Genomic DNA, 144179 nt, shown 5'->3' with positions numbered 1-144179 from the left:
CATCACAGTGGATGACTGAAGACCTGTAACATGGCAACTGTAAAGAAACAGAAATGCTTCTATATGAAGAAAATGAAAGGAGACTTTATAATGATCTTAAATGAATAACCAGTTTTAAGAGTCCGTAGTTCTGTCCTCTTCCATCTTATGTTCACTTCCAAGCTCTCAGAGTGCTCTAGGGGCTTGTAGAGGACAGTGGGGGAAGCAGGGTGGTGGGGAGGGGCATGTGGCTGGCATTGCCCTGCAGAGAGGCATTCCCCAGTGCTGGATGCTGGCCTGACTTGGACTGCAGAAACCTTAGCACCCTTTCTCTGCTCTTGGCTCTACCTGCCAGTTCCAGAAAAATAGGAAACATTCCACTTGCTACCTCCCACTACCATATTATGAGAACAAGAACACTGGTTTGTACTGGATTGAATCAGCAGGGTGTTTTTTGTTTTGTTTTTATCTCCATGGGGATTACTCAGGAGGAAAGCAAAGCACAGTAAACCAAGATTTTTATTATATTTCACTAGAAATTATTCCTGAAGTCTCTTTAAAGAAGTTCAGTGTCTAGCTCTAGCTGAGTGATGAGGGAGGGCACCCGTGTGCCTTCTCTGCCAAGTCTTCCCCATGCCCCCTGCTGGCTACCCCACATAAGCTAGTGGTGCTGCCATCTTTCCTCCACTTACCCTCGTTTGGCACTTGCTGTAAAAGTCTTAGTCTCGGACTTCAAGGAGCTTTGAGTATAGTGAAGAGAGAGGACAATAAACAGATAGTCATAATGCAGGGTTACAAACACTACTGCAAGTGGCAGGGCTGCTGCGTTATCATAACGCAAACTGTGTCCCGCACAGCCCTAGGCGGGGGCAGGGTGCCTGCCACGCGGCAGTCCGGCCAACGCACGGCCACACGTGGCGGCTGTGGTTGCTCTGGAGGCAGAAAGCAGGGGCAGCTCCTCTGGGCTGATGGCAAAGAGCAGAAGGCAGACAGACTCTACCGCGGTTCCTGTCTTCCCTTCTCCTGTATTCACGTCCTTCTGTAACCCCTTCCGCCCAGAGTGTGGCCAGACCCGTGGCTTCCCTTTAACTCACAGTAAGTCAGCAAAGGTGAGAGGATGGCCTTTCTAGATTGTTATGGAAGACACTAGTGCCCCCTCTTGCCAGGAGTGCCTCTCCTTCGCTGGCTTTGAAGAAGCCGGCTGCGTGTCACGAGCTTCCCGGTGGAAGGGGCGGCTGGCAAGCAGTCATGGGCAGCCAATGGCTGGCGGGCGGTGAGAAACTGAGGCCCTCAGTCTGACAGCCCACGGGAGCGGAAGGCTGTCGGCCACTACAGGAGTTTGTGAGTCTTCCGATGGGAAGCCCGCCCTAGCCGATGGCTCGACTGCAGCCTGGTGAGTGACCTAGAAGCGGAGGAGCTAGCTACGCCATGCCTGGACCCTGACTCCACGGCTGAGAGAAAAGAAATGTGTGTTGTTTTAAGCTGCTGGTTGGGTGGTGATACGGTCATGCAGCAAGAGACAGCATCTCAGGACACATACACACTCCGTTCCCATGGCACTTGGGAAAATCCTCAGACCGGTGGATCGTAAATGGCTGTCTTCCCTCTTGAAGCCACAGACTGTGTCTTATTCCCCACTTTCCCCATCAATAAAATAGGGCAACAATAATACCTACTACTTAGGGCTGCAAGTTAGATAATTTAAGCAATGTTCTTAACACTGTGCCTGCCTTAGTAAGTGCTCACTAAATCCTACATCTAAATCTCCAAGACTTAGTACAGCACCTGGTGCATGCTTTATAAATGTTTAGTGCATAAGTGGTTAGATGCAAGAACTGAGGGAGAAGGCCAGTATATCAGTGCTTTATGGCAATAGGCAAAGTACCAGAAGCTTGGCCGTCATCCCTCAGGGTCAGCTGGAAGGAACCGAAGAGGTATTAGACAGTGGAGTCAGGGTGACTAAGCACACCGGGGCAGGAGCAGGCCCAGGTAAGGTAGCATCTGTTGGGAGCCGCTCTGTGGTTCTGCCTACTCTGGACACCAGCTTCTTGACTGGAATAGATATGTGGCTTTCAAGCAGGAGTTCTTTTATTCAAGTTTTATGAATCCACACTTTGTATTGAGAGCTATAAACAGGTTACTTACCCATATACAGGCACACCTCATTTTATTGTACTTCGCTTTATTACACTTCACAGATACTGTAGGGTTTTTTTTGTTGTTGTTTACAAATTGAATGAAGGTTTGTGACAACCCTGTGTTGAGCAAGTCTACCAGCACTATTTTTCCAACAGCATTTGCTCACCTCGTGAGCACTTAGTGTCACATTTTGGTGCTTCTCACAATATTTCAAACATTTTCATCATTACTTTCTTCGTTATGATGGTCTGTGATCAGTGATGATGACTCTCTGAAAGCTCAGATTATGGTTAGTATTTTTTTAGCAATAAAGTATTTTTTAATTAAGACATGCACATTGTTCTTTTAGACATAATGCTATTGCACACTTAATAGACTATAGTAGAGTGTAAACATAACTTTTGTATGCACTGGAAAACCAAAAAATCTATTTGACTTGCTTTATTGCAATATTTGCTTTATTTGCTGGGGTCTGGAACCAAACCTGCAATATCTCTGAGGTGTACCTATACAAGAAATATAGGAGAATCAGCAGATTCCACTGCGACTTTTTAAATTCCTCCTTTCTGTGAATCTGATAATAATCTTTAATACTCCCCTTGCTACTTCTTTCATTCATTATGCATTCATGTATTCCACCCACAAACATTTATTGAGGACAACTCTGTGCCAGTCTTTGGGGTAAGCACCAGGAATACAACAGTGAGCCGAACAACTGCTCACAGTACTGGGGCTCATGAATGTCACATCTGGTTGGAATCTCTTCTGTATGTCTTGAGAACCACCCCCCCACTCTCCGCCCTTGCTATTTGTGTTGTGCTGGAATGTTCTACTCTTGTTTTGGGGTCCTTAGTATTCTTTGCAGTCTTTACCCTTTACGTATGCACTTGACTAGGCAAGTGATTTTACAGCTAATAGCCTCCTTAATCTGGATGTTCTTTGTGATCTCTTTTCTGATGTTTTCTCTGAGGAACTGGGGAGATAAGAAGGCCCTTTGATGGTTAAAAAATCCTTTATTGCTTGGAACATGAGCTTAAAGTGGGTCATGCATTGCAAAACACCCCACACTTACAGATATTATGGAAGGAAGATGGTGGGATACCCTACCTAACTGAGGCGAATAGCTCTAGTTGTAGGATGGGGTGAAGTAATCACCAATAGGAGCATGGAGAGCAGTAAGGAGAAAGCCCAGCCACAAGAAATATGACGCATCCTCAGGTGATCACGGAGGACCAGCACCTGACACCTCAGTTTCGCTATTGCTGATTTTTAGAAAAAGCTTTGGATCCACCAAATGGAATTATAAACGGGCAGACTTGTGTTAAAGTTTGTTGTCTGCTTTTATTCTTTTATTTTTTATTTTTTATTTATTTATTTATTTATTTATTTATTTTATTCTTATGTTAATCCCCATACATTACATCATTAGTTTTAGATGAAGTGTTCCATGATTCATTGTTTGTGCATAACACCCAGTGCTCCATGCAGAATGTGCCCTCCTCAATACCCACCAAAAAAATGAGCAGACAACCTAAGGACCTACTGCACAACCTAAGAAATAGTATGTTATAAATATTATCAAAGCTCCCTGTGAGTAGGGTTGCCAGATTTAGTCAAAAACAAGCAATGACAATAAAATATACCCTATTCATTTTAAATTTCAGATAAACAATAAATAATTTTTAGTACGAGTACGTCCCATGCAATATCTGGGATATAGTTATACTAAAAACATTATTCATTATTTAAATTCAAAGTTACCTGACCCCCCCCATTTTTTTAAAAGATTATTTATTTATTTGACAGAGAGAGAGAGACAGTGAGAGAGGGAACACAAGCAGGGAGAGTGGGAGAGAGAGAAGCAGGCTTCCCGCCGAGCAGGGAGCCCGACACGGGGCTTGATCCCAGGACCCTGGGATTATGACCTGAGCCGAAGGCAGATGCTTCACGACTGAGCCACCCAGGCGCCCCACCCGCATTTTTATCTGGCAACACTGTCTTGCCAAGCACCGCCCTGTGGTGCCTCCCCTACAGAAAACCATTGCTTTTAAATTTGGTTTTATCATCCCTTTGCTATAGTTTATACTTTACCATATATATATATATATATATATGCATCCCTAAACAAAATACTGCTTTGCGTTCTTTCCAAGTCTATTAAAATACCATATTTCATGTATTCATTTCCTCTCAACATTCTGTTTCTGAAATTCAGTTATATAGTTGATTCATTTTTACTGTTACAACCATTTTCTGAATATACCACCATTGACTGGTCTATTCTCCTGTTGAGTTGTGTCCAGTTTTTTGTTAATAGGAGCAGTGCTACCTCAGACATAGCGCCTGGTGCTCATAGGCGTACTCCTGGGAGTCATAGGAGATGTGCTGTCTCAGCTATACTAGATGTGTCAGAAGTGTTTCCCAAAGTCATCGTATCACCCAGTGCAGGTGTTTAGGAGACCTCATTCTGCTGCTTAAAGTGGTCAGACTTTATATTTGTACCAATTGGTAGGTGTATAAATGTCTCTCATTGTGATTTCATTTTGTTTTTCCTGATTACTAATGAAATTAAGGTACATTTTGTATATTGATTGGCCATTCACGTTTCCTCTTCTGTGAAAAGCTTTTCATTCCTATTTTCTGTTGGGTTCTTTTTGTTTTTCTTACTGATTTTTAGGTGTTCTTCATGGATTCTATATACTAATTTTTAGTTAATTATATGCATGACAAATATGCCCTCTCAATTTTTGCTTGTCTTTTTACTCTCTTAACAGTGTCTTTTGATAAAAAGAAATTTATAATTTGAATTTCTCTAATTTATCAATCTTTTCCTTTATGGTTTGAATTTTCCGGGTCTTGTTTAGAAAATACTTCCTTACCAAAAGTCAAAAGTATTTTTCGATATTGACACATAAGATTTTTAAGGTTCTTCTTTTCACATTTAAATCTTCATTTCACCTGGACTTTATTTTACATATGATGTGAGGGAGGAATCCAATATCATTTTTATCCAATACGGATAAACTCTTGTTCCCACACTATTGAACAGTTCATTTCCTGCTGTCCCTGCTCCGCTACGTCTGCCAACTGCTCTAGAGTACCAGTAGATCAGTCATGATGTAGTTATGGATCTGTTTCTGGGCTCACCACTCTTTCCTTTGGTCTACTTGTCTGTCCCAGTTCCAACATCACATTGTCTTATTTAAATAGATTTATCAATCTTACTATTTGGCAGGACCACCCCATCTTACACACACACACACACACACACACACCTTGTTCTTATTCCTCAAGAGTATCTGAATGTCTTGACTATTTGTGGGCCTTTGCTCTTCTGTGTAAATTTTGGAATCAGTTAATAAGGCCTGTGATAAACTGTTGAGATACTGATGTTAATTGCATTGAATTTGGGGAGAGCTGACATATTTATATTGAGTTTCTCTACCTTTGAACATGGTATATCTGTGTGTTAGTTTGGTCTTCTTTAATGTTATTCAGTAAAGTTTTTCTCCATAAAGGTCTTGCCTTTATTTTATTATAGTTTTGTTTCTATTGTAATGGTATCTTTTTTTTTTTTTTAAAGATTTTATTTATTTGACAGTGAGAGATACAGCGAGAGAGGGAACACAAGCAGGGGGAGTGGGAGAGGGAGAAGCAGGCTTCCCGCCGAGCAGGGAGCCCAATGCGGGGCTCGATCCTAGGACCCCGGGATCATGACCTGAGCCGAAGGCAGATGCTTAACAACTGAGCCACCCAGGCGCCCCATTGTAATGGTATCTTTAAAAAATTCTATTACTATGATTTTTATGGCTGCCATATGGAAATGCCATTGGTTTTGTATACTTAGCCACTTTGCTAAATTACCTTCTCAATTCTACTAATTTGACTATAGATTCTTTTGAATATTCTCTATGGGCATCGTATCTATCTGCTAATATTATTTTATTCCTTCTTTTCCAATTTGTATACCTTTTATTTCTTTTTTACATTTTGCTCATGCAACTAGAATAATGTTGTATACAACAATGACATTGGACATCCTCAACTTCTTCCTGATTTTAAAGGGAAGGCTTGTAAGTTTTACTAGGAAGAATGATATTTGCCATAAGTGTTTGTTTTTGGCTTTTATCTTGTTAAAAATTACCTTCTTAATTATAATCTTCAGAATTTCTATTACAAATTAGGTTGCTTTTACTCAAACGCTTTTTCTGCATCTACTGAGATTATCAAATGGTTTTCCTCACCTGGTCTGTTAATGTAATGAATTAAATGAATTATTTTGATAATGTTAACCCAACATTGCATTCCCAGGATAAATCCAATTTAGTATGATGGGTTGTTTTTTTCATACTCTGCTGCTGGATTGGTAATTGTTTAGAATAGTTTGGGTTTTTTTGTTTGTTTTGTTTTGCATTTTTGCTTATGAATAAAATTAACCTGTAATTTTCCTTTCTAGTTCTGTTTTGATTTTAGGATCAGTGTTAGCCTAATCTCTTAAAATGAATTGGAGGAATTTAAGATTGCTACAAGAGGATGCTCGATTAAGTTTCAACTGTGAAGTACAATGATTCAAGATATAAACTTCCAAAGTGAGATGATAGGCCAAGATAGTTTTTTCTTTTTTCTTTTTCTTTTTTTTTTAAAGATTTTATTTATTTATTTGACAGAGAGAGAGAGAGCGAGAGCAGGAACACAAGCAGGGGGAGTGGGAGAGGGAGAAGCAGGCTTCCCGCCGAGCAGGGAGCCCGATGTGGGACTCGATCCCAGGACCCTGGGACCATGACCTGAGCCGAAGGCAGACGCTTAATGACTGAGCCACCCAGGCACCCCAGTAAAAACTTTTTTTTTTAAAGATTTTATTTATTTATTTGACAGAGAGAGACACAGTGAGAGAGGGAACACAAGCAGGGGGAGTGGGAGAGGGAGAAGCAGGCTTCCCGCCGAGCAGGGAGCCCGATGTGGGACTCGATCCCAGGACCCTGGGATCATGACCTGAGCTGAAGGCAGACGCTCAACGACTGAGCCACCCAGGCGCCTGATAGTTTTTTCAAAAGACATATCTGGGAACTAGTTCCTTGACATTAACAACTCCTCATCCCTTCAAGCATGTAAATGGCTTGGTAGAGGGAGTGTGATGGGAATTTTGCAAGTAGATTTCTTTGGCAAACATGACTGCTCTGAATTGAGACAGAGAAGAGGGATTCAGTAGTTCCCCTTAGTCCCCTGCAACAGGCAGGTCTAGTGGACTTGTGTCTGGCTCTCATCTGAAACACAAAAGGCAACAGGAGGGCTGGCTAGCTGCTTTGGTGATGGAGTGAAAGAAAGGTGCTCCTTGGCTTGAGTCAGTCTGCATTCCCCAAATTTGCCTGGGCAAAGAATCCATGAGTGTTTCTTTGGCTCAAATACAGCCAGATGCATACAAAGGAGCTGGCATGGGGTCATCTTATATTGTCTCAAGTAGAGTTGGGTCATTTGGAGAGGTAAACATGTTTCTTTACAGGAGAAGCTGGATGCTGCTTATTTGGCCATTAAATGGAGGTTAATAAGCAACTCCCAGAATACAGTGTATTCATAGATCAAAGGAAATCAGCAGTGATGGGGTAATAAAATAGGTTTGCCAAAGTTCACATGAAAGCCATCCATGAGAAAGAATCAGCTTCAAATACCCAGCAGGTCCAGAGAGAGCAAAGCATTCTAATAACAGTACCAGTTAAGTAAGGGCTTTCTGTTCCCTTCCTTTTCTATCTCCCCAAGCTGGAGAGGATCAGAAAAGCAGTGACTGAATGGGAGTGTGTAATTTGTTAAAAGTCCACCCTTTTTGGGCGCCTGGGTGGCTCAGTGGGTTAAGCGACTGCCTTCGGCTCAGGTCATGATCCTGGAGTCCCGGGATCGAGTCCCGCATCGGGGTCCCTGCTCAGCGGGGAGCCTGCTTCTCCCTCTGACCCTCCCTCCTCTCATGTGCTCTCTCATTCTCTCTCTCTCAAATAAATAAATAAAATCTTAAAAAAAAAAAAGTGCACCCTTTTTTTCCTCTGCTCTGGGATGCTAGGGTCACCCTCCTGCAAACTGTGTGTCTGCTTTACCAGCTATTCCCTGTTGGGCTCTGGCAGTCAAGGAGCTGGATGGGGACTGGAAGGCGAGAGGAGTGGAAGGGGTATGCTCCTCCCTGCTTCCTTCCTGTCTGGTCCCTGTGAGTGTCCCTCTAGCACAGCTTCTTCACCCCATCGGGGGCAATTCCTTCCATAGCTGCAGCCAGTCCAATTTACAGTTTCAGCAAGACTTGTAAGACCAGGCTCATCACATCCACCCCTTCATCCCGAGACAGGACTACATCCTCTTCAGAGTTTGGGTCCAGCCTCATGAGCTCCTTCCTCTGAGCTCAGGTACAGCAGCACCAGCCAAGCATCACTTCCTCCTCAAGATCCAGGGTTTCAGCTCTGTGGGGTCCTTTAGTCTGTGGTTTGAAGTTTCAAGAATTTTAACATCTTTCTTTTATTCACTCAGCCCTGGGAATGGTAGCTTCTGCTTGAAATTGCTATACTTACGATACCTTAGAATTTTCTTCTTGTCTCATTATTCATCTGGTTAGTGACTTCAATTTAGTTAATAGTTTTTTACATTAATTTTGTTCTCAAATCACTGGTATAATTTCAGTTTCTTGATTGAACCCTGACTTATAGATGGGGCAGTGGTGGTGGTGGTGGGGTGGGGGTTGGGGTGTGATTGGAAAGGTGGGAGAGAAAAAGAGGAGAGACTGACTCCATTTCCTTCCCCCAAAACAGGTGGTCAGTCTGCCACAGCCCTGGGGGAAGAGAAGTCTTAACTTTTAAATTGAAAGCCTATCTTATATTGTACTGGATATTTTAAGTTACTAATTTGAGTCTGGGTTTGTGTCTATAGGTTAATACAGGCATTTCTATTACTTGATAATAACCTTAAAAGTCAAGGGGCTTGCCTGAGTTTTCATCCAATGGCAGAGGAAGGATTACCTCCACTGAGAAGATTTAAAGGGACAGTAGGAGACAGCAGTGTAGTAACTTTATTGATCACATCCCATAAATCCTGCTTATTTAGCATACTGGTTATAATCTGAGGCTGTAATTGAAATGTCTCCTAGAACTCGTAAATAAAACTCTCAAAGCATAGGATTTCTTTCATGGGGAGATTTTTACTGCTGATTATGCAGGCTCTCTATTTCTTTTTTAGTCAGTTTTGGTAAGTATATTTTTCTGGAATTTTTCCATTTAAAATGTAAGTTCCCTGGTTAGCTTTCTATAAAAGACCAACCCTAAATTCCCTTGTTGGCAACCCTGTCAGGACCCCTCTCACTCTTGAGAGTTTTTTCTGTATCTTCATTTAATAAACTTCTATTGCTTTACTAAAAATAAATAAATAAATAAATAAATAAATAAATAAATAAATAAATAAATAAATAAATAAAATGTACATCTTCAAACTTATTGGCGTAAGATTTTTCTATCTTGTATTTCTATTATATTTGTGATCTTTGTGTATTCTTCTTTTTTATTTCTAATATTATGTGTGTCTTCTCTCTATTTTTTTAATTTCCTTATTCAGTCTTTCTAGGGATTCATCTCTTCGGAGACCCAAACTTTGGCTTTGATGATCATCATTATTGTCTCTGATATCTGTTTCTTTAAGGTTATTATTTTTCTTCTTTTTACTTTCTTTGGGAATATTCTGTTATTTTGTTTCTCCCTTGTTACATTTGATGCCCCTCTTATTAATTTTAAACTTTTCTTCCTTTTCCAAAGAAATATTTAAAGCTATAAATTTTCTTTCATGTGTACTTTGGACAACTCATCATCATCTTCTGTTGCAGCATATTTCCCCTTGATCTGAATGAGTTCACTACATACTGTAAATTTTGAGTGCAGTTCTTATTTTTCATACTTTATGATTTCTTTTAGTTGATGTGTTTAATTTTTAAGCTCTTTATTGAAGCATAATATAGAAAATGTAAACATATATACGTAAAACAAAGAAAAATGCACATGTCATAAGTATATAGCTTGAAAAAGTTTCACAAACTGTATACACCCATGTATCCATAGATTAGGATTTAAACACAGAGATATAATGAGCACTCTTTTTTATTGAGGTGGAAATTCATATAAAGTTAGCCATTTTGAAGTGTACAATTCATATAAAGTTAATCAGATTGAAGTGCACTCACAATGTTGTACAACTACCACGTCTGTCTAGTTCCAGCACATTTTCATTACCTCCAGAGAAAACCCCAGACCCATTAAGTAGTCACTCCCCACTCCCCTCTCCTCCCAGCCCCTGGCAACCACAATCTGCTTTCTGTCTCCGGATTTTAATTGTGCTTTTAAATTTCTAAATGTATAATGGTTTCAAGGTATAAGTTTTACTGATTTCTAACCTAATTGTGATGCAATCTTATGATACTGATTCTTTGAAATTTGTTGAGATTTGATATTTGCTTTATGTCCTAATTCATCATCAGTTTTTATAAATGTAATATGTGATCTGGGAAAGAAAGCATATTCTCCAGTGGTTGAGTGCAGTGCTCTATATAAGTCCTTTACATCAAACTTGTTAATTATGTTGTTCAAAATCTTTATAACTTTACTGAATATTTTTGGCTGTTTAATCTATCAGTTACTAAGAAATATGTGTTAAATCTCTCACTCTAATCAAGGAATTGTCAATTACTCCTTGAAGTACTGTCAGTTCTTACTTTCATGATAGACTTTTCAGATAACACAGAGAGGCACTAATCAAAGCAGAAACTTCAGATGTGCTACATTTGCAAAAAGACTAACAGCTGCCTCAGTCTTTTCTGCCATATTAACCCAGTTTGGTCAGAGTCTTCCCGGAACAAGGTGGCCCTGCTGTCACTCTGTCTCCCGCCCCCTCTTTTCATTTCTTCCATTCTAGAAATTCATCTATTTAAAATCAAAAGAATGGTCTAAGATGATGTTGAATAAAAATACTCTAGATCCTTGGGATTTCCTTATTTCATTTCAGCAATAGAGTTAAAATTTCAGCAAAATTATTGTTTCACTAACCACCACACAACCTCATGGCTTGCCATTGTCCACAAGGGTCTCTGTGCACCAAAGGCGGTGTTAGGTTGGGGGTGGACTGGGCACCGTTGGCATCTCTTGTCTGTGTATTCTCCAGGGTTGTGCTGCCTCTTCATCAGGCAGCAAATGATGAATAATGAGTCCGTCCACACCAGGGGAAGCCTCTGTTCATTTGCTACCTTAGAACAGGAAAAAGAAGCATATCTAATGAATCGTTGGTCTGGGTCCAGCATCCTTATTCTTCATTACCTTCTACATCGAATACAATTGCTAATTGAAATAATTACTGTCTTTACCTGGTAGCAACATTCTATTTTGCTTATAAGACAGGCTGACTGATGTGCTTTGAAAAAGCAGCGAAACCTCTGTCACTGAGCTTGGATTCATTTCCCTTAGCAGATGATTTCAATAACTGCACATCATTTTTTCATCTGGCAAGTCAAGGGAGGCCAAGTTTTGAGAGAAATAAAGCTTGTTCCTTGGAGTGGAACAATGCCAGGGAAGGTGAAACAACTTCATTTTCCACACAGACGTGTGGGCCCTTCTAGAGTTTGCACAGAGAACTGCCTGGATTTGCTCAAATCTGCTGGTGGTGCTCACACTAATTGGCTGGTTGAAATGGGCCAGTCAGCTGGCAGCTGTTTGGGCCGCTCCAATGGCCCTGGGGTTGCTGATTCATTTCTCTCCCTCAGACTGAATGGCCTATTATTTGAAAGGGAGAATGGAGCCAACCCAGTTTGCTCCAACTTGCTGTGGGTGACCTAGGAAGCAGGCCACCTCTCCAGTGTTTCTCCTGAACTTTGAAGAAGTCATTTGCACCTTAGTACAATAAGCCACTGCCACATCTGGTGCCCTTGAGCCCGGAGGTGAGAGATGACCAGGAGTTCTACAGGGATAACGCATAGTATGAGGAAGAGATAACACGCTGAGGTGTGTGAACCGGTCAGCTGGTATACCTTACAGTATTTTTTGGAATTGTTACCCCACCCAGGATTAACCTCCTCCTACTCATTTTCCGGAACTGAGGAACAGTGGCAAAGAAAAGGACCATGGAGCAGATGATGCCAACTATTGTGGTAATTAACACTTTCATACTCATTTACACAGCCTTGAATGCATCTAGCCAATCAATGAATGCATCTGGATATATTTACTGAACGTCTGTGATATACAAGGAATGGTGCTAAGTGCTGTGAGGGAAATAAATAGAAATCTAAGAAGATCCACGGCCCTCAAACTCTTTTTAGGCTGATGAGGGGGCCCAGATGTAAACACAAAACATTAAAGAACAATACAGGGGTCCAGAGAGACCAAAGTAATATACATTAAGAAAATGCCAAACTCATTTCTCACAGTAGGTCAATTTCTATCCACCTCCAGAGGTGTAAATGACTTGAATCTTCAACAGAACTATCTCTGGTAATAATAATGAACATAGGCGACATTACTGAGGGCTTACTGTAGACAGAGCATTTGTAAGCACTTTACCCATTATTTTATTTCACTTTTAGAAAAATCATTAAAATGTAGCAAAAATCTTAAAGAGTGAAACATGATTCAGGTTTAAAACTAGATGTTACAATAAACACTTTGAACTTCAGCCTTGGCCCAGTTTGTGTCAAAGCCTGGAACTAAGATTCTTCTTTATCTTATAACATGATGCATGTTGCCTCTGAGAAGCTGATTCAAGTCCAGGCCAAATTGTGATATAGACCCATAAGTGTACAATAGGACTATGTACTCCAGGGTGCTGGGCATGTTCCCACTTGTGACACTGCATTGTAGGGGGCTAAGGGCAGGAGGCAGCAACAAACCCTTGTTAATAAGAAAGCTTCATGAAGAGAAAGCCTTTCAAAGAGAAGTCAAAAGCTCTATTTACAGATTAGGAACGAAGGTAGAGATTGAAAATTTCACCCTATAAACTTTCAACCCAGTGTCTCAAGATTAGATATCCATTATCAAATTAGCATTTTTTAAAGATTTAATTTATTTGAGAGAGAAAGAGCATGAGAGAGAGCACAGAGTGGGGGAGGGTAGGGGCAGAGGGAGAGACAGAAGCAGATTCCTGCTGAGCAGGGGCTTGATCCCAGGACCCTGGGACCATGACCTGAGCCAAAGGCAGACCCTTAACCAACTGAGCCACCCAGGTGCCCCCCATTATCAAATTAGTTTAACAAAGGAGCAACTTGGATCTAATATGGCTCAAACATTTCCTTGGAATATCAGAGTATAAAACTATGATCTTTATAGCTTGACTTGTTAGTGTTCTCAGGAGGCTTCCTCTGGGGTAGTACAATAAGGAGCAAATAAGATGTAAAACTGAGCACATCACCCATTTGCTTCGGAATCTTGCCCTTAACGATCAAGTCAGGCCCCATCTCCTCCAGGAAGTCGGGGTTGAGTTACATGCCCTCCTCTGTGCTTCCATTTATTGCAGTTGTGTTTCTGGATCTGACTTAATCCCTAGACTTTATGTTCCCTAAGGATAGAGACATATCTTACTCATTTTGTAACCCTAGCGCTTGGCATAGAGCTTGACACATAGTAGGTGCTCAACAGATGTTCAGGAAAGGTTGGTTGGGGTCCCATTTGAGGGTTTTATAGTCAAGGTCCCCTGGGAGAGGTGGGGATAAGGTAGAGTGGGACTGTACATGTGTCAAGTGACTGGATGTTTGCTTTCCCCAGGGAGGAGTGTGGTGTGTTACAGATTACTTGGTCACCTCTGCCTTCCGTGGGCTAACCTCCATGCCCACTGGAGACATGCCCTACTCAAGAGGGGGCATGTAGACCCAGGCCTGGCCCTCTCCCCTAGTGGGGGAGGGTAAAAATGAGAGTAGGTGTTACTGACCTAAGTGGATCAACCATGAGGATGGGGAAAGAAGAAGGATGGAGGCTGAGTCACAGTGCAAGATGCTATGGCTGGTTGGGACCCCCTGTACAGCAATTATTGTCAGGAAGCCCAGCGTGGAAAACTGGAGGGACAGAAGCCCCGAAAACCTGTGGCCCTCTGTCTGCCAGCAGTTAATAAGAATCACGATGAGAATAATCAACTTATAGAGGGCTGACCATCAGGCATTGGTCTAAGCACTTCATTTATTTAACAGGAAGAGCCGGGGAAGACTAGGTCCAGGTCCTCTGAAACCTGCTCACTTCTCAGAGCAGGAATCAGCACCATTTCAAGCACCTCCTCAGGGTAGGTCAAGATTAGAGTGAAGGGGCACATGTAACCCTGAGGTTGGCCTTGAAGAATTAGAGAAGTCACCAGCGGTGCCCCCAACCTGACCCAGCAGCCAAGCCTCCAGTAGGTGGGGGCTTGGGGGCTTTTTCTGCTGCACATCCCCACGAGCCCAGGGCAACTCCTTTGCTGGGGCCTTGCCAAGCAAGCCCTGGCCCCTGGAATCTGCCTGTCAGGATTAAGCACCCTGCTGGGCAAGAGTATCAATATGGATAGAGCATGGCATCTTTAAACATTGTACAAGAGCAGAGGGACACCCAGGTCCAAATGATAATATTTTGAAAAGCCACAGGGAGCCTCTGCTGCTGTTGAGTTAGAATTGCTCCTCTTTCATGTGATTAAAGAAGCCCTTGTGGGTTTTTTCTTTTCCTTTTTTTTTTTTTCCTCAGAGACATTAGCAGGGTTTCCCCCCTCCTACTACAGCGCTGAATGATTTCTAAGGTTTCTAAGTGCATCGCGTTTACATTTACTACTCGTTGGTTCTCTAAATGAAAGGCAGACTGAAACACATTAACGAGCCTCCTGATTACTGCAGCCCTTGAGAAATTAATTAACGACAATGCAGCATACACTTACCATCCCTCCTACTCTCTGTGACTGGAACGGCACAGAGCGTCACCTTCATCCCCACCCAACCCAGAGTCACCAAGCATCTTCAGTTGCGGAGCTGCCTTTCCTGGCACATTTTGGACTGCTTTTCCTAGGAAATGCCATTCCCTGGATAATTAAGTGATAGCGTCTTTCTCATGGCCTGGAATTTTCCCCCCTGAACCTGGTCCCTTCCTTATACTAACAGCCAACACTTAAATGTTGCTTAATATGTCAGGGACTGTGTGTGTACACATTTGCTTATTAAATTTCACAATAATCCTGGGGTAGGGGCTACTGTTATCCATCTTACATTTTTCATCTTTCATCTTTACATGTACATCTTTCACAAAGGGTGAACTAAAGGTACCGAGATGGCAGTTAAGTCACTTAAGGTAACACAGCTAGTAAACAGCAGAACCATGATCTGAACTCAAAGGGATTGGCTCAAAATCCATCCCTTAACCACTAATCACATCTACAGCTACCCAGAGGTATATTTGTATTTGGGATCATTTAAATCCAAAATGTATATATTGAGATGGTTTCCCACTCATCATGACTCAGTGCTCTCTGTGCTACTTCTGCCTAAAGGGATATCCTTCAATGACCTTGATTTGTCTCCCTAAGACAGTAGAAGAGCCAACACAGAGAACTTCCATTTGGGCCTGGATGAATTCCAGGGTGATTTCATAGCATCCAGGCTTCTCACATCTAGGAGACAGGAATTGAGCTCTGCACCCAGGCTCCTCGTTTGTTAATGTGTTTCCTCTTCTCTTCTGGGAAGGAATGAAGGAGGTCTTTACAAGAAGCATATTGTCTTGTGGACATTCTCTTGTCAATGCAGAAAAGGCTGGGAAGAAGTTGGCATGATTATTCCCATTTTGTAGATGAGGACTCTGAGGCTCCAAGAGGATTACTAACTTATCTGCTCAGGATCATGCAGAGTTTTTTTTCATCTGACTCTGTAAAATTGCAAAGCTACTGATTCCAAATTGCTGTTCTTTCTACCAAACTGTGCTCTGTCCATGTGGTTCTGCTGAATGAACCATTCACCGAGATGGCTATCCTTTTATAATCACTCCTGATCTCAGGGCTACCATAAGAATGAAGCAGCCTTACACATGGGAGTCCCACACGTCAGGTTCTTGAAAGAGCTGTGCAACTTTCTGGCACCTCTAGGAAGCCCTGAAAGAAAGCCAGAGTAGCATTCGTGGGCATCCTGGTAGCAACCACAGAGAAGCAGCAAAGACTCAGGAGGCCACCCAAAAAGCAACTTTGATTGAACAATATATTTTTTTAAGATTTTGCTTACTTATTTGAGAGAGAGAGAGAGTGAGAGAGAGAGATAGAGCACAAGCGGGGGGCAGGGGGCAGAGGGAGAAGGAGAAGCAGACTCCCTGCTGAGCAGGGAACCCGATTCGGGGACTCGATCCCAGGACTCCAGGATCATGACCTGAGCAGAGGCAGACACTTAACCGACTGAGACACCCAGGTGCCCTGAACAGTATCTCTAAGAGAGAAAATATTCATACAGGAAAGTGGTTTGCATGGTGAGCAAAGCATCTTCCAGGGAACACACAGCTTTAAAAGTATTCTTGCCTCCACACTAAGCCCTGAGGGTCTGGGAGTGCCCTTCAATACAGTAGCACGGAGCATGAGATCTTACAGGTTAGGAACGTGAGGGTTTGGGCTGAGTTTAGAACCAAGCTCAAGCCTCAGTGCTGCCATGTCCTAAGTATGTGAGCTGAGGCAAACTGGGTCATCCTTCGGCCTCTGTTTCATCATCTGTAAAACGGGAGAATCATTGTACCTGGGTCATAGGACTCTTGTGACAATTAAATGAGATGGTACATAAAAGAAGCACACAAGGTAGGCAAAGTGCTTGATTACACACATAGTAAGCACTTCACAACATCAGCTGTTTTTAATGTCTACAGCACCCTTTGCCAGATTCCTCCTTCCCTGGAGCACCTGCTGTTCCCTCTGACACGCTCTCCCTTCAGGACTCTTTGTTCAAAGGGCAGCTCATCGGCAGACCTTCCCTGGCCACCCCACCCAGAGCAGCTCAGATCCTCCCTCTTTGCTTTATGCTCTCTATGGCACAGATCGCGACCAGATGCTGTATTCTACATTAATGTGTTTCTCGTCTGTTCCTTGTCTGTCTGCTTCCGTCAGAACACTAGCCCCGTGATGACGGCAAGTTGGTTCACTACTGAAGTCTCCGTGCCGGGGGCAGCGTCGGCCACGTGGAGGGGACCAAACAAATACGCAGTGAAGGCAGGTGAGTACAACTCAGCTCTTCTGAATCGACTGCGATTCTATACAATGGTGCACTCTAAACCCGGGTGTCAGGCCCTGGAGCAGTTGTGTATCTGGGACCAGCCTCCCGCAGAGTGCTGGACAAGCCTGACCCGCCGAGGTGCTGAGCCGTGCTCCAGTGAACCCTACGGCCCTGAGGTGTAAAGCCAGTCACCGCGCCAGGCTGGAGGCCATACCCACCGGCCGGCCCTGTTCTCCTTTCTCTGAAAGTTATAGCCTGAAGTGCGAATTGCCTGCCATGGGAGCTCCCCTCCCTGGCAGGCTCCCCGTCCTTCTCCCTCCCGCCCTCCCTCCCGCCCTCCCTCCAGGAATCATTCCTGGGTGGTGCAACTTGCTCAAGGACAAAAAGCACGTCTTAAAAGTAACCTGTGGCAATGGATAGTTTGCTGCTTTTAAACTCACGGGTTCTTTTTAATGGCAGCATGTAGCTCAGATCCCGTAATCTTCAATAAGTAAAAGCAAAAGTGGGTTTTGCTCCTGGCTCTACCTGCTTGCGGCTGAGGGGCAGCAACCTGTGTTCCTGATGTTAGGGCCCCGTGGCTGGCAGCTGGTGGGAGAGGTGTGGGGGCTTCGTGGGCGAGGAGCTGCCTCCCTACGGCTGCGGACTGCAGAAGGCCAGAGTAACCGAGGGTTAGCGAGCATTAAACATTCTGGCACTGCCTCACCGAGCTTTCACACCTCCCATTAAGGTCGACGTAGGCAGCGCATTGAACCTAATAAGGTACATCAGAACCACTAGTGGAGACGGATTTAGCGCCTCCTCAAAAGGGCACGGAGGTTTTCTAAAGTGCAAGGCTTGTAAATTCTAAGCACTTTCAGAGATGGTAATAAGCAGATGTGTGTTTCCCAAAGCCTGCATAGGGCAGAGACATCCAACTAGAGGGAAGAATAAATAAAATAACAAAGAGCAACAAGGAGAGCATGCTCCATGAGCTCTAGCTTGACCTTACAATTCCGATACTTCATGTTAGAATTGAGTTGCTCTGAATCCACGCTGAGCAGTGAGATTAGCAAGGTAAGGATTCTAGAAGTTGCCTTTGGTCCTTAACTGTGAATTATTGTCTGTACCTAGACATTGTTTTTCCACGTTAATGTATATGCTATATAATGTGACTATATACAGTAACTACTGGATAGGGCGCATGAATGAATGCTATCATTAAGAACTGTATTACCCCAGGGCGCCTGGGTGGCGCAGTCTGTTAATGGTCCCACTCGTCATTTCAGCTCAGGTCATGATCTCAGGGTCGTGGGATCAATCCTTGCATTGGGCTCCACGCTCAGTGCGGAGTGTGCTTGAGACTCTCTCTCCCTCTGCTCCTCCCTCCTGTTCTCTCTCTCTCTTTCTCTAAAATTAATTAATTAAAAAAAAAACTATATTACCCCAAATCATGCAGAGAGAACCCAAACTGTCGTGATGATGTGAGGTAGGCCCAGCAGCGTGCAGTGCGAGTGTTTTTCCCTAGTCATTTCATGTCAAATCACAAGTCTGTGGCCCACTGGACAAACCTAGCTGGATTTCCTGGGCAGGTCTCTGGCTGTGGATGGGTTGCTTCTTCTTTTTCTTTTACTTATATATTGTAACCCCAACTTGGAGTGTTTCTTAAATAAACATAGCTCTTATTGAAGAAAACATCTATTTGGGATTTCCTGGGCAAGACTGTGCCAAAGGCATGGCCTTTCTTCAGACAGCTCTACTCTTATGGACAAATATAGCGGAAATTAGGATAATTGTGGAAAACTAGGATACTGGCAATCTATTGTCCTAACCATCTCCCTGGAGCTTGAAGAACATGATTTACGCCCCGGGTGCTGGTCCCCAGCAGACTGGGCAGGCAAACATCTGTGACCATGAGGACAGAAGCCTGACAAGCAGGTGTAAGATATCTGGAAGAGCTCCACATTGTAACTTTCATTCCCAAAACAACTGCATGTGGGGGAAGCTTTTGCACCCTCCTCCCTCCATCTCCTTCCCCACAGAGGAAATAATGGCTCCTGCTTTGTGCCCCCCACTGAATCCAGTAGTTACTTCTGACATGTCAGCCATAATGTTTTGTACTGATTTCCACCCCGCCCCATCTAAAGTCCTCCTGAGGACCCACAGGGTACACTGAGCCTGGCACAGTGCCTGGAACAAGGTATTCAATAAAAGGTTGTTCACTTATTTGTCTGAGGACCCTTCCTTCCTCCTGAGGGTGGCAGCGAGTATTTATATACGCAAGGATAGCCTCTGCCTTACAGTAAAATGCTGAGAAATGCGTGATAGAAGGCCAGGTGTATGAGGAAATCTGACATGAGGGGCGCCTGGGTGGCTCAGTCGGTTAAGTCTCTGCCTTCAGCTCAGGTCATGATCCCAGGGTCCTGGGATTGAGCCCCGCATCGGGCTCCCTGCTTGGTGGGGAGCCTGCTTCTCCCTCTGCCTGCCCCGCCCCCAGCTGTGCTCTCTCTCTCTCTCTCTTTTGGTCAAATAAATAAAATTAAAAAAAAAAAAAAGAAATCTGAAAATCTGACATGGTAGCTTAGATCAGGAATCCTTACAGAAATTTCCTTATCCAGTCCCAAGGTTAAGGATGGCTCAAGTAGCTGGGCTTCAGTTTAGCCTGAACAATGGAGTGTTGGCTCCTCTCCTACAAGGCCCTCCATGGAACCCTTGGAGACAGAAATTTAGTTCCACATCTTAGCCTACTGATAACAAGTTCACCTCTGAGGGTGATTTAAAGTCCCTCAGGACCCAAATTCTGTTGGTTGCTAACCCTGTGGCGATGATCCTTGCAAGTGTTGTAAGCTTCTGGCCTCCTGGGGCTTCCGTGATTGAGGAATGTATGCTAAAGGTGGCAAAGAAAGGAATGGTCTTGCAGAAGAAAGACAAGGTACCTTGGAGCAGGAGTAGCAACTGGGTTTCTTTTATCATTGGACTTCTTGGCCAGTCAGCCTCAGGGCCTGTGAAGGCTGTTCCGTTGTTAGATCAGAGGCCCTGCATTTGAACCGAGGAGGATCCTAGGAGAAGGAAAGGCCTTGCCCAGAGGCACTGACTGCAAGGCATAATGCTCCAAAAAGCCCAGGCCTTGCCTAAACCTGAAGCCAGGATCCAGAGCCCCTTCTCTAACGGCTCTGAGACTTGGATTTGTTTATTCCTCACTGTGGAATTGTGTGCCTGCAAAGAGAGGGCTGTGTGTTGGCGGAATCCCATCTATAGTATGAGCCAGGCCCAGGCCTTCCCTGGAGACAGTTCATGGCCCACAGAGCTTGGGGAATTCCTCCCTTGCAGCATGTCAGCTGCACCCTTTTTACCTGGGATTTTGGCAACATGGATGCTTTTTTAAAGGGTAGATTGATTTCTTGGCAAACAAAAGGGCACTCAGGCTCCAGGGCCCTGGATGGGCCCCACAAGTCTCCTCCTATGCCCAGAGCCAGGCCACCTTCTCCACCCAGGCATCATCCTCCCTCCTGGGCCCCGTGGGGAGGCTCCCTGCACAGCTCTGGACGACAGCGTTGCCTCCCAGCTGAGAAGGATGGACAGAGCGCCGCAGGCAAGGCTGCTCTGTGGGAAAGAAAGCCCAGGCATCTGCTTGGGGCAGAAGCTCCAGGGTGCCCCGTGAGGAAGCCGTCAGGGCCCTGGGTGTGCAGTCAGGGGAGGCTGATAGGCTGCGCGCTTGCTGCCAGCCAAGAAACACAGAATGTTCCTTCACAGTACAGCAGGTCCATCTGGGTGGGGAGCTCCTGCATAGCCAGCCTCTCTGGGACCATGCCTTTGCCATTTGGAAGGCCACAAGCCATCACTGTTCATTCAGCTGCCCCTCTGTGAGGCCAAGAAGGCTGGCCCCATTGTCCCCCTGCCCTCGGCTCCCCTCCGTCCTCCCACCTGCAGCCTGGGGTCCTCTCTGGCTGCTACCTGTCACTTATGAAGGTACATCCTTTAGGAGTCTCTCTTGGGACTGGCCAGGAGGAGAAAGGCATATTTGAAAGAGCACATGAAGCTTTGGAGCATTTATTAAAGGCATCTGGCCAATCTCCTGTCAAGTGTTAAGCCTTATGTCTACAGCAAGGAAGAAACACATCTATGGAGTATACACAACTGCTCAGGCAGAGAGCCTGCTGCCACAGCACCATTAATCTCATCATCATCATCATCATCATCAATCATCATCATCAAAAAGCATCTTCCAGGCCCCTGATTGCCATGACAACCAAAATAAGGAGGGAGACTTCAGTGGAAAGTAGTTGAAGGGAGGAGGCCTTCATTCCCATCCCAGCTCTGCTCCCAAGTGCCTCTGTGCCTGTGAGCATGGCATGGTTTCCCTTGGCCATCTCAAATTCTTCACTACGATCGCAGATACAGCCCTCAGCCTCCACATTTCCCCAGCCCATGCCCACTGCAGACATGGCTGATCAATCACCATCCCGCAGAACCTTAGATCATAGGCTCAGAAACCTTAACAGAACTCCCGACAGCCATTGCTCACTGATTTGAAGGGCACTCAAGATGAAACCGATTTGCCGTCACTGCGCTGATGGAATTTATAACCTGGGAATGGAATTCTGCACCAACAACAGGCTAGGTCACTCAGAAAAAAACAAACAAAACAAAACCCAACCTTATCAATAAAGCAATAAATCTACCTGAACAATCTAGACTGGCCAGATTAATGATACTTAGTTACTAGGCAAAGATAACTTCACTGAATTGTTTTATCTGAGTAGACCCAGGGCTAAAGATATTGACGCACGCCCCAAATCAGAAATGCCCCTCTTTATTGCACAGCTGAGGAAATGAAAGCCTGTGGTTGTGACTTCCCTGGCCCCCCAGCCTGGCAGTGGCCATGTCAAAAACCCAGCTTTTCTGGTTTCCAGCCCAATGCTCTCTCTGCCCACTGACTACATTGTCTTGTGTGGCAAGGGAAATGCACACACACACACGTACACACACATACACACACACACACAGCTATTTCAGGTACAGGCAATTAATGGTTCTCAATAGTGTTTGTGGTGAAAATTAATGAACCAATGGCCCCTCATTGAGACCATAAAAAAACAAATATCCAAACACTGCATAACTGAACAGCAAGTCAGATCTCCTTCGTTTTATTGTAACTCCACCACTCCCTGTTCGCACACCTGGGGAGAGTCATCCATTTTCGTCCTTGGTTTTCTTGCCTGTACAGTGGGCACCAGTCATGCTGCCTGTGCTCGCCTCACCAGGTTAGAGAGGCTAAAAGCAAAAGGTGTGGCACATCCAGTTAAGCAGCAGGTGGCATGAGAGGAGTGATGAGCAGTCAGGTAGTGGCTGTCATCCTGTGATTGATGGCAACATTTAGCAAATGCCAGGATGTGTGGGATAAATGCAGCACAACCCAAGGATGACTCAGATGATTCCAAGTGGGGTCAGACAGGCTTCAGAAGCAGTCTTTATTTGGATGAGAGTGTCAGGAAAAGGGAAAACCCAGAGAGGTGTACCAAAGGACTGTTGATGAAGGACTGTTCCAGATCAGCAGGAGACCCAAGGGGTCCTTCACTCCTCTTTCTGCTGCAGATGTCTGGCGGAGGGCTCTGACAGCAGGGCAAAGGCTCAGGATGGAAGCACTACATGCATGCTTAATGAGTGTTAACTGGGGAGCAGCTGAAAGCATAAGGACCAGCGTGTATCAGATTAGCACACAGGGAGTCACCCAAACACACCACCTCCCGATTGCATTTATCAGGGCACATCAGGAGCCTGGATTTGCAACCACATGCTCACCACACCAAAGCCTTTGCCATAGGAAGTAGTGTGTTTGCACAAAATATCTTCCTAGGACATGATTTAAATATGTGTTTCTCCCATGTCTGGCGATTTGTCGCACTCCTGCAAAGGGCTGAATCTGCTTTGTTCTTTTGCTTGAATTGAGGCGAGACCTGAGAGCAGAAGGCTAAGGAAAAAGAGTCCTCCGGATTGGCCACTAGATGGCGAAAGAGTTCTACCAATGAGACTGTGAATGGCCCAAGGCCCTTTTAGTGAAATTCTGAAAGGAATTTATAGCTTCCAAGAATTTCAAAGCAGGATGGGGCCTTAGAGGTCGTCTAGTCCGACCCTATCATTTTAAGGCCAGGTAAGAGGAGCTCAGAGAGATAAAATACCTTGCTTGGTTTAAACAACCAGTTAGTGCAAATCTGGGATTAGAAATCAGATCTCCTGCCTCTGCATCAATCTCATTCAGTCAAACCACCATGTTTTCCTTTCTCTACTTAGGTTGTCTGGGATTTTTAGCCACTACTGAAGTAGGAAGACATTTCAGTATTGGGGATTAAACACAGGAGGATCAGGAAGGAGGTGGAGTTGCTAGATCTCTTCCCAGTGGTGTGGACAGGCCTCTCAGATGCCCCAAAGGCCTGGGTCACAAGGTACGGAGAATCCTTCTGTGGCCCTGCCCATGCAGGCTCACCGTCTGGGGATGCTGTCAGATCATGAGAGTCGAAGGCAGGTGGGAACCAGCCTGGAGACCTCAGTTCTCGCTTCATTCTGCTCACCACTTGCCAGACTCAGGGCACTGTTCCTAAGCCTTGGTTTCCTGGTTTACTAGAGCAACATGACAAAGGGAGGGTAAACCCCACCATCAGGTTTCCATCCCAGACTATGAGGATCCAGAAAGTGAAGCTGCCGTTGTATTTTCTTCATATGTTCTTTATTACTTCACATGTGCGCCACCTTGTTCCAGAAAGGTATTAAGCATAATGAACAATAGGATATTTCACAGAGGCCAAGACATATTTGATGTTAATGATGATTCATTCAACAAAATCAATCCAAAAATACCTACTGGATGCCAAGTTTGTTTTTATATATGAAATCTATTTTATATGACATTCCATCCTCCAGAAATCACATTTATCTGGCACAGCTGTACTTTTTCTTCTAAATAGTGATTCATATTTATACTAAATGAGGCATTTGCACTCGTGGAGAGGCTTGGAGTGCAGGATCTGCCCTGGTTTGAACTTTCCTGCCACTTCCGGCTGTGTCACATTGTGAATCACATGACTTCTCTAATCCCTATACTTCTCATCTCTAGATTTGGAATCATAGTTTGATTCTAAATTATCTTATCTTTTTTTTTTTTTTTTTTTGACAGAGACACAGCGAGAGAGGGAACACAAGCAGGGGGAGTGGGAGAGGGAGAAGCAGGCTTCCCTCGGAGCAGGGAGCCCGATGCGGGGCTCGATCCCAGGACCCTGGGATCATGACCTGAGCCGAAGGCAGATGCTTAACGACTGAGCCACCCAGGCGCCCCACTTCTAAATTATCTTATAATGATAGAGAGTGCCACCTAGCATCCAGATCTCGTCTTCTAAAAACCATTCTCCAATAAAAGGAACCAGGGCTCCTTTGGAAGAGTGGTTGATTGTAGGACTGAGGTAGGGAAAATCCAGGATGAATCTGGAGCATTTTGGTGTGCCAGAAAGTCAGGAAGAACCCACAAAAGGACAAGAGCATGTCAGAAGGGCATAGGAGCTAACATGAAAGAGGTTCCAATAGCCAGAGCTGGAACAATTAGAGCAGCAAAATAGATAATGATAGTACTGGATTAAATTCATAGAATGAAATAACTATCCATGAGTCAACACGGATATAAATAAATAGATGAATAAATAAGTAAATGGGAAAGGGACAAATCTTCTTTGCAGAATTACAACTAATAAGTGAGGGAATGAGGGACATACAACGTCACCTTAAAACACCACTGGCAAGATCCACAGATGGATGCTAAAATTATGTGCAGAAGTTTGAAGGGAAACGTTATTTGAATAGTCTCCAAGTATCTCTGCCAAGAAACTTACCCATTACAAAGAGAAAACAGTGACTTTACAGTGGGGAAATCCAGCCAACATCACCTTCACCAAAGGATCATGGTCAGCATCACTAGTGATGACGCACCAGCGTCATGTGTCCCGTGATACGATGACTGAGGACACATCACTTCTAAAGCATTCTTGATAAAAATGCATAACTTCAAACTAATCATAAGAAAGCATCAAACAAACCCACTGTGAGAGACACCCTGCAAAAATAATTGACCAGTCCTCTGCCAAGTATCAAGGTCATGGGAGACTAGGGAAGACTGAAGAGCTGTCACAGACAGGAGGAGCCTGAAGAAACAGGCCAACTCAATGCTATGTGGATCTTGGATTAGAGCCTGAACAGAAAAAGGACATTCATGCTCCGGGCAGAGAGGAGAGCAAGAGAAAAGGCCATGGGGCCAGACAAGATGTGGACCCCTCAACCTCTGGTCGGAGGGGGCTTGGATCAACCTCTGTTAGCCCGTGCTGTAAAAATATTATTTTTTTACATTGCCACTCTGGCAAGGAGTTTTGGCAGCCCTGAGTTTGAGGACCAGACAGTGGTGAACATTTTCCCTCCCCTCCTGCTTCCACCATGCACATTGGCCAAGGGCCAAGAGCAGCCTCTGAAATCAGTGACCCCAACCAAGCTGGGGCTGGTGTGTTCTGGGGCAGAACCCTCACACCTATGCGCTCTACTTTGGGCCTAGTCTCATTTTGGGGAGACAGTACAGAAGTTACTTAAATATAGTTACTTAAATATACAGCAGGAAAAGCTTTGGGATAAAACACATCTGTGTTTAAATTCTCCTCACAGCTGTGTGATCTTGCATAACTTACTTAACCTCTTTGATCTTTGATGTCTTCATCTGTAAAATGAAGATTAATAATTGCTCTTGCCTCTTAGGGCTGTTCATTGGAAGGATTGAATGGGACATGGTAGAGGCTCAATTAATAGGTTGTTTGCCTCTTTCTATACCTGTGTCTTTGGTGGTGTTGGCAGTAATGAGAGGTTACCCCAGAGGCATTAGGCTTTTTTTTTTTTTAAGATTTTATTTATTTATTTGACAGAGAGAGACAGTGAGAGAGGGAACACAAGCAGGGGGAGTGGGAGAGGGAGAGGCAGGCTTCCCGCCGAGCAGGGAGCCCTATGCGGGGCTCGATCCCAGGACCCTGGGATCATGGCCTGAGCCGAAGGCAGACACTTAACGACTGAGCCACCCAGGCGCCCCGAGGCATTAGGCTTTTGTTTAAAGAGAGAATTCCACCTGGCTGGCTGGAGTAGCTCATTCTGTTCTGGTTGAAATACATCACTAACAACACCACAAGTGGCCTCTCTATATAGGGAATAGGTAATAAACATTAAAAGCTAAACACTGATTTAAGGGAGGACCATAACGCAAAACAGGTCAGAGGTCAGAACTCAGATAGATCTTGGGAGTGAAAGAGCACAAGCAGAGTAAAGATGGGGTAAGACACATACTGACTGTTTCTATTCTACATACATCCTCCCCTACTTTCCTAGTAATGAGCTCAAGGTGTATGCATGGTGGCAACATACCAGCCAAAAGACTACTTCCCAGCTTCCCTTGCAGACCGTTATACCCAAATGACTAACTTCTGCCAATAAAATATAAATGGATGCTATTAGGTGGAACTTCCAGGAAGATTTCATAAAGAGGAAAAATAGTTGAAATGTGCTTTTTCTCTTCCTCTCTTCCTTCTGCTTCTTGTTTGGAAGGCAGGCGTAATGGCCGGAGTCATTGTGATGAAACTTGAAATACGAGGCAGCCTCAAAGTGGAAACCACATGCTAAAACAGGATACAAGAGCTTCAGTTCCTGCTGACACTGCAGAACCACCAAACCAGGCCTGGACCACCTATCCCCAAAAACATATTTATTAAATGTTACTTCCAGTCTGTTATCAGCAGCCAATAGAAATTCCTAACTCATACGGGAGTAATGGAAAGACATGAGCAAGTAAAATGTGGTGACTGGTGCTGGCCACCACAAGGTAATGGTTAGAGAATGAAATCTCTCTGGTGGTCTTCCCCTGCAGAATTTCAGTGCATAAGGAAGAAAGCTTGGAGGTAAGAATGGACTAAAAGCGCACGCATACACACATACACACACACACACACACACACACATACACACATCCTGATCTATTTGCCTAGATGCGAGATTTCAGGCTATACAGGAGAACAAGTGATATTTGCTGGGCTAATGATCAGAAGCATGGTATGAGTATCTTGCATTGTTCCTCAATCCTTGCTTCAACATCTATTCCCAAATTTAGCAATCTATTTAGCAAATGAGACAATAACTACAGCCCTAGACATCAGATTATCTTGGCTACTAGAAGCCCCAACAGAAGTTGGTTATTGTAAACAGGCTTTTTTGGGGGGGGGGGGTGCCAGTCCTGTGAGTATTATAAAAATCATTTTTTTTCTTTGCAGGAAGCAATTTTCTTAAAACTCCTCTGTGCAAGTCATCTCTTTCCTCTTGGAAAAAAAAAAGCCATATTATATAAAGGCCTTACAGCATATTTAGATGTTCCATCAAAGCAAAAGACAGGTTGGCTCATGCTGGGCTGGGAGAATACTCATTGTATTCTTAACTCAGGTAGAAACCTCCCTGGGTAGACTGGAAAACATTATTGGTTAGGGTTTTAAAATTAAAAAAAAAAATGCCAGATTCCCATGAGAGTCTGATTCTGATGCTCAGGTTTTGGTGTTATACAGACGAAAGGCTACCAGGCCTGATGATGGATAAGAAGGTATTCTGCAAAGAGTGTGGGGTTACCACTTGTCCGTCTGTCTATCCATCCATCCATCCACCCATTCACCCATCCACCCAAGACCATCCGCTTATGAGCATCCTATGTGGCAGGCATGGGGCTTACTGATGAATAAGACACATCCCCTGACCTTGAAGAGCTCCTATTCCAGGAGCCCAAATAAGAATATGAACCACTCAACAAATGTAGTAGAGCCTTTGAGACCTCACTTTATTTCTCAGCACAAGCATAAATTGGTGAGTTAGTGATAACTGAAAAGTAGGAAACAAAAAAGCAAATAACTGTAGATCCTTATTTTCCACATGTATTAATTATTATAAGTTACTATTTATAGAGTGATAGCTTTGTGCCAGGCACTTAACATGCACAATCTCAGTTAATCCTTACAGTGATCCCCCTGAGACAGACATTTGTATCAGTTAGAACGTCTTAAGTCATAAGAATGCAGATACTCAGCTCTCACCGGGCTAAATCTTAGAGTCATTTAATCATCTCATGAGCGGAGAGGAGAGACGTTCCAGGGTAGTGGAGCAGCTTGATGGAGCCAGGCTGATGGGGGAGCATCTCAGTGTTCTCCTGGCCTTCCCTGGTGACATGCTTACAGCAGCCCTAAACATCACGTTCTCCTGTGACGGCTTCCAAAGCAGAAAAAGAGGAAAGTAAGAGAAAGAACTGTTCTCCCATGTCTTTGATTATAGAGAAAACTATTTCCCCAAGAGACTTCCACCGTCAGCCCATTGGCCAGAACTGTGCCAACTCCAGCTACGAAGAGGGATGAGAAAACACGAATCTGTTACACTCTGCTTCTGGTGGGAGGGAGGCAAGGAAGACGGACGGGGCTGGGTATGTGCTGCCGTTGGAGGTTAGCGCCAGGAAGCGGAGACGTGGGGAGTTTTCACTTAACACTTGCCCCAGCCACACAGTTGGAAGTGTCAGAATTGGGATTAAAATTCAGGAAGGTCTGATCTGCCGCCCGGACTCAGTCGCCACTGGATACTTCCCTCACCTGCTGTGCCAGACTGCCTCGAGTTTAACAGCTTTGCCCATTAATTGTATTTCCCTGCTCTTCCCGTTTGCCTTCCATTGAGGTCTGATGTTGTAAATCCTTTCTAGAAGGCAAGAGGCATGTGCAGTGTCTCACCAGCATAGTGATGGAAGGAAGTGACCGTTGAAATAATAAACACCCCGGGAAGGGAGCAACTGAGCAGAGCGATGCTGGAAGCACGCATGTGGACCAGGCAGAGGAGGTGCGAAACCATCATGCAGGCAGGGATGGCTGATAAACGCCTGCTGTTTGGCAGAAGTTTTGCCACCGAAATGAAGTTCAAGGTGAAGGGCAGATCTTGGACCCCAGCAAACTGGTTTAGCATGTGATGTACCTTGCGCACAGTACAATTTCAGTCATTTCTCCCCACCCCCATGATTTTTTTTTTTAAAGATTTTATTTATTTATTTGAGAGAGAGAGCATGAGAGACAGAGAGCATGAGAGGGAAGAGGGCAGAGGGGGAAGCAGACCCCCCGCTGAGCAGGGAGCCCGATGTGGGACTCGATCCCGGGACTCCAGGATCATGACCTGAGCTGAAGGCAGTTGCTTAACCACCTGAGCCACCCAGGCGCCCCACCCCCATGATTTTTAATGCTGCTTTCATTGGAAAATACATTTTAATTTACGACAAGGTACGCCAGGACTCAAATGCCCCGTAGGGGTCATCGTGATTCAAGGGCGTCTTCTAGCAAGTGGGTGAGGGAAAATAACGTATTAACTCTCCCTCCGCCAAGCCCCAGGTGAGGAGCCAAGATTGAGGCATTAACAGGGAAAAGCCTCAAGAGGTCCAGGCTCAAGGGTGTAGGCAGAGGGTCCAAGCTCCTTGTGGATTTTCTACCCGGAACGTGGCAGAAGTGCCAGGCTTTTCCAGGAACTGCAGCTCAGGAGTCGGGGGGACCGTGAGCTAGATGGGACCAGTGGGGAATGTGCTGGAATAAAGAGCTGCTAGCTACACAATCCAACTGGTAAACAAGGCCAGCTCTCCATCCCCCTGGTCCCATCTGGCTCACCTTCACCCTGGCACTTCGGCCATCCTGACTGCTGAGGTGACACTGGAGGGGAATGTGGTAGACAGAAGGATGGCCCCCCGAGATATACCCAGTCCTAACCCCAGGGACCTGTGAATATGTCACCTTACTGACAAAAGGACTTGGCAGATGTGATTAAGTTAAGGATCTAAAGATGGGGAGATTAGCTTGGATTATTAATTGCCAGGGTCCTTATAAGGAAAAAGAGGGGTGGGGTGGGGTAGAAGGAGGTTCTGAGAGAGAGTTGAGGATGGATGAAGGGGCCATGAGTCAAGGAACGGAGGCAGCTTCTAGGAGCTGAAAGACATGGAAATGGATTCTTCCTTAGACACACAGCCTTGCCGACACCTTGATTTTAGCCACATAAGAACTGTTTGGGACTTCTGACCTCCAGAACTGTAAGAGCACAAATGTGTTTTGTTTTAAGCCACTCGGTTTGTATAGTTGGTTACAGTAGGCGTAGGAAACCAACCCAGGGGCGCAGGGGGACGCAGGTGCCCAGCTGAATGCCTGTAGACAAGGATGGGACGGTCAAAGTACAGGGGGGGTGGTGTGAGGACAGAGCCTCGGCTGCCCTGTGGCCTCTGTGTTCCCCTCCACTGCCGTCCACACTTGTAAACTGCCCCCCCCCCCGCATCCCAGACCCTTTCCCAGAGCGTGTGGGAGACTCGTGTTTGGAGCCAGGCACCCACCTCTAGTCTCTGAGCTAGAAATACACAAAATAACTTCCTTCAGAGCTAAAGGGCTGATGACTAGGCCCTTGATTTGGGGGCTCCTGCCCATTTCCTGGGTCATTCTGAAGTGCCCCAGTGTGTTTCTCGTCCAAAGTGTTTTCCTTGCTCTAGTTTTGAACGATTCAGCTGATGGGACTGCTCGCTCTCTCGCTCTCTCCCTCTTTCCAGCTTCCTGGGAGTCTTGGTTCATCACATCCATTAGCACTTCCTTGTTTCTCCCCAGCAGGAGATTTTCAAAGCATCGCTTCAAATGGCAGCCGCCTCCCCTCCAGCAGTGTGTTGGCATCCTGGCTCTGTTCTGGTTCCTTCCCTGTCCCTTGGCAGTGGAGACATCCCAGGTGGCCTCTCTGTATTGTGAGACCTGTTTCTGGTTGGGGAAAGCTGTGTGCCCTTGGGATTACATTCCTTTGCAGTGGTTTTCTCTGCTTGGGAAGATAATCACTTTCAGAGCCTATGGAGAAAGTGGGGAAAGAAAGAAAAAGACCCAAGGTGCATAAAATCTGCTTCCAGCCTTAATTCTGGGGTTTTCCTTGTTTTACCTGTGTTGACTGTGATCACAAGGCACCGCGTGGGCTGCCTGACTCAGGTTAGCCACCTCATTAGAAGGCGTCTGAACAAAGCCAGGAGACTTTTCTCCAGCTTCTGGCACAAACGCCCTTGCTGTGGATGCCCAATCAGATAAGTATGGGAAGAGGTGTATCTGGTTTATGGCAAGAGCATTTTGCTCTCTGAATTGCTAGATGGAAAGCAGACTGTGTTTCGTTGTTAAGCATCCAGAACACATTTTTTTTTTAAGATTTTATTTATTTGTTTGACAGAGAGAGAGCAAGAGCAGGAACACAAGCAGGGGGAGTGGGAGAGGGAGAAGCAGGCTTCCTGCTGAGCAGGGAGCCTGATGCGGGGCTCTATCCTAGGGCCCTGGGACCATGACCTGAGCCGAAGGCAGATGCTCAATGACTGAGCCGCCCAGGCGCCCCCAGAACACATTATTAATTGAATGTGGAGGACAGCATTAGGCAGGATTACCTATGTAGCTAACCAGCAGCTTTTGAGGCTTAGAACATTGACAACCAAGATTTCAAATAATAATAATGCCTTTGTAAGTCCAAATATCAATGGGAGGTATTTAATCCAGCTGCATTTTGTTTTTAAGATCCTTTTCTCATTATCTAGCCAGAGCTATGGATAATAGGAACTTTTATACAAGCAGAAGCCTCCATGAATCTATGGGTCAAATGTAGATGAAGTCATTTGGAAGGGCAACAGCTGAGAAACTGGCTCCTAACAACCAAGAACATATTATATTGACCAAAAAATTATAAACAACCGGGATTATGTTATATTAACGACAACAACAAAAGTACGTGCCCTTTGGAAGCTTCTAGTGAAACAATTTTTTAAAATGGCATGCATGCTGACACCCCCTTCCCGTGACAGTGGCAGACATCAGTAATTGACCACCATACTTCCCCTGCTAGACCAAAATGTTACATCAAAATCCTTCTCTGCACAGTCAGGGGACAAGGTTTGCCATAAGATGAAACTCTAGTCTGCACTTTAGTCCCCCATCAGGAACTTCATTCAAAATCCCTTTAGATTTTGAGGATTTAGCTCTGTAGGATGTCTGCATGTCTGGAGCAGTGTGCTAGGCACTGGGACAAAAGGGATACAAGGGAGGTTTTGTTGAGCTAACTGGAATTTGTAAGATAGGGGAAATCCGCCCAGGAGAGATAATATTTCAGTTGGCCCTTTAAAGGGAAAGGGGGAATCAAGACCGCAAGAGAGAAACAAGATCATGAACAGCCAAGACGATAAAAAGCATGCTCCTGGCACGTTCCAGGTCACATAAGGACGGGGTAGGGGATATGGCTAGGAAAATAGGCTGAAGTCTTTGTGGGAAGGGCCTTAAATGCCGTACTAGGAGTTTCCTGCAGCAAATGGAGAGCTGATGATGGTTTGTGAAGAGTGACCCTAAGCCATCTAAGTTTTAGAAACGTAACTCTTCCTGCAGCATGTGGAAGCCATTTGCATGGGCTGGACTCAGAGAAGGGAATCAAATCTCTTAAAGGAAACGGTGTAATCCCTCCATCCCCCTTCTGACATTACAAAGCCTTATGGTCAGCTCATCTCTGGACTGATGACCTTGATCCAGATTCCTCTTCCTGAATCTCGGGAGAGTCTGTCCTGCTCCCATTCTCCCACACGGCTGGTGGCCTCTAGTGACCTGATCAGCCTGCTAGATTGGAATCTCCCTGAGGGCAGGGGCCTGGAGAAGTCCCCTGTCATCCTGGTACCAGCCTATTCCCCACCCACAGCAGATGCCCCACAGATGTTTGTCGAACTAATTCCCTGTAGGAGATTCCTCTTTTTTGTTACATGCACCTCTACCCCATATTCTGCCCCATTGAGCAGATCTCCCCATTTTACAAGCAGGGAAGCCTCTTCCCAGGCTCCTCTCTCTCACCGCCTTCCCCCTGAACAGCAGGTGTCCTTCCTTCATCCCCCCAAACCCAGTTCACACTACTCCTTCTAAGAAGTCTATCCTGAGTGACACGCAGACATCATTCCAGAGCTTGGGCTTTATGAATCCCCAGGGTGTACACTCCTCCTGGGCCCCTGCCTCCAGGGAAGGCTGCTCTGCCCCTTTGTTTCCAAAGCCTTCGTTAGCTCAGGCTCAGAAGAGGTTAGAACTAGCAGCAGCCGTCCCCAGCTGCCTCTGCCGTGGTATGGCGGAGGAACTGAAGCCCTATCGTACCCAGTCCATGAGAGGCAGAGTCAGGATTAGCTTGGTCTCCTGACCTCTCCACCATCTATAAAAACTTGAAGCTGTCTCTCCTATTCACGGAGTACGTGATCCATGAACGTTCTGCAAACAGTTGTTAATGGAGATGACAACCATATATAGATTACTGACTCTGAAAGAAACATTTTTTTTTCCAAATAAAATCCATTTTATACCACAGTGGCACGGAACGTGATTTTTAGGGGGTGATCGTGCTTTAGAAGGCACTCGACAGTCTTGTCTCCCAGTGTTCGCATGAATCCCAGCCGCTGTCACTGTATTGGCAACGGGGTCAATACAAATTAGCCCTGCAGGGGGAGAGACAGTAGAAGGGTGCCGGAAGGAGGAAGCCCTGGTAAAACACCCACCGCAGGCCTGGCCTGGACTTGGGTCTCACACTCGATACTTTGTTATTGTTGTTGGTGTTTCTTCCTGTTTCCAGATGCTGCAGCTCAGGCCTGAGCTGTCCCATTCTCCCTGAAGGATCTAGGAGACACCCAGGGTGGGGGGAAGGGCCTGATGGGTGACTTGCACTTATCAAGTCCCAGCTCAGAGTCCAGGACAGCGCTGGCTTCCGTGTCTCGTTTATTCCTCTCACACCCAGCGAGGCAGGCATGGTCTGCGACTCAGGTGGACTTCATTACATTGCTGGTACCTTCGGGGCCTAGCTGTCAGCTACATGCTATTGTCGCGAAAATGTTATAAATTGTGCATTGTGTTCATTTGTTTATCTTTGCATTACGCATGCTGTTTTAGAGCATAAATAATTTGCATTGATGGGTTTCCTTTCCGGAAAAGGGGTTAAGAATAGCTCCTACTTACCAGTGTGGTTGTGAGAATGACACGAGGTGATGCATGTAAGCTGATCAGAACAGTGTCCGACAAGTGGAACCCACTCAAAGTTAACTGATGATGGTTGATACTGCTTGGGTTTGTTTAATGTTACATGTTTTCTTTCCTTTTTAACATGAAGCTAATTATTTTTCTAATAACAAAAGTAACACAAGAAAAACATAAAATGGAGACTAGCAATTAATCATATTAAACACTTTTAATACCTTGGCTAGATTATTTTAGATCCTTTCTGTATACATATGCACACACATACAAGTACATGTACATATACATACATATAAAATGTATTTCCAGGGGCACTTGGCTGGCTCAGTTGGAAAAGCATGCGACTCTTGATCTCCAGTCATGAGTTCGAGCCCCACATTGGGGGTAGAGAGAACTAAAAAAAATAAACTTTCAAAAAAATGTATTTCCAAAACATTTTAAACTATCAAGAATTTAACCCCAAAAACCCCAAAAAACCCCAAAAAAACCCCAAGAATTTAACCTCATTTAGCCACTTACTCACTTATGCAACAGCTATTATTGAGAATTGATGTGCCCACACTGCTTGGAGAAGGTGTTGAACGAGGCTGTGCTGCCTTCTCAGAAATTTCAGACACTTTTCATGGCTTGCAATGAGTGACTTTGAGAGGCATGTAGGATTTCTGTAAGAGAAACAAACCTGGCTGGCTGATAGCAGAACAGTCCTGCAGGCTCCTTCATTTGACACTCCCCCAATGAACTCTCATCTCAGCCCTCCCCTTCCTCCATCCCCCCATGCCCCCACACCTCAGCCCTCCCCTCCCCCCAACCCCCCATGCCCCCAGCCCTCCCCTCCCGCGTACCCCCTATACCCCCACACCTCAGCCCTCCCCTCCTCTCCACCCCTCTAAGCACTCAGACCTTCCCTCTTCCCTCCCCCCTCCTTGCCCTCACACCTCACTCTCCCCTCTCCCCAGCACATACATTGGTTAAGGTGGTGGGGATGGCCATTGTTCCAAGCTTCTGTGAGAAGCTTTTTGGGTTGTGTGAAAATAAAGATCTTGATTTTTATAGGGAAACATGATTGTCTCAGCAAAAAGCTCATTCACTGATTAAATGTAAGAAAAGCACTAGGAGGACTATTTACTGTTGGCAATTAATCAGACTTAATCCATCTGGTGGTCAAGGCCAGCACTCGCACCAGTATGCAGGGAGCTATTTAGGACCGCCAGTAAGCCCTGCCCAGATTGCCAGGGAAGGAGTGGGTGTGTATTATTTATGTTCCCCTTTCAAAACAAGCCCAACAAAAGAACAAAGCTTCCCTTCTGCTGGCAACGTTAGCAGCTCCAGCATATGGCACTCCCTGGCTCTTTCTGCTGAGGAGTGGGCATCCAGGCTGCTGAAGGTACTGCCTGCAGCCATCTGCCTAGTGCCCCCTCTTCTAACCGTGAGGCAGGACCTCAGGAGGTAGGGGTGCGGAGGAGAGCCGCTTGAAGAGAAGACACAGGAAATGTGCTCCTCCAGATTGCCGCTCACCGTGTACGTGGTCCAAGTCCATCCTCCAGGAGAGGCGTGAGATGGTGTGTGTGTGAGAGAGAAACAAGAGGAAGGGCAGGGTCAGGAAGAGAAGGGGGAAGGGGGAGCAGGGAACAGGGAAGCTTAGGCACACGAGGGAAGCTATTTGTAGGTTCCTGACCACAATTTATCTCTCCAAGGTATTTTGGTACTTCTAGCCTCTCTCACAGATGCTTATGAAAGCAGTCACAATGAAATCACCCACAGGGGGTGGAAACTGTGCTTTCAGGAGTGACTTGGGCCACAAAATTAATGTGTGGTTCAATGTGGCATAACAATAATCCTTTTGTGCTTGGGGGTTCTGAAATGAAACACCTGGAAAATCCAGGCAGGGCTTGGGGCATTAGTCTGGCCCTTTTTGTGCAATAAACTTTGCTTCTGTGCCCCTGTAATCAGACATACAGCAGAGAAGGAGGCAGTGGTGGGAGCCCCAGAGCCCTGAGCTGGGGGGCGTGTGTGTGTGTGTGTGTGTGTGTGTGTGCACCCACAAGTGCACATGTGCAATTGCTTGAGGCAATTAAAAATACTTACCATGTGTGATTTTAAATGTCACAGACTGCATGCTGTTGGGCCCAGAGGGCCTTGCTGTTGTCTAGGCACACTGATGCTAAGGAACATACACAGATGCATGCCCATTTTAAAAACCGACACAAAATACACATTTGTCCCTGGAGATGATAAAATCCCCTGAAGACTGAGGTTTTCTTGGCTCAAACACTGAGCAGTGGAATTTATTACCTTAAGCTAAGATTAACTGAGCTGTGTTAGGTTTTCTTCCCCTTTGTTTCTCCTCCTCCTCCCGGAGACCCAGGGGTCTTACCGACTTCCTGAAACGGCCACCTCACCCCGGTGGTAGTCACCAGATGAGCCCTTTTCTTCTTGCCCCCAGCATGCCTGGAGACCAGAGCTTTTCAAGGGCTGCTAATCCCTCAGCAAAGACAGAACAGGTGGAGATGGCATCTCTCTAAGTTTAAAAAAAAAAAAAGAAAAAATTAGAGGAATTTGAGCACTTTCATTTTCTAAACGGTAGTTCTCTTCTAGAGTAAAAATAACATGATGTTCCCTGACCTTTGCCTCTCCATCCTTCCCTGGAGGAACCCCTTGGGATGGTCCAGGGACCCTCGGCCCTTGTAGGTGGGATGCCTTGGGGAATATCCCATTGGTGCTGATGTCAGGGGAAGTCTAGGGTCCGTTACTACTATTTCTGATGTGTCCTGTTCCTGATGTTTGCCTCATGGAGCTCACCGAGTTGCCTTCTTCCCAGCCAACAAATAAAATCTGAAAGTATCAAATTTAATTTGCAAGGAAGAGGAGAGGAGGAGGAAATGCAGTCCTTGCTTGTTCTAACACACATGCCCTAATACTAGCTCCAGGTTTGGTCCTGGCAACGGTCCGTATCTCCTGCAGGGACCTTCTACTCCATAGTGAGCGAGTTTTGCCGTGAGCCACTTGGATTCAAGCCTCGTCACAAAACGAGGCGTGCTTCGGATCCCAGCGCCTTGGAACTGGCGAAACTGCGATCCCTTAGGGCGGGGCTCAGCGCACTTTTCCCGTAGAGCACCCGAAAGTAAGCGTTTTAGGCTTGACAAGCCAAGAAGCGAAAATTAGCTACAGTTCTCACTGAAAAGCTAACAGACCTTTGGATATTTTACAATTTACATTTTAAAATGTGAAAACTGTTTTTAGCTCTCAGGCTGTACAGAAGGTGCAGCAGGCCAATGCATGCTGTCCCTGGGCAGGCTCCCCGTAAATGGCAGGCCCTGCTCTGCTTCAGCCTCCACGCGGGAGGACGCTCCTCGCCTCTTGAAGTCCCCAGATCCATTTGAAGGCAGCGAAAATTTTGAGAGAACTTGTCTTTATGTTGAACTACATTTTGCCCTCCTGCATTTTATTACTGAAGAATTACTTTAAGAACTGGTTTTAGTCATTTTAAGAACTGATCTCAGTGTCTAGAACTATTTTTTTTTTTTTTTGGTGGAAATCTTCCTCTACTGCTCATTCCCCTTCTTTGCAGCCATGATGTAACCTTCTCTGAGTGTGTTGGAGTCATTATGGAAATAAATGCTTGTGTTGTGCTGTGAGGCAAAGAAACGGTGAGGAGTCGCTGGGGCTTATGGGGCTTTTTGTCCTTGTACAAAATATCCCTGTACTGCACTCTCCATGAATTCGTATTTCTTCTTCCAGGTTTTCAGCCTGATCCCTTACCATAGGAACGTCACCCATGTCCATTCTCCTCGTTGTCTGCACGCCCACTAAATCAGTTCACCCCCCTCTCATAATTCAATACTTCTAATCTTCCAGTGGACTAGAAACCTAGCTGCCAAGAGAGAGCAGACCCCAGGAACCCCGGGGGCCCTTGGTGCTTGACTCAAGTACTTTCATCAATGATGTATTTAAACCACTCAGAGGCAATTTCTCCCTCCTTCTCTCTCTCCCCCTCTTTGCCTCCCACTCCCTCTTAAAACCAGCTAGGTTTTTGAGGATTCATGAACGTTTGCCAGGAGTGTGGATAACCGTTTGTGTCGTTTACCAATTATAAATTCCTCAAGGGCAGTGACTTTGTTAACATCTTAGCCTTAGATCGTGGTCCAGTGCTTTATTGGTGTAAGATTAGGACTAATGTAGCATATGGTTTAGTAACCAAAAGAAATCAACCCTTAGGGATATGACAGGGAGCCAACTTCTTGTATGCTGTCTATTCCCACAGATCAGTTACTGACTGTCACGTAACCTGGATCTCTGTGATTTATGTAAATGTGGACAGGCTGTATTCGTCCTGCTGCTAGACTACATGCAGGGCTCCAGGCTTGGCTGTGTGGATGTGGTCTCTGTTTGTAGCTCCAGATTCTGGGAGGTAACCATGAGCTTTAACTAATTATACCCCGCATCACCCCCAGGAGGTAGGTAATGATTATAGATGTGCTTGGCTGAAGTAACTCAGAATGTCTTAATAATCACTTAATAGAATCTTATCATGAGGAGCAAATTGCATTAAATGGGCAAATGAAGTTGACTGTGAGAAGCAGAGTTAGGAAATAAAATGCTATGGGGGGTTTTATATGGGAAGAATCCAATTAACACCTTTTTAAAAGAGTTGGCCCCATGGCTTTTTCATATCCCTCGCAGTGCCTATCACAGGGTTATGCCCTGAGTGAATACTTTCTCAATCAATGTGAAAGAAATTATAGGTAAAAAGGGGGGATGCCTGTGAAGGGTACATGGGGGATGGGGAGGCAGGTGCAAAAGCCATCTGAGATCACAGTTCCACTTAGCAGCAAATGGCAAAATGATTTGATTGTGAAGCCATTGGGACAAGCTTTACAAGCAAGACATATTTTTTCCCTCATTTTATTCGTAAGCAAAATAGCCGGTATGCAAAATGCCAGCCACGTAAGTTGTGTGCATGTGATGGATGTGCACCCCATGTATCCAAATCTGGGGAACCGTAGTGTGGAAAGAGCCAAGCCTAGATGTTAAGGCAGCAAGATAACAAAGTTGGTGAGAAGAGAGATCAGGTGGTGTAGTGTCCATATAAACACTCTAGGGAAGATGGCTGGAATTTTGTGTTACACGGGAAGATAGGGAGACACCATGGAAGCTACTTTGGGACTCTTGTGACACTGAAGATAGAGAAGGCAGATGAAAGCTTTACTCCAGTGAATGATTCTGGGAAGCCTAGTGGTCAGTCAGAGCTAGGCTTTTAAAAAAAACCTGGAAGGTGGCAGAAAGGCACGCACAAAATCCAGACAGCATGTCCAAGATCCACAGATCCAGCATGATGTGTAGGGAGATAGCATGAAGTGGCAGGGGGTTGGGGGAGCCAGATTCTGGGGGGCAGACCGAGGCAGCACCCAAAGAAGGAAGCCTGTGCCTGGACCCCAGTTAAAGCAACAAGAAAAACTGCACTCCAGAAATAGCACACGGGATCATTGGGTCCTAAAGCTGAATTGCACAGCTAGAATATACACATATACTTACATATATATATATACGTTTACTGTATATATACATTTATACATATTGAAAACTACTCCCAAACCAGTCCAAGACAACCCCCTCTGGAGAGCTGAGTAGAAAAGGGATAAGAAGAGAGAGCCTTCACTTTTTCCACATACAGTTCTGTGTTATTTAATTTCTTCCTTTTTATAAGGAAGATGCGTCCATGTAAAACAACTACCCACATATTATGTTAAAAAATAAAATGGGAAGGTAGTGGAAGTGCATACCACTTATCAGAAAGGACACTGGGGCTTTGGTGTTGGCGGAAAGAAATTGCCTCCCTTGTTACTTGAAGGACAAGATGGACCCTAAAGCTGTTTCATAATGTTTAAGAGGGTCCTGGGATTTATTTTTCTCATGATGCAAAAAAAAAGAAATTACCTTTGCCTTTCTCCTGGAGGCTCTTGTAGCTCCATCAATACTAGGAGCCTTTTTGTGACCATTGTTTGCCTGCATTTCCTTTACTTAGCACTTCACTCGCCTGCTGCCGCGATGCCGTCCTGCACTGCGTGGCCTCTCTAAATCAGCCTCATTTCCCCGGTCCTGAGACCGAGGCGCTGCTCTGGCCATTACCGCCTAATGGCATGTTCTGTTGCTTATGTTTGTCTCATATCTGTAATGGACAGACCTCGGGGATGCATTTTCGCGTCATTCTAATTGAGCACGGAACATTCAGTTTTCCTGCCTTGTCGGGGTGACTAATGAGAGAGAACAAGCAGGTGCAATGAGCAATCAGGGTCACTTTCCTCCCACAGAGGATCAGCAGCAACAGAGGGCACAACACAGGCGCTGATGGACAGAGGGAATGAAGAGGTGAAGCGGGCTTGTCCAGCATCGCCCAAAAACTTGAGTTGCCTGCTGCAGCTTCCTGGGCAGGGCTGGTTCTGCTCACAACATCTCAGCGTTACTAACCTAATGGATTTTCCAAACGGTGCTCAGATGTGAATCGCCGATGCTTCCAGAATGCAGTTATGTCTCTCAGCAATGTAGATTTCTGCTGACTCCTTGGGGAATTTTAAATAACGTCATTTAACAAATTAGAAGGTGCAGCAAATTAAATACAGTAAATCAAAGCAAAGCTTGAAAAACAAAGTAGATGCAAGCAGATCTTTTCAAAGCATGCAGATTTGAAAATGTAAGATTTCCAAATGATTAGCAAAAAAGGGAAAAGTTACCATAGCAACTCCCAAAGTCCTCCTCTCTAGCTAGCCTCCACAAGCCTTCAAATGCCCCGCCCTGGGCAGGGGGAGAAGTGGGACATGTTTGACGACAGTTTGTTTGTTTGTTTGTTTGTTTTAATAAGGGAACTAAAGAAACAAGCTTGCTTGAAGTGGATTACAATTCACCTTTAATTGCCAGGAGCAGCCCTCTGCAGATTTCAGGAAAAGAACCGATGCCTCCAGTATTGACGACTGATCACTAGGTGGCGCTGTGGTTTCACTGCTGGGTGCTGCAGGGGCTTTCCCCTTGCTCGTGAAAGACTCCTCCCCTCCCAAGCAGGTGCTCTTCCCTGAGCTGCCCTAACATTCATGTATTCAAAAAAATATCTATAAGTATCTACCAGGTGCCAGAAACCATGTGGGTTTCTCCGCTAAATTGGTGAACAGAACAGTCTGTGGAGCTCCTAGAGCAAGAGAGACAAGTAATCAAATGAAATAATTACACCCTGTGGTCAGATCAGGCTTCTGAAATAGAAAATAATGGTGGACAACTGCCTTTATACAAACTGGCCAGGAAGAACTTTCTGCTGAGTTTTTAGGCTGCACTCCACCATCTGCCACACACAAAGGGATGGAGGAAGGGTACCAAGCAGAGGGAGAGTAGGGGTCACCCTGGCTGGAGCACAGCAAGGAAAAGAGGAGTGCAGGGAAGGAGGATACGCAGATAGGGCCGGATCGTGCAGAACCTTGTACTCCTGGGAAGGCTTCAGTTCAGGTTTTATTCTTATGGCAAAGGGAAGCCTTTGGAGAGTCTCAGCAATAAAGTGAGGTTATTCAACTTAAATAGTTTGCTTTTCACACTGTGTTGTAATTCCTGTTTTGTCACCTTTACTTTAGATCTATGCGAGCACTTGGAAAAAAAACATATTCAGGAGAACAATTTCACATTTTCCCACCACTATGGTTTTTCATAATTATAAACAATAGGATATAAACCTTAAAATCTTTGCTGGTGGGGAAGAGTTTAAGAAGTTGGAGAGAAGCAGAGAAAATATATGGTGAGAGAACACTAGATTTTGATAAGTCAGGAAACTGAATTTAACGGCCCCTCCTCCTAGCACTTCTCATACTCTGTTGTCATTACTTTCTACCTTGTCTTCTGCCCCCACTAGACTCTGGGCTTGGAGGCAATAGACACACTTTAGAGATAAGGACTCTCTTGCCCATCTTAGTAACCAATGATTAGCATAGGAACACAGTAGACTCAAATGTTGGAAGGATGGGTGGGTGGGTGGAGGGATGGATCGATGGATGGATAAAGGGAAGAATGGATGGATGGATGAATGGAGGGAGGGATGGATGGAAGGATGGATGGAGGGAGGAAGGGAGAAATGGATGGATGGATGGATAGATGGAAGAAGGGAGGAATGGATGGAAGGAGGGATGGATGGAGGGAGAGACGGATGGATAGATGGAGGAAGGGAGGAATGGATGGAGGGAGGGAAGGATGGAGGAAGGGATGGAGGGATGGATGAATGGATGGAAGGATGGAGGAATGGATGGGCAGACAAAAGGGAAGAGGTGCCAATGCTGGATAAGTGAGACTTCAGAATTTTAGCAACACTTTCTCAAAGATAAATCATTTTCAACTTCCAGGTGTAAGACCTCTGGCCTGCTTGCATATGTACCAAATATCATTTGAGCACCCACTATGTACAAGATGCTGTGCTAGATCAGGCGCACAAACATGAGGAAGACATTGTAACAGTCCTCAAGCTACTTGCAGTCAATAAAGGACATAAGACCAAAGCATAACTGATCCACAGTTTATTTTTTTGAGATTTTATTTGGGAGAGAGTGAGAACTAGAGAGAGAGAGCGTGCACACATACACACACACACAGAGGGAGAGGGAGAGGGAGAAGCAGGCTTCCCGCTGAGCAAGGAGCCCGATGCGGGGCTGGATCCCAGGACCCTGGGATCATGACCTGAGTCGAAGGCAGCCGGCTAACCAACTGAGCCACCCAGATGCCCCTGAGCCACAGTTTAGGAAGTGTTACGCACACAAAATGAGATGTGGATTACCGGCAGGAGGTGTTGAGAAGAAGAAAACGTTCATAAAAGTGACATGTGAGTTTCATCTCAAAGGAAGGGAGCTTTCCTTCTGGGATGACAGAGCTCTGAGCCTCCACTAAGAGCTGGGAGTGGCAGCTTGTTCCTGAACAGGCTGCGCCTAAAGGAAAAAGAATGCAAAGCTTTCAGGAAAAAGAATGCAAAGCTTTCTCCTACCCTAGTCCCCATTTTGGGAGCCCAGGGTGCTGCCATCCCAGTGCTTCCCAGACCACGAGCTGTAGGCCACCATTGAGTATGTTCTGGGAGAATGTTCTGGACCACAATATTCCCAAACCTCCTAGGCAGTCTTTGTGGCTTTCTGTTAGAGTCTTTAGTTTGAGGACACTTTTATGTTTCTATTGTAGCATTTTTCCAACTGCAGATCACAGTCCATTAGTGGGTCAGGTAATCAATCTAGTGGTAATCAACATACAAGGTGACCAGCATTTTAAAAAATGGGAGAGAGGGGCGCCTGGCTGGCTCAGTCAGTAGAACATGCGACTCTTCATCTTGGGGTCATGAGTTTTCCTTTTTAGGATGGGACTGTGGAGCGTAACACATTGAGAACAAAGAATGAAACTACTCCTTTCCTAACCGAACGAAGGCATTTTAATGATTGCATCACAGCATCAACAGGGCAGGTAAAAAGTGATTGCCCCTCCTTTATAGAAGATCCGAACCAGCTTCAAAAACGAAGCAAAATACCTTATAAGCTGTGTGAAACACGGTAGAGAATCTGGAACGTAGGTGAGCCCCGGCAGGTATGTACAGAAATGGCAAGTTGTCCCTCTCCCTACGGTTCTGATGTTGTTTTCACAAATTGCGGGCACCTTGTGGCCAGTAAGATTCCGAAGGGAAAGAGTGGAGATTTGTCTGTCCGCGGTCAGTGCTGGCGGTTAGGGATAGCAACTAATAAGCTGGTGAAGTGGATTCAAATGAACATCCAGTCACTTCTTCACATGCTCAGATTTCCTAGATATGTTATTAATTCCAGATATACCAGCACTTCCGGACACTGCAGCCCCAGCCTAGCAGCCTGTCCTACAGAAGGGGAAGGGTGTGACGTCATGTAGCAGTAGGTACAGTGGCCACAAGGATTAGGTTAGAACCCCTCGCTGTGGGTCAGGTCAGGGCTGGAGGCCCGGAAAAAGCCATAGCTGCTAGGCCATGTCAACCCATCTGGAAGACTGTCCTCCACCAGCAGCCGAGACCACCCCTGTTCCAAGGATTCCTGAGACTTTCTGTAGGAGATTTGGGGAATAGTGGAGTCTAAACCCTTGGATCTTAGCACACTCCGGCACCATTCGGCTTCCTCATAGAGGACTCCTGGCTCGCCTGCTTACAGCTCACTGTCCCCAGAGTTCTCAGGAGCACAGTTGATCTAGAGATAACCCATTCTTGTGCCATGGCCACAAGTCTCCATCTGGATCTATTCATGGGGGGGCGGGGGTTTGGAAGCCCACTGGTCTCAGCAGATAAGGCAACCTGACTCATTCTAGGCTATCTTGCATCCAAGAGCCTTGGGAAGGGGAGTGTGAGCAGTGGGGAAGTCTGTGTTCTCTCTCCTGCTTCATGTAAGGAAATGTTTGCTTGTCCTTCATGAGTAGGATTGCCTATGTAAATATCCCGAAATGAAACCACAGGTAACTAAGCAGGGCTGACCCGCCAGCCAGCAGCCTCATCCAGGACTGTGACAAACTCACACATTCCCGGTATACTGTGTCAGTCAGGTCAAAACATTTAAGATTTTATTTTTAAGTAATCTCTACAACGAACATGGGGCTTGAACTCGCAACCCCAAGATCAAGAGTCACACGCTCTTACTGACTGAGCCAGCCAGGCACCCCCAAGTCAAAACACCTTTGTTACAAAATTTAAGCCTAGTGAATAAAAACTGGATGAACTGAAGCTGAGTGAATTGAAAACAACTGGTTGTTTGCAGTGTGTGGATTCTCATGTAACTCGTCTTTGAAATCTACCATTGAAATTGACGATGTTAATATGTCATGGCAGGATGGTGACTGGTGGCCAGAGGGGGCAGTTCCTGTGGCTTTTACCCTGCGGTGGGAAAGGAGGGCGGTGTTCTGTATACGGTCATGGGCATGCGGTCATGCTTTTTCCTCACCCCTTCCCATTGTCAGCATGCTCTAGACCAGTTGGTGCTCGCAGACAGCTAGGGCCTTTGTCTGAGGGGCCCTAGCTGGGAGTCTCTTCCCAGTGTTTCTGCTTCTTAGGACAGTGTCCTGGCCTCAGCAGCTGGGCCGTGGGTGGGGCCGGATGCTTCCAGATGGCGCCTACTGAGTGTCTGCACCCCCAGAGCGGTGGCAGGGGCTGCCTCAAACTTGCTGGAGCTGCAGGTTAGCTTGGGAGATTCCCAGACTCCCCCTGACACCTACTGGGCTGAGCATCTGGGAGCAGGGCGGTCCACGGTGGGGCCCGGGGAGCCCAGGCTGCATGCCTCACACGCACCACCTGTGATTCTTATTCCAACTGAAATTTGAAAACTATAGCCTATCGGGAACCAAGACCCTGGCTGCACCTCAGAATCCTCCAGGGATCTTTGAAAAACACGGGTTCCCAGGTCCTATCACACACCGATTGATAAGAATTCCACAGGAATTGGCTAGGAGCATTCCAGGTGATTCTAATTCACAGAGGTGAGAACCAAGCAACTCCTGAAAACAAACTATGTCAGTTCTCCAGGTACCTTCGGGGAGTGTGTACCAGTCCTCTCCTGTGCCCTGAGGCAAGTATGGGACGGGGCCCTGGGCTCCTTGTGACACTAAGTGGGGTCAAGTGAGGGATGGCAGAACAAAACCACAGGATTCCTTCGGGGAGCGGCTGGTTTCTTCCCTGGAGTCTTTGCAGGGCTTTCTTAGCTACCAAGGGCTTTCTCACGTTATGAAGGAAATATGGCAAGGGTCCTAACTTCTGGAAATGGCTGCAGAGCAAGAGGACCAGTGAGAATCAGGTTCCTGGGAAGATGCGCACACTTAATTTTTTTTTTCTTTTTTTAAAATTTTTTTTTTTTTTTTTTTGAGACAGAGAGAATGAGAGAGAGAGAGCACATGATAGGGGGGAGGGTCAGAGGCAGAAGCAGGCTCCCTGCCGAGCAGGGAGCCCGATGCGGGACTCGATCCAGGGACTCCAGGATCATGACCTGAGCCGAAGGCAGTCGCCCAACAAACTGAGCCACCCAGGCGCCCGCGCACACTTAATTTTTTAATAATGACATTGGGATACAGAATTTGCTTTTAATCAAGGTAATTTTTTTCTTCACTTTTCTGTCTGGAGTAAAATATTAGAAAGAAATGCTGCTTTCCATATAAGGAAAATTTTAAAAAATGGACTTCAAAAGAAAGTAATATAATTGGAAACAAAAACTCCCAATCTTAAAGAGACTCACCTGGGGAATCATTAGGACCTTTGACATTTAAAACCCTGAAATTCTATTAAGGATTCACAGAATCCAACAGCAATAGGCTTATGTGAGGTGCTATTATAATACAGTTTTTTCAATATCTCCATAGTTACCACCCAGAAAATATTTGCTGAGCTAAATTTGACTAAATACCAGGCATTATGCCAGGCTACAAGTACAAAATCAGCAAGACAGATCTCAGCCCTGAGGAGAATGGGGAATGTAGATAAGTGAACAAATAAATAAAAAGGTGGTATTAGCACTGATGAAAATATTGGGTGCTATTAGATGTGAAGGAGCTATTCATCAATGCCTGTCTGAATTGGCCAATCTGAGCTCAGTTTTGAAGGGTGAGTAGGAGTTTTCCAAGTGGACCTGGCCAGGGACTCCACGAAGAAAAATGAGAGGTGTAGGAAGTGTGGATGAGCAGGTCACCTTTGGAAAACTAGGTGCGTTTGTTTCTACTCCTGCTTTTAAAAATTACCATAAACTCAGCAGCATAACACAACACAGATTTATTACCATATAGTTCTGGAGGTCAGAAATTCAACATGAGCTAAAATCAAGGTTCCTTTCTGGAAGCTCTAGGGGAGGGTCTGTTTCTTTTGCCTTTTGCAGCTTCTAGCCACTGCCACATTCCTTAGCTCATGGCCCCTTATTCCATCTACAAAGCAACAATGACAGTTCATTATGTCCTCTTTTCTCATCATTGTGTCTCTCTCTGACCACAGCTAGAAAAGAGTCTCTGGTTTTAATGATTCACGAAATTAGGTTGGGCCCACCTGAATAATCTAGGATAATCTCCCCATCTTCAGGTCCATAACTTCAATCACATTTGCTAAGTCCCCTTTGCCATTTAAGGCAACATATTCACAAGTTCTGGGGATTAGGGCATGCACGTCTCTGGGGGTCCATAATTCTGCCTCCCATACCATGCATCCATTTACCAAGTGATTGGATGGGCTAGCATGATTAGAAAGGATAAGTTGGAGCCAGATCATAAAAGGCCCTTATGTTTCAGTTTAAGTAGTACTCAGTTTATCCTTTGGGGGACCAAGAGCCACTGAAACTGGGGGTTTCCCTCTTAGAGATCTTTTTGGCTGTACAGGCTGATCATAGGAATCAATGAGGGGGGTTGCTTATTAGTAAGACTGATATATGCAGGCTTGGAGATTCTCATTGAGTAGGTCCAGGGTGAGCATGCAGCAACTTGTTTATGACTGGTCGGCTCACCAATACATGACTAGAGAAGTTAGTTGAGACTGGAGGTGAGAGACCAGTGAGGAGGCTCTGCCAGTGGTCCTGGGGAGAACTAACGAACGTGTAAACTAACATAGCAAACAGCCCTGCAGCTGGAGATAAATAGGTGGATTTTCAGAACACTTAACAGGGAATTTTGGCAGAACTATTAGTGGTCTATTGGATGCATCTCTGGACAATGGAAAAATTCATGTTTTAGAATCAGACAGATGTGAGTTCAAATCCTGGCCCCAGCTGCCACCTATAAGCGGGTGGACTTTGCTGAAATAACGTCTCTGAATCCTAGGATCTTTGATGATTAAATGAGGGTAATAGTATAAAATTTACAGAATTTATAAGGATTAGCGATAATGTATCTGAGGTGCCTAAGATATAATGGGTGCTCAGAAATGGCCACCACTATTATTATTGTTATGGTGGTGATTGATGTTGTTATATGGATATAAAAGGTGGTGGCGGCTGACAGAGAAGGCTAAAGATAACTCACAGAGTGCTGGGCTTGCACGGCCAGAGGAGTGGAAGGGCCATTCACCCAGACAGAAAATAGAGGAGAAGAACAAGCTGGGGGTGCAAAGTGATGAGTTTCAGGCTTGAACGACTTGAGTTGGAGGTGCGGGTGGGATTCTGGGTGGAGGGTCCAGAACGGAGGAAGATATACAGGTTTGGAGCCAGCAAAAAAGAAAATCTGGGTAAAGCTATGGTGGTTTTTCCATGGATCTGAAACTTTTAAAAGATGTCTTTGAACATGAGCCACAAAACTGTAGGCATCAAAAGAACTACTAATTCATCAAAGCCTTCTTACTGCTTAAATCACTTTATGTATTGTAATAATGCAAAAGTAATTACAATGTTCCTGTTAAAGTAATAATACCCTGACAATTGAAAGGCGTGCTTAGACAGCCACAAGGCCCTAAACATTCATTTTGAGCCCTCACAGAGCTGTTTGGTTTATGGTTTTACAAGTTTGCTGGAAGCGGGGTCATGAGGAGGTTAATAGACTGAGCTGGGATTCCTCTGGGAGCACGGCAGAGGCCCAAGTGCAGGTCTCTGCGGCACCTCATTCACTTTCTTGCTTTGTTAACCCAACACTGGACCCCCCCCACCCCCGCCCCGGTGAAAGGACTGCCTGCGTGGTAAATGTGCCCACTTTGGCTCTGCTAACTCAGCTCTCCTTCCTGCTAGAGCTTTAAGGTGTCCGTTCCTTCCATCTGTGGACTTGGGAAGGGGTCCGATTCCTGTTTCTCACTGGCACCTGCTGACCCGACGGTGAAGCCCTGCTGGTTGGGGTCCAAGGAGTCTCTAAGACACACTGATTCTTGGGACTTGTCGTTCATATCTAAACCCTTCATTTCATGCTCGAAGCTTCGGTAGTCCACAACTAAAATCACCTGGCAGGTAGCCTCATTGACATCCCCCTTCCAGTCCCTCCGACCCACCAGCAGAAGAGCTCAGGACTGGGAGTCAGGATTCCTAGGGAAAAGTCCCGCCTTCCCCACCTTCCAGCTGGGTGACCTGAAACAAGACATGTAACCTCTCTCTATAGCAAGATGTGCTCATTCCATGTTTTCATTCTATTTTAGATACAAATCCTTTGTTCAAATGAAATCTGAAGTAGAAGCCAAAAATAGGAAGAGGGAACAAGGCACAGTGCCCTAGAGAAGTGGGGATGGCAGTCCCAGCATCTGTTCACTTGCCCCCCAACCCAGCCGAGCCCCCAAGGCAGCCCTGGGCATCTTTACACAATGCACTGCAAAAGGTCCCTGAGTGTTCTTGCAGTCTCCACTTCCGAAATTCTGCTCATCCCATCTCCTTACTGGAACCAGTCAGTGGCTTTCCTGTGGCCCAAAGATCATGTCTAAACTCATGAATCTCTTGTTTCAGGCTCCCCACAGCCTGACTCAGACTGACTCTTCCACTTCAAATTCTTCTATGCCCCCCATCGCAACCCTCTGGTCTCATGACGGTCTCTAAATCATACTTACATTGTCCTGCCTTTGTTCTCAACTCCTCTCCCTGACGTACACCCTGTATTAGGTTTCCGTTGCTGCTGTCATACATTACCATACACTCAGTGGCTTAAAAACATACATTTGTTATCTTACCGTTTGAGGTCCGAAGTCAGACAGACACAAGGCTCTCTGGGCTGATGTGCAGGTGTTGACGTGGGCTACTTTCCCTTCCGGAGTCCAGCCGAGAACCTGTGTCCTGGCCTTTTCCAGCTCCTGGTGTCGGCCCTTTCTCTGTCTTCGAAGCCAGCAATGTTGGCATCTCTCTGGGCCTTTCTTCTGTAATCACATCTCCCTCCGCCTCACCTCTTCCACGTCTGAGGGTCTTTGTAATTACAGTGGGCTACCCAGATAATCCAGAATAATCACCCCACAGCAAGATCCTTAATCACATCTGCAGAGCTGTCGGACGTAATCACAGGTTCCAGAGCTTCGAACAATGTTGAGGGCCACGGTTCTGCCCACCACACAGCCCAGTAGCCATCCATCCATGTCCTGTGTGTGAATAGCAGACCTCACTGAGGGATGAGGAGGATCTCAGGGATAAACGATGCTTCATTACAGCGACGCGAACTACTGCAAATGGACTCCTGGCATAATCCTGTGGGCTGTCCCACCCCTGCAGGTGGTTCTCCTCGGCACCCTTGACAGGGTTCCGCTGGACAGAATAGCCTTTGTCTAATGAGAGTTACCTCCTTGGAATGTGATTAGGGTTGTCAGTCCCAGCTTGTCCCTCACGGGGGTCACAGGATAACATGGTGACTTGTCCACAGACATGGTACCACTACATGTCAGTGCCACATTTATACATTTTCTCTTTTTTAGATAAAGATACCTCAAGAAAATGTTTCAGGAATTATTGCCAGCTGGGGCAAAAGAATGGAAGCTGGAGTTCATGCTTTCCCTTCTCATAAAAGGGATGAGAATCTAAATAAAAATGTGGAATTTTTAAAGACTGGTTAAAACTGTAAGTTGCATCCCTCCATGGTGCTCCAGGATGAACCCTCACTAGATTGTTAGAACTTACGGTTGGAAACCATATTTTATTCGGTGTCATGTCCCCAGCACCCTAGTATGGAACTGCACATAACTGATCCTGAATGCATTTTGATTGATATAATTAATAGATGATGCAGTGTAAAAATCTATTATTTATTAACACTGATATATAAATTTTCCCCCGCACAAATGTAGTCTTATTTTTTAACTCAGAAAGAGAGATTGCCTTCTCTCTTTATGCTCTGGGATATTAGAGGGTGGGCTGTGTTTCTCGCCATCAAGTGAGAATTGGTGTAAAGGGAGGTGAGTAAAACAATAGATAAACCCCTTCACAGGGGATGTTGGAACAGGGCATTGGCATAATGGATGGAGTGTTTTAAAGCTACACAGTATTAACATCCGTGCAAAAACAAGCTTTCAAACTGTGAACCAACAGGATTTACAGCCGACTGTTAATTCTCATTCTGCTCCTGAGTTAGAGAGATGTGTGTTCTCAACAGTGAGTCACTCAGACACGAGTTCCAAGAGGCAGCCATCTGCAGCACCCCAAGAAACACAGGGGAGACATCTGAAAATTAATTCTCACTCTTTTAATTAAGTACAGATCTTCCTCCACTTACAATGGGGTTACCAATAAACCCACCATAAGCTGCAAATATCGTAAGTTGAAAGTGTATTTACTACACTCAACTAACCAAACATCATAGCCTAGCCTAGCCTACCTTAAACATGCTCAGAACACTTACATTAGCTTACAGTTGGGCAAAATCACCTCACACAAAACCCATTTTGTGTTCAATAAAAACCCATTCAATAAAGTCTTGAATATCTCACATAATTTATTGTATACTGTACTGAAAGTGAAAAACAGAATGGCTGTGTGGGTAAAGAATGGTTGTAAGTATATCGGTTGTTTACCCCTGTGATCGTGGGGCTATCTGGGAGCTGCAGCTGCTGCCCAGCATCACAAAAGAATATTGTACACATATCACTAGGGAAAAGATAAAAACTCAAAATTTAAAATTCGAAGTGCAGTTCCTACTGGAATACAAATCACTTTCACAACATTACAAAGCTGAAAAATCACAAGTCTAACCATTATATGTTGGGGACCATCTGTATAATATATTACCTTTTGTTTCCTATGGTTGGCAAATAGAACCCTTTTCCTACATAGAGCTTGTAAACAAAATTTGAAACTTTCCTTTATATAGTGGGGACCACGAGGAGAGGCCGTCAGTGGGAACGTGAAGGCATTGTATGCCTTTTCCAGTAAGACACACAGTGATTAGGAGGGCCCTGCCCACTGTGGTCAGGAAATAGTGGAGACCCATAGAGAACAACAAAAGCTTTCACTTCTAAAAGAGTACAGCTAACTCATCACTATTTGTGCAGACAGAGAAAGGTTTAAGTCTCCCAATTTGGGGGTGCCTGGGTGGCTCAGTCTGTTAAGCATCTGACTTGATTTCAGCTCAGGTCATGATGTCAGGGTCATGAGATTGAGCCCCGTGTCAGGTTCCACGCTCAGTGGGGAGTTTGCTTCTCTTTCTCTCTCTCTCTCTCTCTCTCTCCCCCTCTCCACCTACCCCTACCCCCTACCCCACTCACACACACTTGCTCTCTGTCTCAAGTAAATAAATAAATCTTTAAAAAAAAATTCCCAATTTCATGAAGTAAATTAGTTTCATACCTTTATCACTTATGCCCACCCAAGCAAAATGAGTATCACCCATGCAATTTTGAATATCACCTTCTTTCCTCAATAATTATTCATTCATTCATCTGGCAAATACTCATTGTGCACCTGCTGGCATTGTGGTTGGGGCGGTGATGGAGAGATGTGCTTGGCAATGAGTACATAGTCCGGGCCGGGGGGCAGCATGGGGAAGGCGTGAGCTCAGGGCAGTGGTGATAGAGCCAGTTCTCAAGGGTGGGTGGAGAAGAATTGCAAAGTGGGGGGTGATTCCATAGAGCAGGAGAAGGAGCCAGCAGAAGGGGAGAGGTAGAAGGTGCAGGGGAGATACAATTAGATCAGGAGAAGGTGGGGAAAGTTTGAGGTCAAGGACTTAGGACTGTTGATTAACAATGAATGGAAGAAAGTATTCTTTCTTAATCCTTTGACTCTAGTAAAGATGCCAAAAAGCATACAATAAACAAAAGGAGGGAGGGAACTGAGCAGAAGGATGGAAGAACCTCAGGAACTCCTGGGTCCCTGACAGAGGCAGTCTGGGGATGCTTCGCCTACAGCAGGGTTGGAGGAACATTTTGATAGAACCAGGCACCCAGCCTATAAAGAAGGAGATGGCTTAGCTAACAAATTCAAGCACAAAATATAGGTATGGTTCAAGAACCACTGGACCAAATACTGTCCAGCTGGGGATATGGAGCTAGGGAAGCCAGGCACATATCTGGAGCCTCTGCCAGTCCTGTTGTCTCCAGGTCTTAAGTTCCTACAGCTCCTCTCTGCTTAACCCCTTGGGAATTCCAACAACCGTCTCCTCCACCCCTAGCCCAGTGATCCCAAGCACGGGGACTCCAGCAAGGGGGTCTGGTGGCCTCAGTTCTGGTCCCAGCTTCTGACTTTCATGTCATAGACTGTAAGTCAGATGTTTCTTCTGGCCCCAGACTCTATCGATCCGTCCATGACACTTCAGCTCCAAGGTGGAGCTAAGTCTCTAGAGGAGAATGTTCCAACACGAGGATACATCTGAATTTATGGACCAAATCATCCACTGAAGCATGCTGTGCTCCCTTGAGGGAACCATGATGAAGCCCCATGACAACTGTGTACGTCCGAGAGATTCATCCGTGGTGGTATGTAAAGCTATGGATTTTTCTTTTTCATTCTTGCTTAGTGTTCCACGGCGTGTCTATGCCAGAATTCACCCATTCTTCAGGTGATAGATGTACAATTGAGTTGTTTCTATTTGGACCTGTTACAAATAATGCTGCTTCGAGAATTTTTGTACCTGCCATTGGGCTTACTTGCATGAAATGTCTGTAGTGTGTTTGGGAGTGGAGTTGCTGGTTCATGGGGCATATGTGTATTAAGCTTTGGTAGATTCATACTGTCAGAGATTTTTATAAAGTGATTTCACCAATTTTACACTTTCATGAGCAATATATGAGAGCTTCCATACCTTCAACCAACATTCAGAATTGAGAGACTTAAATTTCTGCCCATCTGGTGACCATGTGCTTTCCACTGTGGTTTTCATTTTCATTTCCCAAATGAATTGATCCCCTGTCATATGCTTATTGGCACTCAGGCCTTCCTCTTATGTGAAGTGACCATTTAAGTCTTTTGCCCATTTTTCTAATTAATTTGTATAAACTCTTTGTGTATTTTAGACACTAGTCCTTTGTGTATTTTATATTGCAAATATTTCCTCCCATTCTGTGGCTTGTCTTTTCACTCTTTATGATGCCTTTTAATGAACAGAATTTTAAAAATTTTTAAATTTTAATGTAGTCTATATCTCAGTGCTTCTCAAATTATCTGTGGCAGACACATTTTGGGGGGGTGGGGGGAGCTTTAATTTCCAATCAGTCATAGACTGATATTTCTATGAAATACAATAAAAATCAACTAATATAAAAATTAAATAGAAAACACAAACATTAAAATATTTATTTGTAAAAGAAATAAATATTTATATAAAAGAGGGAGAAAGAGAATTGAGGGATGTGAAAGTTCCAAAACCAAGTGAGTGGTTTCAAGCTTCTTCATGATTACCTTTGTCTACACACAAACCCTAAGACCCATGGACACACACTTCCCTGGCCTGGCAGCCACAGAGATCTGGCCAGATCACTGCCAGTCAGGGGCCAGCAGCCCATGAAGGCTCTTGCTACATCTTACCCTGGTTTAGTTCTACTGCTGAGCTCTCCACACCAACAGCTCAGTCTCTACCTCAGTCATCCATGGGATTGGACCTTGCCATGTAGCATCACTCAAACCTCCTTGCTAAGGTGCCCCTTTATTTGAGCCAAAAGAAATTGTCCAACTTTGAATTACATGCCAGTTCTTTTTCTTTGTTTTTTTTTTTTAATTTAACTTTTTAAGGGGGGTTGATGGAGGAGCAGAGGGAGAGGGAGAAAGAGAGAATCTTAAGCAAGCTCCACGCCAAGCGCAGAACCCAATACGGGGCTCAATCTCACAACCCTGAGATCATGACCTGAGCCGAAATCAAGAGTCGGACGCTTAACTGACTGAGCCACCCACGCCAGTTCTCAGCAGATTTTTCCTGTGTGATGATCCCAGTCTTAGGCAGGATACTGATTTGAAACATATATCCTCCTAAGAGAGAGGAAGATCAAGGAGGTGCTCCTGCCTCAGAGGATCACACCTTTATGGCTTCTGCCTCTTCTTTGATGGGCTTCTGGTGAGAGAGTGTATTTCTCAGGCAGTTGTAAAGAGAAAATGGGGGTATAGAGACAATTATTGTCAAAATTAAGCCAGTCCTTCCTGCTCTCTCCAGTCCCCAAACATGATTTAACTACTGGCTTGGAGGACTATAATGTATGCAGTCATTTCCCATAACCATGACAAATGACTACTATAAGGTCAACATTATTTGGGTTATAAAGTAAAATTCCATAGTGAGCATGAAGCTATATCTTCATAGCCCAGGCAAAGAAGCTAAGGCCCAAGAGGTTTAAATAATGTCATTCAATCAACAGTAATTTTTTTATAACTTTTTTTTGAGAAATAAAACAAACATACAGAAAACCACACAAAACAAATATATAGCTTAGTGAAGTATTATCAGCCAAACACCCTTGTAATCAGCCAGGTGAAGAAATAGAACTTTGCCAGCATTCCGGAGATCCTTCCATGTGCTTTGACTTTAGTAAAGTTATAACCTCCTACATTTCTCCAAAAGTAGCCATGCTGTTGACTTTGTACAAATAATGTCCTTATGGTTCTTTATGGTTTTTCACCCAAATGCAGACACTGTAATTTAGTCTCATTCATTTAAAAAGTTTTGGTATATCTCCTTTAATCTATAGCTTCTCTTCCACCCCTTTCTTTTCCTTATACTTCTATTAAAGAACCCTGGACATTTGACCTATAGCATCAGTTCTCAAACATAAACCTGCATCAGAATCACCTGGAGATCTCATTAAAATACAGATTACTGGACCTCACTTCAAGAATTTCTGATTCAGTAGGTCAGGATGGGGCTTGAGAATTTGCTTTTCTAGCAAGTTCCCGGGTGATGTAGGTATGGCTGGTCTGGCACCACACATTGAGAATCACTGACCTATGGAATTTTCCACAGTTATGATTTGGCTGGTTGCATCCTTAGGATGCATTCAGTATGTTCCACTGTCCTCTGTTTCTTGCAGATTGGGAGCTGGATTCAGAGGCTTGACAAGATTCAAGTTCTCTTCCTTTGGGGAGAATATAGATTGTGTGTTCTTTCGTCAGGAGGCACAGAATGCCTGGACGGCTCTTTTTTAATGATTTTAGCAGCCATGGATGTTCATTTCCTAGATACATCAATTCACTGGTAGTTGCAAATTAGTGATATTCAAATGATGTAATTTAGTTTTATTTTTTTTTAAGATTTTATTTATTTATTTATTTGACAGAGAGAGACACACAGAGAGAGGGAACACAAACAGGCAGCATGGGAGAGGGAGAAGCAGGCTTCCCGCCGAGCAGGGAGCCCGATGTGGGGCTCGATCCCAGGACCCTGGGATCGTGACCTGAGCCGAAGGCAGATGCTTAACGACTGAGCCACCCAGGCACCCCTAGTTTTCGTCTATTAGCTGGAATAACTTTATAAAGTGATGCTTTCCTTTTCTACTATTTGGTTACACAACGGTAAAGTTCATATAGGAAAGGCATGATAAATGTTTGATTCTTTCCATTTATTTACCAGTTTTCAAGATAGTAATAGTTTCCCTATTATCGTCCAAAGATGATCACTTATTTTTATATTTTAAAAATATCATTATGAACTCATCAATTCAAGTATATTTTATGTGTTGCATTCATGGTAGTTATTATCATTTATTGAACTCAAATTACTTCATCTTTGACCACTGGAAATCTCTTCAAGTCAGCCCTGAGTATTTTTTTTTTTAAGATTTTATCTATTTATTTGAGAGAGAGCGAGAGAGCATGAGCATAAGCAGGGGAAGCTGCAGAGGGAGAGGGAGAAGCAGGTTCCCCGCTGAGCAGGGGGCCCGATGCGGGACTCTATCCCAGGACCCGATGATCATGACCTGAGCTGAAGGTAGATGCTTAACCAATGAGCCACCCAGGCGCCCTGGCCCTGAGTCTTTTTGACACAACCTTGTAGTCTTTGACAGGTTCCTTACCCTCTGGAATAACAGGATGTTCCAGGCTCATTTTGTGTATTTCTTGCCCCATACCTGAAATCAGCTGGTTCTCCCAAGAACAAGAAGGCTTGGTTTCTTGAAATAGTGTTTCAAGACGATGGTCTGAACATTAGGGGTATTCATAGGTACCCGGGTTGGTCCCTGTTTGTAGAGCTTTTCAGTGAGATACATACAGATATACACACATGCACATATACTTGTTTTTTAAATACTTCATGTATTCAAACTGACATTCTCCATTCACATATCAAGACTGTAAGTTTCGAGACTCCTTTCTTTCATATAAGAGCTCTGGTTCTCAGGGCACCTGTGTGGCTCAGTTGGTTAAGCATCTGACTTGGCTCAGGTCATGATCTAGGGGTCCTGGGATCAAGCCCCATGTCGGGCTCCTTGCTTGGCCGAGAGCCTAATTCTCCCTCTCCCTCTGTCCCTCCCCCCACCCCCCGCTTGTGCTCTCTCTCTCTCTCTCAAATAAAGTCTTAAAAAAAAAAGAATCTGGTTCTCAAGAACACAGTGGATGAAAGGGTTAGAATATCTCATCAGTATTCGCTTGCTTTATCCCACATTAGAGTCTCAGAGTAACAATACTGACACTATCACCACCAATTATGATTACTGAAAATAGTTACACTTTTTTTGAAATGTTATCCTTAGTCTCCTTGTTGTTGTTGTTGTTTTTTAGAATAGTTGCTTTATATCTATGTTGTCACACCATACAACCATGACATGTGATGCTCTCTTCGTATCAGCCCGCAATCAGTCTCAATTCAACAGCGAACAACATCTTCAGTTCTTACCACCAGTCAATACTTCAAAATCCCTGGAATCACTTTGGCTGTCTCAGGAAGGGCTCAGGGGAACAATATTCTCTGCTTTCTTGCATGTTGATAACAGGTTGTGCTTTTTATACTTGAAAGTCATTTTGCTGGATATAATATTCTTGACTCATTTTCTTTCTCTGAGCATCTAGAATATGTCATTATTCAAATTTCTATGGCATAAAGTGTTGCTGTTGAAAAGTCTGAAGACAATCTCTTTTCATTCCTTTTTAAGGCACTTGCTCTTTTTGCCTAGATGTTCAAAGGCTTTTTTCTTTTCCTTTAAAATCCAGTAATTTTACATGCCATGTTGGTCATCTTGGGTTGATAGTGTCAGTTACGTGGTATCCTCTTTCATGATATACTTTCAAATCTTTTTTTTTCAAGAATTTTTTTCTCAAATTATAGTTTTTAGTATTCTCTTGCAGTGTTTTTTTTCCTTCGGTGGCTCTTATTATCTGTGCAGATCTTTTTTGCCTGTTTTAACTTTCTCTCCTTAATATCTTTGATTTTTAACATGTTCCTCTTTTTCACCTTCAACTTCTCTTAAGACATATTTATTGTGTTTATTTTCTTCTGTGTTCTTCCTAGTTCAGACTTCATATCTAAAATAACGTTTTCTTTCATTCTTCATACTAAGTTCTTGAGTTCTGTCATCTCATTTCTGTGTTTTACTAAATCTAATTTATGCTGTTTTCTCATGTATCTTCTTTTCTGGATGTGTTTTAGCTTGTTTTGAAATAATAGGCTATTGATTTAATTTATTTTAAAGGCACTGTCTTTCTTGTGTCCTTTATTGACTGCTGGGTGTAATTCTGTTCCTTACTCTCTTTGTAATTATAACACCTTTCTTTGGGATTTGATCTTGATTCCTTTCTGTGGCTCATTTTTATTTAATATTCATTCAAGATAGCTTTTCTAACACCACAGAGCTCCCTCTTCTGTTTACTTGGTTTTTGTGTGTGTAGGGTTTAGAAAATGTGAAGGTTTGTTTTCTAGGATCTCCACAGTTTCCTTCCACAACTTTTATCTGTACCTCTCTTTCCTTTATCTCTCTTCTCTGTGTCCTGCTCAACTTTGATTCCACGTCTGAAAGGGTCTCCTCAGAATGAGTCCCTGTCCTAGGAAACCATTGAAAAGTTTGGAGCAAAAAAAGTGACACCATCTAACTTAGGTTTTACAAGGATCCCTCTGGCTGTTCCACGGATGGAGACAGCAGGGAGAAAGCCCGAGATAAACAGGGAGACCCGTTAGGAAGCGATCATACTACCAGTATTGACAAATTTTATGCATGAGGAAAGCGAGACACAGATGGTTACAAGGTTTCCTCTGCTCTCCGAGTAGAGCGTTACTACCGTCCCTACGCCAAAATGGCACAGAGTGAAGGAGCAATTACCATTCGCTTATATGGAAAAAATTTTTGAGCGTTCCCAGACCCCAAAAATAACCTCTCTTAGGCTTTTCTGATACTTCAGGACACATCTTGCTAACAGATGCACGAAATAAATTGAGATAAAGCACAGATGCTCTCAGTTCAGAGCTGAGCCGCTGAGCATAGTTCCTGGGGAAGGAGTTTGGGGGCTGCTCTGCTTGTGGGGGGTTGGGGGGTGAGGATGAGGGTGGGGGGGTGGGGGGTGGGGATGGGAGGGTTGGGGGATGGGGGTGGGGTTGAGGGGTGTGGGTGGGGTGAGGTTGGGGGTGGGGGGTTGAGAGGTGGGGGGTGGGGGTGGGGACACGCTGCCTCTGGGACAGCCCGCTGCAACATCCCCACTTAATGCTGCTTCCACTTTTCACTTTGTAACCTAAACGCGAAGATACTCTTCTGCTTTCTTTCAGTTAGCAGAAGCAGGTGCTAATGTAGGTCTTTCCCCAAAGCAAAGTGGTGTAATGTGACCTTTCAAAAAGCAGGGGATGCTTCTATAACTTTCCCTAGGCTCACAGCTGGTAAGCAGCGGACTAGACATTCAGACCCAGGCATTTCAACTTCAGAATCTGTAGTAGACAGTTGCCATCTGAGGCTGTCCCCCATGTTTCAGACCTCCTCTATAATTTTCGTAGTTTTCCACATTATAAGCCCCAAAGCAGCATTTCCCAGATTCCCTTGGGGCTACAGAGCAAAGGCATGTAACTTGGGTTACACTCATCAGATGCGTTCAGATTTAGCAAATAATACAGGATGGTGCCTAGTTAAAATTTTCATTTGTTATTTTTTTATTGAGATGTAGTTCACATATCATAAAATTCACCCCTGTAAAGTACAGTAGCACTTTGCAATGCAGTAGTTTTCAGTATATTCATCATGTATGTGACCACCACCACTATCTAATTTTAGAATATTTTCATTACCCCCAGAAGAAACCCCATGCCCACTAGCAGTCATGTTCCATTCTCCCCTTCCTCCAGCCCCTGGCAGCACTAATCTCCTTTCTGTCTTCATGGATTTGCCAATTTGGACATTTCATGTTAATTATATAATATGTGGCCTTTTGTGTCTGGCTTCTTTTCACCTTAAGCAAAATGTTTTTAAGGTGGGTTCATGTTACAGCATGAATCAGCACTTCGTTCCTTTTTATGGCTGATAATATTCCATTGTATGGATATACCAAATTGTGTTTATACATTCATCAGTTGATAGACATTCGGGTTGTTTTTACTGATTGGCTGTTAAGAATAATGCTACTATGCTGGATGCCTGGGTGGCTCAGTTGGTTAAGGGTCTGCCTTCGGCTCAGGTCATGATCCCAAGGTCCTGGGATCAAGCCCCGCATCGGGCTCCCTGCTCAGCGGGGAGCCTGCTCCTTCCTCTGCCTGCTGTCCCCCCTGCTTGTGTTCCCTCTCTCTCTCTCTCTCTGGCAAATGAATAAATAAAATCTTTAGAAAAAAAAGAATAATGCCACTATGGACCTTCATGGGCAAGTTTTTGTGTATTCACATGATTTTATCTCTCAAGTTAGATTTGAATTTCAGATAAATAATGAATAATAATATAAATATGGTTCAAGTATTGCATGTGACAAACATATTTTAAAACCATTTGCTATTTCTCTAAATTCAAATATGGAATTCCATATCTTATTTGTCAAACTTACCCAAGGGAGGCTTGGATAAAGAAATGAGAAAAATGAGGCAATGTTAACAGCGAATTCTATCAAATAATTAAGAAAGAAATGATACTAATTCTACAGAATATCTTCTAGATAATTGAATCCCAGCTCATTTTCTAAGGCCAGCGGCATTCAGACAAAGACATTATGAGCAAAGAAAACACTGGGCCAATATCCCTCATATAAGCATAGATGTGAAAGTCCTCCACAAAAAATATTTTAAAATTGAATCCAAAAATACATTCAGAGGATAGTAGATGATAACAAGCCCTTGGATTCCTCAGTCTAAGCCCTGCTTGCCCCCTCTCCCCCACCCCTGACAAGGACAGCCCTGGAAGCACCTCTCTGGAATTCAAGAGTATCCAAGATGCATGTTTCAAAAATCACTATTCTAGCGTTCAAATTCTGCCCATAGATCAAGCTACAGAGAGTGACATACTGAGATGGATTATTTTGTTCCTTTGTAGAATTCTTTTTTTTTTTTTTCAGAATTAGTATTTTAAGATACCCTATCATAAGTGGTGGTGTGAAAATCATAAATATACATAGGATGTACACATTTCAGTAGGACTATATCAAGGGTCTTATCCATGACATTTCAAGTTTGTAGGAGATTCAAAATCAAGGAAGACTATCTTCTTCTCTGGAATATTAAGTTTTCCTTTTACATTATCTTATGGAACATTCTAAATCCTGTAATCAATTGGATTTTTCACCTTCTTTACCACTAGAAATACTAGAGCCAGATTTGTGGCTCATCTCTAGCAAATAGAAAAAGACATGGTTAATATTTTGTGTGCTAATCTTACCTTTGGCTTTGCTGTCCTCTTAACCTTAAGAGTGTCCTAGTAAATTTTTTTTTCAAAATACATAATCTATAACATATGTATGTAAGATGTTCCAAATCTCTTGTAGAACACACGATTCTCGTTCTGTGGGTAGACCAGCCAAGGTTTCTTTACTGGCTATGCTGATGACAGCAACTTGCAGGATACTTGACAGCCTAGATGCAGAAAACTATATGATATTTTAAATTACTATTTGAAGGGGAAAAAAAAAGATGTGTGATGTGATTGAATTCCAGAATTAGAATGTCAGGCTTCCAGCATAGAATTATATCTTGGAGCTCCCTGCTTGATTTCAAAGTAGGTACCCTTTCTCTTGGTTGATTACAAATTAATGGCAAATTCTGGTCCCTCTGGAATTTGCCATTTGAGCAAATTTTGAGGGGGGGTGGGAATTTCAATAAGTACAGTTTTCCTGGAACTTTCATGTGTCTCTGTTAACTGTTCCTTAAGGCCAGGAGTGATACGATTATTGTGAAGAGGTAGCTATGGGTTTTGTACCTTGTTTACATTTTTTAAAGGGAAAAGAATAACCTCAGGGATTTGGCAAAGCCACAAAGGTTCATCCCATTTTTCCCAGTCAGTCTGCTTTAAAAAATAAACAAAAAATATAAACCCTGTAATGGTTAATACTATATGTCAACTTGGAGGATGTTTTCGGATGTTTAAAATTGGTGAACTTTTGAAAGCAGACTGCCCTCCTTAATAGCATGGGGCCTCATCCAATCAGCTGAAAGGCTGAATAAAACAAAAGACGAACCACCTGAAGCAAGAGGGAATTCTCCAGGCTGCCAGCCTTGACTGCAATGACGCATCGGCTGTCCCGGGCCTGCCAGCCCAGAGTGCAGGTTTCAGGCTCACCGGCCTCCATAATTACATGAGCCAATTCCTCGTAATAAATCTCCTTTTCTACATATACATGTATCTTATTTGTTCTCTTTCTCTGGAGAATCTTGAATAAGACAAACCCACAAACAAACCAACCAAAGTAGTGTTCCTACTTCAGAAATATGGAGTTAATGAATTCTACTTTTTGTCAATAAAACTGTGAGATATAGCACATATGGATCTATTTTTCATTTTGAGAGAAGAGAAAAATAAATTCTTTCAACATACTTGCAAGACTCCACATGCTTTCAGAATAATCTCCCGGAAATATTACTTGAAATACCACTGCAAAGAAAACATGCAAGGTTTGTTTAAATAGCATGTCAGAGATTATGTTTGGTTGTAAGGAGTTGAAACCTCTAAAGACAGCGGCTGGGGCCTATACAAAGGATGTATAAGGCCACCAGGGATGCACGCTCCTTGGAGCCTCAGTGCCCCGCCACCTTCAGTGTGCGACTATCTTGCTCATGAAGATGATGATAGTTTTACAGCTTCATACTAGCAAAGGGGTAAGGTGAAGGGCTAAAACTGCCTAAACCACTTCCTTTGAAGAGCTTTCTAGGAGAAGTGGCTCTGTCGGTTAAGCGTCCAACTCTTGACCTGGCTCAGGTCATGATCTCAGCAGGGTCATGATCTTAGGGTTGTGAGATCCAGCCCCACAGTGGGCTGTGTTCTCAGCAGGGAGTCTGCTTCAAATTCTCTCTCTCCCTCTTCCCCTCTCACAGCTTATGTGTGTGCTCACTCTCTCTCTCTCTCAAATAAATAAAGAAAATCTTAAAAAAAAAAAAAAGAGCTTTCTAGAAGCCCTGCCCAGCAATTCTGCTTACAACTCTAGTCTTAAGCTAAAACCATGTGTCTTCATCACTGTTAGTTACACAGGAAATGCAGTTGGGCTTGTCGTCACCTTGAACAAAATTGGGAATCTCTTGGTCATAAAGAAGGGGAAAAGAGATACTAGGTAGGCAGTAGGAGTATCTGCTACTCATAATTATGCTCAGGAACTATGAAGTAGTTTCTGGGATTTGAATTTGAATCTGGGAAGTAGATTCTGAGTTTGGGTGTCCCTGTGCCCTCTGAGGGCCAGGAGGAAATTAGCTAAGAAAAAAGTTCAGCTTTTGTCAATTCCCTGGCTACCTTCCTGTGGACATATCAGTCCTGAGAGCACTCTTTAGGAGAACTGAAATGCCACCCTAAGCCATCAGAGAATCAGTGTTCTGTTCCTTGCTTCAGGGTGCCCCAGAAGGAGATGGCTAGGAGTGAGATGATGTGGGGTGGGGTGAAGTTCGCTTCCTTGGCATAGATGTGGGATACAGGTTGGGGAGCCAATGGATATACTCTAGAAAATATTTGAACTCTAATTTTTTTCTATTCATCTTAGTGATCCAAGAAGAAATTATTTTGTATATTATATCAATAAAACTTCTATGAAAATATATAATTGAACATTTTAATAGAATCAGACATTACTTAAGGAAGCATTTCTCAGCTTGGAGTTTGCAGGGACATTTTTAGGGGCTGTGGCGCCATTTTCCTTCAAGATTCTGGACAGTACTAAAGTTTGAGCAACCTGCTCCAGTGGCTTTGAGCAAAGGCCTTTGAAGAAGGACCCACCTGACATTGCTACTGTCCATTGGCAGCTTAGTGCAGGCAGTATGCTTGGAAGTGAGGCTGAGACACTCAGTCCTGGTGCTAAGGGTCAAGCCCTTCACAAAACGCTGAGTCAACAGGGACTTTAAGAGAACTAGTGATGGGAGTAGGTCCTGTACCAGGCATTTGGGGAGCTCCTGTCATTAGCAGAGGGAGCTGCCTGGGACATCTGCTCCATGTGTCTGCTGTTGCTGAAGGGAGCCGCCAGGGGGCGCAACCATGCTAACAGGAGCAAACCAACCAGAGAGCCGCAGATAAAAAGGCAGGCTGGGTGGGAGGGAGCCCAGAGTGAGGTTACTGGGGGCATGGACCATGCTCTGTCTTATTAACTGCTGAATTCCTAATATTGGGCCACTGACCTGGTATACATTATTGACTTAATAGTTTCAAAAATGAAAGCATACAGGATGAATAAATGAATGGTGACCAGACAAAAATGATTAATATTTGGATTCACAATCATTTATCATCCCCTTTCCTGAGGATTCAGTTGCTGCCTGCTTAGCTTCTCCTCCTCCCTTTCCACCCTCTGAGGAGATTCCCTTCTTCGATAAACTTGTTCTTTGGGCTTTTATGATGAAAAATAGGGAGACAGACGGGGTGGGGGATGGAGTTTGGCTTACTGGTACACTCTCTCAGGGCAATTCCCTCTGTTCTCCATGGATCCTCCCACTTCCCCCATCAGAACCCACAGGGATGATCACTAACACAGAATTCTATGGCTGAACACTGATTTCTTTGGGAGTTGTCCTCTATCCCCCAAATATGTATCTGTATAGTAATAAATAGGAGCCACTGGATCAAGAGCTAAAAATAATCTAAATAATGTGGTACTGGCAGGTAGAGGAGTTTTGAGGGCAAGTTTGAGGAGAGAGCCACAGGAGTTATGGCAGGGTGTGGGAAGTGGCTAGAAAAAGTGGAGATTTGAACAAGTGTCAACATATGTTAGGATCCCATTTAATGTTCTTTCAGAGATTTTCTTCACCTCCCAGAAAGCCGATAAAATTCCCTTTGGCTTTGCTTCTTGAATGTTAAGACTGCTATGATAGTAAAGCATATTAACTCTGGGATTGTAAGGATTACAGAGTAAATAAATGAAGAAACAAAAGGACGAATGAGGAGTGATGATGTCTCTTGTTCTGTCTCACATTCTAGTGTGAGTCATCCTTGACTTAAGGAGGAAAGTAGAGATTGTTAGCTTCCTCCTATGGAGAGAGGGTAATTTTCTATCAGGTTACTGAGCTCAGGGAAAGCCTGGAGCCCAAAGAAACTCTGGGAGAGATTCAAGCCAGGTGCAGCAATCTTGAGTTACAACTTGGACCTTTTTTTCCAACGAAGGATGTACCTGGGGAAAGAGATGCATCATGAAGTCAAACTTCAAAAGGAAAGTTCAAACAATAGAATAGCTATTGTGAGAAGAACACAACAGGACATAATATTTGTCTTCAGTTCTATCTTGAAAGTTCCCTGCCTTCAGAGAAATTCCTGATTAACATTAATTATTATCTCCTCCCACTTCCCTTCTTCCATCCCTCCCAAAGCTCAGGATAGTAACAATAGAAACAATAACAGCCTTTTGGATGAGGAGTTAGCAAACTCACAAAAGGAGAGAGCCAGGTGGTCATTGAATGGTGGAAAAGAAAGGGGAAAGGATAATCAAGTGTGGATTTGGGGGAAGGAGTTTTGATCAAATCCCAGTTCTTGTTAGGGGAAGGATATGACTCTTAAAATTAGGAGTTGGGAAATGTAAGTATGGAAGGGCGGGGTTTGTATATTACAATCAAGGGGTGGACTGAAGTCAACATTAGTCGTGTTGCAGTCGTGACAAATGATATTCTAAATTAGCCTCTGAACCACTGTTCTTTTTCGGAGAATTTCTGCATGGTAATTCACCTTTCTTCAGGTTACTTTTATAGCCTTCCTTGCAACTAGGGTGACCTTGACTCAGTTCTATCCATGCAAACCTCTTATTTAGAAGTGAGGAAAATTAAGTTCAGGTACAGTGAAGAATGGAGCCATTGCTGAGAGTGGCATTGGAAATATCCCACATTTAAAGGGTAGCCATGGCAGAGTTTCTGGCAGCTTATCTCCATCCCTATGGGGTGAACTATGGTGTCTTCACTCAAAAAGCCACTATAGTGTAGTTTCAGTCTTACTCTGACTGCATAGCCTCCAATACGGACCTTCCAAGCTACCCTATATCTTTCAATATCCTTTTTTAAAGAATATTTCTTCTTAAACTAGCCACAATGGATTCTGTTGCTTTTACTAAGAATGCTATTTAATTCAGGAGAGATAAATATACACAGAATATATATGGATCTACAAATACACATGTAGGCATCTTTATAGCTAAATAGGTTAAAAAGGAAACCTTGATATAATAAACATGACTCACTTATCGGAAACTATGTTCCTCTCAGTTGTCCATTTTCCTTTCTTTTGTAAAAAGAAACAACTTCTTGTTCTTAAGATAGCTGACTTCTAAAAATATCAATGAATGATGTTTGAATAAGAAGATGAAGCACTGAACTTTATAAATTAAAAAAGTTTTTTTTAATTTGTTTTTAATTTAAGTTAGTTCTAGCTGCATCAAAAAGGGGCGTGGCCACGGTGGTGGCTTATACTTCCTGCCCCGCCCTGACATCTTGGCCACGATCCATCCATCAGGTTTGGGTCAGGGCTACAAGGTCGGCTTCAGACATTCTTGGCTAGGCCTTTGAATTAGGGATAGGATGTGGGTGGGAAGGCAAACCCTGAGATGGTTAAACTGCCCCCTAAAACTAGTGATTATTCACTGAGAAAGGGTCATCTTGGTCTAGTCAGTCATGAGTCCCACAAGCCTAGCATGGAATAAAGAGGGAGATGGAAAGAAAGAAAATCATTGCCAAGGCACTGTTGGCCAGGAGGAAGGCCAGAGAGGATTCATTTGTGGCTCTGACACCCACCTTACCCACAGGATCCAGCCAAGCCCATCTTGGCAAGGGCAGCCTGGACAACACAACTGAACATGCCTTTGGTCTTCCTTCAACTCTTCCAGCATTTACAATTGTGTTAGAAGTGAACACTTAGTCCCCACTGCTCATGTGCCCATAGAGGGAAAAGAATTTCCATCCCACTGTCCAGAAGAAGAGAACATAATCAACTTCCCTCTGCCCCTTCGTTACCTCCTCCTCAGGGAAGGAGGAGGACTTACCAAATCTGTGAACTTGGTGATGGAACTGAGCACACCAGATTTACTCTCTCTCTCTCTCTCTTTTCTTCTGAGCTGCCAGCCTCCAAAGTCTGTGTCTCTCAGCTCCCCTGTGTGTCATAAGTTACAGGGCTTGTTCCTGTTATGGAAAGATTGCATGTGTGAGCCAGTCCCTTGGTGGATAAACCTTTAGAACAGGGAGAATTTGGGCAAATTCTACAAATCTAAAGCCATTTTTGTGTATCCTGTATGTTATTTCTTAATTCATTTGAACTTTGGTGGGACCTAACACAGTGACAGATGTGAGGAAGGGAGGAACAATAATTATACCACTCTCAGCAATAGATCAGCTTGGCCGCCTTAATATCTCTTAACCCATGCTGTTCAAACTGACTAATAAAGAAGAGACCAGGTGGCTTGCCAGAGTTCGTGAAAATGGGGGTATCTGATTACTTCCTCACAGATGGATGAGAAAGGAGTCTAGTGTTAACCTTTGAGTGGCCAGAATTTCTAATTCCAGTCACAGAACATGGCTTCCTGTACATTATCAACTCTAAAGCAGTAGGAGAAAAATACCAACCAACCACACCGAGAAGATGTAGGAACGGCGGTTGATGAGGACAGCTAGTTAGGGCCATACTCATCATCAGCTGTAATATAAACGTGGATTTTGGTGGCCCATCGGTTTACAGAGATTTGGAAAGACAGAGAAAGATGTCCACAGTGCATATGTTGGAAAACCAGGATGCCAGGTCTTTTCTAGCCCTATAAATAGATTCAGTAGAAAGAAGAAAGCGTAAAGTCTAATCCTTCTCCAATTAAGCCTGGGAAGATTAAAAGAGGAATTCCAAGCTATGAATTTAAACTCTGAAAGATCACTTTCATTAGAATTTCATATTTGCTAGTCAAAAATATGAAGAGGATGAAGCTGGAGGCAGATTTGCTGCCTTTTCAGGGGAAGAAGAGCCAACTGCTAAAAACGGAAGAAAGCCATAAATCTGGGCACTGGCCTCATTGGAAAAGTAGAAAACAACCTGTTGCAATTTAGTCCCTGGATTGAAGGCTCTGATACTATGATAGTGTGTATTACCAACACTCTGTAGAGAGTCATGTGAGAGTGACCCAGTTTGACCTGCAGTGCAACCCTGGACTTCGTAGGGAGGGACACAATTTGGGGGAGAGAGGAAGACGCTGAGTCAGCAAATCATTTCCCCCCATCTCCCCTGTCTCTCCCCACAGGCATTCTGTGGTTCCACCCGTGCAGGCCAGGCCACGGTTCCCCAATTACTTGCAAACACCACGGACAGGTGCTTTATGGCTCTTAGTCAAAGAAGCTGTTTCCTCAGTTATACTTTTTCCTAGGCAGATGGGCACGGACATAGTTTTCATCTCAAAAGAGGTTTGAATGGAGTGTGTCTATAAAACAGGGGCAATCCTGATAGTACAGTTTAGGTATTTGACAAGAGATATATCTTGCTTTTGTTTTATATATTGAATTTTTAAAATCACTAATCCCCAGAAGAAAGCTCACCTGAATCCCCACTTCGTTTAAATTTCATGTGGAAAGAGCTTTGACCCTTAACTCTTGGAACATTAGGCCATAGCAAAACAAACAAACAAAAAACCCCTAGTAATTTCTATAAGAGGACCTTTCTTTTTAACCAGTGACCTGATTCAACTGGCTGTAAACCCCGTAATTATCACTAACTGATAGAAACTTGACAAAGAAAGTTTCAGCTTTTCACGATGGTGGAGAACATGGATGATATGTAAGAGGAAAAAAATAACATTATTCTTTACGGGAGCTAGAAATTCTGGGAATATGTGAGATTGTGAAGTAAGGTAAATACGTGATCTTTTTGTCCCTTAACTGTTAGAATACAATCAGTTCTTTTTCTCTTGGTCTTTAACTTGGGTTAAGAGCTATAGGTTCAAAGAGGTGTTTGTTTTGAGGAGAGGCTCTCTAATGGGTCCAAAGTGTAACCCAGTCTGAGTGTGTGCTGGTTCAGAAAGTGCCTTGTTAGTGTCATTGTTTTCAGCTGTGGCAGCAAAATTTCTTTATCTTTGTTGTTCACCGGATTTTCATGAGAATGATACTTTGAAAATTCATTAGACCGGTAATAACACAATGGCATTTAACCTGATACTCAGATGGCCCAATGCCCTCACCGCCCGGCTCTGTTCACACAGCTACACACCAATAAAGGGCCTTTTCATTCTATTCTTTGCCTGTTCTCTGAAAGCCACCGTTAAGGGGTTTTTTTAGTCTCATGTCTCCTAACGACACATTTTTTTTAGCCCATAATAACTAATGTTTCTGGCTAGAACCCTGGTTTAATGGGAAGTTCATACGCATAGACTGGTCAAGTTGGATCAGGAGATAAAGCACAGCCCAGATTCCTCACTCTTGCTTGTGCCTGAGCTCCTAGCACAGGGCCTGGCACAGAGATACTCACAGATATCTTATGAATGCCTAAGTCACTGAAGCCACCAGCACAGCAGGATCACCAAACGTACAGCAGGAGGAGATGACTCAGAACTAAAAGCACAAGACTTACTTTTACTAGCTTCTGTTTGGTCTTTCAAAAAAAGATCTTCCTCAAAATTTGCACCTCCACCTAAAAATCCAAAGTGCACCAATAGGTGAATGCTATCTGCTTATGTTTCTCCTGGTCTGCACTTACTTGCTCTCACTAGTTCTGTTGGAAGAGGTTTTACATCTTTGGAAAATAATGAGGCAAAAATCTCTGTGCTTGTAGGCCCACGTTGAAGAGTTCATCATTCCTTTGGGGGCTGAGTTAAAGGCAGACACTCAATATGACCATCATTCTGGGTGTTCTGAAACCTGGCCATTCTGGATGTTCTAAAACTAATTATGAGAATTTGAAAAGGTTAAATCACTCAGCTCTGTCTGTTTCCCATTCATGCATCGTTAGAATGGAAGGAAAAATAATTGAGATACTTATGGACATATTCCCCATCATCTCCTTTCCCCCTTTTCATCAGCTACTCTTTCTCTGTCTTCTCAGAGAAGGAATGTGATAGGAGGAAGCAGAGAAGACAGTAGCTTTTCCAGTATTTGAGTTGTAAAAGGGCACAGAAAAATATGGGAGGGAATATAGTTGAGGAAGAGCAAGGGCTCCCCAGGTTGCGAGAGAAAGCAGTGTCAGAAATGAGAGCTCCATGGGAAGTTGTCTTGTCTTGAAGAAAGGAGGCCCTGCACCAGCTCCTGGGCTCAGGCTGGACTGGGGAGCGGTGGAGGGGGATGAAGCTGGACAAAACCCCTATTACGTTGGTGAGGTGCAGAAGAAGAGATCAGTGTTTGCTCTCCCAGGGAGAACCTCAGAAAGTAGGAAAATCCCAGGGAAGAAGTGGCTTTGGAGAAGCTCACAGATGGCCCACTGGGATGGGAACAGCAGTATGCGTTCCAAGGGCCTGCGACTGACCTAGAAGTAGGTTAGTGACCCACCCAACCTGAAGATGGGGAAAAGAGAGAACACAAAGGTGAGTGGGTCAAATGGGGTGAGGGATGTCTCAGCAGATGGTAAGTGTGAGCAGAAGTCTTGAAGATCAGATAGACTGCCCCCACCCCATAGACTCAACCCAACACTTGGATCTCTAGACACCTCTGCAATTTAGATACAACTACAGGGAAAGGTTTGAGAGTATCTTAGAACTGACAGGTTTTTCTCTTGTCTTGCTAGAAAGTGGTATTAAAAGAGACATTGATGAGGGCACATGATGTAATGAGCACTGGATATTATATAAGACTGATGAATCACTGAACTCTACCTCTGAAACTAATAATACACTATATGCTAATTAATTGAATTTAAATTTTAAAAAAGTATTAAAAAAAGAGACATTATGTTCAATTGTAGAAAAACAAAGCTCTGTTTCTTATACACTTGTATTTGTAGGCCAAGATTTAAACCCATTACATTTAAGAAAAAAGAATTGGCTAACATTTATTCAACACTCATCATGTGGTGTACCTGGCATCGTTTTAAGTGCTTTCTGTGTGTTAATTCATTTAGAAGAGAGCTCCTTTGTTTATGAACTTTGATTTGATTTTTATAATGTCCTTATATAAGAACATTTAAAAAAATACTATAGTGTAGGGGCACCTGGGTGCCTCAGTCAGTTAAGCATCCAACTCTTGATCCCAGCTCAGGTCTTGATCTCAGGGTCATGATTTCAAGCCCCATGCTGGGCATGAAGCCTACTTAAAAAAAAATACTATAGTGTGTTTCATTTTTAAAAAATTGTATTTATTTATTTATTATTATTATTTTTTAGTAGGCTCCACACCCAATGTGGGGCTTGAACTCACGACCCTGAAATCAAGAGTTGTATGCCCTACCAACTGAGCCAGCCAGGTGCCGCACAATAGTGTATTTCTAACAAGAATAATTTCCATTTTACTATTTAGAGCTCGCTCATCTAAAAAGAGGTTTTTATTATGGATAAATTCTAACAAATACAAAAGTTACAGAATCCCATATACCCATCTTCCAAGCTTAATAACTATTAACCGTGAACAATCAATCACGTTTCATATTTTGAATCAAATCTTAGAAATCATATCATTTTCTCTATATATATTCAGCATTTGTCTCTAAAAAATGAGGCTTCATTTCATGAAATATCCAGTGTTTGAATATCCCCAATTGTCTCAAGACTTTCTTTTAATATCATTGAAGTCAAGATCCACACAAAGTTCACACATGGCACTTGGTTGATAGGTCTCATGTCTCTTTTATTCTTTAGGTTTCCCTCTCCTCTTTTATTTTTTCCCTTGTATCTTATTTTTTGGAAAATCCATGTCACCTGTCTTGCAGATTTTTCCACATTGTGGGTCTTGCCGATCTCTGCCTCATCATTTAGCATATTCCCACGACCACTGCTGATTCCTGCAGTTCTTGCTAATCTTTAGTCTCATTTTTCTGACTCTTCACTCCATCCTTCCAGCTCTACATATACCTACAATATAATAGAGCCCTGACTAAAAACAAAACCAATTTATCACCAAGGTTTGATGGTGGGAGGAAGTCATCTTTATTTTCAACAATTCTGAAACTTTCACCATGAAATCTAAATCTCACATGTTTTGCTGAATGAGAAATCCCCACTCCCACCCAACACTGTAGTCTAACCAGACATTTCTTTGCAGATGACTCACCACTTGTCTCAGAAATCTACGGTTAAACAAAGGTAAACATTAACGCACATAAAGCATTAATTTGTCTTGGCTTTTGTGTCATACTCCTGTGTTTCTAATTTCATTTTGTTTACCGGACAATGTCTGGTGCCCTGGGATCTGTGATATGCTAATCTGCTCCCCATTCACTGTGGGATTGAGGTCATCCCTCAGGGAACAGGCTTTCATCTGATTAGACATATTGAATAGCTGATTTATTTTCATTCTGGCCTCTGTAGAGAAGACAGACAGTGGGCTCTCCCTTGGGAGAAGGTGGGCCTGGTTCTAGCCAGCATTTGATACCTCACAGCTGAGAACGCTTGAAAACAAGGCATGCGGGAGGGAGGGTGTTGTGTTATATTCAGAGCAGGTGGTTGCAGTTTGCTGATCAGAGAAGCCCTCCTCAGGCTGACATACTGTAGTTCACATGTGTGAACGCTGAAAAGGTACTATTATTATTTTAGCTTTGACCTTGTGGGTGATGATAGCATTGACTTAGAGCCACTCTTTTGGCCTCAAAGGTCTGTTATCGCTAATGCTCTTTAAAGCCTAACTGAACTGTCAGGTAAGGCGTATAGGTGCTAGGCGGATAACTATGTCCTTAAATTGACTTTGTTATAAATAATTCCCAGTTGCATATAGCTTCCTGTCTATTTTATCTTTTGGGAGAGTACAGTTATTTTTATTGCATCTGAGTTCCAGTTTATAACAAATGAATTTGCAAGCAGAAAAAAGCTTAGAGAAATGAAAACCCAGAACCATATTACTGGAGAAAGTAATTACTGGACATTTTGTGTTTGAACGTTCACTTTTGAAGAAAGATATTGGTGCACTCAGAAGCTGAAACTGGTGAACATTGCTGGACTCCTTAGGCGAGGAGGGATATCAGAAGCTTGTGAGTCCATCTAAAACCATTGTGAAAATGCCTTTAAAGATTGGAAGGAATGCAAAGGAGGCTGCTGGGGAAGTGGGGAATAATACTTTACAGGCTTGGAAGTTTACAAAATGCTCTATCTTACATTTTCTCAATGGAACTTCATGACAACCTTGGGGAGTGGGGTACTATGCCCATTTTTAAGAAACTAAATGAGGTAAAGGGAGAGTAAATGACTTGCCCAAGATCACAGAGTCAATAAGTAGCAGCATTTGAAAGTAGGTCTTTGGAGACCCTTTGCATGTCCCCACACTACAAGGCCTCTGCACTTCACTGGCTCAGCCTCCTTCCCCTCCCCCTGCCTTTCCCACTGCTTCCCAGTGGGCTCTGAGCTGCCTTTTCTGGTTTCTGGAAGGATGACAGGAAGTGGTTTTCTGTCCTCACTTTCTCTGGAAATACTGCTTAATATCAATCTGTTGACTTAACAAGGTATGCTTGGGCAAGCTGTTTCTCCTCCCTGGGCTTCATCCTTAATCCTTAAGATTTCATCTACTTGTTAAATGCTCTGTTTTTATGGAAGCTTTTTTGTTTTGTTTTGTTTTGGTTTGGTTTGGGTTTTTTTTAATTTTATTTTTTATTAACATAGAATGTATTATTTGTTTCAGGGGTACAGGTCTGTGATTCATCAGTCTTGTTTTTAAATGAAAACTTAAAGCAAATGAAAATAATAGCTGCCATTTCTTGAGCACTATTTGGAATTAGGGACTGCATCAAATCTCTTACAGGCATTGTTGCCAACCCAGGACAGCCCTGCAATATTGACTGTATTTTAGGGTAAGGCTTTGGAGCCACAGAGAAACTCTGTGGCTGCTCTCTCCAAATCTAGGCCCCCCCATCATCTCTCTCCTGAACCATCGCAGTAGCCTCTCAATTGGTCTTCTTGCTTTCACTTTCCCATCCCTCTTAGCCAACCAAAGCCCAAACTCTCAACCACTTCCCTCCTCCAGACTCTCTGGTAGTCAGAATAATGCCTCTCACCCCCAAAATGCCTATATTCTAATTCCTGGAACCTGTGAAATTGTTACCTTATGTGGCAAAAGGGACTTTACAGGTTTGATTAAGTTAAGGAACTTGAGGTGGGGAATGGCCTTTTGGCCGATTACCCTTGATTATCTGAGTGGGCACAGTGTCGTCACAAGGGTCCTGATAAGGCAAAGAAGGTGGAGTGGTGAGGGCGGGGTGGGAGACAGGGGGAGGTCAGGGAGGGATATGAAGATGCTAGGCTGCTGGTTTTGGAGATGGAGGAAGGAGCCACAAGCCAAGAAATGCTGGCAGCCTCTAGAAGCTAGAAAAGGCAAGGAAACAGACTCTCACTAAAGTTTACAGAGGAAGTATGGCCCTGTTGACACCTTGATTTTAGCTCCCTGAACCCATGTTGGGTTTTTGACTTCCACAACTATAAGATAATAAATGTTTAGGGGCGCCTGGGTGGCTCAGTCGTCAAGCGTCTGCCTTCAGCTCAGGTCATGATCCCAGGGTCCTGGGATTGAGCCCCGCATCGGGCTCCCTGCTCTGCGGGAAGCTTGCTTCTCCCTCTCCCACTCCCCCTGCTTGTGTTCCCTCTCTTGCTGTCTCTCTCTCTCTCTCTCTGTCAAATAAATAAAATCTTAAAAAAAAAAGATAATAAATGTTTATTGTTTTAAGTCACTAAGATTCTAGTGATTTGTTACAGCAGCAATAAGAAACTAAGACATACTCTCTACATACTAACACATACGTACACTCCAAGCTCGTGCTGGCTTTGGGGCCTTTGCATTTGTTCCCTCTGCCTGGACTACTCTGCCCTAAGATTTTAGAATGACCATTCTACCTGAAGAATCCTGCCTGCCTGTCACTCTCTGTCACATTATTTTTGTTGTATTATTAAGACCATCTGAAGTTACCTTCTTAACTAATTTGTTTCCTTTTTGTTTCACCCAACAGCAAGTATAAGCTCCATGAGAGAAGTGTCTTATCTGGCATTTTTGTTGCTATATGCCTGATGTCAGGGACATTGTCACACAGTATCCCTCTGTTTCACTGTAGACAGTAGGCAATTTTGGAGGAAGGTTAGGAAAAGAAGTAGCAGAACATGTACACAGACTCAGGTCAGTTATCTTCTCAATATTTATAAGATGGAACTATTTCCAAGCCACCTCCTTTCACTCTAGATGGTTTCTTCTGGAAACTTGCCAGATTTGGAAATGAGGGAGAAGTGAAAATATCTCACCGTGCCTTTCTCTTCATGGTTGCCATTTTGTTAGTTTCCAATTGGGGAAAAGAATGGATCCATTTTAGAGGTCCTTGTTGACTACAGCACTCTAAGGCTTTACTCTGTATACAGAGTAAATTCAATATTTATATTCTATTTTTGTAATTAGAAAACTTGAATGTCCATTTAGCTCCTTTCCAAGGGGTCACATCTAAAGAATAATGAAATTCAAGTAATTTCTTACAAATAGAGATTTCTCCTCTCCCCACTTGTATGAATATTAACAGAAACAGTAATGCCATGCATTTACATGGGGTAACATGGATCTTCTAGAACATGTGTTCTGACATTTGTCAGGGAAATATGGGTGTCAGTCTTTCATAGATGTCGATGAATTGTCCTAGGGTATCTCAAAGAGCTGGGAAATGTTAACAAGTGGAAGGGTGGCTTGGCTCTGAGGGCCTAGGGCAGAAGTTAGCAAAGGCAATCCCCAATCTCAGCATCATAGTAGTTGACCTAAGTGAGAGGTGAGGGAGGTGTAGAAGAGAAGGAGAAATGGCCCCAGGCATACCAGGCATATAGCACTCACCACTGATAGCTTCCCAGGGGAAGGAGTACTGTCTCTTTCTGAGTCCCTCCATCCAAAATCCCATGAATGGATCTCACTGGGTTCTGTGCCTGTCCCTTAACCAACTGCTATGGCCAGAGGGTGCAGTACTCGGTACTCAAGAGTACTGTAGGAGTCGAGACTGGGTTTCATGCTCACCTCCAAGTTTAGGGTCCGAATCAATGCCCCTTAACTGCTTCAAGGAGAGCTGGGGAGAAGTGCTTTCTTAAGGGAAACAAGATATTGTTACCAGAAAAAGAAATAGATGCTGGGCAGGCAAAAGCAATATATGTCCTCTACCTTCCCCACTTGCTAAAGGTGGAGTTTCAGGCACCAAGACTTGGATAAGGGAGATATTTTTGAAGTGCTTTTTTTGGGTCCTCAGATAACACCATATTACCACCAACCTACTTAAAAAGCATTAAAGAGCCATCTGGCCTGGGTTTGACTATTCTATCCATATTGCTTGCAGTTCTAGCTTAAATCCCTTGGCTTGTAAATCAGGTAGCAGCATTTAAATATGCTGAATTCTGAAAATGTTGAGATTATAAATAGTTCATCATATTTTATAAATGCAAACAGCAGTTCTGAGAACTTTAGCATCTCAAGACCTCCAGCAAGGTTTATGGGTGTTCCCGTCTTATTTTGTTTGTTTTTTATAGTTTAAAAAAAAGAGGACATCTTACTATCAAAAATTATTCTTATACTAAACAAAACATATAGCAAAACTTTCTGGACAAATAAAAACTTCAAATGTTTACTTTGGTTTCTTTCTTGTTTTTTAAAGTGATCTCTACACCCAACATGGGGCTCCAACCCACGATCCCAACCAGCCAAGCACCCCTGCTTGCTTTTGTTTCTTAAGACTATGTTCATTTGAATATTTCCGAATGTATTCATGTTTTTTACTGCCTATACTATTTTTGTGGAAAGTGTGTCAAATTTAAAGTGAGTTATATTTAAGGTGTTATTCCTTATACAAATGAAAAGTGAAGGGTATTAATTGTATTGCTGTGATTGTGTCTCATGTGTTGCCGATTTGCAACCTAAATTAGATCCCTCTTTTTCTGAATTTTACCTTACAGGGCCCTTGCTTAATATTATTTTATATTTTATTTTTCATTATTTATATTTTATACATTGTAGATGATTGGACAAGGTATTGAAATTTATTTCACAGACTCTGCTTTGGTGACAGAATAAAATTGTAATCCAAATATAATACAATCATGTCTCCTACGATTTGTCTGCCAGCCGCTTTTCCAGGTTCCTATTCCACCTTAAGAACTACATTACAGGTATCTATTGTTTTGATTTATCCTGCATCCCTTTATCTTTGGTAACAGCACCAGCCAGTTTCACTGCTCCTCCTTTACTCCACATGGTTCTGGTGGGACGGCTGATTGTGGTAACACTGACTCTAGGGGAGGATTTTAGTAGTGGTCCAGGCTTGTGTGGTTGACCACAGGCCTTAGGACATAGTGATTGGTCCAAGGTGGGCACATCACCTAAGCTGAAACAATCAAAATCTCTTCCCAGAATTTCCTGGAATAGATACCATTCTCACCTCTTTTGGGGGCAAGCAATAAGATAGTGCCCAAGAGCTACTGGCATCCATGTTCCCTACTTCATGGAGAAATCTTGTCTGCAGTAGAATAGAATGTGGTCAAATGTACAGAAGGAGGACGAGGTGAGAGAAGGAGACAGAGAATGTAGGCAAATATTTTTTCAGGACAATATAATGGACACAATAAAGGGCCAGGAGAGGTGAGAGTATATTTGTTTTTTTAAAGATTTTATTTATTTATTTGAGAGAGAGAGCGTGTGAGCGGAGGAGGTGCAAAGGGAGAGCGACAAGCAGATTGTGCACTGAGCATGGAGCCTGATGAGGGGCTTGATCCCATGACCCTGAGATCATGACCTGAGTCGAAATTGAGTGGGAGGCCACCTGGTTGCCTCAGTTGGTTAAGCGACTGCCTTCGGCTCAGGTCATGATCCTGGAGTCCCTGGATCGAGTCCCGCATTGGGCTCCCTGCTCAGCGGGGAGTCTGCTTCGCCCTCTGACCCTCCCCCCCTCTCATGTGCTCTCTCTCTCTTATTCTCTCTCTCTCAAATAAATAAAATCTTAAAAAAAAAAAGAAATTGAGTGGGATACTTAACCAACTCAGCCACCCAGGCGCCCTGAGAGCATATTTTTTCATTTTATTTTATTATGTTATGTTAGTCACCATACAATACATCATTAGTTTTTGATGTAGTGATCCATGCTTCATTGTTTTCGTATAATACCCATTGCTCCACGCAGTATGTGCCCTCCTTAATACCCATCACTAGGCTAACCCATCCCCCCTACCCCCTCCCTGCTAACACCCTCAGTTTGTTTCTCAGAGTCCATAATCTCTCATGGTTCATCTCTCCCTCCGATTTCCCCCATTCATTTTTCCCTTCCTGAGAGCATATTTAAAGAGGTAATTATAATGCAAGACCATGGACTCTAAGCTAGGTAAGGAGGGAGTGAGAATCTGAAGAATGGAGATAAACAGTGAAAGGACAGTAGGGTCAAATGAACAAAGTGTCTAGTGGAGTAGAAGAATGGTTTGAGCTGAAGTATGAGAACGTACATGCTGGAAATATAAAAGTAATATGCTTGAAACTGAGATAACTGAGGGGTCCAGTTGTAAGTGACAGGGACTAAGGATAACCGTGGTTTGGTGGCTGAAGTGGTGTGGCAGAAGAAATGGTCACTGCAAAGAGAGAGGTTGAGGAATGGAGAGGCCAGGAGATTGGATGGACCATTCATGTAGGAGAATGGACAGCAAACTTGGTGTTGAAATCTCCAAGAACTGTGTGGGAGTGACCGGGAGGACAGGAGAGGGCCAACGCCAGGGGGTCTGGAGGGAGGTGCAGTCTGATGGCATCGGCTTCAGAGCAGCTGATCGCGGAGAGCAAGGAAAGGACCATGGTTTGCAAGTGTCAGGGAGAAGCAAGAAGGGTACCCATACCACCTTCTGGCCCGGTGGTACATGGCATGTGAGAGGAAGTGGCTGCCACGCATGCTGCAGGGAATTCAGCGTCCTCAGGGAAAAGCCAGGTTTCCCTCCGAGCCAGAAGGTGAAGGGACTGGTCAGAGAAGAATGTGGGTATAGGGGACTTTTCTGATGACAGAGCCATGTGGGGATTATGATTTGAGTGGTGAATTTGCCCTGGGAAACTTGGGCATCTTGAGGTCACCAAATAAACATTTAGACAAGATGGGGTACCCTGGTGGGAGCTTAAAGGGAGGGGATAATTAATTCTAATTATTCTCAGAACTTGACTCAGGCAACTCTTAGATGAGGAGAGAACAAGAATTAAATTCATTGGAATCCAGTTGATCCAATAATGCTGTCCATCCTTCTTCTTTAACAGCTGGAGTTGGCCCCCTTCCCATCCCCACTGATTCTGTCCTGACTTAGGTCCTCATTACTCCTTCCCTGGGTTATTATGGTTGCCCCCTAACAGGTCTCTCCCGGATCTTGCCTCTCTCTAATCCATTCTCCACATCTCTGCCAGAGTGTCTTTCTAAGTCACTCATTTAATCAGGCACCTTCTCTGCTCTAAACCTGCTGAGGGCAGCTCTAAATGCTTCAAGATAAGATCCAAACTTCTTGGCATGGGAACGACTCTCAAGGAGTTGACCCTTGTTCTGTCCTGCAGCCTCATGGGCCCAACTGTCCCACAGGCTCGGGCTGTTCCCTTTGTCTGCAATGCTCAGCCCCCTTTTTCACTTGATTATCTTATATTCATTCTTTTAAAATAGAATTCAAATCTTTGAAAGAGGATACAAGAAAATGGCCATCCTGGTTGTTCTGAGGAGGGAAACTGTGCAGCCCGGTGGGGTGGGGGTGGCAAGTAGAAGGGAAACCTTTCAAAGCATGACCCTTTGTACATTTCAGATTTTATACTATATGAATGCTTTGCCTCATCTTTAAAAGTAATGGAAATTAGGAAAAACTTAAAGCATCAAACGGACCAAAAAAAAGATACATGTAAGTGTTTCCTCGCCTGTGAAGTCTTCCCCAGCTGGATGCTTCCCTCCATTGAGCTATCACTGTACTTTCCATGTTCCTCTAGCAAAGTGTTTATCATTCTATATTGTAATAATCTCAAACAAGTAAGCGGTCTTCATACTATTATAGCCTAGAAGCTCCCGGAGGAAAGGGACTCAGTCTTACTCACTTTTGAATCTCTGAGACCTTGCACAGCTCTGGTACATAACAGGTGCTTGGTAAAGGTTTGTTAAACTAATGAATGACTAGAACTTCTATGCAGAAGGGAAACAAAAGATATGGAAATAATCCTGGTTATTTTACAAATGATTATATCAGGCCTAGAGACGTTATTTATTAAGGATTGGTAGCAGAATAAAATTAAGAATCCAAGGAGTCTAATTTTGGCCCTAGAATAAATTATAAGACTTGCACTTTAAGATGGCCAACATGGTGTGAATTGTATCTAGTTATTTGACCTGAGGCCCTGGATTTTCAGGAAATTTCTTATTTTTCAGTAAACTGCTGGTTTAGCCTCCGAAGGACACTTTTATGTCTCAGGTCATGGGTCCTAAATTTGGCTTCAGAAATCATATAACCCGGGGCGCCTGGGTGGCCCACTCGTTTGGGTGTCTGACTCTTGGATTCGGCTCAGGTCGTGATTTCAGGGATCGATCTCTGCGTCGGGCTCTGTGCTCGGCGACGGGTCTGCTCGTCCCTCTCCTTCTGCTCCCCAACTCATGCTCTCTCTCTCTCTCAAATGAATAAATAAAATCTTTCTTAAAAAATCATATAACCTAAGTAGCTCATAGGCCAGGCTCATATTGACAGAACTCACAGGAAAATCTTGTAGTACATTTCTTTATTTTAAATGTGGTCTTGAAAGCTGTGTTTTATGTTCTGTTTTCCTCAAACACACAGTGTGGTGGGCATAGCTGTACCCAGTGTCTGTAGAGATGAAGAACAGCATAGAGCAAAGTGCCCGCATCAGCTCAGAGTGGTATATTCAGTTCTCATTTGTTCACATTTATTTGCTGACTGTCCAGGGCATAAGAGTAGTGACCAATTTTATTTTATTTTACATAGCAGTCATGTTTTTATGTGTAAAATGGTAGTGTTAGTGATTACCTGGACCAGATTTTAAGTGCCCTAGGGAGATCTCCTGGGACTTCATGATCAGTGGTCTTCACACTTTGTGCTCACATACCTCCCTAAAATAATTTTGAAAAACCTGTGTCCCTCCCACATTTTTATGTTGCCACCTATAATTTTTTGTCATAAACTTGCAATGGGTGTGGTTTCCGGTGTATTGCAATTCCTGAGATGTTAAAGTTGTTTAAAGAATTTAAATCCCACATAATTTGTTACCTAACATTTTTCATTTAAATATATATAAACTAGCCCTTCTTTAAAACAGTCAGAAAATTTACATTTTTCCTTCTTCTTGAACTCATATTTTTACTCTATTTCCCCCACAGAATGGTTTCTCATTGTGTATTTTCATGCTTGAAAAATTTTTATTGATCATTACATCATTCTGCATAGTGGACATTTTAACTACATATTTACATAATTTTACTCCCTGTGATTCTAGGTTCCAGGTGTTAAAAATGTCTCTGGATGGAGTTATCACTAAGATTATTAGTTGTACACAATTGATCAAACGGTGGCTATATTAAAAATTGATAACTACCTTGAAACATAAAAAATAAGATTTTATTGGAAATGCATGTGTGAATGAAATGGAAGGGGCTTTTTCTTTTCCAGTGGATTTGTGGATGAATATTATTTATATTCTGAGTGTATTATTGAGATCTACTCCAATTCTATTCATGCCTTTGACACTGTATAGATAGAAATGCTGAGGTACTTTGTTCACAGAAATAAGTAGTTGGGACTGGAAGGAACTGCTGTAGTGGTGTTACCCAATTCTTTGACTTCCCCATTATGTGCCAAAAGTCATGTGATGATCTATCATTTGAATTAATTTTAATGCTCTGTCAGGCGACAGTTGTGTTCGCCACTCATCATAGTTATCTCTTCCTTAACACTAACATGGGCTTCTAATTTTCCATGTTTTGTACACCTGGGCCAAGGCACCATAGGAAGGAGTGGGATCTGTGAGAATGACTTTCTTTCGTTAAGAAGAAAAATGGCAATTGTGGGAAGCGGGTAGAAAAGAGACCCCAAGCCTGTTCTCAGGCAGATACATTTTAGGAAAGTATAGAAATTGAGGCCGGGGAATTGATTCCCTTCAAACTACCCATGCTCTGTACCACTTGGAGAATCCCCCTGTACATGGGCAGAGAGTGGTGATCCCAGTTTAAAAATTACTCTTCACTAATAAGCAGGCATTGGAACAAAAATGATTGGACAGCACCAGAGATTAAGGCGGTCCTAAGAGGTTGGTAATGACATAGTGGTTAAGGGAAGGAGCCCTGTGAACCCCAGCTCTTAAATGTACCTGCTGTGTGATCTTGGACAAATTATTTAACGTCTCCCTGCTTAATTCCTGATTTGGAAATAAAGGCAATAATGATACCTGCCTCATAGGGTTGTTGTGAGGATTAAATCAATTCATGTGCAAGGCACTTAAAAGAATGCTTGACAAATAGTAATCACTCAGTAAATAATCGGCCTTAATACTAGGAAATGATTAAATATGACATGAAAATGAGGGTGATAACTCCTGAGTAAGTTAAAATTTAATACTTTGCTATTACTGAAGTGAACAGGTTTAATTGGTAAATTAGTGGGAAGTGAAGTTTCCACAGCAAATATGTGGCAGAGCGAATATTCTTGCTCAGAGTTTGCACTCTTAACAATCAGGCTGTGCTGCTTTTTCCAAACACAAGTGCAACAAAAATAAATGAAAAAAGAAAGTGGATGAGTTGTAAAGTTATTCTCCCGAGGTCAAAGAGCAGCCTTATGTTAGGCAGAATTTATAATATGCTTATTTGCAGCGTGGAATGAAAAATGTTTGATATGTTCTCTCCTCGTCTTCCATAAGACAGAAAAGTTCCATTATTTCCATCTAGGACACAACACCTCCCCCCCCTACACATATACTTATTACTAAATATATCATCCAACTTTTGGTGCTTAGAGGTTTGGGGGTTTTGCCTTGCTACTGTTACTGGGGCCTCAGGCAGATCATGTTCATCAGTTTTATCTTTGTTAAATAAAAATTAGAGGGTTTTTTCAATATTATTTTATTTCTTTGGTATTTCTAATTGCCCCCTCCCTCCACCCCATTCTAAATTTGGGTTTTATGTTTGATAGCATATACCATAAGTTGAAAAACACAACAAAGAGCTTGAAGCCCTTCATTTGAATAACATCGACTTCAGGAACAGCTGCTAAGATAAAATAAATCCAAGAGAGCTCAGCAACCAAAATGCAATTGCTTTTCTTTTTAAAGGGACAGGCAGATTCACATGTGATTTTTCAGTCTTAAGCTGTTACTTTAAATCAATACCATATTTTAATTGATATCAGAGTTTTTCAAATCTGAAATTTGATGTGGGCAGTTTACCCAGCGTATAGAGGATTCTATTCCACTATATTTCAACTTGAGCAATTATTTGAAGACATCATTGATAGAGGTTTATAAAGCAGGAGATAAAATCCATCAGAAACCAAGCCTCCAGATTTCTTCTTCACCGAGAATGCAGGAAAAGAAACTTTGTCTAGCAAGATATAAATAATGAAATCAAAAGGAAGTTTAAAAGTAAGATAAAATTGAAATACTAGTTGCAGAATAAAAAGATATGAAGTATTTTGTTGATTGCAACACTCAGCCTCCTGTTATGATTCATATTAGAGAAAACTCTTCATTACAATAGCTATGCAAAAGTCTGGGTTTTATTTTTTATTTTTTTAAAAGATTTTATTTACTTGTTTGAGAGAGAGAGAGCGCGCACGAGCAGGGAGGAGGGGCAGGTAGAGGGAGAGGAAGAAGCAGGCTCCCAGATAAGCAGGGAGCCTAACGTGGGGCTCAGTCCCAGGACCCTGGGATCATGACCTGAGCCAAAGGCAGATACTTAACCGACTTGAGCCACCCAGGCTCTCCAAGTCTGGGCTTTACATGATAATATGGTAAAAGTCTTCTAAGGATATCCAGCATATTAAAATATGATCTTATAAAATGGATAATGATAGATTATTTGTTCTGTAAGGATGTCGTTTGCCATACAAAAAGATTTATCATAATTTTCTTTGAAACACCTGGTTTCGCTAGGACCTTTAGAATATGATTTGATTTCTAAATGAATTATTTACACATGACTTTTCCTGAAAAATATCTATCTAAATATCTAAAGCAAGTACTAGGAAGAAAATAGTGTCTAAAAATTTCAGAATAGCAAATCATTTTGTGAAAAGTTGTATTTCTCAAGATGCTTTAATTTTTCTGGCCTAGTTAAATTAGAAAAGAAAGAAAATATACTTTAGAAAAGTGTTGATATCCTAGATATATATTTATAACTCAAATTATAGAAACTGTTCTACATTTTTCCCGCTTCTTTATTCTACTCCATCAGTCCTTTGTTAATAACTCCAGTGCTTCATTTTTCACTTACTTTTTTGTTCACTTGACTGTTTCCACTTGTGAGACTTGAATGCATTTGTACCAATAAAATGAAATATCATACCATCTGGTCACTTTATTCGAGTACTATCAGATAGGATGCTTTTGGCGGCAAGTAACAATCTAACTAGAAGTGACTTAGACCACAAAGCATTTATTGTTTACTAAATTGAATGTCCAGGGGAAAGAAGCCCCCATAATGTCAACATGGACCTAGGCAACTGGGCTAGTCTTTCAGCCCAGAAAGTCTGACTCAAGAACCTCTGGTACACTCTACTTCTTCCCTACAATACTTGGACTGTCATTGTTCTGTCTTCCTGGGAGACTCTGAGTTCCTGTTGTGAGCAGGGACCTTATATCCCTCAATGCTTGGCACATGGTAATCATTCAATAAATATTCATTGAATCATTGAGGAAAAGTTCAAGTACGTGGAGGGAGACTAGGACTATGTGAAATAAAAGGGTGCGTTGGTGCAGAATTAAATCAGCTAGAACTATTCAAGTTAATGCTGGATTTTTGTGCTCTGTGGTTTTTAAATAGGTTTCAGTATAACTAAAAAGCATTTGGGGTCATTTATAGTCCCTCTCCTACTTCCTTGAAGGGTCTTTTGTTGTGTGATCAGTGCTCTGGGTTTAAATTTGCAAGTTTAGAAGAGTAAAAGGAGCCAAATTGCTCTGAGAAAGGTTTAGAAGTCACTGTAGTCAGCAAGGTTAGGTTTGTGCATGTGTTTGTATATGTACTGGAGGGGCCGGGGCCAGGGGTGGTGGTGTTGAGCAAAAACAAGGTGGCTGAAGGAGACACCCAATGGAAGATATGTATGATTGGTAACTTTTAATTTTTGTATTTTATTATTTTTTAATTCCAATATAGTTAACATACAGTGTTACATTAGTTTCAGGTGTACAATATAGTGATTCAACAATTCTGTACATTACTTAGTGCTCATCATAATAGGTGTACTCATTAATCCCCTTCCCCTATTTTACCCATCCCCCCAGCCACCTCCCTCTGGTAACCATCAGTTTGTCTTCTATAGCTGAGAGTCTGTTTTTTGGTTTGTCTCTTTTTTTCTTTGTTTTGTTTCTTAAATTCTACATTTAAGAGTGAAATCATATAGTATTTGTCTTTCTCTGACTGACTTATTTCACTTAGCATTATACTCTCTAGGTTCATCCTTATTGTTGCAAATGGCAAGATTTTTTATGGCTGAGTAATATTCCAGTATATATATATATATATATATATATGCCACATCTTCTTTATTGATTGGTGAGTTTTTAAAAAGTGAAGTGTTATACGCTGTGTGATGAGACCCCGTAAGTTTTCAGTAAAAATATAAAAGTCATATACTTAGTATGACTGGATATTAAAGAAGATGAGTTTGTGTCAATGACTTGTATGGTCTATGTGTTTTACATCAGAATTCAGGACAGTCCCTCTTCATGCTCAAAATGCTCAAAATGACTGCCCTGTGTGTGTGTGTGTGTGTGTGTGTGTTACATATGTTTGCTGCATTTACTAAAGGAGGTATGCTTCCCTCCTGGAAATACAGGGTTTGAGAACTACTCTGGTTGATACCTTACCACCTTTCTATGATAGTATCTTAACAACTGTTTGAGTGATTTATGCATAATTGAGTTTTACATGGCATATTTTAAAATTAACAAATCGATTTTGGACTAATGGAGAGTTGGAAACCAAAGTGTTAAGAGCTTAATAAAATTCACCTGACATCCTTCTCAAAAAAAACCCTTTCAAACAAAAAATACTAGAGTAAAACACTCAGCTGACCAGACAAAAATCTAAAGCACTAAGTATGGGATACCTGGAAGATGATCAGGCAACTGTCTACTGTTCTGTGTGTTTGTGGGTGGCAAGGTGGGGTGGGCAGGTAATGTGGAGGGATAGTTTTCTTTTCTGGAAGTTTTCACCTTGGTGGAGATGAAAGGAAAAGGGGACTGCAGTGGTCTGTTTTCCTGCAAACGCACCAGTACTTTGTAAGTGGCATAGGACTGTCATTTCAAGCTGGACGACTACTGGCCAAAATCCAAAGGGATTGGCCAGAAATAAATCATCTTTGGAAATGCAGCATGATGCAGAGATTCAGTCAGATAGCTAGGGGGACCATGTCTAGCCAAGTATAACACCACCTTTTAGAAGTCACAAAGCCGGGGTGCCTGGGTGGCTCAGTCATTAAATGTCTGCCTTCGGCTCAGGTCATGATCCCAGGGTCCTGGGATAGAGCCCCACATCGGGCTCCCTGCTCAGTGGGGAGTCTGCTTCTCCCTCTCCCACTCCCCCTGCTTGTGTTCCCTCTCTCACTGTGTCTCTCTCTGTCAAATAAATAAATAAAATCTTAAAAAAAAAAAAAAGTTGGAAAGCAGAGCTGGTGGTCTGGTCTCTGCCTTTCACCAGGCTAGCTGAGTGAAGATGGCCCCAAGGCCTTACCCCAGCTCTTTCTCCTCTACAGAGTGCTCCCACACCATCCCAGCCCACGAGGAGGACTCTGAAGTCTCTTGGGCCTTGAAATCTGTCCTACCCTATTTTGCAGTTAATTACAAACAGCCTTAAATTATCTCGTAAATATGAGGCCACAGAGAAAAGAGTTATTAGTACAATAACCAGTAAGACCTCGTTTATTCATCCTGCCACCCTGGAAAGGTAGTCCTGGCCAGAACAGCAGAATTAATAAAAGTGTTGCCATTAAGGAGAAGTGACTCAGCCCATCTTCTCATCTGTTAGAGCATACAGGCTCTGACAAGAAATATTCTCCTCTAGGTCCAGAAATTGTTGTGGTTATTGAAATAATCCAGATGGTATGAATTGCAACAGAAAGCCTTTCTAAGTTGGTCCATTACTATCCAGATTTGAATATACACATTAGGAGAAGCTGCATGACCTAAATGTTTGCTGTGGTATGTGAAACACTGGTTTCTAAGGCACACACATATGAGTAAATAGGGAGTGGATTATTAACTTAATACATATACTAAAGTCAGAGCCTATTTATTTCAGCGGAATGAAAATATTTTAAAATTACAGGAAGTCATACTTGTAAAAATCTCATGTATAACAGAAGCTAATGAAATGTGAAGCAGATGTTCCTTCCCTCCTATCTACCTCCCTCCCAATCTCACAATTAATAGTTTGGTTGGCAACCCTCCAGTGCAGGCACGGAGGGGCTGGGGCTGCAGAGACAAGCACAACCAAAGTCACTGCCTTCGTGGGGTTTGCATGCTTGTGGGAGGAGACAGACCGTAAGCAAGGAAACAGGTCAACAAATAGAACAAAGCCTGGAAAGCTTACTTTATATATGACACTGGGGTCTGAATGATGAAAAAGAATCAGAGTTTAAACCTTTGTGGGAAGAACCTTCTAGGCAGACTGAATGGCAGGTTCAAAGGGGCCAGAGGACCAAGAAGGGGACTTTTATGGCTCTGGCCATTTATGGGCCAAAGTGAGGTTTCCAAGAGGGGGATAGGGGACAGATCATGTGTATATGATTGGCTCTGAAGTTTAATTTCATGCTAAGTACAATGAGAGGCCATTAAAGGTTCTTAACTGGGGTGGGGGGCAGAAAGGAGCTGATTTTCATTTTTAAAAGACTCTAATGTAGTAGGGGCAAGAAGTCTGCAGACAGTTTGAAAGTGATTCATTCACACATACACACAAGCATATAGTTTTAAATATATATATATATATATGCTTTTCCTGCAACTTTTTATTGGTGTACATTTTTAGAACTCTTTCTCTTTGAAATTATGTTCAGAGTCAGTTTACTGTCTGTTTTAGAATATCAAACACATCTTGTTTTTTGACCTTTCTCTATCTCCCCAAATGTAGTAACTTAGTTGGAAAACACACGTTTGGCATTTTTAACATGGCTCCAGAAAGTGTTCGTTCATCAGATTTGGCTCTCAATAACTTTTGGATTGTTCCAAAACTCAGATTGATTCTTAAAGAAAGAATTCTTTTCAACAAATTCAGTGCCTACTGATGTGATACCTTTTGAGCAGCATCAATGGACTAGGTCATCTATGCAGCCCACCAAGGTGATTACTTTGAAATGAAAAACATTCATTTGAAGTTATGTTATTTATTTATCAAATAAGTATGGAGCACCAACCACTAAGTACCAGGTACTGTTTTAGGCACTGGGAATACATCAGTGAACAAGCATGCGAGCAGTCTGGAGATAGGCAGAGCCAGGATAGGTTAATTCAGCCACTCAGTGATGTCCGGGTTCTGGGTTGCTTTTCCTGTATTTTTCTTGTTCTTCTCTCACTATTGTGGGATGTACCATAACAGCTCCAAACATGTCTTGCTCACTGGAGGATGGCCAAGGAAAGAGGTAAGGAAAAGACTTCTGGGTTCTCAGGGATAAAACTCTTCCCCCAAAGTCCAATACTCTCCCACTTCACATTATGTACTCACCAGAATTAAGTCATATGCTCAGCTTCTAAACTGGTGGTCAACAAAGGGGGACAGAGTATCAAGACAGGTGTAGACCAGTGGTTCTCAAAGTGTAATCTTAGGAACCCTGGGGCGGGGGACATTGCCAACACCCTTTCAGGGAGGGTGCAGTCAAATCAATTTTAATTATAATGCTAAAATGTTATTTGCCCTTTTTACTGCCATTCTCATATGAGTGTATAGTGGAGACGGCCTAAAATAGTACAACAGATTGAATTCAGCAGATATAAAAATCAAACTGCCTTCCATTAGACCAGACATTAAAGAAATCTACAAACTTTTAAAATCATGACATTCTTTACTGTATTGGAGGAAAATAGTTATTTTCCATAAAAATGTGTCATTTATATTAAGGTGTAATTTTTATTTTTTAAATAAACATTTTAAATTTAATTTCTACTATGGTAAATATCAATAGATATAACCCATATGAACAAAAGCTCTTTGAGACCCTCAATCATTTTTAGGAATGGAAAGGGTTCCCTGAAACCAAAAAATTGAAAACTGCTGTTTTTGTTTTTTTGGTTTTTTTTGGTTTTTTTTCAGACAGATCGGATTCATCCTTGGGGATGGGGGCGGGTCTGAAATTTCCAGAGCTCACCTCAGCCTTACCCAAACGTTCTTAGAATCCAGCTGTTAGTGGTTAGATCACAGAAGGGTGTGCCACACGCTACTTACCGAATTGACAATCAAAAAGGCAGTGCTCTTCAAAGAGTGAGCACTGCGTTTTGATTGTCAGGGGAAATGGTCAAAATGAAGCCTTGTTATGTCAAGAAAAAACGGTGACATTAAGTTGTTTCCTAAGATGGGAAGGGGTGTGGAATTTTGAGGGGTGGACAGTGGAAATTTCAAAACCCTTCTTGGGAGCAGGAGTAACTCCCTTCCGCCCCCATCAGTAGCCTAGGTTAGGGAGTTAGGTAGTCACTGGTGGTATTTGGTTTCCTCCTCCCCACTAGCCCTGCGCTCATAGCGTCTTTATGAAAATGGACCCCTACCAGCCTCTTTGGCTATCGTTCATCTATGCTTACCAGCATCTAGTCAGCCTCCTGATGGCTTAGGCCAAAAGCAAAGAGGAGGATTTCATTGGACTCGGAAGTTGTCACCATGGCGTGCTCATTTTCTATCTCGATCTTTCATCCAGGATTGGGGGTCTGTGCGTGTAAACTGGGGGCGGGGGAGGTGGGAGCCGTAGTCCGTCCCTTGTTCTTCAGTGTTAATATTTCTTGTTTTTGTCACATCCTATTTAGGTTTCAAAGTGTCTCAGGAGCCTCCTTAAAATACCAAACCTGTTTCTACCCTGAGTAAATTCATGCACTTCACTAAAAACAAACAAAATCCATCAAAGCACATCTTTGTGTTTATAACTCAACTCCTAAGCCTGCGACTTCACCATCTGAGCCCTTCCCTTTCTCGGGCCCCTCTTCCTCCCTGGAGAATTTTAGGCTGACATGGAATAGGAGAGGAGCGGATCTGACCCCGGCTACGGGTGCAGCACAGGCGTCCATTCTCTCTGCACATATTTTACTGAGTGGGTGTGGGGCATTTCTGCATAAACTTGTAGTTCACGAGTGTCATTGGTTAGTAATTCTGTCTTCTGTCCAGGTCCGTTTCTTTGCCCTAATTTTACATCTAACTTTCCCCGGGTTGGGTTGTGTGCATCCACAATTCCCAACGCTTGGACCTCCCTTCCCCTGGGCCTGACCTAATTCTGGGTGCCGGCTGTTGTTTGGTTTATTTCTCCACTTTTGCCAGCGCACGTGGGTCTTCTGGGAGCTTCACTTTTGCTTCTAGGGTGGGTGTTGGGGTTCACTGGAGCTCGGAACACGCGCCTTAAAGCAACCACGACCCGCTTCCCCCACGGAGCCCGGGGGCCCCAGCGCAAGGAGGGGGCGGGGAGTAGGCCCCGGCCGGGTGAATCACAGGGCGTAACAGGTGCCGCAGCCGCAGCTGCGCCCGCATCCCGCTCCGGCTCTAGGGATGAGGTTTTCTTTTTCTCTAGGTTTTTTTGGAGGGGGGGAGGAGACTCTGGGGGCCAATGCAGGCCGCGGTTGTTCATCGCCTAGCAACTGGCGGAGCCAATGGGAGAAGACTGGGCCTGCGGCGCTGGCGGCGCGGGGGCGGGGTGGGAACCTTGCGAACCTGCCGAGGCAGGAGGTGGCCGCGAGGGGCGGAGCGGAGCCGGGCCGGGGGCGGGGAAGGCGGGAGCCCGAAGCCGAGGCGGGGCCGCGGGCGCGGGGCGCTGCGTGCCGCCGCGCCTGTGCGGGCCCTCGGGGCTGCGCGAGCCGGTCTAGGACAGCGAGCGGTGCCTCTCCGCCGCTCTCGGGGGCCGTGACGGTGAGAGCCCCCACCCCTCCGCGACGGGGATTGTGACGCGCTCGCCCGCAGAGGGGCGGGGGCGCCGGCGGGGCCTGGGGCGGGCGCCGGCGGGGAGCCGGAGGGCGAGTGCGGAGGTGAGCGCCGGCACCTGGCTCGGCGCCCCGCTTCTCGGCGAGAGGCTCGGCGCGGCCGTTGGGGCCGTTGGGGCCGTTGGAGGAGGCGGTCGAGCCTTGACCCCGGCGGTGCCTGGAGGAGGAGGTGGGAGGTAGGTGCCCCCTCGGGTCCGCTCCCGCCGGCGGTCGCGGCGCTGCGCCCACGAGAGGGCTCCGGACCGCGGAGCCCAAAACCTCCGGGATGGAGAGAGGGTGGCGCCTGGCGTGGGATGACGAGCGACGCGGGGACGAGGGGGAGGAAGGGATGGCCAGTTTGGGGCTGCGGTGTGTCGCTAGCGGAGGCTGCGGGGTTTGCGGGCTTCGGGATTTGTTGGGGCGAGCCGCAAGAGGCAGTCCTTAGAATGAGTTACTGAGTGGCCCGTGGCCGCTGCAGGTGAAGAGATCTAGTTAAAAGTCAAGGGGAAGAGCTTACATCCTCTAAAAGGCAGGCAAGTGTGAAAATATTTTGGTGTAGAATTTTACAGTCAAGAATGTAAACCGAATTGTGAGCTCCCTGCCTGCTTTTGAGCCAATGCTCATCGCCCTGTTTTGCAAGTCACTTGGGCCCAGGAAATGGAATCCGCTAAATAATTTGTGCTTAGCACTTGTAATGTGGGGATCTTTAGGTTGTTACCTCACTTCAAGGTCCATAGTTGTGATTGCCAAAATGTCATTTTGCAAGGCCGATGATGTAGTTCTTGTTGAATCGGAGAGAATTGAGCTTTCCCTTTGGGGGTGGGGAGCATCATGGGGAGAGGATTAGACGAGGCACTCCTCCAAGAGTGGATCAGAAGTGTAAGAAGCTACCTGCAGTTTAAGATTGTTGGGCTTCCCTAACGACACAAATTAGAGTCTGTCTCTCGAGTTAGTTGTGAATGATGGATGCCTTGGAACATTGCGTTGCTCAGGAGGGATTGGTCTCCTCTTTAGGTAGAAGAAAATTCTGGTAGCCTTGATCCTGAACTGAAAGGTAGGTGTGACTTGACACATTTAAGAGACTGAATAAAATTTGAAAAGGATGAGCGATCTGGAGAGAGACCAAAAAATGCCTTTAGAGTTAAACTTTAAGTCAAGCTATCTTGAAATTTAGAAGAAGTTAGAGGTAGATTTAGGGACTTGGATTCAGTCAGCAAAAGTAATCCATCAAAACTCCTCTCCTAGAACTATCATAACACAGAGGCCTAGGAAGCTTAGGTTATTCATTCACACTAAACAAGTAAAAGCTAATGACCAATTTGACCCTCTGTTGTGCTTGCTGTCAGTGAAAGTTCCTCAAACAAAATGGTTCTTTGAAAAGAGGATTAGCAGCTAATGGTTAAAATGAAGGCTGTTTTGGTGACTTGCGGGGGGGCCTTTTCTTCCCTTTTCCCATCTGTGCAATGAAGATAAAAAAGCCCCAGGATTAAGTAACATGGGTGAAGCAGCTCGAAGATAACTGCAGAGACTGTTGTTGTAGGATGAAATGTGAAGATCTCCTCATAACACATTGTGCCTTGTGACAAGACTTGTTAAAGCACATTCCCTTCCAGACATGCTGAGGCGCTATATGAGAAACTACAGCGTTCACTGTTCAGATGGTTTGTCGAAAGCCTGAAGGCCAGCACAAAGATTATATTCTTGGGTTCCCCAAAAACCTGACCTAGCTGCTCTTTGACAAAGATGGATATGACACGGCTTTTATTAAGGTAGACATTTGAGTGTCTTCTGTGTAGTACGCACCTACAGATTAAAAGGTGAGAGATACTGCCCCCAAATTGTGTGATTTTAATTCATTTCCCATCCTTAAATTGGAGGCATTCCAAAGCTTTTCAAGTGATTTTTCGGGGGTATTTTTTACAGTAGTTGCAAATATGTCTTACTGGTTTGACCATTTGCTCAGGACACAAAGGGTTTTGATCCTCCGATGGCCTTTTTTGTGTCTTTGGTGATGGTGATTATGATTAGCTGGTAATGAAGGTACATGTTAATCTTGAATTCGCAAGTTAATGAGATGAGATAGAATAGAGAAGTGCACCATTCTTTATTGCTAATGGAGAACAACCTGAAATCTTTACTTTTGGTAGTGGGTCAGTCGTATGCCTAGTACCAGCAGATGTGCTGAATTATGCTTTAATAAACACTAACAGAGCTGCTCCTTGCCAGACCTGAAGAGAAAAAAGATGAGTGTTGCCTTGAGGAGTTTGTTTTTAGGAAATTAACAGTGTAGTAAGGGAGAGAGCAAAAATAGAAAATGAAAATTGCAAATGTGAGAAGGCTTTAGAAAGGAGAATTTCAGCTGTGTCTTGACAGAAGAGAAGGAGTTCACCTGGTAAGTGCATGGTGTCTGGTTCTGCCCAGTATACGATTGAGGAAGTCCTGGTGGATTGGTTGTTGGAGCCAGGTGGGGTGTGTGAGTGATAAGGTTAGAGAACAGGGCTGTGACATTTGACCACCCTAAGTGCTAGGGAACCTTTAAATGGTATTATCCAGGGGGAATTATATTTGATTTTTAGAAGGGTATTTCCACCAAATCAGTAATTTGAATAATCTGAAAATGTTCTGAGCATGGATGGTCTAAGTAGCTTCTGAGAGACATCAGCCCTACTCAGCAATTAAATATTTGAAAAATATTTTATTGAAGCCCCCAGAAACTTGAGGAAAACAGAAATGATTACTCATACAACCAACCTTTATTGAGCATGTTTTACTTTTAGGATTGGGGGAATAGGGATACAAAGATAAGTAAGATACAGCTCCATTTTCAAGCAACTTGCCATGCGGTAAGAGAAATAACAAAATTATAATGCAGTACAGAATCTAAGTGTCCTAAGGGCCATTAAAAAAAAAGTCAGGTTCCAGCAGTGTAGGATTCTGAGATGAGAAAAGCCACAAACTATCTTTCCCAAGTTAAAAAGAAGTTCTTAAGTAGAAATTAAACTACAGGTAGCCAGTAATATTCACAGTTCTCAGGTTAACTCTTGCTTCCCACATTGCCCTCCCTCCCTCTAACTCTGCTGAGTCAAATTTTGGTTTTGACTGTCTTACTATTAGCTAAGCAATCTTGGGCACCTTACTATTGGACATTATCTTCTCTGTGCCTTAGTCTCATTTGTAAGTTAGGAATAATAATACCTACTTCATAGGGTTGTGATTAAATAAGAAAATATGTTAATATCCTGAATGGTGCCTGGAAAAATAACTTACATTTATCGGGTATTTAATATTATTTCTATTTGATATAAAAATGCTATAATTGAATAGGAAATAAGGACAGGATTTTTTTTTTTTTTGAGGTGCTAGTGGATACGTGAGCATCTAATAAACTAAGCCTTTCTACATTTAAACAGGTCCATTTTCACATTCTGTGAAACTAAGCTTCGTGAGCACATGATTTATTGTCTCCTTTTCTTACTTGCTGATCACTTTTCTAAAATCTGATTTTCATTTTTACTGTTCAGCTTTGTCATAAAGTCACTAATGGCCACATCCACCATATTTTTCTGTTCCCATCTCGCTCTTTCATGGCATTTGCTGCTGTTCATCACCCCCCCCAATAGTTTCTTTTCCCTGGGCCCCCCCACCCCGGTTTTTATCTCTTATATCTAGGTCCCCCTCACTCACCTGCTGCATGTTGATGTTCTTTGGGGTTCTTTCTGCTGCCTCTTTTTTCTGTATAGATTCAACTACCACATATGCTGATCACTCCTAATTCTGCCCTGATGTCTTTTGATCTCCAAGCCCTAGAGTTTATCCCTATTTGAATGTCTTATGAGGGCTTCTCTAAACGCAGCAAGTTCTGCACTGAGCTCATTATCACCACATACTTAACCAAACCCTATTTTATTCACCTTACTCCCCTGTTCTCTTTATCTAAGTGACTCTGTTCTCTGTCTAGTACCAAAGACTGATTTTTACGTGAGAGAATAAATGCCTCCCTTTTGTATACTAGTCATCGTGTTTGTCAATCCAACTTCTGAAGTATTTATCTGTCCTTCACAATTCTCATTGTCATGGCTAAGTCCATCACCCAGGCCCTGACCATTAATTGCCTAGTTAGGTATAATATTTTTGTGCCAGGGCTGCTGAAAATGGAACCTTAATGTTTTGGAAACATCAAGTTGGGAGGAGATTGCTAGAAGAGTATTGCTCTAAAGAAATCATAGCACTATATATGAATTTAAAATCATGTATAGAGTTTAACGAGTGGCCAGTAGCTACTTACAATCCAAGATGGGTACCAGCCATTGCATATGCTTTTTATCTGAAAGTTAGTCCAGGTTATAAAGATCCCAGTCATGAGTGTGTCAGTCCTTTGCCAGTAGATTATTTGCTTGTCTATACTTTCCTATCTAAAAGTTGGCACCTTTAACATTATTCTTTTATTCTGTATCCAAGTTTTAGAAGTTTCCTTGCACATAAGATCTAGAATATAAACTCCAGAAGACATCCTAGAAATCATCAATAAATACAACCCATCATCAGCTGTGTTACTTTATAATGAAGAGTTGGGCCCACAGAATTTATATCATTTACTTGGGATACTTGTTGAGAGTCAAGAGAAGGCCAGGATCTGTGAGACTTTGGAATCATAAATAGCTAGTTTTTATTCTTACCTTCCATATTATTAAATAGCTGCGCTTTTATTCCTGCCCCCCAGGTTTGTAACTGGGCAAGTTACTTAGTCTCTCTGAGTCTCAGATTCTTCCATCAATAAAATAGTGTTCTGTCTCCTCCTTTCTGGGGCCATTGTAAGGATGACATAGCTGATGACCCACATCACCTGAGAGTTGTTCTCTTCCACCAGTTTCTTGTAATTAACTAGTACAGGAGTTCCAATTCTTCACTCCTTATCCATGGATCCTGTGTAGGTCTGAATGGCTTCATAGAGCCTCTGAAACTATAGCCAAAACTACTTGTTTTTTGCACTTTTAGGGGAGGAGAGTCACTGGGGTTGGATTCTGTGACCCAAAACAGTTTAACCCCTACCTTGGCAGTTGTCAGGCTGAGGACCCAGGGCTCTTAGTGTCTCATAGCCAAGACTGGGTAGAATTTAGAAGTATTTGACATATTTGAGGAACAGTGTGTGTATGTGTGTATATATTGTGTATATATATATATATATATATATATATATATATATATATATAATTTATTTTTTGTTTTTTAAAAGATTTTGAGACAGCATGCACACACAACGGGGGGTTAAGAGCAGTGGGAGAGGGAGAAGCAGACTCCCCGCCAAGCAGGGAGCCCAATGTGGGGCTCAGACCCAGAACCCTGAGATCATGACCTGAGCCAAAGGCAGCTGCTTACTTGACTGAGCCACCCAGGCGCCCCTTATTTTTTATTTTATTTTTTTAATGTAGGCTCCACATGGAGCCCAACGCGGGACTTGAACTCATGACCCTGAGATCAAGACCTGAAATGAGATCAAGAGTCGGACGCTTACCTGACTGAGCCACCCAGGCAGCCCTATATTTAAAAAAAAAATAAAGGACTTCAGGTACAAAGAGTTAGTTATATTGCTTGCCTTAGAACACATTCTCATAACTGATGTATTTATTTAGTTTTAATACTAAATACTACCTAACATAAGCTGGGACCTTAACAGTAATCTCTGTGTGACCATATGGATGCGACCAATCCTTTGCTCTATTTGTCTCACCTGAGGCAACTGTTTACTGACTTTTTTTTTTTAAGATTTTATGTATTTGAGAGAGAGAGAGAGTTGGGAGAGGAGCAGAAGGAGAGGGACAAGCAGACTCCATGCTGAGTGCAGAGCCCGATGCGAGGCTCGATAGCCTGACGCTGAAATCAAAACCTGAGCTGAAATCAAGAGTCAGTCACTCAACTGACTGAGCCACCCAGGCACCCCTTGTTTACCGAATCTATATCCATTATTCCCTTGGTATCTTTTAAAACATAGTTTTATTGCGTCTATGAGTTTTCCAAACACATACACAATTAACACCTATGTTACATGCCCTGTCTTCTGAGGCGCTTTTCACTTATTATAATCCTGAAATTCATCCACTTAGTATTTGCTGACATTCCTCTAGATTGTGTGCCACTGCAGTTTTCTGATTGCTGCACGGTATTCCGTTTTGCATGTATGCCACAGGTTATTCATTCTCCTGTTGATGGGTGTTTGGGTTGCTTCCAGGGTTATGCTCTTGTGTTCCTTGGCTCCTGTCAAGAGTGCCACCGTTTATGTTCATGCCTCTTGGCGCATAGATGCAAGAGTTCCTCTTAGATTTATACCTAGACATGGACCTGCTAGGTTGTAGAGTGGGTGAATAGGATATATGAATCTCACCTGCCAAATTTGTTTTTCAAAGGTTCTCCCACCCTCCAAGGTTTAGTAAGCCTTAGCCAGACATTCTCTAGGACTGTTATTTTCAACCCTCATTTAGTACTCTGGAACACTTACATTATTCCTGAAATCCATTCTTTAGCACCCTTAAGTAAGAATTCCTTTTGGTATTCCATATTCTAAACTGCATAAATAGAATATTAACTTCTACTGAAGCACATTCTATAGAGTATAGCCATGATCTCAAATTTGATGCATCAGAACCTCATGGAGGTTCTGTTAAAACACTGATTTGTGGGTCCCACTCCCAGAGTTTCTGAATCTTTAGACCTGGAGTGGGACTTGAGAATTTGCATTTTTTTAAAGATTTTATTTGAGAGAGACAGATTTTATTTGAGATCATGACCTGAGCTGAAGTCGGAAGCTTAACTGACTGAACCACCCAGGTGCCTGGAGAATTTGCATTTTTAACAATTTCCTAGGTACTATTGATGCCACTGGTCCTGGGACCACAATTTGAGAACTATAACCGATGATTGAATTTGGGCTGAATCATTGAAAAAGCTACTACAGATACATGATTACACTATTACAAATTCATGAGTTATGGTGGGGTTTTTGTTGTTCTTGTTGTTCTTTCCATGGTCTTTAATACATTCAGGAATAAAATACCAACGACTGGTAACTTTTTTTACTTGGACTTCTTAGCTGACTTTCAACCTTAAAAAGTAAGGTAGATGTTAAAACAGTGTTTCTTTTTTGTTCTTAATCCTCTTATAAGAATATGATGCTTTCCTACATGTACACTGGAAGAATTTGAAATTGGTGTACTATCTATAAATTGTCATGCTCTTGATTCATATACTTAGGACCCCTTGCTGCTTCTCTGAGCTGGCACCAATCAAGATTGAATTGAAAGCCCTTCTAAGATGCAGCATGGCTTAAGTGTGGATTCTTGTCTATCAAAGTAGTATACCTCACACTAATATGTCATTGAACCTAGTTGACATTTATTCAGCGAACATTTGACTGGATGCCACCATGGGTCATTTATGATACCTCATGGCAAAGCAGAGTACAAAGAATACGATGCCAGGCCTGCTGACCAGGGGCTCCGTTTAGGTGGTGGAAGAGAAGTTTCATTACAGCGAGATCCACTTGGAAGCACAAACAGAAGGGAATGGCAGTTCGGGGAAAGCCTGGCAATTTGACATCTGTATTCGCTAGATTTTTCAAAAATAATCTTTTTGAATTGCTATAACATTTAATGTTTGTCTGCTCTTACATAGTTCACATCCCAGTCACTCAGTTGAAATTACTTTCTGATTGTAATTTCATCTCAAGGTGACTTGGTAGAAAAGTGAGTACCTGTGTGTGTGTTCAGTTTGAAAAGCAGCTCACATACTGTGTATTCCCTCCTCTCCTACGGTAAAGACTGCAGGGTGTAATCGGTTAAATGTGTTGGACTACTTGGGTTTGAATCTTGGCTTTGTCACATTCTAGCTGTGTGACCTCGGGCAAGAAAGCTCTCTGGGTCTCAGTTTTGTCATCTGTAATGGGGGCGGGTAACTCTTTGGGCCTTTGTGAGATTAAACGAGTTAATACACGTAAAATGCTTTAAATTTTTCCTCATAAATGGTTTATGCTTAATAAATCATTATTGTTAGAATTTGGTAGAATTTCATTTGCTAAACAAATGGTTGTGAAGACCATGTGTGCACATTGTTATAAAAATGTAAAGAAGACATTTTGATACGAATAGCTCTACTCAATTCCATATTAAGTCCCATGAGAAATGTAAAAAACAGATAGTAGACTAAAAATTCTTTAAAGATCATCTAGTTCAACCTCCTTATTTTATAGATGTGGAAACTCAAAACCAGAGAAATGGTGCGGAGCTCAGGGTTGCTCAGTAAATCATAGAAGTGGCCCTGAGAACCTTTGCCCCTGACACCTGGTCTTGTGCTCTTTCACTATCCTCCTGTGGACCTTCCCTGAAGTGACAGTACCCTCAAAAACAAAGCAAAACAACAACTAACAATTCTTTTGGGGAGCCACGACCAAAACAGATGAAAACATTAGCAATAGAAAGTCAGTGTACAATGAAATATCAGATGGTGTGGCATAACTCTAAATACATACCTGTGTAACTTCATCAGCTGCTCTCCTGAAGGAGAGAAATACACCTTACTAGTTGCTTGAGTTATAGAAGGCCGATAGAATAAGAACATTCTTTTTTGGAAAGAATCTTAATAGTTAAAAATCAAAGTCAGTCTCTCCCCTCTTTTCTCCTACCAAGTTTACATTATAATTAAGCCAGAGGGACAGTCCCCCTTTGCCAGATCTGCCAGTACTCTTTCTGTCTTTCCTCTTCACAGCAGTGGGGTTTGGGGGGGGGGGGGGGGGAGGGGTGGTGAGTCTTCCCTGATGGGCTGGATCCCCACAGATATGCTCCGACAAAGCAGGGCATCAGTGTAAAGACTGCATCACCTTTGCTTACTTGTATGCGTGAATATGTGGGAATGGTGCTAGAAGTGTAATTCATTGGTGGAAAGAATTTATCATTTGTCTTAAGTTGGTATTTCCACTAAAGGGTAGGGGTGCTACTATCTGGGATTGAGGTGGGAGTGTTTCCACACACATTATCTCATTCATTCTGCATGAATCCACTGGCTCTAAGAATTTTACAAAATAATCCATGCTCCTAAAACACTCCAGCTATATCAAAATGTACTACTGAAGAAGTGAATATAGGTAAGGTCCACCCCTCCCTATGAGAAATGTAAAAAACAGATAATAGACATCTGTGGATCTCATTCCACAGGATTGTCATGGTGGTAACAGTTTGTAACTTTTCTAGACCTTTCTCCTAAATTCAGGTAGTTTTTAGATAGTTCGATTTTAAAGAAAAATGGTGATCATACTATTCTTATTATCCATAACTTGTTTTTTTTCCTTGCTATACATGCAGATCTGCCTTAATAATCCCAAAGTAGCCCATGTTTTGGCTCTACTATCAGTATTGGCTTTTAACTGTTTGTTGATGGACATTTAGATTGTTTCCAGTTCCTTGCCATTACAATTTGCTTGCTCATTCGTGTGACAGAATATGTAGTAAGAGATGCCTAGAAGTATAATTGATTAGCGGAAAGATTTATGGATTGCAAATTTTTGTAGACTGCTAGATTGCCATCTAAAACTACAAACTACTGACCTCTGCTAAAGTTCTGTTGCCCTTACATAATTGGTTATCTGAGTAGCTTTGGGACATTCGTATAATTTCTAACCAGAGAGCCGGTTAGAAATTTGCCCAACAGAGCTGCTTGCTTTTGTGCATTAAAATACTGCGGATTGATTGATTAATCTGGAAATAAATATTTTGTATTTTATGTTACTTATGCCATTCTGCCATTAATTTTGGTGTTTGAGAGTGATGCTGTTCATGCCCATTGCTGCTGCTTATCACTGTAATTGCCTTTTAAAAACATGGATTTTTTTTTTTTCTCACTGTAAGAAAAGTACATTCACTTAACAGAAAATTTGGGAGATACAAAAAGTAAGGATTACCCGTAATTATCTGTGTGTGTGGGTGAATACATAAAGAGATAAAGTCCCTTTTTTCCTCACAGGTTGGGGTTTTTTTTCTAGTTTTTTCTGTTCTTATACAAACTTCTGTGTTTATAGAGCAGAATTTATACCTATATTTATATACTCCTATGGTTTGGGCTTTTTTTGAAGACCAAATAAGGTCGTGTTAGATATTGTTCTGCAAGTTTTTTAGTTAACAAAATATCATGAAATCTTTCCAAGTTACTAAAATAATAGCAGCTAACATTTATTGATAACTTGCCATGTACCCAAGACCCTGTGTTAAACCCTGCACATGCATAAACCTACTTAATAAGGTTATTAAATAAATTTTAAAACTCAGTGTGTTACTTAGTCATATGATAATCCTTTGAGACTAAAGACTGTTTTTACTCTCCTTTTGCAAATGAGGAAAATGAAGTCCAGAGATTTCTGTTCAGGGCCACTTCATTTGTGGGTGGTGGAACTGGGGTTTGAAACCAGGTGGTCTGACTCTGGGTCCTGTGCTTTTAACCATTAGAGCATCCTGTTTCTCATACTGCGGCAACGGTGGCTTCCAGGGTGTGTGTCAGAAGTTGAAAATACAGCTCCCAAAGCTACTAAGAGGGTGGCTTTCTAATGGCAGGTTGTGGCCTGGAGCTTCATGGGATTGTATCCTCAACCCAAAGGGATGCACATGCAGTGTTTTACCGTCATCTCTGTCTTCACGCGATCTCGTGTGGTCCTGGCCCAGCTGGAGGTACCGGTTAGTGAGCGGTGGCCGCTAAGGATCCCTGGGAGGAGGACTGGTTCCCCAGCCTCTCATCTGTGGCGGCAGCAGCGTGTGTTGGTTAAGAGGATGGGCTCTCGAGTCTGGGGAGGGGGCGGTAGCCTTTCTGTGCCTCGATGTCCTCATCTGTAAAAAGGAGATAACGTAGGATTGTTGTGAGGATCGGCTTCATAATATACGTAAAGTGTTGAGAGCAGCATCTGGCACATGTTTGTTACATCATTTCCCTCTCTGCCAGGTGTGCGGTGCTTAGTTTTCCCCTGTGACCTCATTACGTTCCCACAACCACCCTCCAAAGAAGACGGTGTCACCCCATTTCCCGGGAGAGCCGGTCACGACGGGACCCCGGCCTGTGTGGCTGAGGCCTGTGCGCCTTGCGCGGAGCGCGCTGTACTCCCGCGTGTCAGTCCCCGGAGCCGCAGACTCAGCCAGAGGGGCAGGTGGTGGAGGCAGTGCCGCTTTTCGCGTTTCAGCCATTTGGATATTTATTCAAATTTAAGTTATGAGGAGTTTGTTTCTGTGGGAAAGTACACTATTAAATTCTGCCACTCAGATGAATTCATTTAGATTTTAAATTTGTAAAAGGTAGATTTTCTAAGAAGTTCAATTAGTGTGTTTCTACATTGATGTGCACACCTGAATGGTTTTGTGTGGGGCAGCAGAAGTATTTATAATGGAATTAAAATCTGTAGTCTCCTTTGGAACAATAATACAGATGGTGGTATTAAATTTTTAAATAATCATGTATTTGCTTTTTTTTTTTTAAAGATTTTATTTATTTATTTGAGAGAGAGAGAATGAGAGAGAGCACATGAGAAGGGGAAGGGTCAGAGGGAGAAGCAGACTCCCCGCCGAGCAGGGAGCCCGATGCGGGACTCGATCCAGGGACTCCAGGATCATGACCTGAGCCGAAGGCAGCCGCTTAACCAACTGAGCCACCCAGGCGCCCAATCATGTATTTGCTTTTTGAGAGTAATAACATCTATTTAAAATATGCGGATAACAATTTTTAATTTTTATGACTGCATTTGTAAGCTAGGAATAATATTTAAAGATTGAGTTTTAGTAATTTTATTTTCTTAGCCTGACAATTTGGTAAGTCTAACTTTGTGAGATTTTAGCCAAGACTTTAGTCGTTAGCTGTTTGTGACAAATCCTGTGCAATATTTAGAAACCTAGATGGCATAATGTTACTGCTTCCCTGTATAATGAAGAGCTATTATTTTCTGACACTTGATTGAAGTTTTAGAATGCTGATTAGGTAGGCAGTTGTGCCTTCTCAAGTTTGAATTTCAAGTGAACTTGAAAAGAATACTTAAAATATTGTACTGTGTGAAGGAAATCTTGTAATCAAGATACTACTTATGTTTCTGCTGAACTCTCATTCAGTTGGTAGATATGTTAGAGATTTAGGAGATGAAGAGAGTAATACTTTTCTCCAGAGGACTCACATCTTTGGCCTCTTTTCCATTGCTGTTTTCCTTTATCCAGCTTTGCTTGCTGGAGTGAACGTGTGGATTTGTCATCAGTTATTGAGTCTCGTTCTGTTCAGATTAGTGGAGGGAAGACAGGAGTGTGAAACTTGCAGTGTGTGAGAGTCTAGCTAGGAACGATGAAACAAATCCGTAAACAGAGAACCGAGAGAGCCTGTGTGGAGGGGCTGATGGTGGTTCTTGTTCTGGGCTTGGGGAAGCGTAAAGTTTTGAGTTAGGTGAAAGGGGAAAGCACAGCCTGGAGGCGGGTGGGCCGTGTGCAGGAGGCAGTTCATTTTATAAATATTTACTGAGCATCTGCTTTGTTTCAGGCACTGATACAACAAAGATCCCTACCCTGTAGGAAAGCTCGTAACTTCCTGTAGAAGTTCATAAACGAGTGGGGGAGGCATCTCCCTCTAGTAATACGGAGTGATTAATTGTACCGCTGGGTGATATTGTCATAAAGCTGATTGTTGCACTTGTAGTGTATGGTGTCACTTTAGTTACGTTTCAGCTAGAGACAGGTAAATTACGGAAGGGACTCAGAAATGTGTATATATATATATATATATATTTTAAAAACTTGTATTAGTTATCTATTGCTGCATAACAAATTACTCCAAAACTTCGCAGCTTAAAACACCAAGCATTTATTTTCCAATTTCTGTCAGTCAGGCATCTGGGTGCGGCTTGTGTGGGTGCCTGTGGCTCAGGATCTCTCACTAGGGTGGTGATCAAGGTGTTGGCCAAGGTGGTAGTCATCAAGGTTTGACTGGGGGAGAGTACTTCTAAACTCACTCCTGTGGCGCTGGGCAGCCTCCAGGGCCTCACTGGCTGTTGGCTGGAGACATCAGTTAACCTTGCCACACCAGCCTCTCGTGACAGGGATCAGAGAGACAGTGAGTGATAAGGGATCCCAAACGGAAGTCACGCCTCTTAATCACCTGAATTTGGAAGAGAAATCCCTTTTACCTCTTGCTGTAGTCTACTTTTAGAAGCTAGCCGCTAAATGCAGCCCACAGCCAAGGAGTAGAGGCGCCCACAGGTGTTGTACGCCAGGTAACAGGGATAATTGGGAGCCATCTTAGAGGTTGCCTTCCCCCCAGATTTTACAAGTGATCATTGTATATTGAGACCTTAAGACCCCTTGAGTTTTTTGGATAAAAGGAAGAGCAATAACCAGCCAAGGAACTTTTCTGATGGAAAAAAGAAAAAAAGAAAAACAGGTGTAAGTAACCTGAATCACAAATGTTTTTACTGAACATCTATAAACTTTGAGTTTTGATGTTGTATTAAAATGGTAAGATGAGTTATTTCACCCTCATTAAACTTTCAATAGAACTGATCTCATTTCTGAGAATTGTTTTTAAACCTTTTCAAAGCAAAGCGTTTCTAAGTGAGAAAAAAGCTGTTTGTGGCGTAGCAGAGAAGTTTACAAGTATGCCTCAATATAAGTAGTAGGTAAGTTCCTTTAAGGATTGTATGCTCTGAGTGGAATAATTTCAGGTGAACTATGGGACTCGTTCTCTTAAAGAAACTTGATGGAAATCTTTTTTATTCTCCTTTTAACTCTATAGAGGTTTGTGTGAACAGTGTAGAAAGGTTACATGGTGATGGAGTGAAAAAAGCATTTTTGAAGACAGATTTGTGTCCAGGCTTCACCGCCAATTAGAAATGTGGCCTCAGGCAATCCTGTTAGCTCCCCTAAGCCCAAGTTTTCTGTCTATAATATAGGTAAATATATATGAAAGAAAGTGCTTTGACATGAAGAATGATAGACTTATGAAACTTTATTAAAATCTTCATTTCAGAAAGGGTACAATTATATTAAGGTCAAATGTCTCACTAGTTCCCCATTTTCTGTCAGGATTCTAACCTAGAACATGCTGTTAGATAATTCTTAAGGTCTGCGTAATCATTTTACCCAGGAAAGACCACACAGTACCCTTGCTTATTTACACCTGAGATATGGCAACATATTAGGGAAGCCAAAGTAGTTCCTCAGAAGTAGTAAGGTGACATTTTTACTGAAATTATTGCAGTGTTACTGCAATTAGTAAGATTTTCTGTTATGGAGACTGACTTACTGGAATGTACATTGAGAAATACTTGGAATCAAGGAAGTGTATTAGGTGCCTATATACATGTTATCCACCAGGAAGGAATAAAACCATGTCTCTCTGACTTAAAGATTAGGAGGAAGAATTCTTATGGGTTACTTTATAGATGTTTTTTCTTTAAGTTATTTCAGGGTTAATCCTCAACAATCTTTGACAGGGTGGCTAAATTGTTTAATCTTCAGGTTTTGCTCATAAAATTCACTCATGAATTTGTCCTCTCTTGGAATCTGGACAGCTTCCCTAACCAATGGCATAGAGAGAGAAATGGGGGTTACAGATTACTTGAACCAAAACATGATTTACTGTCAGCTTCTTCCCTTTCTTCTTCTGTAATGAAACTGTAATAACAATGCTAGTTATAACCAAGTTTGTTCTTGTATGACTTGTCATGGATGCTCATGGTCTACTATCTAATGCTTTGCTCTGACTTGATTAATCTATATATAATATGGAACTTCATTGTGTGCTCCAGCACTCAGCTTTAACCGACTGAGCCACCCAGGCGCCCCTCCAGCACTGAGCTGTAATGGAGTCCTTCTTGGCTGCTTTTGAAGCTTTCAAGTTGAAATGTACTTGTGACGGTATTAGGTTTATGCGAAGCAGAGATTCTTCTGTTACCGTTTTTCTTTTGAAATTAATACTGATATCTTTATAAATAATATCTTTATAAAATAGTTTGTAACCTTCACCAATGAAATTTGACTGTGGTTGAGCTAGAATAGGATAACTTGCTTAAATTAGTCTCTTGGTTTCGGTTTGTATATTGATTAAGAGTCTGATTGGGTAACTCTTATCACAAACCTCCTAGTGTATAATTTGGTGCATCATTGAACAGAAGAGAATACATAGAAACTGTGAGATTGTGTGAAATCATACTCTGTTGGTAACTTCTTTGTTTCGTAGTGCTTCAAAGTGGAGTTTTGGTTTTCATTGTGAACATTTAACTAGACCTAAATATCAATTGGTTGTTTTTTGTTATTCTAAATAACAGGGCAGGGAACAATTCACTGTCTGAACCCGTAGATGCTGGAGAGCTAAATTCATAGAGGAAGAATAACTGACTGAAATTACAACTTTAAAGAATGGATGTATAGTAGACATTTTGGTGTTTGATCTTTCTGTATGAGGAGAAAGGCACTTAAGGCAGTGTTGTGTCTTATTTTAAAAAAACAGGAACAAGAAGGGCTTGCTTGGAAAAGTGCCTTTTTCTTCTGATCCTGTCCCTCCCCTCAACCTAACAATTACAAAGAATTAATCCCACTGCCTAGTGTGTTTTTATGAGGATATCTGTCTCCCAATTTTCTAAGGTGTTCAACTTTTATTAAGAGCAACAGTGCCTTTTGTTACAGGTTTTGGAATCCTGTCATTTATTCCAAACAGATCTGTATCCAGATAATGATGATGATGGCGATGATGAAGACAACTAATATTAATTCCGTGTGCCCCATATGCCAGGCCATGTGTGCTGAATACTTCTTTATGTGCATCATCTCACTTAATCCTCTGGGGAAACTGTGAAGTAAGAGTCATTATTATGGCAGTTTACCAGTGAGGAAACCAGGGCTTGGAAGGGTTAAGTAACTTACCCAAAGCAGAGCTGGGTTAGAGTAGATGGGTTTATTGTCCCTTGGATCTTGTTTTGTTTATGGCTACTATCTCTGGAAGCGAAAAGTAAAATCATTGTCTTGTCTTGGTGCAGACTGAACTTTTATCCTGCTCATCCTGTTGCTGAAGGCACCCATATAAGGACAGGGGAAAGTGCAGAATAGTTCAAGTTGCTCTTAGCAAGGCACCTGAGTAGAAAAATAGCAAAACTCCGCGCCAGACTTGGCAGCCCCCTGTGTGTGTGAGACACTCTAACATGTACTACAACACATAGCATCATTTCCATTAGGATATTGTAGGCTGCTGTATGACCTAGGAATCATCCTTGACTTCTCTTTTGCCCATATTTCATTCCATCTTCAAGTCCTGAAGGTTCTATCTCCAGAACCCATCCCTGATTTATCCACCTGTGTCTACTCCTGCTGTTCTAGCTGTAGTGTAGAACTGGTCTTGCCTAGTTGCAGTGGCCTGGTATCTTCCAGCCTCCCACTGTCGCCCACCTCTAATATACTCACAGAGCGTAGAGTAGCTGAAGGGATCTTTTTCAAAGCCTGAAGAAGATCCTGTTGGCTTTCCTGCCTAAACTCCTTCAATAGCTTTTCGTTGCAACTTAGAGAAAATCCAGCTTCCTACCCTCTCTCCTTGTGTACTGTGCTTCAGAGGTACTGGGATTCTTCATGGTTTTCGTATTTACCAAGTTCGTTTCCATCTTGGGTCTTTGTACCTGCTGTTTCCTCTGCCTGGGCTGCTCTGGTCACTGATCATCTTGTGGTTGACTGTATATCATTTAGGTCTCAGTGTCCCGGTGCAGCCTTCCTTGGTGAATCTGGATACCCTCGCACCAGTACTCTCATGTTACTGTGTTTTGTTTTCTTTATAGTCCTCATCACACTCTGTTATGTTAATTTATTGCTTAGTTATCTATTTCCACCCCCACTAGCATGTGAACTTGAGGGCAGGGCCTCCCTTGTGCCTAGAAGAGTGTGCCTGGCATGTATAGCACAATTAAAAATATATTGAATGAATGAAAATTTTCATCTCACTTCAGTATTACATTATGAATATTTCTCCACAATCTTTTTTTTTAAAGATTATTTATTTGAGAGAGGGAGTGAGTGAGAGAGAGAGCGGGAGCGGGGGTAGGTGGGGGATAAGGGGGGGGGAGGAGAGGGAGAAGCCGACTCCCCCACCGAGCAGGGAGCCTGATGATGCGATGCAGGTGCTGGACCTTTGGGATCATCTCCTGAGCCGAAGGCAGACGCTTAACCAGCTGAGCCACCCAGGTGTCCCTATTTCTCCACAATCTTAAAATATTCATAATAGGAGTTGTGAACTCTGATTCACAGTCCAGATCTGGCCTAAAGACACATTTGATTTGGCGTCTTAAAAAATGTTGTTAGAAGGGTAACTTACACCCAGTCAAGTGCCCGGATCTTAAGTGTACAACTTGGTGGCTTGTGCAGCCTTTTCTCAGATCACGATGCAAAAGGCTCTCTCACATCCTCCTCCCAGTCACGCCCCCTTCCCACAGGATACCTTGCATAATCTTTTTAAGTAGCTTCTCACGTTTACGCATTTCGAGATTTCACATAAAAATCCAGAATTCCAACATCCCTTGAAAGATGGAAAGATGGCAACACACGACCTGCTTTCTCTTTTGGCCGCAGTTTATTGTAGCTGAGAAGCAGGTGTCCAAAGCGGTGGCATGTGTTCTCCAGTTTGCCTCTAGTCATCACTCCGCCTTCTATCCCTGACCTTGAAATCAATTCCCAGTTGTCATAAGTTCATTTGAATTTTTTATGCTGGAGAAATACTCATTTCTTCCATTTTCTCTATAAAAAAGTGGAAACATGATGGGAGGCTGAAAATGTATGTGAAACAGTTACATGAAAGGTTCTTACACTTAGTCCCCTTCATTCATATGTATTTGTTAACCACCTTAATTCCATGTGGTTGTGTTTAAAGGTGTTCTGTTGTATAAATGTGTCATTTAACCAGTCTCCTGTGGAGCATATAAGCTATTTCCAGTTTTTTGATGTTATCAAGAACAATGTGTAGATGAATTTTTATACAAATCATTTTTTTCTTTTCCAAGTTTTTATTTAAATTCCAGTTAACATACAGTGCAATATTAATTTCAGGTGTAGAATTTAGTGATTCATCACAAGTGCTCTCTTTAATACCGATCATCCATTTAACCCATCCCCCCCCACCTTCCTCCAGCAACTCTCAGTTTGTTCTCTACAGTTAAGAGTCTGTTTGATGGTTTGCCTCTCTTTTTCCCCCCTATGTTCATCTGTTTTGGTTCTTAAATTCCATATGCAAAAATAGGGAATGCTTCACAAATTTGCATGTCATCCTTGTGCAGGGCCATGCTAATCTTCTCTGTGTTGTTCCAATTTTAGTCTATGTGTTGCCAAAGCAAGCACAAATCATTATTTTATTACAATAAAATGTTATAAGTGGTATTTCTGGGTCAAAATTTATTTCATTTGTAAGATGTGATACATATTGCCAAATTGCTGGTGGTAGTATGAATTGATGTGATCTTTCTGGAGAGCGGTGTATGGAAGTATGCTTTTTTCTACATCTGTGCCAACATTGGGAAGAGTAATTAAAATTTCTTTTTGCTAATATAGTTAGTAAAAACAAAAAATGAAAATGTTAGCTAAGAAGTTTTTCATCCTCTTATCTGTATGTATAAATACTTTGTACTTTATTTTAGAGGATTTAATATAGAAATCATTATTACTTAGTACAATGCTGTACCTTAGATTTATGTTGTGAGTCAAATCATGTATCATGTACTTTGCAAATGAAGTAATGTGAATGCCTTGGTAGAACTTGTTAACCCTTTACTCCTGATCCTTAAACACATGCGCGTGCACGCACACATGCACAGGGTTATTGTTGAGCTCTACCATGTTCCGTATGGGAGTGTATGGAAATAAATAATGCAAAATCCTTCTTTTTACACATGGATTTTATATTTGCTTTTATATTTTTAGTTAAATGTTACTGTTTTACAATTTGCTTTTTAAGGAGATGCCTACATAGAAGAGTGACAGCAGCTGGACTAAATGTTTAGCCGCTGAACTGGTTCCTCAGGTAGCCCGGCCCTGGTGACTGCTATGGGAGAGTGGATGACTGTTACAGACCCAGATCTGTCTTCAGGTAACGGTCTAAAATAAGGGTAGACTAAAGCAGTAATTGTAAAGGGGAATTTTTAAATGAAACTATAAATAATTACCACAAATATCGAAGATGTGACTAGAGAGAGACATAAATAGTTGTAAAATATCTAATTTTTATTTTCAGAAAGTTTATCTGGGAAAGCTAAGAATTGTGCCATAATTAGTGGGGTCCAGTGCCTTTGATAGATGATGGGTTTGATTGTTATTATTTTGGAGAGGAATGTTTATGCATTTGAAATAAATTTATTGGGTACATCAATACGTTGCTGCGATTTATTCCTTTAATCCATAACCTTTGACTCAGGTGGTTTTTGTCTGTTATTTTTATAAGTCTGAAATACTATAAGTTAAGGTAGTATATTGTAGCTTAACATGCCTACTAAGGGCACTTTATAGTTGTATCTTTTTGAAAAAAAGTACAGTTGACTCGAATAACATGGGTTTGAACTGTGTGGGTCCACTTATACACGGATTTTTTTTGATAAATGTAGTACAGTCCTGTAAATGTATTTTCTCTTATGATTTTCTCCCTAGCTTGCTTTATTGTAAGAATATACTAATGTGATACATATAACATACAGAATATGTGTTTATCAACTGTTTGTTACTGGTAAGGCTTCTGGTCATCAGTAGGCTATTAGTAGTTAAGTTTTGTGGAAGTCAGAAGGGATACACAAGGGGGCGCCTGGGTGGCTCAGTCGGTTAAGGGGCTGCCTTGGGCTCAGGTCATGATCTCAGGGTCCTGGGATCGAGCCCTGCATAGGGCTCCTTGCTCAACGGGGAGCCTGCTTCTCCTCCTTGCTCTGCCCCTCCCCCTGCTTGTGCACGTGCTTTCTCTCTCTGTCAAATAAATCTTAAAAAAAAAAAAGCGATACACAGATTTTCCACTGCATGAGGAGTCGGTGCCCCTAACCCCTGTGTTGTTCAAGGGTCAACTTTAAGTAGTTTTCATGCAAAAAACAGCTTTGTCTTAATTTGAAAATACTTTAAAATATTTATATAATTCAAGATCTTTGGTAATGGAGATAGTTTGCTTTGCATATGTTTTATAAATTGTATGAGTAAAATGCCTTTTATTCTTTCAGAAAGCAAAAATATCTGTCAATATACCTCAGAAACAAAGATGTCTCCATCAAGTTTATACTCACAGCAAGTGCTATGTTCTTCAATACCTTTATCAAAAAATGTGCACAGTTTTTTCAGTGCCTTCTGCACAGAAGAGAATATTGAACAAAGTATTTCATACCTTGATCAGGTAAAAAATTTTTTGTGTGTGAGAAGCAATAGCATAAATCATGTTATATAATAGCACATATCAAAGTTACGAGAAAAATACTTGTCAAGCACACATATGTTGTTATGTATTGGCCTGTTATGTAACATAACTAGATAGGCAAAGAACCGTGGTGATCATTTAGTCTGGATACATGGTAAACGTGTTTGTCAGGAGCAGGTTGGCCTCCACATCACTCTAGGGACTTCTCCACCAGGAGTCTCTCCCTTATTTTACTGATGTACTAAGTGCCTGGCCCCAGGACACAGGCACTTGTAGAGCAGAGGCTAAAAAGAGCCCAGTTCTCTCAGTTCTTTGTCCTTTGGGATATTTACAATTTTCTTAACTCAGGATAGTGTTCATTATTTCTGAGAAAAGATTTCTATCTTTTGTTTCTATACTAAGTCATGTGGTAACCAACTTTGAGGAAAACATTTTCTCCTACCAGGAATTGACTACTTTCGGTTTTCCTTCATTGTATGAAGAATCCAAAGGTAAAGACACAAAGAGAGAATTAAATATAGTTGCTGTTTTAAATTGTATGAATGAGCTACTTGTACTTCAGCGGAAGAATCTTCTAGCTCAGGAAAATGTAGAAACACAGAATCTGAAACTGGGAAGTGATATGGACCATCTACAGAACTGCTATGCAAAACTTAAGGTAGAAATTGCATGTCGACCTGTATTTCAGTAAGCTAACTGTCTCATAAGCTAAGCCAAGTGATAACAGTGTTTTCTCTTTAATATTTTTAGGTTTTTATACATCCTACAATGCCTAAAGGATAGAGGTTATTCCTGAGGGGGTAACTGTGGTGGGCTGGAGGGGGTAGTTAGTGGCCTCCAAGTTATAAAAAGGCTGTGAGTTGTGGATGATACTTTAATCTTAATCAGAGAGACCTATGGAGGGTCTTGTGAGTTAGACTGATTCAGAGTTGTAAGCCCCTGAAGGCCGCAGTTCTGCATTAAAACTTTTTGTATGTGGGTAACCTTGGCTGAATGATATTGGTAATCCAGGCCTGTTTAGCCTTTCCTTCCAAAGTGTGGTTGCTTATTAGGACAGCCCAGAGTATAGAATGTTTTCCAGGAAACCTGGACCTAGGCCAAAATCCGGTATTTTTCTCTGGACAGAAATGTGTGTTCAGTGGCAAAAGTTGCCGATCTGTCCTTGAAGAGCTTCTAGATCTAGTATATGATTCATTCAATTCATTGAGCAAAATTTATTAAGTATTTTTGTGCCAGGTGCACTGGGTTTCACAGAGGACTGAACCCCAGTCCCAGCTCTCAAGATTGTAGTCTAGTGGAAGGAGATACATCGAACCATAATTACTTGCTTCGTTAGTTGTTCTTGGTGTGGGAGGTAAGAGGAGGCTTCACAGAGAGTTAACACTTGATCTCAGATCTGAGGAGTAAATAGAAATTTGCTAATGTTTGGAAAAGACATTCTAGGCAGAGGGTATATAACCCGTTTAAAGCATAGAGGTATGAGAGAGCATTTGACTTCCAGAAAATAGTCAGTCGCTCTGTAGGGGCTGAAATGAATGATGATGATGAAGAGCGATAGAGGTGAGGCTGGGCCCCAGGCGTCCGAGGATGTGAGAGGCATTGTGCAGACACACAAAGGCACCAAGGATTGTAAGCGAGAGGAAGGCATCATGGGCGTCATGTAAACATCAACCTGGCAGTAGGGTGGAGAAACTATGGTGAAGGTACAGATTTGTATTTGGGACGGAGGCGGGGAGCCCAGAAGGCTTGGTGGAAAGGACAGCTGTTAGGAGGCCTTAGCAGCTGCCAAAGCCAGAGAGATTTTGGATTTGAACTAAGGTCGTGCTAGTGGAGATAGAAAAAGTGAAATAGGAAGCAAACTTGGGAGGTAAAATGGGTAGAATTTTATGAAAAATTGAATTTGGGGAATAAGAGAGTCATGAATTTAAGAGACCGACCTGGTCTCGGTCTCAAGTTTACAGGGGTGATGGTATGAGATGAGTGATGGAGGGGGGGTGTATAGATTTGCAGGGCTGATGGGGAGTTCAAGTAAAGTGTTGATCATCACTCAGAGTGAATCTGATTTGACATATATGGGACATAGCAACTGGCCCAGTGCCTTTAAGTTCAGTCATTCCAAATGGTCTGGCATGATAGGAAGTCACAAACACTCCGAAGAAGAGGGTGCCAAAAATTCTGACACCTTTAGAGTTATCCAAGGTATATTCCTAAATTTTCTAAATTCCTAAATCTTCTTGAGGTCCATTGTTACAGGGATTGTCCAAGTTGTTATTTGTGGTCAGTTATGGCGTAATTTGAGTGGTTTTTATATTTTATAAAGATAAGAGGATTTTAAAAATATGCCAATGGCCTCATGCAGAACTTGGCACATTTCCTCAGAAAATGTGTGGAATGTATTCAAAATGAACATCTTATCTCATACTGATTCCAGCAATGCTGCTATTCCTCTCTGGGAAAAAATCTTCAGAGCTCAGCACTTGGAAGGGAGAACGAGGGTCGTGCTGGAGTCCCACCCTTTCTGACCTAAAGGGTTGCTGCTCTGCTTGGTCACACGTCTTCTTTAGACTTAGCTCCGTATCACTTTGGTTCTTTCTCAAAGAGTGTACCATAGAAGTGTTAAAAACTCCTAAAAGGAAATTTAAAAAGTGTCCAGTGGAAGCATCACTGGAATAAGTGAAGAGCCTTTCTAGGGCTCCACTTTGAAACCCATTTGCATAAACATAAAAATGTTGGTATTTTAATAAATTAAAATGTTATATTTAAACTTAAATAAATTTATAAATTTATAGTATTGTCTTATAATAATTGTTTTAAGTAAACATTTTGTGTGCCATTAAATACTGCAGTTTTAGCTAAGAAACCCTAGTATGTGTATGTTGTTTTTACTAATCTTTGAAGAATTCATTTGCTCCGAGTCCTGTGTTAACTTTAATCACAGTTGCATGTGGATGTTCTAGGAACAACTGGAAACCTCCAGGAGAGAAATGATTGGGCTTCAGGAAAGAGACAGACAGTTACAGTGCAAGAACCGGAATTTGCATCAGCTACTGAAAAATGAAAAAGATGAGGTGGGTTATCAGTTATTGAAGATGAAGTTTAAATAAAATTTTTTTTGTTTGTTTGATGTGACCGTACCCCACTTTAAAACAAGAACATTAATTCATCCTTTGTCAAACTGGTATGGTGGACCTCTGTGTACAGCATTGCAGCATATTTAACTGAGATCAGGAGCTCTCCCTGGCACCCCCTGCCCCAGGTGGATTCATGGGGCTTAGTATATTGGTCCATAGCTTGTGACAGCCGGTGTCCTCTACTGTCTGTCCTGGACTCCAGTGCATTGTCACTTTTTCTCAGGCACAAGGGTGCTTTAAATGCAGATCTTTTATTCTCTGCCATACCTATACTTAAATCTGGCATGCCTCTTCTTTCTCTGTATTAAATACTGACATTGTTCATCCTATCAAACAATTAATTACTTGACTAAATGGACACAAGAGTTATTGTTTAGGGGGAAAAAAAGCAATTCACATTTAAAAATCTTATTTCTGATTATTAAAGACATCATAATTTTAATCTCATTTCTGCTACAATGGCTAGTTAGTATTTGGATCTATAGAGTTAATGTGTTTGAAATTACGATTTTTTAATTTCTATAAGGAGAAACCATTATGTTCTTACTGCTCTGCAGTTTGATCCCTGACCATGTGATAACCAATAAAAATATATTTATGTTCAGTGTGTATATGTGTTTTTTGAACTATAATTAAGGACTTTTAGGGGAGCTTATTTCTTTAATGATTTTATAGTGATTTAGACAGATTGTTTTGTCATATTTTGACTATTTAGTAATGTAGTTAGTGGATAGTGAAATATCTTAATTAAACTGCAAGGTTGCTTGTGCATTTCCTTGAGTTACTTCACAGAAAATTTTGACATGATCTGCAGATTACACCTAAGTGATTTGAATATAGTTAATCTTTAGTAAGAATTAAGTTAAACATGGTCATCTCCAGCAGAGATTAGAAATGTTTGTATAGACTAGAACACACTTCCTGTCAAGGGCTGCCTGAGAAGCCACAGTGGATCTAAACCTTGAGCTGTAGGGCCTGACGTATGGTAGGTACTCGGCAAATATTTGAGTTGGATTCTGTCTGCTGTATGGACTTACTCTAATTTGAGAACTGTTTATGATCAGATAAAAGCAAACCTGTGTATGTGCTGTGACGTGCTGTGGCTAATTTGTCACAGATTGATAAGGAATAAAGTGATTCAGTCAGTAGTGTAAGGAAGTCACTACAGGTGGTCAGATTAATTCTTGTTTCAGACGGAGCTTGAATCACTTTAATACTTCTGCACAAGTTTCTGGTTTCTAAGTGATCAGAGTCTACATGTAGCATAAAAGTGGTAGAAAAATAATTTAGGAAGTTGGCTCTAGAAATTTCAGAATTAAAAAATAAAAACTTTGTGATTCACTTAATGATACTTTAAAAAGTGATTTCCAGTGGTTATTGAGAAGGAAGAATAATCCTAAAATAAATTATTTTATGAGGAGGTGAATGCTAGTACTTCTTTTCTTTTTTGAATTTACAAATTTTAACTGGGGTTATCAATCATAAAGGGATTCATTTGATGGAAAATGCTTTTTTCAGGTACAAAAATTACAAAATATCATCGCAAGTCGAGCTACTCAATATAATCATGATATGAAGAGAAAAGAACGTGAATATAATAAATTAAAGGAACGTCTACATCAGCTTGTTATGAACAAGAAGGATAAAAAAATAGGTAAGAAACAACTGGTTAAGATAGAGGAAAATAAACAAATAAGCTAATATGCTAAGAAATAAATGTCAGTAGTTGGAGCAGAATACCTCATGAAGTATTTTTATGCTTTATGCAATTGTTTGTGGATGGTGTGTATCCATATAAACTAGAAATCGAGATAACTCATTAGTGAAAAATAATAATTTCGCTTCCTTTGTTGCATGTAAGAGTTACATTTCTTTTTAATATGACTGTTGTACTTCCACAGAGGAAAAACTAAGCCAGGGGATATTCTGATCTTCCATAGCCAAGAACTGATCATATGAAAAATCACTATGAGTTTCTGAATATCAAAACAAGTGTGATTTTAGAATTGACTTCATAAAATTATTCATCTGACCAAATCATTTACATCAGTTCCTTCTAATAAGTGTGGCTGTGCATTTTTGAAGCAACCAGTCTGAAAGATGGACTGTGAATGTTATGCTTATGTTTGTTCATAAGGTGTACTTTTTTCTTGTGTCATTCTTTTGAAAATCATTTGGCAACTTCATCCAAGTATGTCCATAATTTCAGGGAAATCACATAGATGAAAAAGTAGAAACACACACACACACACGACCAGGGCCACGCAGATATGGTTTTGCTGGCCTGGGAAGATGCGGCACAGGAAATCTATGCACTGATTTATCGAACAGTGGTTTCCAGGTGGACCCTAACTGCCTTGTACGGTAATGCCCTGAGCTGCGGTTTCCAAAGCTGAGCTTGGTCGGACTTGCTGACACAACAACTGCTGAGCCCATGTCGCAGGCTGTCAGCAGGCCGCTCGGTGTTGGCTGCCTCACTGCTCATCTGTACAGCAGAGCTCTTGCAGTTAGTCAGCTATCTTCTTTTAAAAATTCCTGAAAAATGAAAGTGTAATAAGCAATTAAGACAAGGTTGGAAAATCTGTAGGTAATCAAATTTAAATTTCATTGGTTAACCTCGTGTTCATTCATGAATTATATACAGAGCAGGATGAAATGCTGGAAGTATAAAATGTAACACCTTAGAGAAGTTTATTAAAGATGGAACTCTGGTAACAGAGCCCTTATTTTATGGGAGTCTGGTTTGTTTCCTAGTCCATACCTAACTGGAAGTGACAGGCTCATAATGATTTCATCAAGTCTAAAATTACAGTAACTTAGTGTCATCTTACTTCCTTCTAATGCCAACTGCATCCATCCCCCTGGGATAGAAGAGAAATTAATACACAGGGGCCTTGACTCCTTTGATGATGATGACAACACAGGGCTTGGCAGGCTTTTTCTGTAAAGATTCTAATAGTAAATATGTTCAGGTTTGTGGGGTCTGTAGTCTTTGGTCACAACTTTCCATCCCTGCACTTGTAGCATGAAACTATATAAACAAATGGTGTGGCAGTGTTCTAATAAAACTTTATTTAGAAAATCAGGCAGCTGGCCTGCAGGCCGGAGTTTGCCAGCCCCAATGATAAAGTTAATAATGATAATAAAATAATATTTACAAGTACTTTAACTGTTTTAACAACTTCTTTTACTGTTCACAACAACTTTTGGGTAGATACTTTCATCATTCCCTCTGTATTGTTTCTTCATCAATACATTAGTAGTTAAATAACTGGTTAAGGTCTCAGGGCTTATCAGTGATGGAGAACTGGAACTTGAAATCTGGGCTGTTTGAGCCCAAATCCTAATCTATACCAGGTTGACTTATGTCTCCAGTGTGTATAGAGTGTGCTAGGGTTTTATACACTTAAACATATGTATGGTAAGAATTGGTTTTGTTTTGCATGTTCATGTTTGTAGCTATGGAAGTTTTAAATTATGTGGGGAGAGCCGATGGAAAAAGAGGCTCCTGGAGGACGGGTAAAACTGAGGCCAGGTAAGGTCCAATTTAAATTGATACATTTCATCAGCATTTTCTTTCTGTAACTGCATTTTCATACTGACAGTTTCTTTCTCAGGAATGAAGATGAAATGTATAAAATTCTCTTGAATGATTATGAATATCGTCAGAAACAAATCCTAATGGAAAATGCTGAACTTAAGAAGGTTCTTCAGCAAATGAAAAAGGAAATGATTTCTCTTCTTTCTCCCCAAAAGCAGAAACCTAGAGAAAGAGCAGATGATAGTACAGGAACTGTAAGTGGCTCTTTCCTCTCTAATACAGTTTCGGATTGCTAAGTCAAACAATTCAGACATTAGCTAGGTATTCCCAGTGGGGACACCCTTGGCATTTTGGACAGGATGCTCACTGCTGTACTGCCCCCAGTCACTGTGACGACAACAACAAGATGTCCCTGTATGTTTCTAGACATGGCCTGGGAGATGATGGAGGTGACTTTCCAAGGACTTACTCTGTGCCACACACTGAGAAGCACTTTAAGAGCACGGTCTCATTTCATTCTTCTAATCTGATGCTTTTCATACCATAATTATCCCCATTTTATAGCTGAGGAAACTGAGGCACACTCGTCCCATTGGCCTTAGTATCACACGTGGCAGAACTAGGATTTAAATCCAAGTCTGTCTCACCCCAGTGTTCATGTTTTTCACCACTGTGCTGAGTATCCTCTAAATAGTTTAGGTGTTGTGCACTTAAGCAGGCTTTACTTTCAGAGTGTAATGTTTGTTAACTTTGGGAACCAACTAATCATTCAGTCCAGAAATTTGCGGAATGTACATTATGTTCTGGTCCCTGGGAAGAAAAAGCTAAAAGGATTTTGACTTCTTCCTTTGTCTCAGTTGGGGCTGTTACGACAAACTACCATAGACTGGGTGGTTGAGAACAACAGAAATTTATTTTTTACAGTTCTGGCACTGGGAGGTTCAAACTCTGGCTGCCAGTAGGGTCAGTGTCTGGGGAGACTGTGTCTTCCTGGTTGCACATTGCCGGCTCCTTGCACCCTCACCCTGCCATGCTGGAAAGAGGAGAGCTCACCTGAGTCCCTTTTTAGGGGCACTCGTCCCATTCACGAGGACTCTACTTTTCATGACCTCCTCACTTCCCAGAGGCCCCACGTGGCTCTGAATACCCGCACATTGGACGTTAGGATTTCACCATGAATTCGAGGGAACATGAACATTCAGTCCATTGCATCCTTCAGGAAGCTCTTTTGGGGAGATGGGGCATGTGCAAAAGTAATTGTTACATATCTTAGCGGTAATAGGGTGGTACAAACATGCTGAACAAAGGAATTGTGGCAATCAAGAAGGCCTCACGGAGAAAGGGATATTTGAGTTGGTTCTTTAAAAATAAAGTGGGTGTTTTGGGGGTAGAAGCATGTGACACAAGAGGAGTAATACGTGCAGAGGTCGGGAAAAAACAAGTCCCATATGGTGAAAATTTCTTTTAACTTAATTGCTTTCCATGTTTAAATTCTGGATTCAGGCAAGTGACTAAAATCTGAAAATAACATTGATGGGAAATGCTAATTATCAGCAAGTCATCAGAACTTGTTTTTTAAACCTATGTGAGGGGATTATTTACCTTATGGTCAGTCTAACTGTTAAGCCCATCCCACCTTCCAGCTCTTTTTTCTTTCTTTCTTTAAAAAAGCATTACCTGAAGTTCTTTTAAACTCCCCAGTTCGGGACCTGCTTGACCTCCGCCTTTTCTCTCAAAGTCTGTCACTTTTTGTTGTGCACATGTACAAATGCCTCTCCAGAGTGAGCGGTTTCCGTTACTCCCGCAGCGCGTTCAGTTTTTGGCCCTGCCTTTACTAACATCCCCAGCCCGTGTGCAGCACAAGTCAGTAGTAAGTCAAGGACCCTTTCTCCTCGCCACTGCAGCCAGGGTAGTATCCTGTATGGTTCTTAAAAATTCAGCTGTTTACCTTTGGAGAAGCAATACTCTCAAGTATATTTCTTGTTTTCAAAAGATCTGTTTTTCTAGAATTTTTTTCTCTTACAATTTAATTCAGTCCTTCCTTTCTTTTAAGGATTTTGGAGCATCATAGCAAGAGGATAAGATTAACCTTAGAATGCCTAGGTAGCCTTGAGGTTTCATTAATTTGTTATTGTGCTTAAGTATAGCCAAAACATACACCCCAAATTCAAGTTAATTTTTTATTTTCATTTTGTGGTTTCAGAGTTTCAGTCTGGACAGTGTGAAGCAATTATTGTTCATTTTTTAAATAATGGATTTACAGTATTCTGGCAGGTTGTAGCTCCTTGGAAGAATTACTGGCAAGTAGCCCTAGAGGCTTGATTGGCAAGAATCAGAGTCACAGTGAGCTCCGTGCTGGACCTTTCCCCAACCTGCTTCCCATGGGAGAGCTTGACCTCTGGCAGCCTTTGGTGACCTGGGGCTATTGATACAGCTCTCCCGGCTGAGTCACTCCCTCATTCCTGCTGCACCTGCCTGTGGGAACAGTCTGATCGGCGTTTCTTTCATCTTCGATAGGTTTTCTTTTTTTCCCCAGCAAGATATTTTATTGTTCATATTAGGGAGGTATATCTCTGGAAGTATATCACTTTCCTGGATGTTAACAACAAATTTAGGACTTAGCAGATTATTATGCAGATATATACATATATACATATATATATACACACACACACACATACACACACATACATACATATACACATACACACACACATACATTATCTATGTAGCTGCAGATTATTTTGACATAATATATATTAGTACTGTTTCCCTATGTCCTTTATCCTGCTTTGATTCTATGTGATTCTGTGTCAGTGGTTTTCTGTATTTTCCTATGATTTAATGTCTTGGTAGAGTAAAAAGAAAAATAATCTCTAGTTTTATTTTTTTAAATTACATGAGAAAAATAGGATTCACAGTTGCTTACTTTGTAGATAATCTCACTGGTTTATTTATTTAAACAGCCTAGGATTAGAGATAAGTTGATCTAACTTCAGATCTCAGTTCTACCTCTTGGCTGTATGATAGTGGGCAGTATCTCTACTTCTCTAAGCATCATTTTTCCCACATTGTAACATGATTTGAGGATTAATTAGCTTGTGAGAGCTCTAACACAATACAGGACAAGTAGTGAATAACTCTTCCTCACACAGCTCCGTGACTCTTGTCACTAACCGTATTTGGATTCAAATTACATTTGAAGAGACTTGAGTTGGAGAATTTCTGTTTTTAATATTAGGTCATATATGCATAAGATACAGCACAGAAATGCTTTTGATAGTTATCTCTGATGATCAGTTTAATTACTACTGCCTGAGTATCTAGAGCCATTTTAAGATACCGGTCTTTCCTTTTCATCTTTCTTGCTTGTAGGTTATCTCTGATGCTGAAGAAGATGCTGGGGAACTGAGTAGGGAGAGTATGTGGGACCTTTCCTGTGAGACTGTGAGAGAGCAGCTTACCAACAGCATCAGAAAACAGTGGAGGATTTTGAAAAGTCATGTAGAAAAACTTGATAACCAAGGTAACTTCTCACTGTGTGCAGAGTGAGTTGTGACACTCAGCTCTTAATTTCAGTCACTTGGGAAGTCACGTTAGGGGGTCAGATCCTGAAGTACTTGAGCTCAATTTGGTGGTTTGATAATCAAGCTTCTATCTACTTCTGGAGGTGAGGTTTGAACCTCACTGGGAAATACTTTGCCCCTCCGTGAATCTTTCTCTGAAAAGAGGATATTATGTATCTCCATCTATTCTGAGTGCAGTGTACAGTTGAATAAAGTGAACTGAGTCTCTTACTGATCTTGGGAATTAAGAATTATTAATCGTGATATGGTATAAATATGAACCTGTTGCTTATCGTTCCTAGGTACTTGCATACTCCTGGTTCCTAATTTATTTTTAAATTATTTTCAAAATAATAGATGTTTAATATAAAATCTCAATTAGGAAGTATATGAAGTAGAATATTCAGGTTTCTGTTCCCTATACATGACACTTAACAGTTTGGTGCTTATCTTTCTAGATTTTTTCTGTAGGCCTTTACAAAATATACATTTTTTAAAGATTTTATTTATTCATTTGATAGCACAGGTAGGGGGAGCAGCAAGCAGAGGGAGAAGGAGAAAGCAGACTCCCCGCTGAGCAAGGAGCTCAATGTGGGACTTGATCCCAGAAGCCTGGGATCATGACCTGAGCCAAAGGCAGAAGCTCAACTGACTGAGCCACCCAGGCGCCCACAAAATATTTATTTAAAAATATATAAAAAACTGGGGTGCCTGGGTGGCTCAGTCAAACGTCTGACTCTTGGTTTCGGCTTAAGTCATGATCTCAGGGTCATGGGATTGAGCCCCATGTGGAGCTCTGCACTCAGTGGAGAGTCTGCTTGAGATTCTCTCTCTCTTCCTCTCCCTCTGCCCCTCCCCGTGCTCGTACTCACTCGCTCACTCTCTCAAATAAATAAAATCTTTAAAAAATATATAAAAACAAAAATTGAATATTACATATTTTTACTACACTGCTTTTTTCATTTAACAGTGTATTATTTTAGACACCATTTCCTGTCACTGTAGATAGTATAGATCTACACTGATGAATGTGTTCTTAATATTTTATATTCGTTAAAGTTTGCATTCTTTTAAATCAAGAAAATTAAGGTTTCTGCTCGGTAAATGAAGTCTGTTGAAAGAAAATTTATTCTGAATGTCAAAAGTCACAAGATAACTGTCAATTGTCTTTAGTAGTAAAGAGTAATCAGCAAAATTTTGTACTAAAATTAATTTACATGAGATTTTATTGATTTCAGTTGCCATCTCTTAGTAAATGGCAAGTATGTTTGGACTTCCTGTTTGTTAAATAGGAATTTGCAAGATTTGTAGCACTGCATTGATCTTTGAAGAAGAGTCAAAAGTAGTTTATGGATTTGTTAATTATTTTTCTCTTTTGTGAATATAGGTTGTCCATTTTTTTAAAGATTTTTTTTATTTATTTGAGAGAGTGAGTGAGCAAGTGAGAGAGAGAGCACGAGCAGGGTGAGGGGCAGAGGGAGAAGCAGGCTTCCTACTGAGCAGGGAGCCCAATGCGGGGCTCCGATCCCTGGACTCTGGGATCATGACCTGAGCCAAAGGCAGATGCTTATAGGTTGTCCATTTTTAATTAGGACACAGTCTTGAATAAATATGGATTTCAAATTAAATGTTCATAGTAGAACTATTAGTAAAGATATCATTTTAGTCCAAAAATAGTACGAATTTGTAGTTGTCATGAATCCCTTATAATAAGTTGCTTTGCTTTTTAAATTTTTTCATAGTGCTAAAAAAAAAAATTTTTTTTTCATAGTGCTAAAATACTATAAATATAGTTGTATTATTATAGCTTATGAAATTTTTAAAGGGCAAAGGGAATAAGTATCTTTTAGAAAACCTATGAGATTCTAGAAAGAAATTCTGAGAGCCTTGATTTTTAAATATAATTCAAAAAACACCATAAACTGAGTGGTGAAAAGCCTATGTCAAATGACTGGTTTTATGTTAGTTTCAAAGGTACACCTAGAAGGTTTTAATGATGAAGACGTAATCTCACGACAAGACCACGAACAAGAAACTGAAAAACTCGAGTTAGAAATTCAGCAGTGTAAAGAAATGATTAAAACTCAGCAGCAGCTTTTACAGGTAAATGTGAGTTGCCTTTTCAAGCTGTTTTCCCATGAGAATGGCCAGGATTTTACACCTTACTAGATTTTTATTCCCATTTTTCAGAAGATCTGTAGTGTTTGTCATTTCTCTGCTCTAAATTCTTCGCTTGCTAACAGGTAGAACGCAGGCCATTCCTCAGGCGGGGCTTCGTCAACTGCAAAACGAGAATCCTCCGTTGACTTTCCGGTTTTCCATCGTTTCTGTCCTTCCCCTAAAGTTTGACCCTGCTTCCCTTTAATTTTAACTGGGAGCATTGCAGGGACCCTCTGGAACTTACTATGTTTTAAAATTTAATAGCAGCAGCTGGCTACTGCATGCGATGATGATACCACCTCACTGCTCCGAGACTGTTACTTGCTGGAGGAAAAGGAGCGCCTCAAGGAAGAGTGGTCCCTGTTTAAAGAGCAAAAAAAGAATTTTGAGAAGGAAAGACGAAGCTTTACAGATGCGGCTATTCGCCTAGGATTGGAGGTATTTTCAACGAGTAGCTTTTCTTGCAGAGCTTTTGAAAGTTCTGGGAGGCCCAGTGGAATGCATCCAAGTTCTGCCTTTCATCGTTTCCTTGCCGTCCAGTTTGTTTTTTTGTCAAGTAGTTTACCAGTGATCTTACAAATAACGTGAACTGGAAGGGATTGGAAGCACGTGAACTACTTTAGAAAGGGTATCGTTCTGCCTTTACCAGATTTGGGAATTGAAACTTTTTTTTTTTTTTAGAAAACCGTAAGCCTCCATTATCCCCTCTGGGTTGGCTTTCCTACTGGTAAGTGTTTAGCTTCCCACAGGAGATCTTTCTTGGACATTTGTGACCTGTCCACTGTCAGTAGGTGCAGCGTCAAAAGACAGTGCAACCGAGAGCCTGTTTGTTGTTTAAAAAGGAGGGAGGGAGGGAGGGGAGTACAGAACAGAAGTTCTCCCCACCACCACCCAGCGATGTGTGCAAACACCTTCCACAGCTCGCTTTTTTACTTAACGATGTATTAACCTACATGTTTCCCTTTCAAAAATTATAGAAGTAATGTGAGAACATGTTTTCAAAAATAAAAACCCGCACAAAAAGCCAAAAGTGAAAAAATACCACCCATTCTTATCTCCAGTTTGGTTCCTTCGAGGTAACCACTAAGTTTGTAATTCTTCTGGGAAGTATGTTTTTAACTTTAATGTACTTCAGCCTTTTTTCCTTGATAAGTCTGTTGATTCCCCTGCTGTGAAAGATAAAAAATTTCCTATCCTTATCCTACCTCCCATCTACACTATTTCTCACCTACATACATGACTTCTTCATTATATTGTTACTTTTTTAAACTAACTTTTTAAAAATGGTTTCTTCTGGTTGACTTTTTTTTTTTTCTTTAAATAGAATGTTTAATGCTTCCATTCCATGTCTGCTCCCCTTGAGACAGTATCAGTTTGTCCCCACAATGAAAGATGAAGACATTCTTGGGTTCACCTTGTTCCCTTTCTCTTGTCCTTCTACTTTGCAGTTTTTATCTCTGCTTTTCTTTTTCATTGTCAAGTGTTAGCCTGTAAGGTAATCCAGTTGTAAGTACTTTGTGCAAGATTGAGACTTAACATTTGAAAGAACACTGATATCATCATGATTCTGTAAATGTTACTCATTCTCTAACCTAGTAACACATTTGGCCACCTAGGAAATAGTCTGTTACTAAGAATCTGCCATCTGGGAGAGAATCTTTAATATATCCCTGTGTAGTGAATCCTTTGACTTTTCTTTGTAGCTCCTTTATGATTTCCTGACTCACATTCAGCTTATGTCTCATGTTATCTTCTTTCTTGGGTTCCTTTTTCAATTTGCTGTATTACTTTCTTGAGTAATTTTTTTTGTGAAGTATTGTGTGAGTGAAAAATATTCTGAATTCTAGAATATCCAAAAATACATTCATATGATTGGTTTGGCTGGATATAGAATTTAGTTTCCAACTTTTTTCCCTCAAAACTTACTCCATTTTTTCTACTGTTTGGTTTTACTAATGAGGAGCCTGTTTAATATATAACCTACATATACCGTACTTTGTGGATATCCTGCTTTGTTTTTTCCTTCTCTCCTTCTTCTGTCCTTCTTTTTATATTCTTAAAGTTCTAACATTTTACTAGGCTGTATCTAGGTGTAGCTTCTTTTCAGCCTCAAGACACTATATTTCTTCAATTTAGGGATATTTTCTTTGATTCTGTATTTTTTCCTTCTTTGACTTCTCTTGTATTCTGGAACACTTTTATTAGACAAATGATTGGTCTTCTGACTACATCTGTAGATTGACTTTATGTTCTTTGTTTTGTTTTTTGTTTTTTTTTTTTAAGATTTTATGTATTTATTTGAGACAGAGAGCATGAGAGGGAGGAGGGTCAGAGGGAGAAGCAGACTCCCTGCCGAGCAGGGAGCCTGATGCGGGACTCGATCCCGGGACTCCAGGATCATGACCTGAGCCGAAGGCAGTCGCTTAACCAACTGAGCCACCCAGGCGCCCGATTGACTTTATGTTCTGAGTTCGGGGATATTCTCTCACTTTTAACTCTTCACTTCATCCACTGAGTTTTTATTTTAGATTTATCTTTTAAGTTCTCTCATGTCTTCATTTTTTGCTTTTCCATGTATATAGCACTATATTATTTTACAGATGTTCATAAATCTAATCATTTGTGTTAGAATTTTTTTTTAAAGGGTCTCTTGAACTATCTGTTATCTGTGGTCAGTTATCTTGGCTGTTTTTCTTTCATGCTCTTAGTTTTCTTCAAATGTCTGGTGATGCATAATTTTGTATTAGTATTTAGGAATGAAAGACTATATTCTGTTTAAGTAGCTAGCATGGATGTCCTCCACAGCTGTGAAAATCTGTCTTATCAATAGCTAACTTTCTCAGAAAATTTGCACCAGCATTTTCTCCTAACTTCTGGGAACCTGTTTCTGGGTCCCTGTCTCCCAGCCTGTTCCAAGAGATACTCCGGCTACTTTGTGTACCGCCCCCAGCTCTCTGCAGGAGGATCTGTCTGCCTCTGGACTCTGGGGCCAATGGGGCCAGGGAAGGATGAGATGGAAGCGTGAAGACCTGAGGGCTGAGGGAGAGTCTAGGATGATCGGCCGGTGGGAAGGGGAAAGTCTGACATGTGCCCTCTTGTGGCTTAGTGGTGGTGGCTGCTGATGCTGGTAGGTGGTTAGAGGCCCAGAGCAATGCCCGGGGAAGTCACAGCTCCTTTTTCTCAAGTGATTCATTTGCAGTGGGTATTTTTCTGTTTTTTTGGTAATTCTATATAATGTTCTGTATGTTCAGGAGTTATGCTAATATGCTGTTTTTTGTTTTTGTTTTTGTTTTTTTTTGCATTGTCCATTTGAGTTTACTCAAAACGGGTGTGAAAATAGTGATGAGTTGGTTTATTAGGTGAAATGGGTCGTTTTTTATTTCTTAAATATAATTTTCTTCAATGAAATTTTTCTTAGTTTTCTAGGTTAATTCATTTGATTTACAAAATCTTTATGATAGCCAGAAAGCAAACACCAGCAGCTGCAGAAGTGATGGGAAATGCCAACAATGTGAATGTTGAAATGTTGATCAATATTTCTTTGGTTTGCTTGTTATGATAGAGAAAGGCATTTGAAGAAGAAAGAGCCAGTTGGTTAAAGCAACAGTTTTTAAATATGACTACCTTTGACCACCAGAACTCAGAAAATATGAAACTTTTCAGTGCCTTCCCAGGAAGTGAGTACTTCATTAACCCTTTAATCTGAAAATGCATGTAAATAAAATACTGTCCATTATTAATGCAAAACTTTGGAGATCACCAAATATTTTAAAAACTAGATCCTTAGATGTTTATGGAATATGCATAAGAGATGGCGAGATTAGCTAGACCAGAGTTGGGGGCTGGAGTGGCCACCCACATTAACTTGTTCTACCTCAGACCTCACTCCCCTGCAGATGATCATCATAGCTAATGTCCTTCACCTTGTTTGCTACCTCACCATATGCACTGCCTTTGTCCACATTCTTTCTTTTCACAGGTTCTGATCGGGACAGTCTTACAGTGCACTCGAGGCCACGGCAGAAGAAGCCTCACGGTGTGTCTAACGGGTCTCCGGTTTGCACATCCAAACTTACTAAGTCTCTTCCTGCTTCTCCTTCTACTTCGGACTTTTGCCAGACGCGTTCCTGTGCATCTGCACATAGGTATTGTAGGGGGTCTAGCAGGTGGTCTGTCCCACTGCTGGATCCGCACTGCTGGGGGCAAGTAGGCATGTCTGTAGTGTTAGCAGCGGGAGTGGCTTTGGAGAGGGATTTAGTAGATTGATTATTCATTGTGCAAATATTTATTGGGTGGTCATCATATAAGGACACCTGCTGGTGCTGGGAATACAGTAGCGAACGAGGTGGGTCTGGTCCCTGCCTGCTGGGAGCCAGATCATATAATGTTGTTCCTTTCATTTCACGTCCAAAATACAAAATAATTAAAATACAGTCTCATTTACAGGAATCGCTTAGTATTTTGAATTCTTTAATTTTGTTAAATAGAAGGATATTTTCACAGTCTTTGCAGAGTATATATTTTAAAATTTCTTTTGCTATGCCTATTTTATTGGTGTTGAAGGGCAAAGAACTGAGAAAAATGTCCTCATCGTGATTGGTAAAGATCTGTGCCCAGGGATGACAGGGTCAAAAAAAGTTGCTTCCCTTCCCCCAGGAAACCCATATATTTCTATTAACGGATGCATTTTGGTACTTTTCTCTGTCTCACGTTGTTAAATCATTTTCTAAGGTATAATGTCAATATTTTACCTCAGAGCCTATTCCAATATTAATAAGCTGAGCACATAGAACATTCCTAGTGAGAGAGGAATAGAAAAGAGCAAAGGGATACCTTGGAAAGTGTGGTGGTGATCTTTCCTCTTAACCAAAGTAGGAGACAGTGTCATGGGGGCCTGCGTGTTTGGCACATGCCCGAGAGAGCAGGGGTTGGGGCTCTGGCACACTAGACCTGTGGTAGTGAGAGGCTGATGTGGACCTAAGTGTTGGAAGAAACCCACTAGCCCTTGGACCAAGAATTGTTGAATAAATGAATTTCAAAACAAAAATATGAAGCCCTGTATATATTGTTGATTTGTAAAAGAATTAGGACTCTAAACATTTAGGGGCAAGAAAGAGCGTGGGAAGAGTCCTCTAGGCAAGTGTAGGGACCCCAAAGGCGGGACGCTGGTGTGTTTGTGGAGGGCAAGTGGTGTTAGCGAGCAAGACCAAGAGGGGAGAGGGGTTGGTGGAAGGTGGGCAGGGGTCACATCCTATAAGGCCCTGGGTGAGTAGATGAGGATACAAACTTTTTTATGTAAAAGTTCAGATACATACAAGTGTCGAGAGAATAAGGTCATGATGCCCTGTATACGCATCACCCAGCTTCTCTCATGACCATTATCAACTCATGACCATGTTGTTCATCCAGAACCCCGCTCTGCTGCCCCCACACACATGCACGTACCTGACATCTCATTTGTAAAGTATTTAGTCAGTATCTGTTAGGTCAGATATTGTTCTAAGGGCAACAGGAAAAGCACTGGAGATGTGTAAGCAGGAGAGTGGGAAAAAAAAGTCTGTTTGAAAAGATGACTGTTCTCTCATGTGGGAAGCAGACTGTAGGAGCCCCGTGCTGTGAGCCAGGAGACGTGGTTAGGAGGCTCCCGGGGAGTCGCGGGGAGACAGTTGCCATTTAGACAAGGGTCGTCACATGAAGGTAGACAGGACGGGATTTGGAATATATTTTGCAGTTAGAGCCAACAGATTAAGTGATGGGTTGAGTATGGGAAGTGAGTTTGATTTACAATCAAAAGGTACTGTAAGCTCAGAGTATTTTCTTATACAGAATGTTATTAAACTCCCAAGTTTGACCAATCCGAACGATCTGTATAAATAACACAAATTCTAGTCACCAATTTAAAATAATGCATTCTGTATCCAAGAGAGAATATAGCAGTTGCCTCGATTATTTTTATGTCTCTACAATTCTTACTTTTTAATCTTATTATTTTTAGTTAAGAAATATTTGACATAATAATCCTTTGGGACATTATTTTGTGTTTAACAAAGGTAAGTCCAGCATTTAGTACCTACATCACAGGGTGTTAGGAGATTTCAGTGATGATACATACAGAGCACTTAAAACAGTACTTAATACATGTAAACCTATATGGATTGTAAAAGTGCTTTTTTCTCTCATGTAGTCCGAGGGCGAAACAACATCAGTGGCATAGAAACAGAATTTTGAGCATAAAGAAACTCCATTGAGCTATTCATGTTCATGGTCACCGGGCTCTGAAGATAAAACCTAGAAAAGAGTTGTGTTACTAGTTACCAGGAGAGAAGCTGTGGAGCCTGACATAGTTCTCAAAATTTTAAGTTATTTGGTAAATTTGGACTCCTTGCTCCTGAAGCACCTTGGATCTGGGTTTATAATAAGATCATAGCGGGGCGCCTGGGTGGCTCAGTTGGTTAAGCGACTGCCTTCGGCTCAGGTCATGATCCTGGAGTCCCGGGATCGAGTCCCACGTCAGGCTCCCTGCTCAGCGGGGGGTCTGCTTCCCCCTCTGCCCTCTTCCCTCTCGTGCTCTCTGTCTCTCACTCTCTCTCTCTCAAATAAATAAATAAAATCTTTAAAAAAAAAGATCATAGCAAAACGAATAGGAGTATTTGTAGCTAATATCTACGGCAACAACCTCATTCCTCCTTCACTGTAGAATGGAATCTTACACAAAGTAATTCGGGTACAAATTTTTGGAGAGAATTTAGTTGCTCCTTGATCCCATCTCGTCTGAGATGGCAGGGTTTCTGAGGGCTGAATTATAAGCAAGTTCCTTTTTTTTTTTTTTTTTTTAAGTATTGGCATATAAGCCTAAGTAAAATTTTTAATTGTTTTGGGTTTCGATTCTTAGAATTAAAGCAACATATTTTTTTTAGGATTGCCACACTGAGGTTGAGTTAGTAAACCAAAGACACAAAAAATGCACATTTAGGGAAAAAATGTACATTTGTGAAAAAAATTACATAAGATATTCAGTTGATAAAAGTGTATCATTTGTTGACTTACCCCATTAGATTTGAAAGTAAATCATTTAGGCAGATTTTTTTTAACATTTTACTTGAGAGAGAGAGCGTGAGTGGGGGAGGTGGTGTGCAGAGGCCGAGGGAGAAGCAGGGAGCCTGACCTGGGGCTCCATCCCAGGATTCCAGGATCATGACCTGAGCCGAAGGCAGACACTTAACCGACTGAGCCACCCAGGTGCCCCAGATTTTTCTGTTTTGTGGCTGGCCACAGAGCATACCTCTCAGATTGTGTCACTGAAGGGTAGCAGCTGTGTCTCTGTCAGCCACTAAGATTGTTACTCCGTGACACAATTAATTGAGCATTGGTTTAAGCGCTTAATATGTGTTAACTCAGTTCCACCCAACCCTATGAGATAGATACTATTATTTCCATTTTACAGCTGCGGAAGCTGAAGAACAGTGACATAGCTGAGCGGTCCAGCTGGGATGAGCTTAAACCATCTGACTTCAGAGTCCGGACTCCTTACTGCCTTTGTAGGCACTCGTTAAATAGCTATGTGGGTGAATGGCTGGGTAGAGGAAAGCATGCATGAGCAAATGGATGTGTAAAGAAGAAAACAATAAAGAGATTATAAAATAGTGGCCGGAAGATGGGGACATCGGGGGACACGAGCTTTCAAAGCCCACATGTTCTGTCTATCTTAGGCTTCAGTTGTGTAGAGAGCTTCAGAGTAGACCAAAGAAATAAGTAAGTAGATGGGTAAACAGATAAATAGGTGGGATATATAAGATAAAAGTGATAAATTAGACCATTTTGAAACACTTCTTTGTTCCTAATCTGTGTGTCCTCAAAATTACTTAGCATAGGACAAGGGGGCACTTCGAATGTAGGCCTTCAGGCAGAGCTTAAGGATAAAAGGAGGAGGAGATGATTATTAAGATCTGTCTTTTCCCAACAGTTCCATCAATGTACTGAATATAACTCCTGAAGAAACTAAACCAAATCAGGTTGGAAGAGAAGGTACAAATCAGAAATGGAGCATGGCCTCAAGACCTGGATCACAGGAAGGTTGCTACAGTGGGTGTTCCTCGACCTACACAAACTCCCATGTAGAAAAAGATGACTTACCTTAGACGTGTGGACTGGAATTGTTCTCATCAGCACATTCATCAGATTTCACATCTGAGTTGAAACAGGGTGTGTCATAAAGTCAGTCATATCTAATGATTGAAGATGGTCTGAGGTGTTTGTTTGGACTTTCCTGTCCCTCCCCCAAAGAGCTAAAATGTTGAATCTATTTAAAAGGATATAAAAGCTTTGGATATGTATTTTGAGTAACAGAAGCATCTGGTTCTGTGAATAAAGGAATGTATATGTTTGGATGGAAACAGAAGCACTAGAATGAGTTTCCTCTTATAGGTATTAAAAATAGCACTTTTAGGAAACTGATTATTGTAAATGATTAATTTTGTCTCATATATAGTTGGCGTTGGAAGTTTAGCCTTTACTTGAATGTATACTGTAGATTTTTAACAAAGCAAGTTTTATATTTATTATGTTTAGTGTGATTTGAAATGTCCTCTTTCATATGTTTTAAATAAAGTGAAATTTATGTTTTGTACATAGATATACACGATTATGTTAAGAGGCTTTAAGATTTAAAAATTTTACACACCCATATTATAGTATTTCATGCCAATAACATTTTTAGTGGTGTTCTGTTTACAGATGTATGAGAGCCATTGCCACGTTATGTTCAAGAATTTTTTGAATGCATCTGAGCAATAAATACTCAAAAGCTGTTCCACGAAGCTAACTTCTTTAGATAATTATCATTGCTAACCTGACATTTCTGAGATTTCTATAGCAGTAGACTTTTATATATAATTTTACAAGGACTTTTGATGATAGGGTAGTACAGGCAAGATAACAACATACCTTTGAATGAAATGATTTAAGAATATTGGTTTAAGATATTTGGGATGGTAGAAGATATTTATGGTGATATTTTCTTTACTAGATGGGGACCACCAGTACCACAACATCTCTACCAGCTCGGGCTTGGTATAGTTGCCAATAAATTCAGGGTGTTAGCTGCTAATGATAAATCTGACAATGTAAAAAGCATCCGATTTTATCTTACTATTCTCCTCCCACTCTGGACAAACTTGGGTCATCTCGCTTTCAGAACTGATTACATGTTTCTTCACGTCGTTATTGATGATGATCACCGTAGGCCCAGGACTTTTACGAGAAAGCTTCAGCGCCTAACCCTGTGTGTACATAGAAGCCTGCACAGATCGGCCTGGCTAGATCCTGCAAAGCTCGTCTGCCTTCCCGTTCTCTAGTCAGTTCAGCCGCGGACATACACTCACTCATATGGCTGTTCCCTTCATCATCTGAAAAATAGTCTTATTTTTGTCGTCCATTCACTATATATGAGTTTGGGTAGCAGCACCATTTTTTCAGGGCTGATAGACTATCACTGAATGTCTTACGTTAATGAAACCACCTGTAACAAAATAACCCCATTTTTAGTCTCGAGAAGCTGGCTCTTAAAGCAGCCACTCACAACCTTCCGTTTGATGCATGGTCACTTCTTCACGGTTTAAAATATTAGAACTGATAGAAAATTTCTAGGATCATACCATATTCCAGAAGAAGAAAGACCTGAGCTTTGGGGCGCCTGGGTGGCTCAGTCGTTAAGTGTCTGCCTTCAGCTCAGGTCATGATCCCAGGGTCCTGGGATCGAGCCCCGCATCGGGCTCCCTGCTCCGCAGGAGGCCTGCTTCTCCCTCTCCCACTCCCCCTGCTTGTGTTCCCTCTCTCGCTGTGTTTCTCTCTGTCAAATAAAATCTTAAAAAAAAAAGAAGAAGAAAGAGCTGAGCTTTAATTTTTTTACAATTGAGCCGTCACGTGATCAAAGAAAGGCAATCAATTTTTTTTAAAATAGTCCATGATACATTTGTCAGGAATTTTTTTGTCAGGGGTTTCCATGATAACCTTTGCCAGAAAAGAACATTTTAATGTTTAAAGTAAATCTTACTCCAGGGAATAATGCATTCCATGACAGTGGATTTCTACAAAGGAGCATCTGTTTTTTGTTGTGTTTCCATTTTAAGTGGGTTGAATTCTCATATTGGAAAGAAAAATTCCTTGAGACCTACTTTGAAATCTAAGGTGTGGGAAAAAAAAAAAACCGGTAAAATGAAACAGCCAGGTTCATTGTATTTTTGGTAAAAAGTCTGCATAGATCTGCTAGAAGTCGTATGTTTGACCTAGCAGTGTCCATTTTGCTTTACTGTAAATTCCAACGCCAAAGGGATTCCCAGTCATGCTAAACTTCCCAGGTTATTGGAATGGTTTCTATGTTGGAAAGCTCCTGACTTCACACCTGCAACTCCTAGGATTTTGCAGGGTACTTATAATCCAGCTATGCTGCGGTCTTATATTTAGCCGTGATTAGATGATGGTACCACAGGGAACCTTAGGTTTCAAGTCCTCCTGATAAACGTTTTCTTGTTCATCAATATGTAAATCTGGAATCTTGTACCTCGTTTGTTTTTACATGGCATCCGTTTTGAATTCCTCTTTTCATTTTGAATTTTCAAAGGACAAAAGTGGCAAAGAAAATTTAAGGGAAAGGTTTTATTTCCTACTCTTAAACTTATATATCTTGAATTTATGATGATGAGAAACATAGAAGAATCATCATACCAGAAAATTAAAAGATTAAAATTTAACTTAATAAGTGGGTTGTTTTTTGTTTTTTGTAGAAGCAATGTATTAAATGTTTAGATTTGCAGAATAGTCCACAGCAAATTGTTTTCCTTATGGTATAATTAAAACACTTGTTACTTAAAAAGAGTTCCATGTTTCCTACCTTAGCTTACCAGACGTGTGCGTAGGTTTGTGGTAACACGGCTTTTGTAGGAAAACACGTTCCGTGATGCATGACGGGATGCCAGGAGGTCTTGAGTGTGTATGACCGGAACAGTGTAAGCCAGCAAGCCCATCATGTGATTGCCCTGTTGTAAGAATCCTCAGAGTATGTTTCTCGGTTGGGTTTAAGGTAAGTATGGGTCACAAAGGCTAGTAAGTACACTTTTCCCTGTATTTGTCCTTAATTTGTATCAATCTTTTCATAAGCATTTATGAAGTACCTGTTGTATGTGAGGGCTTACGACTACGTTCTTAGACAGCTAAGGGCACACACTCCGCCACCGAGAGCCTCTGAGTTGAATGGAAGACTGGCTATCTAAACCTAAGTTAGAACAAAGAATGGTAAATGCTATCCAAGCATTCGGTCTCTTAATAGAACTTGGACTGATTTTTCTGTGCATGACAGTGACATGGCTGGCTTCCAGTTAAAGTCTTTACATTATTTCCTATGGGAAGTACTGTGTAATTTATCATTGTTTTGTTTTGCTGGGTTTTCATTTTGTTTTCTACAATCAAAATACTGTCCTGCAGGGGCACCTGGGTGGCTCAGTCGGTGAAGCGTCTGCCTTCAGCTCAGGTCATGATCCCGGAGTCCTGAGATCAAGCCCTGTGTCAGCTCCTTGCTCAGTGGTGAGCCTGCTTCTCCCTCTCACTCTGCCTCTGCCACTCCCCCCTGCTTGTGCTCTGTCAAATAAATAAAATCTTAAAAAAAAAAAAAACGAAGATTTTCTCCCCACAAGAACAGGTATTACTATGTAATAGAAAATGCATTTGCAGAGATTTGGGGCATGTTGATAAGGATACTAAAATAGGTTATTCTAGTCCTTTTCTAAGTATATTTTTCAGGATGGATATAAAAATGGAGTGAAAAAAAGAAGAAGAAGGTAGCGGGAGGGGAAGAAGGAATCGGGGGAAATCGGAGGGGTAGACGAACCATGAGAGACGATGGACTCTGAAAAACAAACTGAGGGTTCTAGAGGGGAGGGGGGTGGGAGGATGGGTTAGCCTGGTGGTGGGTATTGAGGAGGGCACGTTCTGCATGGAGCACTGGGTGTTATGCACAAACAATGAATCATGGAACACTTCATCTAAAACTAATGATGTAATGTATGGGGATTAACATAAGAATAAAAAAAAATTAAAACTCAAAAAAAAAATGGAGTGGAATGTTAATAAATTATCTGATTAACAAAAACTATTTCACTTGACTGGTTAAGATTTTAAATTCTTAACATTTACACATAACTGAATTTAGAGGATTTGGAAGATACTGTAATGTCAGTGATAAGTCCCTGGTAAAGGTCCACCTCAGTATTCTTATATTTAAGATTCAGAAATATTTGTACCTAGTAGGATGCTTGACACATAGTAAGAAGATAATTTGTTAACAAGAAATAAAAAACACTAAATTTAGCACAGTGCCTCATTGGCATGAATACACTATCAAATTCTCAAGAGTGTGAGAACCTTGTTTTATGATTTTTTTGGGGGGGGGTTGGGGGTGGGAGTCCTATTTCCAACCCCATCTAGCTTAGTTCTTTGTGCGAAGTATTAGGATAAACTGGGCCATGTTACAAATAAACACGAAGTCAGTGTGGCTCAATACAAAAATTTAACTCTTGCTCATGAAATTCTTGCTGATGTGGATCGGGCAGTCTTCCTCCAACTTTAGGTATGATAGCCCTCGGGAACATGTGGCCTCCAACGTTGTCAGATCAGGAAAACTGCAGACTAGCAGGTGGTGCTAGATATCTTTACAAACCAGACTTGAAAGAGACCGGCCTTCCACCTACTCTGCTTTGTCCAGAACCTAGACATGGGACCAACCTAACCTCCACCAAGACAAGGAGCTGTGCACAACGCAGCCATGTGCTGGACGCTGACAGTTTGCTACCTGATGCAGGTGCGTTTGATAGCTCATCCCTTCCGTTATTTACTTACATAACCGGCAAAACCTATCACGTGCGAGGGATTTATCGCTGATTAGGAAAGATCAAATATTCTTAATTTTGGAAAAGAATATATTTTAAGGAATATATTTGTATTGTATTTAAGGCTTCTTTTACCTTCTCCGACCTTTTCATTATCATGAAAAGTTTTGAAGTGTCCAGATGGTAGTTTTATAGTTATTAAAATGCTCAACATTCATGTTCTCTATAGAATATTAACCTTCCTAAGAGTTAGTAACAGACTCAGAACCCAAGACACATAGCTAATAATGGGTAAAATTGAAACTTGAAACCCAGATCTTTTGATCCCTAAATTTCCAGCTTGTTCCAGATGGCTGCAGAGCCTTTTGGTATCCCTTTTTAAGTGAAATTGTTCAATTCTTTTTTTTTTTAAAGATTTTATTTATTTATTTGACAGAGACACAGCGAGCGAGGGAACACAAGCAGGGGGAGTGGGAGAGGGAGAAGCAGGCTTCCCGCGGAGCAGGGAGCTCAACGTGGGGCTCGATCCCAGGACCCCAAGATCAGGACCCGAGCCGAAGGTAGACGCTTAACGACTGAGCCACCCAGGCAACCTGAAATTGTTCAATTCTTAATCCATATCCCGCCATTCTATAATTTTCTGCACCAAAGCTATTGATCATTCAATCCGGGTGCGAGGCTCACTCTTGTTTTTGAGAATGGTTATCATGGCAATCCCATTCAGAATTGAACATTTACCTTTTCAAGACTGGGGCATTAAGGATCTAATTGAAATAGCTCATTGCACGTAATACGCTAAATGTCACTGAGGAATCCCAAGATATACGGAGACACTCTGCTTTTTCTGCCCTGTCTTGGTCCACTCTTGGCCGTGTTAGGGTCTGTGTGCCATTTCCCTCCATGACTACAGTCACGATGACCAGGAGCACTTTTATTGTGCACAGGTAATAAAGAGAATTTTTAAATGTCACTATGTGGTGAAGCAGGGGCACTCGTGCAGTTCTAACTAGGAGGGGTGCAAAGCAATGGGGGCATCACACCCGGTCCCTGTCACAGCTCCCTGCTCTGCCATCTCAGCAGGAAAGCCATCACAGTAGGCAAATACATGAACATGATTGTGTTGGCATAAAACTTTAGTTATGGTCCCTGAAACTGAATCCCATGCAATTTTTACATTCCTCAAAATATTCTTCTTTTGGGGGTGACAGGAGTGGGCTTGACCCGGCATGGGGTCACCATCCCAGCTGCTAGACTGGTCCCAGCAGCTCCAATCCCATCATAGCAAACTTCTGCCTGACCCCATGTATAAATGACAGAAACACAATTGGAAGTAACTTAGGCAAAAGGAGAATTCGGCGGCTTGTCCCATAAATCACAGAAAAAACACTGGTGACGTGCCCCAACAGAGCAGGATGCAAAATCTGTGGTTGGAAATACAGGGCAAAGGGTCCCTCCCATCAGGAGAAGGAGTTGGCAAGGCCGGTGGAGGCTGCCGGGACCCCAGGCCCATGTGAGCGGAAACCCGGTCCTAGAGCAATTCTCATCCACAGCCATGTGGCGAGAAATTAGTGACAGGAAGGTATTAATGCTTGCAAATGAATTCCTTTTTTCAGTGTTACTTAGAGCATATTCAAGTATATCCCTATTGTCATTCCCACACACTTGCACTTCATTAGGTTTCTTGAGAACAACAGAGGTCTGTTGGGGAAAAACAAAAACCACTAGCCTAGGCAGCAAGACCGCGATCAAGAGAAGGCCCACTGCACTAGTCCTGCAGGAGCACAGAGCTCCCCACCCGAGAGAGAGAGAGAGAGAGAGAGAGAGAGGGGCACGCATACAACGTGCTCCCAGGCTGCCAATGGGCTGCTCATGATGGTTTGCTCCAGATCGACATGGTTCTCAACCTACAGGTTGAAGTTCATCGCTTCTGCCTCAAGTTCACAGAATATTTTTCCCACTGAGGCTTAGAAAGAGTCATCCAAAGCTTTTCTCCTGGCCCACATTTTCTCCTGGAATTCCTCGGAAAAATGGTCTGACCCGTTGCTGGCTGACCCTGGGCAGGGGAAAGAGATCCAAGAGGAGGTCCCCAAAGCCAGGGTGTTGGGATTCTATTATTTACTTCCTGGAAGCTGTCTGTGCGTGCCACGCTCTTAGGAGACGCTAGGGCGAAGTAAAGCGAGAAGAATGGAGGCAGTGGTGTGACGGCAGGTGACAGGAGCAGCTCTGACGATTCTGCCTTTAAAGCCCACTTTTTGTTCTGTCGATATGAAGAGGGGAGAACAGGTTATGTCTTCAAACAATCGCCTGTGCAGAAATCCTATCTTCAGCTCCCCAAAGCTGTGTGTGCTTTCAGAAGCTGAACTACTGTTATATAACTGGCTCAATTTCATATCTGGGGAAATGCAGCTAGCACTGGCTCAGTTTGGTGAGGCTTGTTCTCGGAGCCTGGTTTTCTTCTCTCCCCCAGGGCAGGATAATACTTTACAACATCTCTGTGTTAGCAGAGTTCTCTAGACCAGCTGTCACGTGCTGCAGCTAGAGAGGATGCTCAGGAGTGGAGGGTGTCTGAGGAGCCTGCAGCAGAAGCGCTGGGCCCCAGGGGTCCTGCAAGGTGGCTTGAGCCCCGGTCCCAGGGACTGGGCATCGGAACTGCTCCTCGAACCCGCGGACCCAGAGACAGGACCTGCAGCCTGCAAGATTCAGCCCTGGGCGCAATGGATCGCTTTCTGGGGAGTGGAAAAAAAAAAAGCTCTTTATCCTCCTCCGCACCTGGGGACTTAACTTTTTCTCTTTCAAAGGGAAGAATCCTAAGGGCTCAGTCTCTGAAACTGATCAAGAAAGCAGCAGTGTGCCCACCTGAAAGCGTTTGGTCTTTATAAAGTTCAGGTCAGAGTCTCTCTCCAAACAGTGTCTTACAGAGATAATCATCCCATCAGTTCTGAGAAATGTAGAAAGAATCTTTATTTCAAGTGACTCATTTAATATAGATGCAGCCTATTAAGTTGTCTATTTTGAAATCTCAGTGTATAAAATCTTCAAATGGCTTCTAAGAGTGTTCAGCTCTGTTATGGCATGTGAAGAGCATTATTAAAAAGATTCTAAATGCATAAAGAATAATGGGCTCACCCTCCCACTTTGGAACGTTTAGAGCAGAGTCTGAGATCCTCTACCCCTTTCTCGGTGTCTCCTGCATGGGGACAGTGTCACATCCCAGAACAATCCCAAGAAAATGCTCCTTTCCCATCTCCTGTTAGAGATGGGGCAAGGACGGGTTGGTTATGGACTATACTCCAGTCCTGGCCTTGTCATGGCCAAGCTGTGTGCCTTTGGGCAAGTTGTTCAACCTCTCTGAGCCTTGTTTTTTTCCAACTGCAAAACAGACAGTCCCAGCTCAGTCCTTGAATGACAAGATTGAGACAGTGCCACTAGAAGGATCATCTAGTTCAATGTCTCCTCCATCAAGCTGCCCGCACTCCTAGCTCAGAGGTTTCAACATTGATGCAGGAGAATCAAACATAAGGAAGTACAGTGCTTTCAAGTTGAGAAAATTTGCAAACGTAGCTTCAAGGCTCTTTTGGGCCCCACAGCAATCACGGAACATAACCTCCAGTTAACATTACTATTCCCTGCTAGAAGCGAGAAGTTGAGCATTGCTCAGATGAACAAAATGAGATTAGGAGAGGTCAGGTAATCTACTCCTAAGCACACTGCTAGTACGTAGCATAAGAAGAACCCAGACCTTGTGGCTCAGTTGGTTAAGCGTCCCACTCCTGATTTCGGCTCAGGTCATGATCTCAGGATTGTGGGATGGAGCCCCATGTCGGGCTCCTGCTTAAGATTCTCTCCCTCTGTCTCCCTACCTCTCTCTCTAAAAATAAAAATAAGGAGAACCCAGGCCTTTAACTCTGGGTATTACAGATTTTCTACCTGATTCCCCAAAAAAGACCACCAGGTCAGACCAGCATGGCCCAGCCAGTTTAACCAGTGTCCCCTAGGTGGTGGTGGCCTTACTTCCTGAGCCTTTATTTTCACCCAGGCAGAACTTGAAGGGGAACTCAGCCCTTCTTTGTGTTCCCACAGGGGAAACTCTACTAGGCATTGCTGAGCAGTGTGGATCTCAGGAGATTTTATTTCACTTCGAGGGAGCTGAAGGCCAGAGGATTTGACCTTGCATCCCCATGCCCCACAACATCCTCACCTCCACAGACTGGCCTCCTACAGTCCCCTCTCTCTGCCTCAGCCCAGGCCAAGTAACCCAGAGAGAGGAAGGGAGGAACACCTGCGATGCGCCATGTAAACTCTGAAGCAGATTCTCTACTCCCAAACCAACGACTATAATCCGACAGCCAACCACACCCAGGAGAGAAGGACAACTTCCCAGTTCCCATAAAGGAGAGTCTTGCTTGGAGGCCCCAGTCTGGCTGGAAGAGGGGCAAGTTGTCATGAAGCTGCATTTGTAGAGCAAGCACGCTGTTTGTATTATGTGACAAAGTGTGTGGAGGAAAATGAAGACAAAGTGACCAAAGAGACTTCAGCGTTCTGCCAGGTGCACGTATTCCTGCTGGAGGGGCTCACAGCCTGGAGGCAGGAGACCACACAGGATGAGTCAAACAGCAGCAGGGAGAAGCCTGAGAGAAAGTGCCAGGCGGTAGCTGGAGCCACACTGCGTGGCCAGATACTCTCTTAGAACCTTCTAGTTATGTAAAGCTAACAGGGAGACCAATTTTCCTTTCCTCCCCACCCCACTGGCCACTGCTGCCTACTTGCTCCCTGTAAAGAGAGGGAGCTTTAGCTTATGTGCCCCCCAGCTGAGCTGAAAAAAGATAAGCTTCCTTGGGGCTAGATTAACTGGTTTATCAAGCCAAGAGGCAGCCAGGCCTGGTTTTTAAGATACGAGGCCCTTACTCTCTGCCCTTTGGCCTTTCTGGCTTCTCTTCCCATGGGCCAGTTCACCAGGCCTGACTTCTCCAAGAGCATTGCTCTGTTTGTTTACATACACACTCACTATTATAGATACTGTTGGATATGGGGGGAAAAACTAGACGAAAAACACTTTAAGCATGTGCTTATCTTTGAATGGTGAGATTAAAGGTGTTTATGATTTTCTGTGCTTTCCTTTTGTGTGTGTGTGTGTTACAATGAATAAGCATTCTTTTGAAGAATAGAAAATAATTGGTGTTGCAAACAAAAAGCCAACCTGAGAGGAGGGAAATACGGATGGATAGGCAAGGCGGTGAGAAAATGGAAACCCCAAACCAAACCTTAGAAAACCAGGGCAGGTGCCCCGAAGGGAGCGCGTTCCCTCTGCTTGCTGGCTTCGGAAGCCCGCAGCCCCTGCTGCTGCGGCGCTTCGCCCCGCGGGCTCTCACCTGCCCCGCACCTGCCCGCCAGAGGGCGCCCTGGGGCCGCCGTCTCGCGTGCTCCCCCGCCGCTCACAGCCCCGGGAGGCGGGCGAACCGGCGCGGAAGCGAGGCACCCGGCACGGCGAAGCGGGCTCCAGGCCGAGTGGCGGTTGGCCGATGCGCACCACACCTCACGCCGCCGAGCACAGGTAACCGTCGTCCGGGCCCAGGGCCGCGGCCGCCCCCGCCCCGGGTGCAGTGCCAGCGGCCGGCGGAGCCGGGCTGCCCCGGGCGCCTCTGCCCCGGGCTCCTGAGCCGGAGTCTCCCTCCCCGCGCGCTCTAGCCTCGCGCAGGAGCCCGGCTCACCTCTGCGCCCCCACGGCACACCTAGGGCAGCCCGCGACTGGACCCCACTACTCCCAAGAGTGATTGCTCTGGGCTTTTGCAATTTAAAAAATTAGGGAAGTAAAACATACGTAGTAGTATGTAGTTGTGACAAATCCATGTCTGTGTATATTAAAAGATCAGCCTCCCTTCACCAAACCTTACCGACTCCCCTCTCCATAAATAACTAGTAATAGGTTTTTTGTTTTGTTTTTTAAGATTTTATTTATGACGGGGGGGGGGGGAAATACAAGCAGGGGAAGCGGGAGAGGGAGAAGCAGGTTTCCCGATGCGGGGCTCGATACCAGGACTCTGGGATCATAACCTGAGCCAAAGGGAGACGCTTAACCGAATGAGCCACCCAGGCGCCTCTAGTAATGGGTTCTTAAATGCACTTTTATCCATGTAGTAAGTCTATCGTTGTAGCTATCTGTATGTTTGTCCATCTATTCATCCATGCCTGGAAGAAGATTCATCAAAATGTTAACGGAGGTAATTTGTAGATGGTAGAATTAGAACGATTCTTTTCTGAATGTTCTACAGTGAAAATGTGTGTGGGAGGAGAGTTGTTACCATATTTAAATCGCATCCACTCTTAAGGCTGCCCTGACCTCTACATAAAGCGG

The 144179-nt window shown here is 42.6% G+C and overlaps 1 protein-coding gene and 1 non-coding gene across 2 annotated transcripts; one reads left to right on the top strand and one right to left on the bottom strand.

Annotated features, from left to right (window-relative positions):
* Nucleotides 1–91961: 91961 nt before the first annotated feature.
* On the top strand, nt 91962–133761 carry LOC110580381 (SSX family member 2 interacting protein). Its single transcript, XM_021690064.2, has 14 exons — nt 91962–92098; nt 111124–111255; nt 112361–112530; nt 112997–113209; nt 115509–115619; nt 117201–117336; nt 119142–119217; nt 119300–119477; nt 122599–122749; nt 124756–124892; nt 125214–125387; nt 128512–128626; nt 128929–129094; nt 132913–133761. Exons 2-14 carry the CDS (start codon nt 111213–111215, stop codon nt 133085–133087), a joined length of 1845 nt encoding a protein of 614 aa, XP_021545739.1. The 5' UTR covers nt 91962–92098; nt 111124–111212; the 3' UTR covers nt 133088–133761.
* LOC123324657 lies at nt 110405–110510 on the bottom strand. Its single transcript, XR_006539934.1, has one exon. It is a non-coding gene; the product is annotated as a U6 spliceosomal RNA (small nuclear RNA).
* Nucleotides 133762–144179: the final 10418 nt, after the last annotated feature.

This window comes from Neomonachus schauinslandi, chromosome 4, assembly GCF_002201575.2.
Source record: "Neomonachus schauinslandi chromosome 4, ASM220157v2, whole genome shotgun sequence".
NCBI classification, from domain to species: Eukaryota; Metazoa; Chordata; class Mammalia; order Carnivora; family Phocidae; genus Neomonachus; species Neomonachus schauinslandi.
The sequence above is the reverse complement of the archived record's forward strand: the minus strand, read 5'-3'. Positions and strand labels throughout refer to the sequence as shown.

Bases quoted from the DNA above. Each gene is read 5' to 3' on its own strand.
- LOC110580381 (XM_021690064.2), top strand. From the start codon at position 111,213: ATGGGAGAGTGGATGACTGTTACAGACCCAGATCTGTCTTCAG. The intron at 125,388-128,511 runs GTATTTTCAACG...TTGTTATGATAG, and splicing joins CTATTCGCCTAGGATTGGAG to AGAAAGGCATTTGAAGAAGA. The intron at 128,627-128,928 runs GTGAGTACTTCA...TTCTTTTCACAG, and splicing joins TTTCAGTGCCTTCCCAGGAA to GTTCTGATCGGGACAGTCTT.